The sequence below is a fragment of the Brachyhypopomus gauderio genome, unplaced genomic scaffold (genome assembly GCF_052324685.1).
Source record: "Brachyhypopomus gauderio isolate BG-103 unplaced genomic scaffold, BGAUD_0.2 sc79, whole genome shotgun sequence".
Lineage (NCBI taxonomy): Eukaryota > Metazoa > Chordata > Actinopteri > Gymnotiformes > Hypopomidae > Brachyhypopomus > Brachyhypopomus gauderio.
The window spans coordinates 294,418-423,844 of NW_027506900.1; the positions used below are offsets into that span (position 1 = coordinate 294,418).

Sequence of the window (129,427 nt, forward strand, 5' to 3'; positions counted from 1 at the left end):
CATGGGTCATGAAGAGGAATCAGATGGCGGCAGAGCAAGGAGCTGGTGTGGTAGGCGATGGAGTCAGTGAGCTAGACCCCACGTCTCTCATGCATGCCCAGGGTCCTGTAGGCAGCAGAGACTGTCCCAAGGGTGGACCTCTGCCAGGAGCAGCAGGATGTGAATGTCAGAGGTGGACATTCCAGGTCCACAAAGTAAAACTCCTTCCCAGGATTTTACTCAAGCTTGCTAGATTTATCTAATTGGTGCAAGCCAAGTAAAAGTAGTGGAATCAACACAATCCAGTAAGCCAGAGCAAAATCTTGGTGAGGACTTTTACTTTCTGAACCTGGAATGTTCACCTCTGGTGAATGTACAGACAGGTGCAAAGAAAAAGGGAAAAGTCTGCTTTACTTGACTCGTATTCATGCATAAGTCTAAACTGTCAACGTTTCAAAATGACACTGAACAGGTTGTGTCCTGCAACATCTAAAAATACACGGAAGAACTGCTCTTGCATTCATTTTCTTGCTAACAGCTAGTGAACTCCAATGAGTGGGTCACCAGTTCAGCTGGACCACTGAGCTTCCTTCACAAGCTGCAGGTCCAGGCTCCATGAGGGAGGGCCAACCCTGCTCACAACAATGGCCCTCCGTGTGAAGGCTGCTTGAGCATGATGCCAAAGACAGCACTCAAATACGAATGTCAAAACATGCCTGTTGGGCTGATCGCAAGTAACCCGAGGTCCCGCCGCCTCTAGATATGCGCTGGGCAAAGCAGAAGGCCTTTATGTCAGCTGACATAAGATTAGATTGTAACACAAGAATAATGATTATTGGGTATTGGGCAGGTGGACCTGAAATTATTTTGGATTCCTTTCATTTTAAATCTGCAGAAGTGTTAAAATAAACGGAGAAACTAACAACACAAAGGTGTATCCATTCAATAATTCCCTATTTTTATTAAAGCTCTTTTACCCATCATAACACTGAATCTTTGGTGTCCCACAGCACTTTGTCAAACACCTAACCCCTATTTTAGCTAATAAAAGAATGAACTTCACAATTCTTTGCTTGATAAAAGATGATCCTCGAATACAAGGAGGACATTTTAAGTCCCATTTTACCACCATCATGCCTTTGATTTCTTCAGCAATGGCCCAACAGTGAGGACATTAAAACGGGCAGAGTCAAGGTGTCGGTCTATCACTTTATATGTTTCGCTTTGCTGGTATCTCTTCTAATGTCACATGGTTCAGTTCACCAATATGTACACACGCTTCTCAAGAAAGCCTAAAATACTAAAACAAACTCCAGAGATTCACAAGACATCTTCTCAAAATCATAGGTACTGAATGGTCTGAAATGGACAAATTATTTGAAAGAAGGAAGAAAATGCTTTATATCTGAATCGATATCTCTATGATTAGATTTACAAGGAGACCAGAGAAAACAGGACACAGTCTCAAGCCTGAATGGTGAATGATACATTTTGCTCAGTAATTCTTTGCTTTATATTTTCTTCCAATCTCAAGTTAGTAACAGTGTGGGGAAACAAAAATACAGAGAAGTCATCAGTGTCTTTTCAATGTTTGTACTGGGCTAACCATATAAAGTGGAAAAAAAAAGACAACAAAACAGCACCAACAAAGTTTCAGTTTTACAAACATTTGAAACAACAGCACTCAAAACCACTCAGTTCTTAAAAGGCATAAAGGCTTGACAGTCAAGTCACAAATAATGTTTTAAAGGATTCAAATGTTCTCACTCACTCAGTTCCATTTGACATGGGGCACATGTAGATGACTGCTGGCCAAGGCTCCCGTAGGTATAGTACAGAAACGTAGAAGGTCCTTCAGGGAATTCTGTGGTGGCAAAAACTCTATCAGACAATAATAGTCAGCTAAAAGGGGTACTACTGAAGGACACACGCTCAGATTGATCAGGACTGTTAAAAGAACCAGTCTGCTTTCCAGACACCAATAAAATCAAACCATAATGTTAAGTGCTCGTTTTTCACCAAGCAATGGGAAAGGCCACCTTAACGCGACCCAGCGTGACGCTCATGACGGGTCCCCGGATCTACAGCGGACATCTCCGCAGGACAGAGATGACCAGCCAAAAAACCGTCAAAAGCACACGGGCCAGTGGAGGAAATAATATTATATACTTAGCTAAAATTAATCAAAGGAAAAAAAAAAAAACAAAAACAATTGAGCTTTCAAGTCTTTTTCTTGAAAACAGTCATTTCTCAGTTGGAGATGCTCTGCTTCCCTGTGATATAACCACTCATGCACAGTAGTACACGCACATGCAAGCATACTTCCCCTGTACAAGGAGTTTAAGCAACATGTTTGTGTTTCAACGCAATCAAGTCGCTGGTTCAAAGCCGACCCCACCCCCCCACTGCTCCACTTTACCCATTATAGATATTTGTATTGTACATAATTCAAGTATTACTTCTCCTCTCTATGCAGGTTTGCTGTGGGAGACATGTCCCACCTGGCCTCGCAACGACTTTTATTTATTTTTTAACCCCTGCACGGATATTTCGGGAACGAATGCAGGGTGCTTAGTGCAATCATATACGAGTCGTTAGTTCACCTGGCTCAGGCATGCTGGGACTGGCGCTGTCGGACTGAACCGTTAGCCACTGGTTCAACACAACTCGGCACCTGCAGAACCTTCCAGGGGAACGGCGCCTGAATGAGAACTACACAACCCCCGCGACCGGGCCGGCTGTGGCGGGCGGGCCGGTCGAGCATCCAAACCTTCGGCAGGCAAACAACAGCAACGTGGTGGCAGCTTCGTCTTTTTGGCCCTCGTCAAAGATTAGAAAGAAGAGCCGATTAAACTCAGAACGAACCTTGCGCATCGACAGCTCGAGTGAAAACCTTTTTTTTTCCAGTTAACAAATAATATGACGGATGTGTTTTTTTTAAGCAACCTAAAAGCCATCAAGGCAATACAGCTGGATGAAGAGTTTGCTGCTTTGAGCTCGCCCACCGTACATACAGGTCGTTGACCTAGAACAGGTGAGATACACGTACATGATCCACCTCTATCACAAGCTCCACCCAACACTGCACCAACATGTCAGTAACTAACGTGTATTACGCATGATGATTACAGATGAACAGAGAGCAGTGCCTAACAGAGTTCATACTGTTCCGATTCTTAGACTGAAGTGATTCGCTTACAGAAGTGACCACATAACCAGCTGGCCAATGGGCCCTGGTGAAGGCAGCTATGATTTCACCGAGCGCACCAGAGGTTCTGTCCCCTTGGCCCCGCCTGGCACATGGACTGGTTGTGGATGACATTGATGAGGCGTAAAAGCAAGCAGTGTACTGTGTAAATAGGAAAAAAAAAACAACAAAAACAAACCCCCAAACAAACAAAAATAAACCCCAGTAAACTGAATCCCGCCAAATCCGTACCATGGTACGAGAACAACTCAAGTAGAAGCCCTTTCTGGCATGGAATGATCAAATGTCCAAGAACTCGTATCAAAGGAAGCAAAACTACAACAAAGTGCAATGACCAAGTGCAATAATGATGGCCTTCCACGAGGGAGACGTCCGCTCCAGGTGTCCGTCGGGAGGGAGGCCGACGCCCCCTCTGGAAGGAGGAGGCATGGGGAAGTTGGCACTCATTCTTCTGCACGTAAGGCCATAGCAGGAAGCAGAACAGACAGGCACGCGGTCCCGTTCCGTCAGCTCCGCCACGCGGTCCCGCTCAATCCGGCTCTGGGGGGGGCTGCACCGACGTGGTCCAGGACTGCCAGAGGTAGCACTATCTGCTGTACAGGTCGCCGGGGTAACCTCGGCCGCCGCCCTCGCGGCCGTCGTCGCCGTGGATGTCGGCCGCGTACGCCCCGCCGGAAGGGGGCCGGCGCCGGTTCTCTGCTGGCGGGTCGTGGCCCTCCACCGCGTCGTCCCCGCCCACGGAGGGCACGGCCGCCTCCTGCGCCTCCGTGGTTGAGCCTGGGGGCGGAGGGGCTGGACTCGAGGGGCTTTCGGGAGGGAGGGAGTGGCGGGAACCCGAAGGCACGGGGTCCTCCGCGGCGCCGGAGAAGGGGCGGGCGGCGTGGGGAGCGTCCCCGGCGGGGGGGTGGCTGCCCTGCGCGGCCCCCGCCGGCGTCTGCGAGCCGCGGTGGATGCGGTGGCTCACCACGATGTTGTTGCCGAAGCCGCCCATGGAGGCCATGGTGGTGCTGCGCTCCCTCTGCACCACGGCCGTCATGCCCCCTTCGGCCATCAGGCGGCGGATACGGGACAGAGCGTCCTCCCCCGCGCCCGCCTCCGACTGGGACTCCCCTGACACGTGGAAGGAAGGTGTTATTTTTCATTTCAATCCAGACAGCTTAGAACAAAAGCACAGTTACATGGTAGAGAAAATATATAAATAAAGAAGACTGAAGTGTTTTTTTTTTTATCTGTAGATGATCAAAGATGCCCGTTAATGTGACAATGGGAAAATAAGATTACACCAGTAGCAGCAGGCAGTCCCACAACAATAGCTGCCTGCACCACTCAGGTGGACACAACCCAGGCCTCCGTGTGGTCCTTCTCAAATTCTGCTTGGCTTGTGTCCCAAACGGTGCCTCCAGCACCAGCCAGGCAGTGAAGAGTAACGCCCACAGAGGGAGAGAGAGAGGGGGCGGCAGGCAAGAAACCAGCACAGCGAAGCAGAGAGAAATGAGCTGGGGAAGCATGCGGGCGATCAGAGGTGTGTACGGCGATGCGGGTACCGTGGCCGGCGGTGAAGGAGTCGGGGTGTGTGGAGGGCTCGTGGGAAGCCGCTTCAGAAGACTCGGTGTGTGGCGCCTCGCTGAGTGGGAGCGTCTCCGTGCTGGTGGTCTGCACCTCACTGGCCTCCACCACTGAGAAGACCACCACGGCAAAAAGGAGGAGTAAATAATCACTTTTCAAAGGTCACTAGACGAAGGCCAAGGCATGGACACAAAGTAAAACATTTTACGCAAGACTTTACATTTTGAACTTAATGAGATCTTGGGATCTTCTTAAATCAACTACTGCATTATTGTAGGTCACCTGACTTGTTTTTTAAACTTGCTTTTCAAGTCAAATTAGTTCAATTGAAATGAATAAGGTTGCATGTACCACAAACGCCGAAAGGATATTTATCAAGTGGGAAAGACTTATGCAGGCTAAAATGAAAAACCTCAGCATAAAAATAACCACAGTGTACGAGAAGGAAGTGGTGCAGTGGTGGGAGTGTTGGGGCTCTTACAGTGTCGGGGGAGGAAGTGGTGCAGTGGTGGGAGTGTTGGGGCTCTTACAGTGTCGGGGGGAGGAAGTGGTGCAGTGGTGGGAGTGTTGGGGCTCTTACAGTGTCGGGGGGAGGAAGTGGTGCAGTGGTGGGAGTGTTGGGGCTCTTACAGTGTCGGGGGGAGGAAGTGGTGCAGTGGTGGGAGTGTTGGGGCTCTTACAGTGTCGGGGGGAGGAAGTGGTGCAGTGGTGGGAGTGTTGGGGCTCTTAGTGTCAGGGGGAGGAAGTGGTGCAGTGGTGGGAGTGTTGGGGCTCTTACAGTGTCGGGGGGGAGGAAGTGGTGCAGTGGTGGGAGTGTTGGGGCTCTTACAGTGTACGAGGAGGAAGTGGTGCAGTGGTGGGAGTGTTGGGGCTCTTACAGTGTCGGGGGGAGGAAGTGGTGCAGTGGTGGGAGTGTTGGGGCTCTTACAGTGTACGAGGAGGAAGTGGTGCAGTGGTGGGAGTGTTGGGGCTCTTACAGTGTCGGGGGGAGGAAGTGGTGCAGTGGTGGGAGTGTTGGGGCTCTTACAGTGTCGGGAGGAGGAAGTGGTGCAGTGGTGGGAGTGTTGGGGCTCTTACAGTGTACGAGGAGGAAGTGGTGCAGTGGTGGGAGTGTTGGGGCTCTTACAGTGTCGGGGCACGTGTACGTCCTGTGAAACACTTGCTGAAGGAAGTTCTCTTTCCGTCTGCGTTTCTGCATTCTGTAGACGGACCACTGGTGTCTGGGTGCCCTGCGAGGTCACCGAAGGGGCGGGCTGACGGGGTTGCAGGCCAATGGCGTTCATCAGACCCATGTCTCTGTCCAGTCGCCAGCCGGATCTACTCGTCCTACATCAGAACATGAAAGCTATGGAAATCAGCGACTGTGGAAGGTGACTGGTGCGTTGTATTGATCTGCAAACACTATACGTTTGAGTAACTTTGTAAGAGCCATAAAGGGAGGAGAGAGGTTGCAGACCCTGGACGTTCAACTCCACGAGTCCGACTGCTGCTGTTACTGTTGGCGTTGAAGGGAGGATCTGAGCTCTGGTCAGTACCGCTGTCTCCATCATGACGGTAATCACTGCAAATACAACACCACTTGGACTTCGATACACTTCAACACTGGGATGTTATTCCATCAACAACATTGTAAAACTGATTGTCCCAATTCATCATTATAGTGATCTGAAAAACTGAAAAGCGTCTCTGACCCTACACTGGATTGATCTGTGTGTGCTTTCAGCCAGTTACAAATGAAGCAGGCACAACAGTCTCCGAGCTCTTTGCAAACTGTGTTAAGAGTGAATACCTTGAAAGCAATGAGTTCCAAAAGAGATAATTTGCCCAGAAATCTTGTTAAAAAGCAATCAGGGACCAGTCATGTTCCACAAGCCACCCCCAGTTTCCTGCCAATAACAGCGGTGACAATCTAATAAGCAGCAGGTTGCAGGCTGCAGTGAGTCAGCTAGTAGCTGACCTACCGAGCACCTGACCCTCACTCAGACCTGTCAATCACTGTCCTGACCCTCACTCAGACCTGTCAATCACTGTCCTGACCCTCACTCAGACCTGTCAATCACTGTCCTGACCCTCACTCAGACCTGTCAGTCACTGTCCTGACCCTCACTCAGACCTGTCAGTCACTGTCCTGACCCTCACTCAGACCTGTCAGTCACTGTCCTGACCCTCACCCAGACCTGTCAATCACAGGTGTCCTGTCCCTCACTCAGACCTGTCAATCACAGGTGTCCTGTCCCTCACTCAGACCTGTCAATCACAGGTGTCCTGTCCCTCACTCAGACCTGTCAATCACAGGTGTCCTGTCCCTCACTCAGACCTGTCAATCACAGGTGTCCTGTCCCTCACTCAGACCCGTACATCACAGGTGTCCTGTCCCTCACTCAGACCCGTACATCACAGGTGTCCTGTCCCTCACTCAGACCCGTACATCACAGGTGTCCTGTCCATCACTCAGACCCGTCAATCACAGGTGTCCTGTCCCTCACCCAGACCCGTCAATCACAGGTGTCCTGTCCCTCACCCAGACCCGTACATCACAGGTGTCCTGTCCCTCACTCAGACCTGTCAATCACTGTCCTGACCCTCACTCAGACCTGTCAATCACTGTCCTGACCCTCACTCAGACCTGTCAATCACTGTCCTGACCCTCACTCAGACCTGTCAATCACTGTCCTGACCCTCACTCAGACCTGTCAATCACTGTCCTGACCCTCACTCAGACCTGTCAATCACTGTCCTGACCCTCACTCAGACCTGTCAATCACTGTCCTGACCCTCACTCAGACCTGTCAATCACTGTCCTGACCCTCACTCAGACCTGTCAATCACTGTCCTGACCCTCACTCAGACCTGTCAATCACTGTCCTGACCCTCACTCAGACCTGTCAGTCACTGTACTGACCCTCACTCAGACCTGTCAGTCACTGTACTGTCCCTCACTCAGACCTGTCAATCACAGGTGTCCTGTCCCTCACTCAGACCTGTCAATCACAGGTGTCCTGTCCCTCACTCAGACCTGTCAATCACAGGTGTCCTGTCCCTCACTCAGACCTGTCAATCACAGGTGTCCTGTCCCTCACTCAGACCTGTCAATCACAGGTGTCCTGTCCCTCACTCAGACCTGTCAATCACAGGTGTCCTGTCCCTCACTCAGACCTGTCAATCACAGGTGTCCTGTCCCTCACTCAGACCTGTCAATCACAGGTGTCCTGTCCCTCACTCAGACCTGTCAATCACAGGTGTCCTGTCCCTCACTCAGACCTGTCAATCACAGGTGTCCTGTCCCTCACTCAGACCTGTCAATCACAGGTGTCCTGTCCCTCACTCAGACCTGTCAATCACAGGTGTCCTGTCCCTCACTCAGACCTGTCAATCACAGGTGTCCTGTCCCTCACTCAGACCTGTCAATCACAGGTGCCCTGTCCCTCACTCAGACCTGTCAATCACAGGTGCCCTGTCCCTCACTCAGACCTGTCAATCACAGGTGTCATGTCCCTCACTCAGACCTGTCAATCACAGGTGTCCTGTCCCTCACTCAGACCTGTCAATCACAGGTGTCCTGTCCCTCACTCAGACCTGTCAATCACAGGTGTCCTGTCCCTCACTCAGACCTGTCAATCACAGGTGTCCTGTCCCTCACTCAGACCTGTCAATCACAGGTGTCCTGTCCCTCACTCAGACCTGTCAATCACAGGTGTCATGTCCCTCACTCAGACCCGTACATCACAGGTGTCCTGTCCCTCACTCAGACCCGTACTTCACAGGTGTCCTGTCCCTCACTCAGACCCGTACTTCACAGGTGTCCTGTCCCTCACTCAGACCTGTCAATCACAGGTGTCCTGTCCCTCACCCAGACCTGTCAATCACAGGTGTCCTGTCCCTCACCCAGACCTGTCAATCACAGGTGTCCTGTCCCTCACCCAGACCTGTCAATCACAGGTGTCCTGTCCCTCACTCAGACCTGTCAATCACAGGTGTCCTGTCCCTCACTCAGACCTGTCAATCACAGGTGTCCTGTCCCTCACTCAGACCTGTCAATCACAGGTGTCCTGTCCCTCACTCAGACCTGTCAATCACAGGTGTCCTGTCCCTCACTCAGACCTGTCAATCACAGGTGTCCTGTCCCTCACTCAGACCTGTCAATCACAGGTGTCCTGTCCCTCACTCAGACCTGTCAATCACAGGTGTCCTGTCCCTCACTCAGACCTGTCAATCACAGGTGTCCTGTCCCTCACTCAGACCTGCCCGTCTGCTGGCTTTATTGGTAAATGCAAAATCTGTTAATAGAGACAAGCTGTTTAAAATTAGTGGCTTGGGTAAATCAGGTGCATTACATATTCTCTTAATAAATATCATAAATCCTGTAACGCAATTAAAAAGCCTCAAACTACATTTTGAACCCATGAGAACTGTTGAAGAGAGCCAGTGGAGGTCAGACAGGGAAAAGAGCCCTGCTGATATTAACCAGAGCTCAAAAGACTGTGCGGGGGAGTTTCCCCATGTGCTCTTGCCCTGTTGGTATGTCTACCTGTGGTACACCACCACGTTTACTCTACTTTGATTAACGTCAACTGACAAAATAAGCAATGTCAATACAGCTTGCTTAACGATACTCAGTTACTATCTGGCATCTGCGCAAATCAAACTAACTGCATTTTAGGGGGCTGCTGGGGCCCTGAGGGGGGGTGTGGGGTGTGGGAGGGAGGCTCACACAGGCCTGCAGATGACCAGGTCTCCTTTGTTGGTGCCGTAGGCCAGGCCCATGCCAGGCTCTGGTAGCCAGCGTGCAGAGTTGATGCTGACGTGCCTGCGTTGGTCTGGAGCCATGGGGTACACCACATTATACACCATCTACACAACACACACACACACACACACACACACAGATTGTGTAGTTTTAGTATATGAAACAGATCGCTAGGTAAAACATGACGAATGGGCCTCACACGTACCCTGATGGACGTCTCTCCTCCATGGGGCTGCTGCAGACGGAACACTTGTGCCACCATGTGGTCAGTGGTGGGATGGAGCAGGATTCTGCGTGAAGCCAGTCCCACCATTACGTAGCAGCCCATTGGAGACAGGCTGACGGAGATGGCGTTAGGACCTGAAGACAGACGAGATATTTCACTGGTTACTTAGTTCTCATTTAGATTAGTTCCTTATTTGAGGACAAACTCCCAGCAACATAAAAAGCCCAATGCTCCAGTGTACACCTGAACATGCCCAGATACAGTCCAGAAGAATCGCCGTCCTGAGAGAGTTACTCCCAAACAAAATCAGGACATGTGTGGCTTGAATATTTTGGTTTCTAAAAAGGGTGACTAACAGGAACTAAGCAAACTACCCGTGAGGAGCAGCAGTGGGTTATGGCTGGGAGGCCGAGCCCACAAACACTCCTCACGTCCACTGACCGAATCTCTTGGTGTAGAGTATCTCCCCCAGGTTGTGGGGGGCCAGAGAGTAGATGGCGAGGATCCCCTCATCTGGGAAACCCCTCTGACTGCTGGGGATGAAGACGGCCAGGAGCTGCCCGTCCGCCGATATGTCACAGCTGGCGTCGTTGTAGATTTTACAGTGTGGAACCAGCACATTCATGGAGGCTGCACAAGACACAATCGATCCATAAAAGAAATTAATAAAGGCAACATCCTCATTTAATTACTGCTTGGCCTGATAAACACAATTTTAAATCATGATTTTGATACAGTGCAAGATGCTGTGTACATCATGTCTACTTTTCAAAGATCAGTGTGTTGACCTACAGATTTTGCTTTATGTACTTCAAAAATAAATAAATTCCAAGGTGAGCTTTTCTACTCGAAGGCTGTGTGTGGTGCTTCTAGGAAAACTACCATTGCTGATCTCGGGCAGGTCAAACTTGGTGAAGTCCCACCACTGTAGTCTGTATGTGGTGTTGGCTATGTTACTGGCCACTGCTGACTGGCCATCACCAATCGATGCACCTGTAGAAAAGCACATTACTGACTGAATCAGAGTCAGTACATCTTCACTATGTTAAGCATTAGCCCAGCATTATTTCCTTGTTGAGAGAGCAGCAACTGCACTGCGGGTACCTGCTAGCACTCGGTTGATGGAGGAGTGGGTTGCCAGACCTGACTGACCCCTCTCGTGAAATATACCAGCATAAGGAAGATATTCAGGCAACAGGAACCTCCTTCAAAAACAACAATGAACAAGTCAAAACCTCTGGAAGCCTTTAATCCGTACTGGTGTCTTAATTCAAAGTGAGCAAGCATGACATCAGTGTGATGCAGCATGGGGGCGGGGCTCACCGTGGCACAAATCGGCCGAGAGAGGGGGCGGACATTCGCGCGTTGCGGGGCATTCTGTGCCTCGTTCGGTCTCCAGGCTCCCTGGAGATCAAAAGAAAAACTTCAAGCCTAAACATATCGCTCGCCGAAGGAAGCAAGCCATGGTGATAACACACGCTTGACTCATTAACATTCCCATGCGCTCACAGGGGACGGGAGATGGACCTACCCTTCCCGTTACTTAAGGTCAGACATGAGCCTCATTACTGCAAAGGACGATTAGCAAACCTAAAAAGTGTGTACTGCAAGTGTCCTAAAACAAACTATGTCACCTTACACTGAACACATGGACACTGCCAATCCAATCAGAAATTTGTCCTACATTATCTTTTATATACATGCATATATTTATATATATGTATATATATAAATACATAAACCCAAGAACATGTTCAGTTATCATTTTTGTGAAAAACACCTTCATCCTGAAAGAGGAAACATCTTTCAGGAAAGAGGGCCAGTATCTGTACAAGCCTGCAGCTAAGATGGAATCTACAAGTAATGGAATGCAAGCTGTGTAATCTAAAGAGAAGACCCACTCTATCTCCTCATAGTCAGCATCGCTGCCCTCTGCTGGCGTGGAGGAAGGGTTGCCGGCCTGGTTGTCGGAGGAGGAGGAGAGGGTACGCAAGCGGTTCTGTAGGGAGCGTTGGCGAATACTTTCCCTCCGGGACAGATACTGGATCATCCTCTGAGCATAATACGCTGCTGGAGATAATCTGTACAAGAAAAAAAAACTGATGGCATTAATCTGAAAATCAACACGAACTATAGCCAACCGAGATGAAATGCCAGTATGTGTACCTGGCAGGGTCTGGGTAAATAGGATGATCTCGGGATCCAGACATATCGTACCGGGAGAAAGGGAACAGTGATGACTCCAGAAGCCTCCTAAAAACAGGAGAACCCATATTATCTGATTTTCTACACAAGCAAGACCGAAAGCAATACTGGAGGATAATTGCAAGGCGGTGCCGAGCCACACCAGACCTTCTGAGCGAGTCCTCGTCAGGGGTATCCACAGGCACCTCTGGGTTTAAGGCTTCTTGTGCCGCTTCTGTGGAGGGGCTGGCCGTGGCCTGCCGGTACACCCTCTCCCACTGCCCCGTCGCCTGGTTGTACACCAGGCCCATGGGCTGCTGGCCCTGCAGGCCAGAAGAGGGCTCGGTGGGCTCCAGACCCCTCACTTCAGCAGAGTGGGCCTCCCCTCTGGAGCCCTGGCCAGGGTCCTCGAAGGCGGGCACGGGGAGCTGCCAGGGGGGCCCGTCCTGAGAGGAGGTGGAGGAGGCCTGTGCGGAGCGCTCCCAGCGCTGGGTGTCGTGGTTGAAGGTGAGGAGGTTGTGGCAGGAGCGGCAGCGGTTGGGGTGGCTGGGAGGCGGCCCGGCGCCACTGTCCGCCCCGTGGGAGGAGGCGCGGTGGGACGGCCCGGGCCTCTCGGAGTCCATGCTGCTGGCCAGCAGCTCCTGCACCGGACCCTGGCCGGCCACCTCGCGGCTCCCCCCGGGCCTCTCCAGGTCCTGCATGCGCTCGTACTCCATGAAGTATCGGCTCAGGTTGCACTGGAGAACGTTCCGGATGGACGCGGGGTTGCTGCGCTGGGTGCTGTCGTAGAACGGATGGTGGCCACTGCTGGTGCCGTCGTTGGGCCGGCCCTGCCGGGGGTCGGCGCCGGGAAGCACCAGGCCGCGCCCCTCGGTGGCCGACGTGTAGATGGGGGAGGAGGAGGAGCCGTCGGTGTAGCGGTGCAGGGGGTGCAGTCCCATGGCGGACGAGCTAGTCCTGGGAGGCAGTACCACACCTCTGCCACCGATAACACTGCCCAGGGCAGCGTCAGGACCGGTGCTCAGCAGACTACCGGACCAGTCCGGCCCAGGCATGCGCGCCGAGGGCTCTGTAGGACCGCCTGACTGTGGGTTCAAGGGTAGGTTCGTTCTGAGAGACAACAGGCCTCTATGCAGGGAGCTCCCCGCAGTCCCGCTGTAAACACTACTGAAAGCTGAAGGCCTGTCCGTGGTGGTCTGCTGCAGGCTGGGGGCGGTGGAGAAGGCCGAGGCAGGTGGCGGGGGCGGGTGGCTCTGGGGGTGCGGGTGGGAGTCCGTAGGCTGGAGGGCCGAGGGGTTCTGGCCCAGCAGGTTCCGGGAGGCGGCGCAGCGACTGCACAGGCAGCCCAGACCCAGGTGCTGCGTGCAGCCTTGCGGGGGAGGGCGGTCGCCCAGCTCGCCCCGCCCGGGGTACTGGAACAGGGGGAGGGTGGCCGGGGGTTCGCGGGGCTCCTGCGCGGACCGGGCCTGGTCGCCCGCCGCCACCCCGGTGGAACGGGACGACAGGATGTGCAGGAAGTTGTGTAGGATTGGCGTGCGGCGGACGGGGGGGGAGCGCAAGAGGGAGCGCTGACGGAACAGGGCCATTTCCATGCTGTCCATGGGGACGTCCGAGTCCTCTTCATTCTACGCACCGCGGACAAACACAGCAGTGAGGAAAAACGTGGCCAGCAACTGCTTCCCAAAGTCCACATGCAGCAGAGACAAATCAGATTCACATCTTGCAGTTGCCAAGTCAACACGGACCTCGAAGGAACGTAAAAGATTTTTCTTTATCACGCGTGTCAAAAGAATGAAGAAGAGAAGGCTTCCTACCTGCTGGTTGGATGGGTTAACAATAGCCGTCAGAAGATTGTGGCCAAGGGGGTCAAACCGTACTAACCTAAAAAAGAGGCGAAACGTAAAAAGACGAAAATAAAACCCTCACAGAAAATCACATTTTGATACATACACACGGGTATTGTGATCGTGTGGCCTACCTGACGCGCTCGGCCTCACTGCCCGTCTTGACGACGGCGAAGGGCTCGGGCCGGCTCCAGTCCCAGAAGTGCAGCTCGTTATTGGTGGCGATGAGCAGCAACTGGGCCGTGGGGTGGAAGGCTAGCGAGGCGATTGCGATGTTGCCCTCAGTGAACCAGCTTTCACTGCCCCCCTGCACAACATACACATCAAACCCTAACATCCCGCCACAGCACAAGACACGCAGGATACTCTAGCATCCCGCGACAGCACAGGACATGTAGGATACTCTAGCATCCCGCCACAGCACAGGACATGTGGGATACCCTAACATCCCGCGACAGCACAGGACACGTGGGATACCCTAACATCCCGCCACAGCACGGGACACGTGGGATACCCTAACATCCGGCCACAGCACAGGACATGCAAACATGACTTGAAAGCATATTATTTGACAAATGCTGCAAAATCTCCCGAACTTACATGTAGATCCCATATGCGAACTTCCCCATCGAGGCAGCCGGAAGCCACCAGACCTGGGATAGTCGGGTGGAAGGTAAGACACCACGGCGTGCGCCGGTGACCGACCAGAGAATGCAGGCACTTTCCCGTCTTCACCTCGGTGATGTAAATGTTGTGGTTGACATGAGTGGAGGCCATAAGGTTCCTGTTAAGATAATAAGACCACCATGAGCATAATGCACCGTGACTGCACACTCATTAGTACTAAATAAGCATTAATGGCAGTGGTAATTACAACAAAAAAACAGATTACAATAAAACCTGTAATAATGTACTAACAGTTCTTTATTGCCTACCTGTCTGGGCTGAAGGCCAACAGGAATGTTGATCGAGGGTTATCTGGGAGTTCCACTTTCTGTATAAGGCACAATGAAATGATGTGGCTTCTCAAAACCAACACTACCCATCACACCACACCAACATTCACACCAGCATCACTGCAGCGGCCCATGCAGTTCCCTCCGGGCCGCTTATCTGTGAGACTATTGTGAATCCTCATGTGTACAGCGGGCAGGTGGAAGTAAAGAGGCCACGTTCTGTAGCCCTGCTGCTGAAAGCATCAGTGTACCTGACTCTGCAGTTTCATCGAACGGGTCCTCTCCTCCGCCAACTGCTGCAAGAACCGGTGGGATCCCAACACCTGGGCCCCCCGCTCCCGGCCCGACAGGACCAGAACTGCGTTCCTGTTCTGCACGGCCATTTTCCTCTCCCTCTCTCAGGCTGAGCGTTTGGCTCAGGCCTTCAGCACACAAAGGCCAGTCACTAACTCAACAGCCCATAGGCCATGCAGACTAGAAGAGAAGAGACAGAGCTTGTTCACTCAACCTAGTCCCACAGAAACCCTGCAGTTAGATGTTTTTATGTATACAAAACTGAATGTTTTAGAAACCCCTAGTTTCTAAATAATATCAATAATATTGATAACAATGAAAAGGTGACAAAGTTACAGTGCTATATGAAAAGCATTATTAAGTGCTGTACATAATAAGGATTAGCCATGATTTGTTATTTGCAACCCAACAACTGTTTATACTTCCTAAAACATTACAAATCCCCCCTGACTATTCTGTAGAATGACATGACTTATACTTTCAGTAGAAAAGGAACAGATTCGAGCTCCTAAATATGAGGCAACTTCCAGTTATACAAACCAGTCAAGCTGGCCAATTTAAGAAAATAAGATACATCTAATGTTGACCTAATGGTTAAATTTGACACACCACTATGTACAGTTAAATTCAGGCTGACTTGTGCTGCGCTATGAGCCACCATTTGAAAGAAAGGGGGGAATAACATCTCCCCAGACTGTTAAATGTGGCAGCACTGTGCCCACTGGTGCTCCAGCTACACATATCCCCATCACCAGACTGTTAAATGTGGCAGCACTGTGGCCACTGGTGCTCCAGCTACACATATCCCCATCACCAGAGTGTTAAATGTGGCAGCACTGTGGCCACTGGTGCTCCAGCTACACATATCCCCATCACCAGACTGTTAAATGTGGCAGCACTGTGGCCACTGGTGCTCCAGCTACACATATCCCCATCGCCAGACTTTTAAATGTGGCAGCACTGTGGCCACTGGTGCTCCAGCTACACATATCCCCATCACCAGACTGTTAAATGTGGCAGCACTGTGCTGCTCCAGCTACACATATCCCCATCACCAGACTGTTAAATGTGGCAGCACTGTGGCCACTGGTGCTCCAGCTACACATATCCCCATCACCAGAGTGTTAAATGTGGCAGCACTGTGGCCACTGGTGCTCCAGATACACATATCCCCATCACCAGACTGTTAAATGTGGCAGCACTGTGGCCACTGGTGCTCCAGCTACACATATCCCCATCGCCAGACTGTTAAATGTGGCAGCACTGTGGCCACTGGTGCTCCAGCTACACATATCCCCATCACCAGACTGTTAAATGTGGCAGCACTGTGCTGCTCCAGCTACACATATCCCCATCACCAGACTGTTAAATGTGGCAGCACTGTGCCCACTGCTGCTCCAGCTACACATATCCCCATCACCAGACTGTTAAATGTGGCAGCACTGTGGCCACTGGTGCTCCAGCTACACATATCCCCATCACCAGACTGTTAAATGTGGCAGCACTGTGCCCACTGCTGCTCCAGCTACACATATCCCCATCACCAGACTGTTAAATGTGGCAGCACTGTGCCCACTGCTGCTCCAGCTACACATCACCGTCGTGATGCCACTCTATTAGTGCTGCCAGCTGAGGTGACCAGCGCTGCCCTGCTAGCCATCCTGGCTAGAAACTGCGTCAAATCCGCTCAGCCCCACAGTCCCAGCTAGTGGCGACTCATTACTATGCGGCTGAGGTGTTAACCATGTACATTCTTGGCTGACATACCACAAAAAAACCCTCAAAATAAAAAAAAGTATCGCACAAATCTCTCGTCTGACCGCAGCTAACAATAACTCAATAACGACAGTCACCAGCGCGCGCGCCCAAATATGGGAACTGGCTGGCAGCTAGCAGTGATTACATTAGCACCAGTGGGCTAGCTAGCGGCTAGCGGCTATTCCCCCCCAAAGTGGCGCCTCTAGATATGGATAACGACGTTCGGTCGGACGTGGTCACGTCGGAGAAGCGGCGGTGAAACGAGGCAGTCGCCACCGAACATACCCGCCGTCGTGTATTTTTTTGGCCGAGATGTCATCGAAGGCGCAGCGGAACGCCAGCTAGCCAGCTAGCCGACACCAGCTAGCGAGCCGAGCCTGTTTGCTACTTGAAGCCAAGCAGAAATGTCAATTCCGTTTTTTGAACGCGTAACGACGATGCCATACGACTTCTTACACGCCAGTCGGAGTGCGGTCATATCCTTTAGTAATGTTTACGATCGATCCATTCTGCTAACTTTACTCTTTAAAAACGATTTCTAGGAACCCAAGGAAAAAAATATCGTTAGCTAGCTTAGCTAGATTATTGGTTAGTGAAAACCTTGGCGTAGGCAGGCATGTGAGTCGAGCCAAGATGCTGTATTGTTGAGGTAGGCGCAATAATAGAGAACAGAGCACATAGATGCATCTTCATATACTGACTGCTTTATGTTAAAGGTACAGTGTGATACAAGAACAACAGATGACCCATAAGCAGTTTATGAAGTAACTTATCTAATTCATTGACTGTAAACCAAAACTAATGAATAAAGTAAGTGTCTTCAAAAAGGGGCTTATAATAGAATCACAGTGTAGTTTTAAGTGTACATACCTTGATTTCAGCTGTATGACATAGTCACAAGTTTAATCATGTAAGTATTCATGTAGTAAGTATTCATCAAGTATATATAATGCATCATCACAAAAGTTTCTAGTTGAGGCTTTCAGGCGATCTGTCAGTATGTTTGATTCATTCATTTCTCATGGTGGGTAAATAGTATAAGTCAGCTCTATGCAGTTAATATTAAAGTGTTCTCTTTTGTTACTCTCGTGTGACTTTTTAGAACAATTGTCAAATGTTTGTTTATTGGTAATTATGTCACAGGAAATAGTAATGAAAATAGCAAGAGAAAAAAATGAATTCTTTTATTTTAGCTTTGAAGCTTGTCAATATAAAATCTATACAGCCACATTTTAACACCAGAACATCTGCAGTGTTGCACTGACTGTTTAAAAATTGAAATTAACTATCAGTATATAAACTGACATTGAATTACCACGAAAATATAAAGACAATGTAAGCCACACCACTTAAAACTATTGCAAGACCCAGCAAAACCTTGAATGCGTCTGCTACTCCTTATTGTGAAATGGATTCATCCAGTGCTCACCACTGCACAATTGTACACATATCCACACTTATAGTATTTGTTACTGCTTAACAATAGTTTAATAAACCATAAGCAAAACTGAATGTGCTATTCATAAAGTGCCTGTAGGTATCTGCATTGCTTATTGGGAGTTGCCACTATTTTGCAAGTATTAAACAAGTGTGCAAAGTTGCACATTGTTGCTGTAAGTGGAAAACTTTCAAGTACAGAAATTCTCTGAAACACACATTGAAATGGAGTTACGAAAACTTATTAACTTCCTAAACTGTGCATCTATATCAGAAGATAACAAAGCTTAGACTACTGGAGGACAGTTCTCAGCTCAACATTGCTTACACTTCAACAAGTCTTTATTTAAATGCACACACTCTGATGCTGTCTCTAACATGAGTTCCCTTGCAGGACAACTCATGGCTTATTTGCATCTAACCTAGTTGTGCTTGGCACGACCCCCTTTCAGGTAAGTCTTCCAGCGTTTGGCATAGTCTCTGAAAATGGGAGTGCTGTCTATGGAAGCTAGCAGCTGCAGCTGGTTTATGTGAGTGGTGTGATAATCCCAGCGTGCTAGATTAGGTGCCACACCCAATGTGAAATGCCGCAGGTCGTAGACAGTTCCAGAACCTGTGTCAAACAGTGGCAACATGGCTTTCAGGGACTCTAATCCTCGGCTAAACAGCACGCCTGCCTCACGGCCAAATTTGTCTCCTGCTATTTCTGCCACGTCGTACAGTCCTATCAGTGAGTAAATGAAGCCATTGAGCACGAAGGAGCTGGGCGTGGTGGGGTACTCTTCATACCAGTCATACCTGTTCATGAACAAGGCCTTCACGCCATGTTGCTCTGAGTTCCGTTTGAAAGGCGCTGTGGCCCGCATGGCGGCAATGAGGTACACGGGGTCACGCGTGACATGGTAAGCCCTCACCAGTGTGGACATGGCCTGGCCCTGCGCCATGGCTGAGTACCAGCCAGGCTCCAAGGCCTTGAAGCCTTCCCCCAGCTTCCGCGTCACTCTGATTGGCCAGCTGCCCCGCTCGTCCTGGTTGCGGAGGAGCCAATCGCTTGCAGAGAAGAAGGCAGCCATGTGAGCTGTGGAGGAGACGGTGATGTTACTGACGAAGCCTGATCCATGTAGTGCCAGCTGGATCACACGTCGGGGCATGATCCGGGTGGGTTTCACCACTTTTGTGTTGGACAGGCCAACTCCCTTACGCAGGTCAGTCAGCAGGTCTCGAGTCAGGGTGCTCCAGGCCGTTCTGGGACCAATGCCATAGGTAACGTCTCTGTCTTTGAAGGAAATGAGAAGGGAGCTAGTGACATATTGGATGACATATGGAGGTCCTTTCTCGGTTGTCTCAAGCACGACTGACACGCTACCATTGGATGTGAACTTCACATCGAAGGAAAGAACAAAGTCCTTTGAGTTGTCCAGAAGCAGAGATATACCCTCAGAGCTGTCTACACATAAGAAAGAGGTCAAAGGTTAATATACATACATACAATAAGAGGGGATCCTATCAATAAAATACAATAAAAATCATTTTTATGTCACACATTTCTTGCAAATCAAATAGTCAAGTAAGATCAATGTAATGCTATACCATATTATAGCTTGGTCTCAAACTATCTGATGTCATTTTTACTTTTCTTGTATGTGTGACATCAGCGTTTACCTGGTGTGCTGAACTGGTGAATAGTGGATGGGTAGCCTGGGTCATGGACCTTGGTAAGGGAGCAGCCCTTGGGCACAGTCCAGGAACTGGTGCTGCCGTCTCTCTCCTCTGCCACACCATAGGTCTTTATGTCAGGTGCTTTCTCTGTGAGGTTCTTACTGTAGTGACTTAGTCCATACTGGGCTATCTGAATTGGGTAAAAGTAGCCCTGTGGGCCCCACTGTGTGGATATGGGCACGCCTGAAGAAAGGCAAACAAACAGAGCTTTAGACTGCAAAAACCATTTTTAACTGATTAAGTACAGTCCATTCATGGTCTTGATCACGCAAGACCAACCTTAGAGTTGGCTCTATTGCAGACTTACTATAATTGCTGGGTGTGGTTCTAAATTTTAAACGTGAATGAGGAAAAACAGAAAATGTCCACAAAATACTGTACACTTTCACAGCTGAAGAAACAACGTACCCTCCACGCCGCTGATGCACTTCACCCGATCCCTCACCTCCACGTTGTAGCCCTCAAACGACATGAAGACACCGTCTGGGTGATAGGGCTCCCTCTGGGCGTACACACGCGAGTAGCTGTGAGAGAACTCAAACCGCTCCATACCCTCATGCTGCACCAGACGTCCATACACGTCAAAGTACTTCTCCATCCAGCTGAAGGGCAGGTACACCTCGCTGCCCTCCCGGCGGCCCTTGATCGTGACATCCTCGTTAATGAGGCAGTCGATCTGCTCGTACTGCACCTCCCTGGCCACCGGGGGAGCTTCTGGAGGCTGTCCGTTCTCCACCTCCTCCTCCGTCGTGGGTGCGGGCTCAGGCTGCGGCTTGGTTGGAGTGTGGAGGGCTGTGTCGCTGGAGCACTTGTTCCATAGCAGCACCGTGATGAGGGCGAAGATGGCACAGATGACTATGAGAGTCTTGTGGTTGACTCTTGCCACCAGACACCGCATCGTCACATTAGAGCCATGTAGATGTTGCAGAGCACCATGAAAGACCTTCTCCACAAATACGGCATGAGCTGTCTGAGAGAAGTGTGTCTTTCGGATTTGGTGCTGGCCACCTAAACATACATTTGTGACCAAGAACATGAAAACATGTCAGACATTATATGCATAATTATTTTTATTTCAGAATGAACAACACGAGACGAGAGCGGTTGCAGTACTAACAAGGTCTGGTGTAGGTGCGACGATGGTGACCACCGGACTAACATCATTCGCTTATTGTTGTGTTTAATGAAGCTGGAACTTGATACTGCGGTAAGATAGCTAAACTTTATTAGTGATGTTAATATGCACGAATGTAAATCTTTATTCTAACAGCTGAGCGCTATAGTTCCGACCTGAAGCCGCAAGGATTCACGTGACGTTGGATGCGATAAAAGGGGCGTTTGGCAGAATGATGTAAAGCGGAAACGTAACACTTACCTGTTAAATACACCCAAGAAGCAGACTAGAACACAGGAGTGCTGTTCTATTCTAAATATTAAAGCTATTTCAATAAGCAACAAATCTGGATACAAAGCCCTCGACTCCCAAACCTACATCGCCCGCATTTCAGAGTGACACAGCTCTGAGCCAATGATAACACAGAAGACAGTCTCGATAGCCAATCAAAAAACAGGAAGGAGTGGCTTGAAAAGGTTTTGTTACTGTAATAACAAATACTGTAATAACAAATTCACTATAGGCTCTGATACGAACGATCATGATATGTATTTCGCGCTTGAACAAGAAATTATAGGTAAAGAAAAACAATGGTCATATTGTTGTTACAGTCGTATACAGTTGTATAACGTTGAAAATGTTTGGACTATTGGGACAATTGTTATTTAACTGTTTAGACCGATACATATATAAAATTGTTAGCCAAGTGTAATTGCAAACCTGATCACAAGATGGCACTGTTTATTATAACTGACAATTTAGTCTGCCATTAAAGTACAGTCAAATATTTTAATACGTTTTTAATATATTTTATTTTTATCACAATACATTTTAACAAAATGTTGAAGTAAACAAAGAAATAAAGAAACAATGCAAGTACTTGTTTACAATATACAATATATTTACATCCATGAAAACCAAGTATTGTATAACTGAGTAAACATAAAAACACATCAACAACATTGTACACCATCCAGATCACACATTATTATCACATTATTGCACCACAGCATCTAACACTATGTATTTCTAAAATATTTGGACAACAATATACTGTATATGGAGTCAAATCATATTTATTTTATGGGAATCTTGATCAAACACTTAGTGACTAGAAATGACTTCAGGGAGACACTAAAAATAGATATTTAAGTCAAATTATTCTAATTTATTTTAACATCTAATGTGCTTACCTGTAAAGTATAGTGTTCTATTTAAAGTGGATTTTCAAAGGCACAAGCATGCATACAGAAACATGGACAAACATACAATAGATAAAAAAAGAAATGGCATACATTTTAAATCCAAATTAAATGAATGGTAGTAGGTATGGTATGGGTTTATGTCAAAAAAGGGTATGCGTAAAAACACATGAATAAATATTAGAAGTTTTCCTTGTAGAAATTGAATCCAAATTGCTCACAGTGTGCCTTGATGACCTTGGCAAGTGCGGGAGCGCCGCAGTAGAACACGTGGACTTTGCCTTTCTTCTCCTTGGACACCTTCTGGAAGACCTGGAGCACATCCACATGAGAATGACAAACTGCACCCTATGGAAAGTTCAACAGTAGATACCACAGTCCCGCTGTGTCAGGTATCCTAGCATGTACCTTTCCCCAGTCAGGTCTGCCAGGCTGTGTGCGTGTGCGCAGGCCAGTGATGGAGTCCCTCTTCTCCTTCTTTGCCAGCAGGTCCAGAGCCATCTGTAGTCCAATAGCCTTCATGTCATTCTTGCTCAGAGCTGATGTCATATACATGTGCATCTCCAAAAAGCGACCTGCAGCCAGATCATTAGATGTACAAAGTAATACAAAGTAGTCTATGTGCGCTTTCTCTCTCTCTCTCTCTCTCTCTCTCTCTCTCTCTCTCTCTCTCTCTCTCCCTCTCTCATTCTCCCTCTCTCTCTCTCTCTCTCCCTCTCACTCTCTGTCTCTCTCTCTCTCTCTCCCTCTCTCCCTCTCACTCTGTCTCTCTCTGTCTCTCTCTCTCTCTCTCTCTCTCTCTCTCCCTCTCTCTCTCTGTCTCTCTCCCTCTCAGTCTCTCTCTCTCTCCCTCTGTCTCTGTCTCTCTCTCTCTCTCTCCCTCTCTCATTCTCCCTCTCTCTCTCTCCCTCTCACTCTCTGTCTCTCCCTCTCTCTCTCTCTCTCTCTCTCTCTCCCTCTCTCCCTCTCACTCTGTCTCTCTCTCTCACTCTCTGTCTCTCCCTCTCTCTCTCTCTCTCTCTCCCTCTGTCTCTCCCTCTCAGTCTCTCTCTCTCTCTCTCTCTCTCTCTCTCTCTCTCCCTCCACTCACCCTCGGGTTCCTCATCAGCCTGGTCCATCTCCAGCTTGGTCAGAAGGCTTACAAACCACTCAAAAGACTTCTGGTCTCGGTTTATCCAAACGAAGTCCACCTGTAAGGGGTTGAAACAGTTTTACCCCATTTTTGTACTGCATATCCATTTTAACAAGTTCACAAATTGTGACATTAGCAGTGCCATGCAGGTCTCAAAACCACCGTGCCTGCTGTTCCGTCAGGCCTACCTTTCTCAGATTCATCTCACTGTCTTTAATAGTCTCACACCAGGAATAGCTGCATTTGGGACAGTTCTGTTTCCTCATTCGATAGCTGCAACGGAAGGGTTATAAAATATGGGTGAGGATTCGTTGGTGTGTTTAGATTATTTGATTATTAGTTGGTGCAACATTAACATTACATATGCAGTGTCATGGGCGGTGGTGCTGTTTGAAATGTATTGTGTACTGTGTGAGGAAATACAGCCCCAAAGCCACACACAATTCTGGAGCATCTCACCGATACATGATGCTCTGCAAAATGGATGCAAAGGGGGTGATGCCAATACCAGCCCCTATCAGCACTGCATGTTCTGAGGTGAAGATTTGTCTGGTGGGTGTGCCATAGGGCCCATCTACATAACACTATGGCAGAGAGCATCTCATGTTACATTTTAATGCTGATTTCTCCTTTGACATGCCTAACATAGTATTATAAGCACTAAAATATTCCATTACTTCATAATTGTGCCTATGAGGTCAATACTTACCTTGATATTACAAAATCTATGATTCTCACTCTGTTTGGCAGAGATCTGTAAGATGACATATTATAATGTTTGTAACATGTAAATGTCATAGCCACCCAACAAAACCACACACACACACACGCACGCACGCACGCACGCACGCACGCACGCACGCACGCACGCACACACACACACACACACACACACACACACACACACACACACACACACACACACACACACACACACACACACACACACACACTTCTTATGAGTGAAACTGGACACAGGACTGGATCTTTTTTAATTGCATTTGGACATAGGCTAAATGTTGACTAAAGGATTAATTCATTTGAATCCCCCAGGCAACCCTGAGGTAAATATATTGAAGCTTTAACTATGAGCATCCTAATCTAGTGCACATGGAAACATAGGCCATCGGAGTCTCCAGCAGAAACATAACTTACATCTCTAGTGGTTGGAGGTGCTTCCTCCTGCTCAGTCTGGAGTGCAAGATCTGGGTGTGGCCCATAGAGGGCGCTCCGTGTCCCACTCTTCCGATACATGGTTAGCTCAACAGCATAGTCCTCAGTAGATGCTACAGTCCCATCGCAGCTCATTGACTTGAACAGCTCCTCCTGCCATGGACATGCATTTGAGAGAAATGCATCATGGGGGTATAGTACTACTATACTAAAATACTAAAAAAGTCTTCTGATTAAACAGCATGGTAGATCTGACTGAATTACAAGTTAGCTTGACTCTGATTAAACTTGAACAGGAAACAGAGGGTGTGTGTGGTCACCGGGGTTTGTGTGTGGTTACGCCGGGTTCTCAGGCTATCTGTGAGACTCTTGGTGTCGGTGATTTGACTCTCAAACTGTCTGAAATATTCATACAGGCGATTTGTCCATTGGCCCATTGAACGCACATGGAGCCACATGGTATCTATGAAAAGAAGTGATAGACACATCAGTGCTCTGTATTTCTATACGATATGATTGATCTTTCTATGGACTGACTTCTGTGACCAAACGATCGTTTCCAGAGTACAGAGAGGTAGATTCACAATTAGTAGTGCATTTTAAATTGCTAATTGACTTCTGCTTGCTGTTTCATCTAACTATATTTCTATGTACTTCTATATACATTCATTGATTCATATGTATAAAATTGGAACACAGTTGAGATTCTTTCGATTGTACCTTGTTGCTCAGGGGCGCTGCTGATGGTGAAGGGGTGCCACTCATACTTGGCTATGACTGGGATGTTGATGTAGACAAAGTCTCCAGGTTTGAAGTGGAAGGAGGGAGGCCTCTTGATCACCAGATGCGTTACCTTTAATGTCCGCCAAAAGGAAGCCAAAGTTTAGCGCGTGGATACTGTCAAGGTTTTAAACTCTGTGCTCTAGGAACCTGAAGAGTATCCATGATGACACTCTGCAAGACCTGTATGATCCTGAAAAACTCCAGTTACTTCGTCGTTTGGGTTATTGTCCTGCTACGAGCATCATGATCTACTGGCATTTGAGGTATATGGTTGAATCTGAGCAGTTATCATGCTAGTGTACACTAGTGTTTTGTACACTGCAGCCCTTTAATCTCACAGTCACACTATTTAATTCCAAATCCCTTCCTCTCCCAGCAGCTGCATAGTCTATTGTTGAGATAACATATAAAGCTTGTAATAGTACCTTAGATGGAAGCAAGTTGACTTCAATGATGTACTGGCCACCCATGCGAGACACTGCAACACCCACTAACTTCTCCACAATGAAGACTATACCAGGCACCACAAACCACTTCCAGAAATTTGCACAGTGGACTATTAGCAGTATCCAAACCCAGACATAGGAGAGGTGGGTCCAGTAGAAGACCTAAACAAATGCAGAATTCCTATTTGTCACAGTGCATGTGTTGGGTAAATAATAGGATACTATGGCATAAATAAGCGTTTCGGTACATTCAGTTCAAGAACCGTCTAATCCACAGTTTGTAGCACAGTTCTAAATTTAATCATGGCAATATTTTTTTGTTTCAGTTAATCTAACTTTCCATTTTCAAATGTATCCAAGTAGTGATCAGAATTGAGGTAAGGTCATTGTTGTGACTTTCACAAATGTATGTCAAGGGGTTTATCCAACATTCAGCTTCAGTATTATAAGGAAACGTGCTCAACACCAGCTTGGTTTTGGCTTTGAGCATCCCCACACCTGAAGGAATCACTTCATTCACCTCAAAATGGCCTCTACGTCTCACAAACGTGCTGGAACAGACCACCATGAGGCAGATGAGGACTTGCAGCACAACCCCTGTGATAGAGGCAAGGCCATAAATCCAGCCGATACCAGGACGTGTAGTCAGGAGGTATTCCCACATCTGATACCTGCCATCCATCTGCATTAAACGACCTGGGAGAGGACAAGACACATACAGACAGACATACAAATGGCCATTAACAGCATTTATTAGATGTTTTAATGCACACAGTTTTACACTATTTTTCTTTAGCAATTGTACCATATTTTGTCATTAAGGCAGTACTAGTTATTGTTTACTAAAAATTACATTATCCTTGGAGAAAACACTAATATAGCTGTTACTGCAGTAATTATATTGTAAAAAAAAATACATTTCTTACATTTCTTACATTTAAACTGAAAATCTGGATCTTGAATCCAGTTGCAAAATATGGTACAGAAATAACTGTACCAATAATGATACAAAATGTTTTGTACAGTGAAGGTAAAAAACAATGTTACCAAAGTTCATGACATGTGCCATGGTATGCCCTATGGTGAAGACGAGGATGGCATAACCCACAATGTGATGCAGGAGGATGTTTTGGTCCAAAGGTAAGACTCTCACCACCCAAGTGGCCCGTAGCCAGGTGAGGCAACGCCGCAACATCAGAACCTGGAAGAAGAGCAAATCAACAGTAACACACCTTCCAACTGGGTGATGACTAAAGCCAAGTCAGTCAGGCCACTCCATTTGAGGTATTCAAGTCTCCAGCAGCCATTCCCTAATGATACAACTTCAACGACTGGAGCATTGTTGTCCATCATGATGAAATTAGGCCTGTGTTGACTGGATTAATTATGTTATTCAAGTAATATGGGCTTGTCACTGTACCATTCACAAAGTGTAGGTCAGTTCTGTATTAACTAGACACACCTGCCCACACTGTAACACCAACACCACCAAAGACTCGTGTGGTGACAACAGTGGCTGATGCATAATGCTCTCTTTGAAGTCTCCAACATCATTGGCGGTCATCATCTCTGCTCAGCGTGAATCGACTTTCATCAGTCCTGAAATTTCACCCAAGAGCCAAAGATCCCTTAACGTTTTGTGAGTATCATATCTGCTTACCATAATGAAAGTGCAGTTGAGGTCAAGACATGTGCCACAGCCTTTGGCCAGCATGAGCCAGAGGCCCCCGGGGGCGTGCTGGTGCATGGCCAGGATGAACAGGAGCACATTGATCAGGCAGTAAAAGCAGAGGAAGAGCAGCTTGCGGCTGTTGTTTTGCCAGTACGCTCGGGTCAGGTAGCGGGGCGTATGCCGCTTCTTCTCTTCCACATCGGGAGGCTTTAACCAGTTAGCAGCACTGAGGAGTTCAGAAAGCACCAACACAATTGTAATGTCAGTGAGAAACGTCGATTAACAGTATCTTCTTCGGTGCATAGGAGGGGCACACACTACTTTCTAATAAAAATTGATTTCTAATGATGTCCAGATTACTCATAAACAGTGCTGATTGAATTGTTGAAGAATTCTCCTATCTCCAACCTGATGGTGAGGTTCTCCATGACCTCGGGGAAGGTCTCAAGCTCCGCCTTTAACTCCTCGAACGTGATGGAGCCGCTGTTGTCTTTATCAGCAGACTCAAACAGGGCCAGTGTCAGGTCATCCAGTTTCTCCTCGGGTAGGGAGATGGCGCTCTCCCTCAGGCAGGACTTCAGCACCGTACGCAGTTCATCAGGGTCTATAGAACCACTACCTGTTCAGCCAATACATATATTACATGGACAGAATTTATATGTGGATAGTTTGATAAATAGAACAAATATCCTTGAAATGAAGTATGGCAATGCTGAGTGGCAATTAACAAATCAACTTAAAAGCCACTGACATTGACAGTTTATTAACCTTTATTAACCTCTAACCTCTCATTAATCTCTAACACAGAAGCCATCTGTCAGCAATTCCTCTCTCTGGCAAGCCTAGTCACCACAATAACCCCTACCCTACCAATCTGTCACCAGTTCCCAGTATAATCAACTACTCTTTTAATTCCTTCAGTTTCACAACATCGGTGCAACGTATTGCCAGTTCCTGTGTATCTGGACGCCTGTGTATCTTATTTCTTGTGAGCCTGTAATGTTGCGCTTGTTTTTTGGTCTTTTCTCCTTTTTTGTACCTTTGCCAGGAATTTTAGGACTGATTTTGAATTTGGATGTAGAAGGTTTTCAGGAGATATGCGCAGCTTTAGCTTAAAGCTAGTTTAGCTTTAGCAGTTTAAGGGAAACTGTTGGGTAGTTGTTAGCATCTTCAACACTTCAGGTGGTAAAAGATCTTGCTCACACCATCAGAGTTCTAGCCACTTAAAACACCACCAATTTTTCCAATGCAAAAATGACATTCATAATTACATTGCTCACTGGTAAGGTTGAATGGCCCACAACTGAGCCTTGCAAATTCACGTTTCCTGTTAGACTGACATTCTGCTAGTCCCTTGGTTCATTTCAGCTCTTACTGATTTCAGGTCAGGCTGAAATGTTCTAGAGAAAACGTTTGTAACACTTTCTATGAAGCATGCATTCATAAACCATCATAAATGTGATTATAACTGTCTGTAACATTATGAAGTTACAAATAGTTATAATGGGCTTGCATAAAATTCAAACGCTTTCATGCGCCAATGTACTCCAAATGATTGAGTGCCGCCTTATGAGTGCATTATAATTCCTATCAGTGCTTCCTTGGATATCAGCCACATCTCTTTTTCTGATCAGATGAACCCTCTGACGTCCTTGCCATGGACAGATGGATTAAATGATGTGAGCAAACTGTGATGATGCTCTTGTGTGCATGCCAAGTGCAGTCTGCAAGCAGAAAATACAAGCTGACCGCTGTGGAGACCTTTGTCCTTCGTATGTTCTGGTGCAGTTGGTATGGTTGCCACCAGAGGTCCTCCTCCACTGAGATCTAGCTTAGTTACCAAGACAACCATTATCCTACCAACCGTTACCCGGTTCCCACTCTAAACAGCAACCTTTCCTTAACCCTTATGTTTCACCACACCAGTGTAAAGTGTGAACAGTTCCTCTGTATTTGCACACCAAGCCAGTTTTACAGTATTTTGCCACTGTGTTTTATCCTTTGGTTTTGTTACTTTATCAGACTTTTTAGGACCGATCTTGGTTTTGATCTCCTACTGCTCTCGCTTTTGACATGTCCTGTCCCTTTTTGACGTGTCCTGTGCCTTTTTGACGTGTCCTGTGCCTTTTTGCCATTCAATTGCAAGTGTTTCGCTCATAGCTCTCAGATGTCTCAGTATCTATACCAACCAAAAAATTTATAATTGGTCACACCACGCACTGCTGTCTTCTACCATCTGATTGAGGTATTATATGCTAAAAGGTAACTGACCATCCACATCGTAGACCTGGAAGAGGAAGCGTAGTTTGTCTGTCTCGCTACCGTGGATGAGGAGGTCCAGAGCTTTCAGCAGTTCATCCAGACTGATAGACCCACTGCCATCAGAATCAAAGAGTTCAAAGAATCTCTCTGCAAAGAACGACTGGAACAAGAGGAAACAAGATCAGACTGTCAGGACTGCTAGTATATGCTATTATTTATAGATCTGTTTCAAGCACACAGACATTTTAATATTCAAAGCAGCATGTTCCCCAAATCATTTTTATGGCATGGATGAAAGAAGGTTATGTTTGTGTTGTAATTTTAAAATGACAGAATTTTATACTTAGTTTGCAAATATAATTTTAGATGACATTAAAGGCTATTGTCAATGTAAGGGCAGATGTTTATTAAATGAAACTGACGTATAGGCCTACTGTATAGCCTGGTTTATAAACAGTTAGTTAGGTAATTTCTGAGTTTATTTTGTGCTCTCAATTTCACCAATATTTTATTAATATTGACTGCTTTTAATCAACCATTTTTATGCATAATTCCCCAACTTTAAGAGAATATAAGCAACTGAAATAGCATGTAAATTCTTTGAGATGCTCAGACAATAATGCAGCTATTCTTGGTTCCTTGTTATCCCGGGTCCCTTTTCCTTCAGTCTTTTCTTCAAACAATGAAATGCATTCTGAATTCTAGGGTGCATTTTGGGTAACAGACTCAGAACATTCCACATTATCTCTGGATAACTCCACAGTTTCTACCAGTGTTGTTGTGTCGTCTTGCTGGGCCGTGAAGTGCAGACCAGTGAGACATTTGGTTTGACCCGAGTCATTTATTTGCACACATCAGAATTTATCCTGCTGCTGCCACTGGTAGTCACATCATTAGGAACGAATATCACCATGTGACGAATATCATCTCCGTGACACCAGGCATGTCTATGTCACCACATTTCACAGCTAGGGTTTTATTCTTTTGATCATTACAGTTTCTGTTATTTTTTGTTATTTTTCCTCTTTGCATCAGTTACTAGTTAAAATGATTTGCTTTTTATTTACTTTTTAGAACACATGGATTTCACCTGTGCCTTCTGGCTTCTTAATAATTAACTTATTTTTTCTGATTTTTAATTTTGTTTTGGCCATGACATAGATTCAGTGAGACAACAGCAGTATATTTAAAGTATTATCAGTTGTCACCTTGAAGTATGCATATTGAATTCTTATTCTAGACCTATATATATTGATTTCTTAATCTAGAACTATGCATATTGAATGATCTTTCTGGAAGTGTGCATACATGTGTTCAGGTGATGTTTAAGTTCAGACATACAATCTATGTATAGACTAGGAAACAGATGCTATACACCTGTTTTGATTAAAATCCCTTCCACTAATTCATACACTAATTCCATCTTTTGTAAGATTTGCATTTTGATGGCTCTCACCTCCTTCACTTTAAGGGCTGTTTTAAACTCATCCAGATCAATCTCCTTGTCATCTCCTGCAATGCTCTCAAACTGTTTGGTGACCCACACAAGCCAACGTGTGTCATCATCCAGACTCATGCTTCTGCTATAATAGGATTTTAAATCAACAACAGAAGAAATGTATTTAACAACAATTTGAACATATATCAATATGCAGCAATTTAATTTGAATTAGAATTTTATAATGTCTAAGCAAGAAACATCAATACAATATAAACCAGTACATATTTTAGAATAAACATTTATAGCTATCAAATTTAAATCTAAATGTATATTAGCAATGCTAAAATAAGATCTGAAATGTACATTTTCAGACAATTATAGAATCTTTATGCAAAGTCACGGCAAACATATCTGCTAAAAATAAATATCACACATTATAGAACAACCATACTGCACAATTTACATCAGAAACTTACTTGGTGAAGTATTTTCCAGTATCCTGATCTCAGTATCCAACGAGTACTGTATTTCCTTGAAAACTTAAACAGATAGCCTTTGATTTTTCTATATATTACTATATATTAGTTTTCACTTTCTGATATTGTCTTTTTTGAGTAAAATGGTAATACATAGGTGAAAATACAAACACACACGCACACATGCACACAAATACACACACACACACACACACACTCAGAGGTACAGAGAGAGGTACAGGCAAAGAGGGAGAGAAAGAGAAAAAGAAAAGGAGAGAGAGAATAGCAGTGCATTATTTAGCATTTCTAGCAGCTGTGCCTGACATCGCACTTCCTGCTGTGTGCTCAATGTAGCTGAGCGCCATTTCCTTTAGTGCCTTTTGCATCCCAGCAGCTATAGGAGCTGGCCAGGCAAAACTGCACAGGAAAAACACAGGTAATATTAACATGAACATGGACGTCCAAGAATGAAAATAACATTCAGGACAGTTATGAGAAATATTCAATAGTTCAATAGTTATTGAAGTAATTTTATTGACTCCTTTGTGTTAAATTCCCTAAATGTCAGGGTATGGCGGCAAGAAGCACAAATCCAACCAGCTAAACATACATGTGGTCCAGGGCCGGCGCCACGGGGGGGGGCGAATGGGGGCGTCGCCCCCTCAGGCGAGGTGTCCCGCCCCCTCAATATAAAAAATAAGACCCATTTATTTTACAACAATCGCTATGATGTGGTCCATACATTTGGTCTATACATGTGGTCCATACAGAGCTGGAGTGGCTAATTGGGAGATTCGGGCGGATTCCCAATGGACCAGCTCATGTCAATGTCTTTGGGCCGATTGGGAGGGAAAAATAATTTTGGGCCGGATTTGGGCAGGAAACTCCTAGGCTGAAAAAGGGGCCCACTCCGGCCCTGGGTCCATACATGTGGTTCATACGTGTGGTCCATACGTATGGTTCATACACGTGGTCCATACGTGTGGTCCATACGTGTGGTCCATACATGTGGTCCATACGTGTGGTACATACGTGTGGTCCGTACGTGTGGTTCATACACGTGGTCCATACGTGTGAAATGAAATGAAATGTGCCATATTTTGTCAATTGTGATTTTTACACCCCAATCGAAATTTGTCCTCCGCTTTTAACCCATCTGTGCAGTCAGAACACACACACACACACACTAGTGATTACTAGGGGGCTGTGGATCAAACGTACCCAGAGCGGTGGGCAGCCCTAGCCCGGCGCCCGGGGAGCAGTTGGGGTTAGGTGCCTTGCTCAAGGGCACCTCAGTCATGGCCTGTCTGGGAATCGAACCCACGACCCTCCGGTCACAAGACCAGTTCCCTAACCGCCAGGCCATGACTGCCCCATATGTGTGGTCCATACGTGTGGTTCATACGTGTGGTTCATACGTGTGGTCCATTCGTGTGGTCCATACGTGTGGTCCATACGTGTGGTCCATACGTGTGGTCCATACGTGTGGTCCATACACGTGGTCCATACATATACAACACTGCACACTCGAGCCAAGTGCTTCACAATGTGGTCCAGAGCTGAATGAGGTGGAACAGAAATAGGTGTTTGTGGTGCTTAACATCTCCTCAGCCTTAACTCATGTATATGTAGAGATATTAATCCTTTTTACTGCTCATCTGAGATCTTTTAAACAGCTGCACTGGTGTCTGAAGCACACAGGAGTTCTATGGACCATTCTGTTTCTATGCCTGTGTGTGTGTTTATTTGTGTTTGTGTGTGTTAGGTAAAACTAACATCTCCCGATGTTAAACATCTCCTCATCTTAAAGCAAGGGTGAAGCTGAAGCTATGTCAGCTTTATAACCACTCTATAACTGTTAGTCCTTCATCTGAACCTACACTGCATTAACACATCCCTCCATCTCACAATGCAAGTTGTAGAGGGCATGAAATTACCATGACGCCCATTCCAAAGTCACAAAGAGCTCAAAATGGTGTGGATATGGTGAACACTCTGGACATTATAAAGTTGTTCTGTCTTTAAACACAGATTTGAATCTTTAAGTGGGTGCAGGTAGCATGCTGTATCTCTGTACTCTGATCAGAAGCTACCAGTACCAGCAATGTTACAATAACTGTTCGTAATGTTTTTTTTAAATTTTTTTATTCTAGATTTGCAAGATTTCACTGCCTCAAATGTTATCTATTGTCAAAAGCTGGCAAATGATTTGTGATAACTAAAAAAAAGATGATCTGGTTATGATCAGTGGAGACCATGTGTATTATTGCCAAGGATAAGAAGCATTTTCATTTCAAATTACAATGTAGCACATCAAAAGATGTTAATGCATTTGATACAAAATTCCGTTGTTGCATATAGTAAAGATGATCGTTAATATGTCTTAAATCATTTGCATTTGTGCTTGACAGTTGATATCTGCGTCACTCCACTCGGAGGCGTTTCTGTGGTGATGGCGGTGGCTCCAGAGAGAAGGCCGTTGGGGAGGAGGGCCTGGACTCAGGGAAGTGCTCCGTACAGTACTTCTCAATGTAGGGTTTAGCAATACTCCACACCTGGGCAGAGGAGGACACTCCTTAGGCAGGCTGAAGGCAACCTAGCTGCTGAGACCAGTTTTGCTGGTGCTTTTAGAACAGTTAAAACCGAACAGCATTTGACCAGGCGCCCAGTTGAGGGTCAGTCTAGAGCAATTTTAGAGTGCTATTCTCATGTTAGCAATGCCAATCTTTATTGTGTACTTTATGTATTATTTACATGTTATGTACATATTATGCAAAATAGATTATTTCTTATTAACGACCAGGGAGGTCCAGATATAGACCCACCTTTTGGTCTACAAGGAGTCTGTGAACAGCTTCAATGTCTGCAGCCATAAACCTGTCTTTTATCCAGGGTCTACACATCAAAGATAGTGAGAAAGTGGAAAAGAATTAGGGAAGGGGAGACAGAGAGAGGGAGGGAGGGAGGGAGGGAGGGAGGGGGAGAGAGAGAGAGAGAGAGAGAGAGACAGACAGACAGACAGACAGACAGACAGACATAATAAACAGTAACAGAGACAAGCATATTGTGAGATGGGCAATATTTAGTTTAAATAACCACTGGAAACATATTGAATAACTAGTTTAGACATCTTGGTTAAAGTTATAATAATCTAAAGCCTTGCTTACTTGACGACAGAGCGCACAAGGTCATAGACCTTCTCCAGTGGTGTAGTGGTGCGGAGTGGCCGGAGGAACTCGATACCCTGACAAGCTGCTAGCAGTTCAATAGCCAACACTGAGAGGAAACACATTCAAACACACGGCCAGTCAAGATTACACACACAGCATTGGTGAGAGAGTTAGAATCTTATAGCACTTGATCATCGCAGCACTGTTGATGAAAGAATTACAGTTGAGTGAAATGATTTGGAGAAACATCTGCCATTGAAGCACCGCATACATGAGCACCAGCACCGAGTACCAGAACTCAGTGCCCTTCACCCCTCCGGACAAAGCTGAGCTGTGCAATTCAGAGAGACAGAAGTGTCCTGACCAACATAAGAAATGTCACATGGATGTTGTGCGAGGTTGTACCCTGCTCCACGTGTTCAATCACACGCAGGGCCTTCCTGGCAGCCCAACCTCCCATGGACACGTGGTCCTCTGTGGCAGCGCTGGTCGACAGCGAGTCCACTGAGGAAGGGTGGCACAGCACCTTGTTTTCGGAAACTGTAAGGAAAGAAGGCCAGTTGGCTCACAGAGCTAACATAGCAACTTACTTCAACCTGACTTCTCAGTGCCTATGCCTTCCCTGGCAGCATATGATAACATGGTGTTGTGTGTTGTGTGTATTGTGTGTGTGCATTTGTCTTATGTGTGTGTGTGTCTGTGTGTGTCTGTATGTGTGTGAGTGTGGATGACTGACCAAGGGCTGCAGCAGTGCAGTGTGCGATCATAAAACCAGAGTTTAGTCCTCCTTCATTGACCAGGAAGGCTGGCAGTTCACTGAGTGACGGGTTACACAGACGCTCAATTCGTCTCTCACTGATGGATGCCAACTCGTGTACTCCTATACACAAGTAATCTAGTGCCTAGTTGAAAGGGGAGAGACAGACAGAACATGGCAGATGTGGAGAAGCTAGATAGAAAAACAAACACACAGTTATCTTACACATGGACACAAAATAAATATGTACTCTAAACTGTAGTAACCTAGACTCTACTAACCTTTGCCGGGTACTCTCCATGGAAATTTCCACCTGAAATCGTTTCTCCCCTCTCTGAAAACACCATCTGGTGTATTTGTTAGGGCTAAAACACACACATGGTTCAAAGCTAATGTAAGTGATCGTTTTTTAATTTCACCGAACCTAAACTCTCCTTACATCATGATAGTGACAATGGTAAGAAAAATGAGTGGGTTTTGCAGAAAAGCTTGAGTGTGACTGAATCGTGGGGTGGACTCCTTCAGTAAGTAAGCCTGGCAGAATTTAGCAATAACCTTAAAGCCCATTACAGCAGCTTTAAAGTGAGAGTGGAAGCGCTGTCCTGAGGCCTGGCTCTTGAAGCAAGGGCAGAATTAAAAAGAAGAGACAACTCTTTTCTGATTTGTTTCTAGAGTTTACGATAATACAGGTAGGATACAGGATTGTCTGTAGCACTGTTAATTTCTGTGTTTATGATGTTTTTCACAAAAGCAATGGTATCATTGACGATCCCATGAACCTGTAAAATAAAATGTGGATTAGATTTGGGTAGAAGAGCACTAGACCATAAGAGATCTTCAGTGCTGATGGAGGGGCTGTTTATCAATGAGTCTGGTTTTACCTGTGGACAACAGCGCATGGTATATGCATCCTGGACCCTCTCACAGAACCTGTGGCTTTCTACGAATGCATACAGAAAACATGGTGATCCCAATATGGCCGCATGCAAATGCGTAGTAAGCACAAAGTAAGCTTGAATGAAGAGTGCTGTCACCGGCGATCTCTGAGGCATGATGGTCAGAGTCCAGCAGAGCACGGAAGCGCAAGGCCACTTTCTTCTGGCCTGGATGAGGACGCAGCTCATGAATGTCTGGGGGGGGTCGGGTGTTTGGAGATTGTGACAGGGAGTTAGAGAAACAAGTAGCGCTGAAACAAGTAGCTTCATAGTAACATGCTGAGATGACATTAGAAACAGACGGATGCATTAAGGGAAAGATCTAGTCTTTAAATTAAACTGTCAGTCTGTTTTGGACCTCTCCTCGGGTGACGCTCAGTCCAAAAATGGTCGGTGACTGAAATCAGTGAGATGGAGTTTCCTTTATGTGCCTAACAATGTCAATGGGGATGTGTTTGCTCAGCATGTATGTGGCAGCCAAGTGCCATAGCTAAGAACAGCCTATACAGTATATTATTGCCAAAGGTCAGAGGACCGGACAGGACCATTTTCAGGTTTGAAAACATTTTTGTCAAAAGCAAAAAAATCCTCAAATGACTCTATAGTTGTATGGATGAGTAGGATGAAAGGGGAACATGTTTTTACCACTATCAAATGCTTTAGTGGTTCCCTTCAGCACCTCCAGGGTCAGCGCAGCGATGATGTCGGCTTGTTGGGCGATGGACTCTGCTCTCTCCACGGCCTCTGCACCCAGTGATGTGATCATTTGTGTCCCATTGATCAGAGCTAGACCCTGCAGATGGACACACTTTTACTACCCTTCATCCACAAAACCATTTCAAAGAAGAGAGCGTCATTTGGCCAGTCACATTAACTTAGACATATCTACTTATTAACTGAAGTGCTATGGATAATGTTTGTCATTACAGTAATCCACAAACTATCAAATTATGATGGTTCAATACTCAACTATTACCAGCAATCATTATATGTTGCAGATGTTTTTATTTCAGACTGTATTTATTTGTCTTTTTTCAACATTGATCCCAGCCTGTTATGAAACCAAGCATTAGGTAGGTCAAGGACACGTCTTTTAGCTGAGGAAACTGCTTGTTAGTACAAAGACAGATAAAGATGGTTAAACCTTAACAGAGGTAATGGGGTTAATCAAAGTAGTACCTCTTTTGGTTTGAGTGTTATAGGCCTCAGGCCGTGGGCCTCCAATACCTGTGGACAATGCAAAGGATCAAAGGTGACACTTTAAAAGGCGGTTGATAGAAGCTAATAGATTTCACATCGATCCAGTTGCCTCAGTGAGTTTGGTAAACACAGGGAATGAATGAATGGAGTACTGCCGGCTTACGTATTTGGCGTCAGCCCAGCCGCTCTTAGGTGACCACATCTTGCCTTCGCCCATCAGCCCCAGGGCCAGGTGAGAGAGAGGAGCCAAGTCCCCACTGGCTCCCACTGTTCCTTTCTCAGGAACAAAAGACAAACAGGATGCTGGGAAAACAAGATGGAGGAATACGGTAAGAAACCCGGAGTGTCAGAAAGGGGGAAAATTATTTGACGAGGGATGAGTCCTTTTTGATTGGGAGCAGTCTCTCCAGCAGTGTCTTTTATCAGGTTTAATGATAATCAAAGCAGTTATGAATATTCATTTATCCTCTGAAAGAAACGTTGTGTCTCATAAATAATACCTAGACAAATTCAAAAGTGAAAAACACCATTGCCCAGACATCGGTCCCTGATAAAAGTGTTAATGTACCGTTGAAGGCCTTAACCATGCAGTGCAGAGTTTCCAAGGAGATGCCACTGTATCCTTTAGCCAGGACATTTATCCGGAGAGCCAGCAACATTCGGGTTTTCTCAGGGCTCAGTGGACTGCCCAACCCTACACAGATACACAGACACACACAGACACACAGCGTACACACAATACACCATATATACAGCCAAGTGACACATACACAACAGCCACTCAGCAAAACATCACACACAACACACCCGTCAAGGAAAAATAGAGGAGAGGTGAAGACTTCTTGCCAGTGCTGTGTGCTAATGGAGAAATGTATGAGAAGTTTAGTCAACAAATGAACTCTGACTAGAAAATGTTATAATCTCACCAGCTGAATGTGAGCGAATAAGGTTCTCCTGTAATTCCCTATAATGGAAAAAATATATCAGACAAACTGATGCAGGTTTCAAGAGTGCAGGTGTCCAGGGCTGATACAGAGGTGCATGGTGAACCTCAGGAAATCATGAACACCAGACAACAGACAAATCATATAAAAGCTTTATAAAGCGCAAAGCATGCACACTGGCCAAACCGCCAAAACCATGAGTGTACCTGAGCTTGCTGTTAGGGATGACAGTTCGCGCAAACTTCCCAAATCCTGTGGTGATCCCATACACAACTGCAAAACAACCACAGGCCACAGGGATTATGCACAAGCCACAGTTTAGTCATTACCTGAAAAAGGTGCATTTTCCCTGATAAATAGAAATAAAGATCCTACCAGGTTAAATGGTTTGCTTTTTATAAGGCTCACTTGAGCCATAGTAGATAGCACTACAGGATCTGATCAGACAATGGTTGGATGTGTTGCTGTATCTGTATTCTCAGCCGTGCGGTGTTCCACCTCCATACATGGAGCTCAGTGTTCACCCTTCAGGCCTTTGATCACATCATGCTTACCTTTCTTTTCTTTCACTATGGTGTCCAGAAGTTCCCGTGACTGCTCAACCTTCTTCTCAGCTTCAGGGGTCAACTAGAAGTAATAACCAGTTTTTTTTTAGCAATACCTATCATTTCTGTTCAGGTCATATAAAAATTCTCCAGGTAGAAAGGATTCATTGTTACTGATTTCCATGTTGAAGTGCTGGTATAAATGGTTTTAAATGCACAGTAATTTTGGAGCTATAGTGAACAATATTTATATAGCCTCAGATGTGCCAAATTCTTTTACCTTGATCTTGTAGAGGCCGCGTCCTAGCTTAACTAGGTCAGTGGACGTTAGGCTGTTGCCATCTAGAGAAATGTACTGAACATGCGCTCAAGTCATCATTCAAGTGATACATATTTAGATATATTTATTAGCATCCACGGTGCAAAGTACTGTTTTGTCCATATTGGAAAATATCTTAAAAGGAACCCTTTGCAAGGTTAAAAGAACATTCAAAATAAACTTTTAAATTATTAGCTATTTCAAAGAGATAATTTTCTTCACGTACTTCAAGTTGGTCCACTATTATCTCATTAAAGATTACAGTGATCTGGTCAGATATGTAAATCATTCTTACCTCTTCTGGCTCTCTATAGGCTCTTATTCTGGTTAATGTTGTTAAGGTGGTATAGGTTAACTATTAATAAAGTGCTTGCAAACAACTTTACATCAGTTTACCACAAACATGAATTTCCATTTGCCATATACTGTAACCAGCTCTAAATAAACACATTTTATTTACTGTGGAACGTAGAGATAATAATAATTGACTACATGGTACATAGCAGCAATACACTAAGGGTACAAGTACGACAGTCCAGGTTGGCTGGGAATGAAGTCAGATGACATGGTGTCTCCTCCAATCTCTAGGAAAACCAGAATGAAACACAACACTGAGCGTCTATCTTCAGACAGATCTGACTTATCATCAGAAGAACTCATAAGAAATATAAATGTGTTGCTAACTGCGTTTAATATTACCCAGTTCGACAAAATCATTGTCTTCCAAGACGTCGTGTATTACGTCATCAGCGTCGAGCAGTCCATGTCCCTGACACCTCCTGGACGTGAAGCACACGTCCTTCACCTGTTGGATTCCTCCGTTATCAGGTTTATTCTTGGCATAGCGTTTCAGAGCTTCTACTCCTAACCATCTTATGGTATTGGACGTGTCTTTGCAAGGAACCGTCAGCCACTCGTCCCTGACGTGCACAGTGAAGCGTGGCATGGTCCTGCCGTCGTCAGCCAGGTTTAATGTCCAACCTCGGCCTGGGGAGAGGTGATATGAGGGAGCACATGGAGCAGCGAGCGGCCAATGAAAGAGGGTCTGACGAACCCCTCCTCAGTACGCCGCTGAACCCATGATTACGCTTGAGCAAGCTATCTCTCATTTACACAAACACACACACACACACACACACACACACACACACACACACACACACACACACACACACACACACACACAAACACACACACACACACACACTCACACACACACACACTCACACACACACACACAAGACTCAGGTGCTTCTCATTCAGCAAAAATGCATTGTAGAAAACTCTATTCACTTATTCATTCTATAAGATTCCCCATTGGCAAGCCTAAAATATAAGACGTAATAAAAGGCTAAAACGTAACACAATTAATAATTCATTTTGAGGTGATGAAATGAAAAATAATTGCATGATAATTAGCATGCATTAAGATGCAGTCTGTATTTCCACACATTTAGACAGAAGCAGAGGCCTTAGACTGGAAACAGATACTAACACAGTCCAACTTGTAATTTTAACTGTTTAGGTAAAACAAGAAGGCACCTGGGGAAGAATATCTCTCAATGATGACTTTCATGGGTTTACTGTGCAGCCAATTTGAAAGTCCTGTATTTAAAAGGTCAGTTTTGGTACACTTATGTCATGCCTTTGTACTGGCCTTATATCACAGACTACAAAGGCACTGCCATGTAAGAAGTCATGCTGGCGTTTAAAAGCTCTTCTCTGCCTCTCCAACATGCACAAGCAGACTCCTTTTCTCTCTCTCTCACACATAGACACTGTCACACAGCTCTTCTTTTGCCCTGAACCTCAGAAGCTATACTTCACAACTTATACATTCATTCGCCCAGTCTTGAGGCTTGGCAAGGCTCCAGGTGAAAACCCCTGAAGGTAAACCCCTCCGTCCTGCCCCCCCCCTCGCTGCAGAGTGTATGAGAGAGCCCTTGTGTGAAAGGGCCTGTAGTCATACCCCTCAAATGCAAACCACTCACCACTGCAAAAACATTTCACACGTCTGGGACGTCCGTCATGTCTTGATGTTGACAAATTATTATTATTTTTTTGTCATTAGGGTATTAGGGTGCAACATAGATAAAGTAATCTTTAGGGCATTAGGAGTAGAATAGGATTTCACCACAGTATTAAGAACGCGTTTACCTTCATGCTATATATAACTCATGCAAGATGAAAATGGAAATAAAAAGTATTTTAAATGAAATGTTATTGTGCTATAAATACAAAATTACCTGATTAAGTAGAAACATGGACAAAATAAGCAGCATTCCATGGACTCAAATTCCAACAAATTCTCCCTGCTCCTCCCATTCTTCAGGTTCCTGGATTCCGCCTCCCTCCCACCGGTGAGCTAGCTCTACGTCAGAGGACAACTCCCTGCCATTCCTGTCTCGATCCCCTTTATAAAGCCCGGCCTTGCCGAAGCGTACTCACAGCAGTAACAATGTCGTGCATGAAGCCTATCTTGATCAGCTGCCTGGTTGTGCTGTTCGTCCTCACATGTGAGTATGACATACACGCTGCTGTCTGGGGGATGGAGAGTGTTTACTTTATTGTTTTACAACCTTCTTCCATACGCAATACTTCTTTACTTCTGGAGTAAATGTTTTTGGTCCTAATAAGATGAACTATAATGATGTTCAGAAGAATGTGTCATGTAGATTTGATTTGCTTCATTAAGTCTTTCACATTGATTTATGGGTGGGAAACATTTGCTTGTTGGATACTTGTGAGGTTCTACATGATCTATTGCAGTGTTTCGTGAGGTGGACAGTGCAGCTCTGTCTGAAGAAATGAAAGCGGCACCAAAAGGTGACCAGAACACCTCCAACTTCACCCATCCTGAGATGATAACTGTAGTTTTATGCATCAGGGATCTCAGGGAGGAGAATAACTGAGGTTCTGAGATTCATGCAACGATGGAAGTTCTCTGTGGGTGGGAGAGGAAGAGTTTCAGTCCTTGAACCTTGACATATGTAATATTTGTTTTTTAATTATCATGTGTATTACAGGTAGCGTAAAGGGGATCTTCATGCATGAGAAAGACGCCACCAACTTCTTCAGGCACCATGGCAGAAGTGCAGTGAAAGCACCAGAAGAGATCAATGGTGAGTTTGTTTATAAAGTTTCTGACAGGAGAAGTCAAGGGTTTGGAGTGGTGAGCATTTAATTCAGATGGTATCATACAGGGTGTGAAAACCCAACTGTTGCTATAATGTAGATGTAGAACATGGAAGAGTTCTTGAGCTCTTGACTGGTGACTAGGTAATAGTGCTAGAGACTATGTGCTTCTCTTACACGTCTACTGATTCACCAATTTCCTTGTTCCTTCATATTCTCTTCTCCATTTTCATGCAGCTGAGCAGAGTCTGAGGCTGGTAGCTGAAGAAAGAAAGCGAGAGTTCCATGAGGAGCATGGGAACGAGCTTGAGAGTTACGCTGAGGAAGACCACAATGGTATCACCGACTCTCTTGAAATGCAATCTGTCGGTCTACCGATCGATGTTCAGAAGAATGTGTCATGTAGATTTGATTGGTTCATTAAGTCTTTCACATTGATTTGTGGGTGGGAATCATTTGCTTGTTGGAAACATGTGTGGTTCTACATGATCTATTGCAGTGCCCCATGAGGCTGAGAGTGAAGCTCTGTCTGAAGAAATGAAAGCGGCACCAAAAGGTGACCAGAACACCTCCAACTTCACCCATCCTGAGATGATAACTGTAGTTTTATGCACCAAGGATCTCAGGGAGGAGAATAACTGAGGTTCTGAGATTCACGCAACGATGGAAGTTCTCTGTGGGTGGGAGAGGAAGAGTTTCAGTCCTTGAACCTTGACATATGTAATATTTGGTTTTTAATTATCATGTGTATTACAGGTAGTGTAAAGGGGATCTTCATGCATGAGAAAGACGCCACCAACTTCTTCAGGCACCATAGCAGAAGGGCAGTGAAAGCACCAGAAGAGATCAATGGTGAGTTTGTTTATAAAGTTTCTGACAGGAGAAGTCAAGGGTTTGGAGTGGTGAGCATTTAATTCAGATGGTATCATACAGGGTGTGAAAACCCAGCTGTTGCTATACTATTGGGGCAAAATATGGAACTGTTCCTGAGCTCTTGATTGGTGACTAGGTAATAGTGCTAGAGTCCATGCTTTGCTGTAGTCATACAATCTCAGGTTACCACTTAAACACCTATAACTTGTTAACCTGCACCTGTCATATCAGAAAACTCACAGTACATACACTGATAACTCTTAGAATTCTTAGTTCTTTCATCTGATAAATAGCAAATTGTGGCATTGAAATACACGTAGTTTTTTAATCTCATAACACAACAACTTTGATCAATTTGATGATAACTGATAATAACTAATTGTAACCACAGAGTAAACACAGTTTTCCATGCTCACTCTTTCACTAGAAAGCTGTAGAAGTGTGATCACTGTTCACGATCAGACGCCCCAGTCTGAGAACATGCGCTCCTCTTACACGTCCACTGCTTCACCAATCTCCTTGTTCCCTCATATTCTCTTCTCCATTTTACTGCAGCTGAGCAGAGACTGGCACCTGAAGAAAGAAAACGAGAGATCAGCGAGGAACAGAGGAACGAGTTTGAGAGTTACGCTGAAGAAAACCACAATGGTATCACCAACTCTCTTGAAATGCAATCTGTCTGTCTACCGATCGATGTTCAGAAGAATGTGTCATGTAGATTTGATTGGTTCATTAAGTCTTTCACATTGATTTGTGGGTGGGAATCATTTGCTTGTTGGAAACATGTGGTTCTACATGATCTATTGCAGTGCCCCATGAGGCTGAGAGTGCAGCTCTGTCTGAAGAAATGAAAGCGGCACCAAAAGGTGACCAGAACACCTCCAACTTCACCCATCCTGAGATGATAACTGTAGTTTTATGCACCAGGGATCTCAGGGAGGAGAATAACTGAGGTTCTGAGATTCACGCAACATTGGAAGTTCTCTGTGGGTGGGAGAGGAAGAGTTTCAGTCCTTGAACCTTGACTTATGTAATATTTGGTTTTTAATTATCATGTGTATTACAGGTAGTGTAAAGGGGATCTTCATGCATGAGAAAGACGCCACCAACTTCTTCAGGCGCCGTAGCAGAAGGGCAGTGAAAGCACCAGAAGAGATCAATGGTGAGTTTGTTTATAAAGTTTCTGACAGGAGAAGTCAAGGGTTTGGAAGGGTGAGCATTTAATTCAGATGGTATCATACAGGGTGTGAAAACCCAACTGTTGCTATAATGTAGAGGCAGAACATGGAACAGTTCTTGAGCTCTTGACTGGTGACTAGGTAATAGTGCTAGAGACTATGACTTGCTGTAGTCATACAACCTCAGGTTACCACTTAAACACCTATAACTTGTTAACCTGCATATGCACCTGTCATATCAGAAAACTCGCAATACATTCATTGATAACTGTTAGATTTTTTAGTTCTTTCATCTGACAAATAGCTAATTGTGACATTGAAATACACATAGTTCTTTAATCTCATAACACAACTTTGATCAATGTGATGATAACTGACAATAACTAATTTTATCCAGAGTAAACACAGTTTTCCATGCTCACACTCCTTCACTAGACATCCGTAGAAGTGTGATCACTGTTCACGATCAGACGCCCCAGTCTGAGAACATGCGCTCCTCTTACACGTCCACTGCTTCACCAATCTCCTTGTTCCCTCATATTCTCTTCTCCATTTTACTGCAGCTGAGCAGAGACTGGCACCTGAAGAAAGAAAACGAGAGATCAGCGAGGAACAGAGGAACGAGTTTGAGAGTTACGCTGAAGAAAACCACAATGGTATCACCAACTCTCTTGAAACGCAATCTGTCTGTCTACCGATCGATGTTCAGAAGAATGTGTCATGTAGATTTGATTGGTTCATTAAGTCTTTCACATTGATTTGTGGGTGGGAATCATTTGGGAACCACACATTTGTGGTTCTACATGATCTATTGCAGTGCCCCATGAGGCTGAGAGTGAAGCTCTGTCTGAAGAAATGAAAGCAGCACCAAAAGGTGACCAGAACATCTCCAACTTCACCCAACCTGAGATGATAACTGTAGTTTTATGCACCAAGGATCTCAGGGAGGAGAATAACTGAGGTTCTGAGATTCATGCAACAATGGAAGTGTTCTGTGGGTGGGAGAGGAAGAGTTTCAGTCATTGACGCATGTAATATATATGTATATGTGTATTACAGGTAGTGTGAAGGGGATCTTCATGCATGAGAAAGACGCCACCAACTTCTTCAAGCGCCATGGCAGAAGGGCAGTGAAAGCACCAGAAGAGACCAATGGTGAGTTTGTTTTTGTTGCTCTGGAGACTCAACTTGCCGTACCTGATGGCTGATAAAGTAAACCCACCTGAGCTGCAGACAGAAGGCTTGGCTAATACTCCACTCCGGAAGAGCAGCCTTCACACTGCACCGTAGGATATGACGATTACAGTAAGATGGAAATGACTCAAATGGATCTATACAATCACACGTATTAAGAGGTTGGATGGGCTGTAAAACAGCACGCGGTGCATGAGCGGAGCAGGTGTTGCTCTGCTCTGCTGGGTCTGGAGGCAGTGGAGGAATGTGGTGGGTGCTAACCACAGTGGCTGGCAGGAGCCACAGGCAAACACGAGGAATGCAGCACTCAGATGTCAGCTAGTGTCAAAGGAGAAGCTACATATGCAGTTCATCCTTTGATTTAGCTTGTTTTGCCATAGATGCTCACATGATTCTGGTAGTTTCACCCTTCTTAAGTGGTCCACTACAAGTTCCTTAATGTTTATGTTAATGTGTATGTTAAATGTAAGGTCAAACATGAGGTGAATTGTCCATGCAACGTTATCCATGTGTAAACGGTTGCATCAGAGGCATGAAAAACACCCCCGTGCACAGATTTACAAGATTTTTTAAGTTTCTGACAGGAGAAGTCAAGGGTTTAGTGGTGAGCGCTTAAGTCAGAAGGTATCATACAGGGTGTATGATTTGCTGTAACCTATAAATTGTTAACTTGCATACACACCTGTCATATTGAGAAAATCAACAATACATTCAGTGATAACTCTTAGAATTCTTAGTTCTTTCATCTGATAAGTAGCAGTTTGTGGTATTGAAATACATGTAGTTCTTTAATCTTATCATTTTCATGCAGCTGAGCAGAGTCTGAGGTTGGCAGCTGAAGAAAGAAAGCGGGAGTTCCACGAGGAGCACGGGAACGAGCTTGAGAGTTACGCTGAGGAAGACCACAACGGTATCACCGACTCTCTTGACAGTCTGTCCACCGATTGATATACTCGGTCTATGGATGGATCTGTAGATATGGATCTGTTCCACCAGCATCATGTTTATGCAAGCACCCCCCCCCCCCTCTCCCCCCACCCATCGACTCTTTTTCAGAACTAGAAGAAAGTGGTCATGTGAAGTCGGAGCAGTGGAGGGAACTCCACTACAAGGGTGCCGAACAACATTATGAACACAACCGGGAGACCATTTAAAAACCACTTTGCACGCTCTTCTACATTAGCAGAGAAAACTGTGCTAAGCCACAAAAATAACTGTGTAATTATGCATTAAATCACTAGCATTCAGATTTGTTCACTAGAAATTTATTTGAGAGAGAAAATGGGCTGCAGTCCTTGTATTGAAGTGTGACTAATAACATGCTGAATACACTGACTCTAGGACAATAATGCCAGCCCTTAAGCCCTTTAAGTGCTAGAAAACTAGAAAAATGTTACTAGAAAATGGCCCCTTCTTCAATCTTCACCAGGGCTTTTGAAGTGTATGATACTCACTGGGTTCCAAGCTATGTCTCCATCTTCTGGGGATGTTTCAAACAGCAGTTATTTATAATGGAGATGCAAAGGGAAGAGTCCAACCGGGCTTTTCCCAGTGTGTGCCCTGATTCACTAATGCCATCTGCAAAGAAGGAATTAGCGTGAACCAGACAAGTGGCAGGACAGAATCAATCATCATGCAATTCCTGTTCTTTCTATTAAAATCAAATACTTTTGTATATTTGCTCCTCAGCAGAGCGTGCAAGATACAACAGAACAAATCACGACAATGCTCAAATTACGTATGCACATCAGCTGAATATATTGTGCAAAATATACGAAAATAAAAAGCTAACAACATACTGTGTCCATTGCCTTACTTGCAAATACATTACCATTACTTAAATAAGAAACAAACAAAAATATCCAGTCTTCCAAATACTGACTACAAATTGTCAGTACTAAGGTCTGAATGTGTGTGACGGAGGGAGAGTCAAACAGGATCCATCAGCTTCGAGAGGGCGCTGAAAGAAGCAACACTTACCTGCTAAATTCAGAACGCTCCTACAAAGCCTGGGGAAAACAGCGGGACGCAACTGTGTTCATCTCTCATATTTCAATGAACACAACACACAGCAGCAATCGACACTGGATTACCAAATAATATACTGGAAAACATTTGTGCAAACACAAAGCCCCACTTTTATTCAGATTTTTATTCTCTTGATGAAGGGTTCAATTTGCCTATGGAACAAAAAGCATTACAATGTACAGTTCTAATAAAAACATCTGAATATCCCCTTCCTGACAATTTATTATTAGATAAAAATAACTGAACTTATTATATGCTGCCATCCACAATGACTAAATGTACTCCATAGAAAATGTATAAATTTCAGTACCATAATAAATATTGTAACCAAATAAATAAATAATCAAGAGTACATGTAAAAATAAGTAGATCCACTGACCTTCAGAAATACTCTCTTCAGGTAACATCTCAAGTCAAGCTTCATAAATTTGACACTCAAACACACCACAGTCTATATTTCTTTAACAATACTCACAATGGCAAAATTAAACCTTATGTTTCAGTACTGCACAATTTCAATGGGACTAAGATATGAGTGCACACATGAATACACTAATGATAATCCAGTGTCTTGTTTGCCAAGACCAACGTTCCACCCACTAGAGTGTAATGGTGAACAAGGATCACTGTATATCTCCCTAGTGATTTGGGAAACAGCTTCCTGGCTGTCTGGTTAACTGTTTCACTAAGCATACAGTATGTAGTCATGTAGTTTGACTAACTTGTTCAATGAATTACTATACCAATGAATTTATTACTGCTAACAACTATTAACATGAAGTTGACATAATTAAGAAATAAATAAACAATATTTTCTTATTTTGCTAGTAACAGCGCTTCATTATTGGTTTGTTGTTGAACATGTGACCACTCACACAACTGACAAAAAAAAAAAAAAAACGGACTCACAATGTAGGCCCAGGCCCAGTACACCATTATCATCTACATTTACATTTGACTTTAGAGGAAGCTGCTGTTCTGTTTGGCTGTCCAGACATAATGTGAGAAACCCATCTTCAACACACAAGGGTCCCCGTAATAATTCTATACGCAACTTTTCCACATTATGGACTTATTCGTAATCTTCAGTCTAATGGCAGCGTTTACATAGCCCATTTACTTTAGTGCATCACTTCATGAATAAGTCACACTAGCTGAACTCAGAGTTTCCAGATCAGTCGCCCACAGATCCTCAACTGCAGTTCTGAGCTCTACCAGAGCCTCTCATCACACCTGCTGTTGCTTTCAACTCCTGAAAAAGGCCTTCTGGCCCAGTCCTGCAGACTAGGACGTTACAGAGCTGTGGACAGGCCAGGGACTGAACAGGGTGTGTAAACAGCAGAGAGTGCGTGTGTGAAGGTGACGTGACCAGTGGATGGCACAGAGGATGCTTTAGGAGCGGATCACTGCTGGTCCTGATGATGCTCCTGTAAGGTCGCGCCATCACTTGGTGCCGGTGATGATGGTGGTGACGGTGGAAGGGCGTGAGCACTGTGCCAGCACCGCCCCCGTGTTCTCCACGCCCCGGGGCTCATCTACCAAAGAACAAGACCCTCCTCACAAGCTGCTCTTCATTATAACTAGGACATAATAATAGGTCAGCACAGGTGCAGTTAAGTACATCGCACAGCTAAATTGTTAAACAGCTTTACAGACCTCTACACTGTATGTCAGTAATTCAAGTGAGAATGGATTAAATGAGTCCAGGACATACAGTCATTGCGGTTGTAAGAGGACACGTCGACAGACTGGCTCTTGATAGGAACAGGCGTTGGCTTGGGGTTCCGTCGCTGGGTGGAATCCATACTGCTGCCCAGCTGCAGACGCCTCATGTGTCTGATCACGGCTGCGGCGTTGAAGGCTTGCTGGGAATGAGAGAGGCGGTTCGTCTCCCAGAGCTTTACTGCAGCACCATGACAAGCACGCAGCCGGAGAAGTTACTCACCCTCCATTTAGCCTTAGCAAAGTTCTTCTTCATCTGCCGACTCACTGACTCGTGGATGTTCTTACACAGAGCCGTGTCCCCAGCTATCCTGAAGCAGGAACATATCACTATTGACTATTTGACACATTTTCAATATAGAAATATACTGACATATCACTATTGACTATTTGACACATTTTCAATATAGAAATATACTGACATATCACTATTGACTATTTGACACATTTTCAATATACAAATCATTCAATATACAAATCATTTCATGCCTCCATAGTGAGGGTTACTATTAGGTCTTTATTAAAATTTGTTCTGTAATGGTGGAAGGCTTTTGGATCTATTGTGTCTTCCTGAATAACTCTTACAGTGGTCGCAGCCGAGAATTTGTTGACTCAACAGAACTAGCCATAAAGTAGTGCTTGCGTAATCTCCCTCACCCTACCTCAGCTCTTTGAGAAGATGAATATATACAGAGTAGATGCATGTGAGCAATAATACGACTCTCCCACTACAAACTAATGATGACATTTCTGATATATTTTCTATCTTGTGTTACAAGCTAAATTGCCAAAACAAAACTAACATGCCATTCCAGTGGGAGACATTCGTAACAGCCCATGACCTCTAAGTGCTTTACTACACAAACACAATGACTATGTGACTAGTTTGTTGTACAAAGTAGTACTAACCAGGAATGGTGAAGAGCCTCGTCACACGTGAACCTTTTCTCAGGATCCTTCTGCATTAGATTACTAATAAAATCTTTAGCTGTCAGAGAGCATTTTAGTAGCATTCAGTCAGGCACAGTTATAGAACTGCAGTCATCCGCATGTTTTTAAAAAGGTGTTTAGAAGAGTAGAGAAACCTTAAAGCTTCTGTAATAATCATGTAATGTACAATGATACACTTTAAAAACAGATGCATTCACCTGAGTCTGATATGTCATCCCAGTAGGGAGAGTCAAACTCATATTCAGACTTAAGGATCTGCTCAAAGAGTTTAGAGTCGTTCTCATCGTAAAAAGGAGGATAGCCACACAACCTGTGACAGGCAAGACAGGCAAACTCAGTTTTCTTTAGTAATATCTACCAGGAACTGGAAATATATTGCTGCACTAGAAATAAATGCCACTCACAGTATGTAAGAAATAACTCCAATAGACCAGCAGTCTACTGCTTTACTGTACGGCTTTTGTGCCAGCACTTCTGGAGCTAGGAGTAAAAGAGTAAAAAAACAACACTCAATACACCAATAAATAATTAGACTGTATGAGAGAATTTATCAGTGAATGAAAATCTGACTGTGTACCTCCCTCTAGTGGTACATAAGTTCCTCAGAAACTAGGGCTAGCATTTGACTGACAACCTCACCAACATATCCTGGAGTCCCACAAGCTGTGGACATAATATCACTTGCTGCTCCTTCCATCTTGGACAGGCCAAAGTCGCTAATCATTATTTTGGACTCATCATGGGGGCTGAAGTATAACAGGTTCTCTGGCTAAGACAGATCACAGGAAGAGGAAATGGCATCAGGTGAGACAGGAAGTATTAATATAGTCTCCTAATGGGCATGTTTCTCTATGTTGAATCACACCTTCAGGGGATTGGTGGGGAGGAGCTCATACCTTGAGGTCCCTGTGGACTATGCCCAGAGAGTGCAGGTAGGTGACTGCATCTAGAACCTGTTTTATCAAAGCACTGGCATCTTTCTCCGTGTAAAAGCCTTTCTCCACAATCCGATCAAACAGTTCCCCTCCTGACACACTGGGGAAAAATACAGTGAAAAATACATTACCTGCCACATACAAGTTTCAGTTGTCGATCCGGTTATAAAATCTGCTTTGCATTACATTAAGCATAAAAGCATCCAAATACAAAAATACAACACAGGTACCATGGCAACTGCTCATAGTCTATCCTTTCTGTGCAGATGTGAGAAACAGTACTAGTGGAAGCCATATCTTCTGTGCCATTTACTGCAAGATATTCAGTAGACTATTTAGGTTTGCTGTTTTTTGTTTTTTAAGCATGGAGCTGGTTTGCTGCTGGCGGTAACAGGGCAGCCTCTGTACAGACTGAGCCATGAGAAGATCTCGTTCAGCTCTCACTCACAGCTGCATGATGAGGTACAGGTGGGCGGGACTCTCATAGATGTCTTCGAGAGCCACTATGTTCTCATGCTTGATCCTGAGAAAAGGATTAAAATGTGATCAGCCCGTGCGGTTTACAAACTCACATACAACAGAACGCTGTGATGTGGTGGTGTGGTGGGGATTGAATCAGGCCTACACGTCCCTCAATATTCCATATTCCATTTTGCTCTCCACTAAGACAAAGGGTTGTATTAAAGTACTGAATACCACTTCCACTTCCACTTCAAAGGTATACTGGCTTTTTAACTTGCAACTGGTACATACACTGCACATATATGAATCAAACACTTCGTTACTGACACTTGTAGAGCACTCGATCAACCAATATTAATCAACCACCAGCAGTCTAGACTAGAAACTAGAATGGACTAGAAACTGACCATTGACAAAGGGATAACAGAAATAATGCACTCTATACACTGATGTGCAAAGAGTCATGGAACAGGAATTAGTATCATGTAGGACCCTCCTCTAGCCTGGGGAAGTGCCTCAATGTGCCATCGTCTGGAGCTCAAGTTTCTGTAGGTACGGGATCTCAGGGGCCTGGACCTCTCCACCACAGTCCACAACATACCCCACAACAGCCCTGTGCATTGTTTACATCTGGGGTACATGAGTTCATGGAGTCTGCACCACACATCAACTCTACCATCACCAAAACTCACACACCACATGTTGCCTGTCCTCTAGTATTCAGTTAGCAATCTCATGAGCCCAGGTGAGGCCCTGTGGTGTCGTAATGAGACACTCTGGTGGGCTTTCTGCTGCACAAAGAACTCTGCACTGACCAACAGGATATGTGTTTGGGGCTTCCTGCATTATATACATATATAATACATGGGTGGTGGATATTGCTTTATAAACTCTTTCATTGCAACAGTACAGGGATATTCCACTTCCACTTCTCTTAATCCTGCTATTTTAATTTTATTTAAACGTTTAACACACACATAGACAATTCCTGTGCTGCTGATGCACAAGGACACTTTTAACACACAAAGTCATGATTTGGAAAACACCCTTTCAAAATTCCCTATCGAATTGTTAGGAACATTTGCATTTCCTGGTACTTACAGTAGTGATTATAGAACTGATTGCATAATGTAGGTAATTGCTCACATCCTCTTACAAACACTTATTAAGTGTTTTGTAAGGCTTTTTACAAAATTATTAAAATTTATATATCTTAACAGTGCATAAATCCTCCGTAGTGACCTTACAGTTCCATGTATAGCTTATATTTATGTGCACACAGCTATTAAAAATAAAATATTAAGTTGCACTTTTATGTCAAATCCACTGCACTGAAGTTCAGAGCTATGACAGGACCTGTCACCTTCCGACGGTTCTGGGCTACTCTGTATCTGCAGACTAAAGCCAGGTGTGCCGATGGTCCACAGCTGTCCACACTGCCTCTCTCCCTCATGGCAGCCATGTCCTCGGCACTTTCACCATGACAACCATCAATCCGTGCTCACGTGCAAACGTGCGTGGAATAGCGAGGGGAGGCGGGGGCGATGTGTGAGTCACCGCGGTGCGGGGGAGAACACCGCAGCCCTGCGCACACCGCAGAGCCTTAAGGAGAAGGGCCATGTGGGTGGGTGGGACAGGTAGGGCACAACGACAGCACCTGAATAACGTCTGACACATCGTCTCTGAGGAGAACAAAGGCAAAAGTGAAGCCTTAGGCTGCAGCCAAGGTTTCAGTGAAGCTTAAGGACTCTTGTTTTCAGCATTGGTGTTTCAGTTGTTTAAAGGACAATTGACACATTAAACGTGTGTCTTGTGTTAGTGGATATGTGTGTGTGCGTGTGTGTGAAAGGTGTTGCTAATAAAGCAATTAAAGCTATGCCAGTTTTCAATGTTTTGAATATGTATCACTATATCGGTTTCATTTCTGAACTTCCTCATTTTGTGAAATTAGTAATACTTACTTCCTGAGTACAGCAATTTCATTCTCAATACTGCTTTCCTTCCCTCTAAGAGCCTTCTTAGGGATACATTTAACCGCATACATCTTCCCTGTGGCCCGCTCCTGAGCAAGAACCACTTCTGAGAAGGCGCCCCTGCCACAGAATCAGAGGGAAAAGTTACACAACAGAAACATTAAAAGTGTTAGTTAACTGTGTTAAATGTGTGAATTTCTATTTTAATGTAAATAACACAGACAGAGACATGCACATGCACAGATCCACGGTAGGAGATCAGGAACATCCTATTATATTTCCTGAGTGTAATCAGTTGCGCACTGTGGCTTCTTAAATGAACTACAGTTTGCAGTCTGTAGCTAAGCCTTCAGTGGTCACTGAAAATCCCCAGTAATCCCTCATGCTACATACACACACCAGCCAGCACAAGGACACAGGCATTCAGGTCAAACCCAATAAAAGGTGGCTAATCAGAACCCTCAGGCTGATGTCATGAGCCCTGACTCTTTGCAGTCCACTAAAAATATAGGTCATTTCCTTAAATGAAGCTGTGCTATTTTCAAGTAATATTCCAAAAGTAAAGTTCAAGTAAATATTTCTAAAAATGTCAAAAGGAACATCCCATTTAGAACTGTACTCTGTGATTTGACCCCTGGACACTGATCTGCACCCAGTTAGCCAGGCAACAGCTTGTCTAGAAAAATCAAGTAAAGAATAATTTCAGCATGTGTGTCTCAGTGAGAGAGATTAGGACTAAATCAGAATGATGGCAGAAAACAGGACAAACCTCATTTATAGTTGATAAAAACTGATCCATTTTAATACATTCATCAAGTTCACTTCAATAATAGCTGATCCAGATTTCAACGTATTTGGCTGGTACAACAATCACTCTAAAAAATATAATCCGCTGACACCAAACGTAGGCTTTCAGGGGACAAAATGGAGTAAGTAACGATTAATCATGGCTTCATGGTATTGTAAATACGCTACACATACTTTATATGTAAATATACACAGGTTAATAGGAACTGAAGAAGAACAAAATTATAGCCAAATGTGGGGAAGGGCCTGTTTCCATCTTTAGTTCTCAACAGACATAGTTGACCACATTAACACTGCTTTAATTCAGCAGCAGGACCACTGAAAGCACCTTTCTCTCTGTCACTGCTATGCTGATTGAGCATTCACATTATTGCAAGTCATTAGCAAGTAGCATGTTCTGTATCATATAACAGCAGTGCAAAACTACATTGTAAATGACGATTTGATAAGATCAACCAAATATTTTTTGTTTTGAGCTGCATTAACACAAAGCAATAGCATTTCGTCCAATGACATGCACCTCAGCAGGTTACTGTAACAGCCATGAGAGTGTTAACAAATGGCCACCAATTCTACTGAAGTAGTTAGGACATACTCAAAGCTTTTACTTTTATAGTAACTTAACTGCTGAATAAAATGTCTTGTGAATCAGAACATGTACAGGTACATGCCAGTATCATATAACAGCACACAACATAATAATTAACAGACGCTTTCTTTATGCAACCTAAATGATCTGATGAGCAACAACATTATGCTCAATATTAACCATCACTGACATTATGAGGATTAGGAGCGTCTCGGTCTAAAATGGGGATGTGGAAAATCACAGGATGAGAAGGTGTGTGTGTGTGTGTGTGTGTGTGTGTGTGTGTGTGTGTGTGTGTGTGTGTGTGTGTGTGTGTGTGTGTGTGTGTGTGTGTGTGTTTGTATGTTTATGTGGGCTGATGGCACAGATTGTGAAATTGAGTCTAAACTGGAGGAGACAACTAAGATGACAGGTGTCAAAATGTGTCAAAATGTGCATCAGGTGTTTCTGCATGGTAATGAGCACAAATAAACCAGAGGTGGTTCCAGTGTAGAATTTCAAGAAATACAGACTTTTATTCTTCTAGGGCCATAGTGTTATTAATTGTTGCTAGCAGGTCTTTCAGTAGGTTGACTAATTAGAGAGAAGTACCTTGTGCAAGATGCGTTAACAGTCTTATGTAAGCTGGAATAATGGAAAATCCTTGGGACATAAGTCAGACAGAACTCTAGATTTCAGTTTGATCTTCTTGCAGCAAGTGTTGCAACACTGAAACTAACTTCTGAAACCCACAGCTGGGGGTAGTGTGTTTGTGGAGTGGGGCATGTGAATGCTGATTCATGACTTGAGGTTGACCTGGGAGGTGACCTTTTCCTCAAAATCCGATTCTGAATTACTCAAGAAAAGTAGTCAGACAACTGTTTTTCCATGTTAGAACATAAGGCTATATAGCAAAACATGAAACCGAATAATTCAAAACCATCCAAATCAGACTATGAAAGTTAATCATTTATCATGTTAAAGATTTTAACATGAGGTAAAAAAAATAAATAAAAAAACAAACAAACATGTTGCAGTGTTTCCTACAGATAACTGTGTAGGGCAGGAACACTCCACTGGTGCAGGAGGACAGGTCTGCAGGTGATGCTTCACAAGTGTCCCTCCTCCTCTTTCTCCTGCTAGTTTTACACATGCACAAGTCTAGGTACTGGGCACCTTGCTGGACACTAAGCCAGATATCAGGGAAGCGTTTTAATTAATTATCCAAAATGTATCTAGATACCAAATAAAAGTAAATCCCTTTAAAATGTTTCAAAATAAACTTGCCATTGGTTATTGTCTTTATATGTGATAGTGGTTCATTTGTATTAAAAATTCCCAAAAGAATTGCAATGCTAGGAACGCGAACTGTCCCATTCAAACTTATAACTGTGTGTGTGTGAGAGAGAGAGAGAGAGAGAGAGAGAGAGAGAGAGAGAGAGAGAGAGAGAGAGAGAGAGAGAGAGAGAGAGAGAGAGAGAGAGAGAGAGAAATCTATTTCCAGTGCTTAGACAATTAGTTAATCACAGACGTTTTCTGAACAAAGTGGTGAAGAGAGTAAGTGACTCGGGTGCTGTTATTCTATGAGTAAAACACAGATGTCAGAACAATAAAAAGACTGGCAGCGACTATGTTGTTTAAAACACCATAAGGAGTTTTCCCTCCTATCCACGGAGGTCCTAAGAACCAACAAGCCAACCATTTAAGAAGGGAATAAAATGAATGTTTTAATAGTTGCGCTGCTTGCATACAGTGAGACAGATCAGTACTATCTCTAAGGGCAATACCACAAATATGCAATTAAAACAGATGCTTTGCAAATTCTGCCTTTAAAGCTCATGTCAGATGATATAGCCGTTATACAGGCGTATTGCAGCTCATGACGAGCACATTCCTTCAGTGTGCCACCGCTGTGATGGCGCAACCCAAAGGCCGTGTTGTCAAGTACTAGAACCGTCCTACTCAATTTGACTATGTAAATAAACACGAGTTTACAGTTTTAGTACCTGACGTGTAGTATATGTACAGAAGCCTAACGTCGAGCGAAAGTTTTCAACAGCTTTGGACAAAGCCAATGGAAAACGGACTGGTCCGTTAATGAATTAATACTCACGTTCCTAAGATCTCCTTAAAGTCAAAAATCTTCTTAATGTCATCGACTTGCTTTTTCCAAGATCCGTTCACGGACTCTTCGTTTTCCCTGGCCATGTTTTGCGCCAGAAATATTCCGTAAATAATTTCGTTAACAAGTCTCCTGTTTATTCAGGGTGCAGTTCCGAAAACACGAACCCGGTCCAACCGTGACCGCTCCGTCGCAGCTCCAGCCGGACACGCCACTCCAGACAGCACCGTGAACAGGATTTACGTGGCCAGCCTAAAATATGACTAATCCGGGCGAGATTAACTGCTGCGGATCGCGCGCTGCCGAACCACAGCCAGAGGAACCGACACCAAAAGTGTAACGCACGTTTGTATCGGTACGTGGGCTGGTTGGTGCGCTAGAGATGTTGGGTCTACTGTGTGGGGGGATAAAGCAGTGGGGTTATGAAAACCCATGTAGTCGGATTAGCGATTTGACCGACAATCCGAGCAATTGGGTGTAGTTCACGTATCACACCAGGGTGATGTGATTGATACCTGGATTGATTGATGTGAACGGCTCGATTACATTGATCTAAAACGAGCAAGAGCCTGCTAACCTAAATTCAGTTCACCAGCGTATACCTTGCAAGTACCGACCGTTATTAATCCACTAAGGACATTACACCGCTGATGAAATATATACGAAATGCTGCTACCAACAAGCAAGAAAAGCCAGAAGTGTCTTTAAAAGGCGTCCACGTGTGTTTAGTGTTTCCATTCACAACATGATCGGTCCCCATGTGTTCAGTGCGTATGAATATCAAGACATTCAGTCAGTTAAAATCATGTTTATTCCTATCACAAACGAATCATCTCTTTTAAAGCATTTTAAGATTAGACGCCATAGGATAATTAATTTGTGTAATCGTTTAAACGATTTACAGTTGAACTGGAGACGGGAAGAGAGAAGGAAATTTTAGACCACCAACTCCCACACACAAGTCTAGTTTTATACTGTTCCAGGGGAGGACCATGGGTGTGGTAGTGGGGGTGGTAAGTGGACCTGACTAACCAGGGCCCAAGTAGGGAGAGGGGCCCATTTTTTGCTCATGTGCCTTTACTGGTATTTATAGGGGCCCACTGACATTGGGTGTACAGGGCCCAGAATTTGCTGCTATGCCCCTGGGGAGGACTAGCCTATATTCCATTGATGGTGTTCAGTCATGTTGCAATTAACTAATGATTTCAGATTTCTGTTCTTCATTCTCATAAATCCATGGGATGCAGTGGCTTTTCTAGAGAGGATAGAAGATCTGGAGAGGAGATTTTGGAGGGCTTTAGTCAACTAGTATGGTCACATATGGTCCTTACATTAAAACTTAACTAAAATGAATGTTTTCACTGCTGAAAGATGACTGATCAGAAATGCACATTTCAAACTGAACGATGCTTCCAGTGTATTTTTCCAAAATAAATAAATTCAAACCAGGAAAAAAATGTAATAAGTCAGTAACTCAAACATTTGTAATCTTCATCCCATCATTTTTAAGCACCTTATTTCACAGAAATGTAATTACATTTTTAAAAATTATATAAATTCACACTCAGTAATCAGTAAAGCCTAAATTAAATCCTGACAAAACATCTTTAAAAAGGTAAAACAACATATTTGAACTAAAGTGGTATATTTCTTTCACCTTAAATGCAAAAAGGTTGTTTCATAAAACAAAAACCTGCATTAAACAGTTTGTCATACATTCAAACATACTTTCAAATGCATACTTAATACCTGCTAGTACTGGCTTATCGGACATATTTTCTACCAGAATGGCATCAATAAAATAGAACACATAAAACAGTTTTTTCTTGGCATTCCAGCATAAAAAGGCCCTAAAAAGCTTCACCAGGAAATCTGTAAATGTAGCCCGCTTCATGAGAAACATGCGGTGTGCTAAGCAGAGTTCAGGTGGGTTAATGCCTTGTGTGGTGGGGTTCTGTCTCAGGAGAAGGAAGCTGACAGGATGGCTTCGTGCTGTTGATTATGGAGGGTTCCTATGCCCACAGCTGGAGCAGGAAGAGCAGGACGACAGACCACGCACAGCTGGGAGGACACATGACTGTTGAGTAAGGCACTGGGGAAGGGGGCAGCTCACTAACCCCCCCTCCTCAAGTAATCTGATACGACACATTACAAGCTCAACAGCTGTAAGGTCAAGTGGAACAAGCAAAGATCAGAAGATGTTTCTCCAAACTCACCTTACAGGCCAGCTGTTTTTCAAATCTAGGAGACACAAAGGACCAGCATCCCATGTTCTGTGGCTCTTCCTGGCTCCAGATAAACTCTGCAAATGAGGAGTTAGAAGCTTTAAAAGTGTATCCAACTTGATAAGCCAGCCATTCAGCTTCTGCTTTAAGCAGAAAAAGTTTTACGCATAAGATTTCAGCATGAAATTACAACCAGTTAATATAATGGAGATACTTAATGTTGCAGCATACATGCATAAAAAAATTATAGGATTGCAAAGTTTGCCCTGTATTAAAACGTGGGGAGAGAGGTCATTAGGACTTTTTCCGCATAAGTATGACCAAGATCAGTGAACGTCTCCTTATATTGGTTTGGACCAAAGCTGTAAGACAGCATGCTGCAGGAATGAGGAGATAAGGCCTCACCTTTAGCGCTGGTGTATTTAGATAGCTCCTGCTGCAGGGCCTCCATGGGGAAGGGACATAGTTCCTCCACTCTGATCAGCGCTGTGGTCCGACATGCTTCTGGCAGAACCTCCCTCTGCTTCAGGAGGGCGTAGAAGTGCTTGCCCGAGCAAAGCAGGACACGCTGCACGCTAGCTCAGCAGAGTAGAGGCAACTTGTCACTGACTGGAGTCTCGCACTTGAACTCAAGCCGAGTGAAGCAGTTAGCCCTCCCACCCACTTCTAACAAAATGGGTTTCATCACCGCTCTGCTCACCTTTGAGGATTTACAGAGTCGTCACCAATTACAGGCTTGAAGGAAGTGCCAGGGCCCATCTCTTCTAGGCTTGACACTGCCCCCTAGTGTAAGAGAAGGAATAACACACAAGTAAAGGACAAAAAGTAAGTTAAAACCAGTGATCACTGTTGGATTTAGCAGGTAGGAAACTCACGGAAAAGCGCAGCAAAGTTTTGGGCGAAGCCACAATGAGGGGCTTGCGGAAGTCACGGATCATCTGTCTCCTCAGGAGGTGGAAGTACTGAGCTGGCGTTGTGGGATTCACCACCCCCATGTTGACCGTGTCTCCATCCACACCTTCTTCCTTACTGTCACACATCTACAGTAGGACAGAACACCACCAGCCTGGTCTTGGGTCTGAACTCAACACAGGGTCATGGAGAAGCATTAGTGTCCTGAGAAGCATGCACATGGGCGTTCACCTGAAGGAAACGCTCGATGCGGCAGGACGAGTGCTCAGGTCCTGCACCGTCGTAGCCGTGGGGAAGCAGGACCACAAGGCCACTCTGCAGAAGCCACTTAGCCTCACCTGCACAAAGTCAGTGTCACATCAATCACACAGATTCTATCGCTAAAACTGCCACGGGTTTCTAGCCCAGCATGAAACTGTGGTCCATGCAGGCAATGATAAACACAAGCAACTGGCTGATTCTGGTTTATACGTAGGTTGGCTTTTTTTATTCACCTCCAGAGACAAAGGTGTCAAAGATGATTTGAGCTCCGTTGAAGAAATCTCCAAACTGGGCCTCCCAGATAGGCAGCAGTTTTGGTTGTGTAATACTCATGCCGTACTCGAAACCCAACACCGCCTCCTCAGATAGTGCACTGTTACACACCTGTTACACAGGGAAAAATAAAAATTAGAAAATTAATTAAATTTCATATGTATATATACACATACCCCAAAATCAAAATAAACATTGTTCATTATCCACATGGAACTGGTTTCTGATACAAAACCAGAAATACTGGAAATACAATTCAACAGGACACACAGATAACACTGCTGAGGTGACTAGTGTGATAATCTGACCTCCAAAAAGCCTTTCTGTTCAGCACTGATGTGATTGAGAGGGATGTACATGTCGTTGGACTCCTGACACACGACCATGGCGTGCCTCTGGCTGAAGGTTCCACGGCCCACGTCCTGCCCACAGAGCCGCACATGGAAGCCTGCGTTGAAACGCACAGTAAAACCTCCGTGTCACAAATCCAGACTTTCTACATGCAGTAAAACCTGTTACGAATCCAGACTTTCTTCTGCCTCGGCCAACAGCGGTCCACTCCCAAACGGTCCCAGCTCCCTTGTGCCAACGGATGGCATTGAGTCTCATAACAGAAAGTTGTCATTTGGGATTAGCACGCAAAACGTGTTTAACTGTGCTGGAGAGGGAGAGAGCTTACCCTGGCAGAGAAGAGTGCCGAAAGCCAGGGCCTCGGCAGTGGACCAGTCCAGCTTGGTTCCTTCGCCAAGTTTCTGTAGTCTGGACTGCTCAGTGCAAGAAATCAAATTCAGTGAAATACTGTTAGCACCACCAACAGATGCTAAACAATGCATGGTCTGAAATGTACTATAACATATAGTTTCGAACTCTATGCATCTCTTAATATTCTATATTTTCCACTTATAGCTATAAATCATCATCTGAATGCTCCTGGATTCATCAAAACAGCCATCCACTGCCTGACAGTATCAAACACAGGTCATCCATTGTAGATGCATTGCAGCAGAAAACCACATCTTTTTAACTGACTTGTACTTAATACTGAATCCACTTGCCTGATCAACTCACCACATTTTATGATTGGCTTTTTAACAGCTACAACTTGAATGCATTTCACTTATGATTATATGACTATGTCAATAAAAAAAATACTCATCACATGAATTATTCAGTTACAGACAAGTTTGTAGTTTTTAAAGGTTTGAATGTAAAACTGGTTTAAAGCAGAAGGATTCTGCATATAAATGCACACATACACATGCAGTCAGTAGACACCTAGCAACCTCCCATTTGATCAGGGGAAGGGGGGGGGGGGGGAGGGGGGTGTTGTACCTGCACATGGGTCTTCCTCAGGTGACCATGCACCTGGATCTCCTCAGGTATGGCCACCGACTTGGCTCCCACAAACTGGAGCAGGGGAGCAGCCACACCAGTGTCCCACGACGAAACTCGGGCCTGGGGCTCCACGAGCCCTCCCCAGCGACCCTGAAGATTGGTGGGTGGAGGACTGTAGAAGGTCATGTTGGCTAAGCAGTCGTTGAGCGTGGAGTAGTAAGCCGTCTTGATCTGAGCACGCTCCTCCTCCGTCATGAGGCCCTCTGAGATCAGCTGGTCAGCGTAGGAATCAGGTATGCTCTTCCTTGAGCTGGGGGAAGTAATGGTAAAGATAGTAACTACTTTACTGAAGACATGAGAGGCAGTGTGAAAGGGAGCAGGGAAGAGGAACATGCCAACATGCGTGAACAGATCTGGCACGCAGACTGGGAGTGTGAACCCACCGGATGATTTTGTACATGACTGGGTTTGTGAAGAAGGGCTCGTCCAGCTCGTTGTGCCCCCACTGGCGGTAGCAGAGGAGGTCTACTATAATGTCCTTCCGGAAACGTCTCTGGTACTCCACGGCCAGCCGTGTCGCTCGGAGAACCTCCTCTGCATCATCCCCATTCACGTGGATAATGGCACATCCCACCATCTTACCTACAGCACACAGCAAAGAAGTCCATCTCAAGATGGCCATTTCGACCATCCAGTCAAGCACAAGCACTACATACTTTAGACTTTTTTTTTATTCTGCAGACTATTCACCATCATACTTTTATCTGTAAATCTATAAATGAGATATTTCCTACTCTGCCTAGATCAATCTAATACAGGGATGTCAAAGTCAAATACACCGAGGGCCAAAAAACCAAATTTGCTACAAGCCGAGGGCCGGACTGGTTCAATGTTTATTAAAACATATTGAAATGATTGCACATAGCCTATTGAACCAAGACCTAACACAGTGTTTATTATTTAATGCTTAAATGAATAAAGTAATATTTTCTTATGGATCTGTCAGTAATTTCAAGTGAAAACATTTTTCAACAAGCAAACAGATAAAAACAAACTTCCTTCAAAGAAAACATGTTCTGTACATTAAATGAAAAAAGTAATAAAGGTTTGAAAAGTGCTGGAATTTAGGCTAAAGTACTTGAAAATGCTTGAAATTGTAACTACTTCGTTTCACAACAAATATCTATCAGACTGAACAGTTCTCTTGTATTACGTTAACAAATACGAGCCTCTTGTAATTCCAGGACAAAACATGAGAACGTGAAGACGTTAAGATTGGGTGGTTTGAAAATAAACAACCATTAAATAATGTGAATAAAAAGCGAATTATTTCAAATCATTTTGAATAGATGTTTAAATATTTAACTTTATTAAGATTAAATAAAGTTACAAATTTCGCAAAGTTACAAATTTCGATATATATATATATATATATATATATATATATATATATATATATATATATATATATATGATATTCCTTTCAAGAATTGTTCTCTTTCAAGAATTGTTTTAATGCATCATGAATCACTGCCATTTCTAAGGAATATTTCTTTCAACATCCATATAAATGTTTGTTGAGAATACCTACCAACATCACTGCAGTACAAGGATGAACGACCCCTCTCAGAGGGAGTGGTATATCCCACTTGATTGTTCACGATGAGGTGGATACTTCCACCCACTCTGAAGTGAGGTAGGTTGGACAGGGTGAAGGTCTCTGGCACAATTCCCTGGCCTGAGAATGATGCATCACCATGAACCTGAAAAGTGACACATATATACAGGAATACAGTTCAAGATGCAAAGATTACCCATAACAATTCACATTTCATGCATTACTCTTAAAATACCATAACTTAATAAAAATCAACACCACAACAGTTTCAATCAATTTCTATGTAAATAAGGTGTATTGTAATTGACATAAATGTAATTAGCTACCTGTTCAATTGCTGAAAATGTCAAATCAAAATGTCAAATTCTCATTTACAAAACATCGCTAGGAATGCAGTGCAAACCCCTCTAAAAGTTTAAAGGAGTTAAAATGCTATGTTAACCTCCAGCACATGGAGGCTATAATTTGTCTCATCAATTATATGGCCATTCCACGAGCACATACAAGGGACACCTATAATATGGAATCATGGGAAGCTGGTCACCTGTACACAGATGACCTTGTCTCCTGGCCGGGCGCCGCTGTCGCTGGAGTAGTCTCCATCCTCCTTCACCTGTTGCCGCCCACGCGTCTTGCCCTGCGTGACGGGGTTGATGGCCTCCAGGTGCGAGGGGTTGGGCAGCATGGTGACGTGAATCGGGCGCCCCACCCCCACGTCCAGCTCCACGGAGGAGGTCAGGTGGGAGAGCACGTCCCCGATGGAGGGAGACTCCTCCGGGAACTCGCTCAGGCCCCTCATCTTACGGAACATTAACTGCGGCAAAGCAGGAAGGGCATCAAAGCAGAACTGATGTAAGTGGTTCACGGCAGCAGGGGCACACGGGGAGGTTTGGCACGCTCCAATTACTGCACAATTACTTCAGGATAAATAATGGGGACACAGCCTAGCCGTGCCATTCACAGGACTCTTTGTTCTATGCTCTGATTAAGATGATGGTCACTCCACATAACTAATGGTGCTTAGGAAAAGCTGGTGGAAGATCAGGTATAAACAATGCATGAAAAAAGTACAATTTTTTTTGACAAAGTGTGTCAAGAAAAAAGCATTAATACAGGAGCAAAAGTCATTTGTAATTTTCTTCATAGACAGTAAATCTATGTTGTGAACTGCTGCGGACGTTCTCGGCCATCTGGGCTTGCTGGGGTTGCTCAAACTGGGGCTGCTTCTCTTTTTTGGTTCCCTTTTTCAAGACGATGAAAACTGGTCACGTTCTAAGGCCAATATTGATCCACGGTTGTTCTGAATTCATACAATTCTCAGAAAGAGAGGAACTTTGGAAGTTTTGTAATTTCTGTGCTTTTGCCGGCATGACATATACAGCTTTGAAAAAGTGCTCGAGTCTCTAGAGCAGGGGCACTCAAATAGAAATGATGACGGGTCACTTTTTATTTTTTCAATCACTGGAGGTGCCAGTTACGGGGGGGGATTAAACTATAGAGGCAATCCTCGGCATCGTCTTGAGATCGTGGTGCGCGATTTCAAAATAAGAGCAGATAGCGCGATTGAAAAAAAGCAGCAATTCCTAAAAAAAAAAAAAAACAACACTTTTCAAAACAGCTTGCGGGCCAGAAATAGATGGTATAAGGGCTCTAGAGTCTCTAGGGGTTTAATGAAATCTCCTTTTATTTGAGAACTACACATGCAGCTAAACAGAGCCTCTCCCATCAAGAGCAATTAAAACATGTCAGACCCGATCTCCATCCCACTGAGGGATCCCTGCTGGCAACTGTAGGTGATAATGTGTTTTAATGTCTCAGCTTACATCTTGTAAAATATGGCCACTATTAGTAAGCTAATGTCGTAGCTTACGTCTGGAGTAATATTTTCCCATGTGCCTTTACAATATTCATTATCCTGAGACGAGCAGAGAATAATGTGTTCCAAATACATCTTCCTATATCGGACTTACTTACATTTTATTTTCAAGACTTCCAAAAATATTAACAGATTGATCTAAAGCTTTATCAATAAATCCATACATTTCCAACACACTTTCCAGACAGTATATGTTTTCACACTATTTTCTTCTGTTATAGAAGACACTTGTATTTGCAATACAACTTTGATAACTGGAAATGCAAATTTGAATCCAAGTACAGGTGACAATGAACTTTAATGTATCCTGACACGATCCTATGCACCAGAGCCCAAACCTTGGTCATAGTTCTCAAGGCTTTGAAAATCATTTGGATTAAACATTAATCCATTCCAAATACTGAATATGGTATTTGGAGCTCATCTAGGGGCTTTTGCAAAGGAAAGTTGTTACTGAATACAACAATACTAACTTTTACAGTTGTATGCAAAGGCTTGGGCACTGTTAGCCAAATATCATGGTTTTGTTTTTTGTTTATTGAGTAGTAAGTGCTGTCTTTGTAGCTAATCAAACATAACACAGTATTTTTTGTTTTTCTTTCAAAACAAACATACAAATAAATCTAAATCATCAATGCGGCCTAAGCAAAAGTCTGGACATCTTAGATTTAGTACTTAGTAACCCTTCTGACAGGAATCACAGCATTGAAACATTTTTAAGTCGTTTTTTTGTTTCTACTCTTATAATTGAAATGTTTTGCACCCTTCTTAGCTGAGGGCCCATAGTGCATTCTGGGATTGTCTTGCACGCACAGCTACTTTTAAGACCTATCCAAAAATGTTCTATGATGTTTAAGTCAGGGGACCGTAAAGACCATTGTAGAAGCTTCAGTTCGTGTCTCTTCACGTGGTCCATGGTGGATGTTTAGGTATGTTTTAGATCAGGAGTAATCAATTATATTTTTCCGCGGTCCAATTTTGGCAGATAGCTCTGACCTGAGGTCCGGGGCGGCGTTGGCGAACGCAAGTTGTTGAGCGGGGGGCGGCAAACGTAACACTCGTCACGGAGTGTTTTTTCAGTAGCCCTGAAATAAATGCTCCGGTTTAAAATTTTGTCTCCCGTAAAAATAAAAAAATATTTTTGGCATTTGGGTCCGTATCCAGTTAATCAGGAATGTGATTGGGTCCGGACAGGACGGCGGTCGGGTCCGGATCAGGACCGCGGTCCGCCATTTGGTGACCCCTGTTTTAGATCATTATACTCTCGTAGAATTTATCATCTGACATGTGTTTCCTGTATTTGATTTGGTCTCCACCACTGAAATATGGGCAGTACCACTGGAAGCAACACAACCCTAAGGAATGACAGATACACCACCATGTTTTACAGTTGGAAAAGTGGTCCCTCTTTTTGGCATCATCTGACATGTCTAGATGTTGAGTAGCACATTTCAACTCTTGAGTTATGCAGTACGGTCACAATGAAGGTTTCAATCTTATGACTTTGCCATAAAGATTACATATGTGCAAACATGACTGCACAGTTGAAAGTCGGTATTCCTGACTCAGCTAAACCTTTCTGCAGGTCACTGCTCATCAAAAGGGTGTTTTGACTGGTCTTTCCTATTAGCATATGAGCTGTCCTCTCAGGGTTTTCATGGTCTTCCAGACCTCATCCTGACCTCCAAGGAAACCCTAAAAATTCCATACTGTATCTTCTCACAGCCTTCCCCTGCCTTGCAGGCCCTTTTTATTTCATATCTTTAGACAGTTGCTTAGAGGAACCTGTTAGTAAAAGTTCTACAGAAAACTGCTTCTGTGTCCTGTTAGTACTGTGTGCCCGACAGAAAGTAATTCTGGCCACAGCCAATAATTCTGTCTTTTCCTCACCTCAGGTGGGAACCGCAGAAGTCCTGTGAGGAGGTTGAGTCGCCCGCGGTGAGGCATTCCCATTACCACGTCTGTCACTCCGCCAGTCGCTGCTGAACGAAACAGCTCAAAGAAAAATCCCATCATGCTCTCTGCTCCTTCACCCCCATAGCGCTTCACCGTGGCAAACTTAGTGGCTAGGAAATGGTCAAACTCCTGTAAAGTTAGGAGGATAGAAAAGGTGATGGGAAAACAGTGAAACTCTCTTGTATGATATACACATTTATCTACTAAAGCAAACAAAGTTGCCAAATCTTAGGAACACTTCATTACAGAAAAAAGTACTGTCAACTATTGTCTTACACAAAATCTTCCATTAAAAGAAATAAAATCGCTTTTGATACAAAAATATTTTTAAAGCAAAACTACACAGCATAGCAAAAAAAAACCTTTATTACAAGTTTTACATTTTATTACACCTTTTTTGCTTTTTTAATGCTTTTACACAAAATCTGTTTATTTCATTAACACTCATTCTAATTTAACTTAACAGCAAAAAGTGTGATCTGGTCCTGCTGAATTTTGTACCTGCGATTCAAGCATGAGTTTGGCTAGCTGTCTCCTGTCCTTGCTGGAGAATGTCTCCTTCTTCAGCTCCTCAAAGCAATCTGCAAACCACAATCTCTCCTGCAGACTCTGCAGCTGGCTGGTCTCCACAGACATCGTCCCGCAATAGATGCTCTCCAAGTACGCCACCACTTCCTCTGGGCTGGCTTCTGCTTTCCCAAAGTGCCTCAAAGCTTTCCACGTACCAGGGGTTTGACGAAGGAGCAGAAAACAAAGCTAAGCCTGGAGTCTTCCATTCAAAAAAATATACACTCACACATTATATATATATATACCTACCAGACGTCTTGAGGGGTCCTTGCAGTGTGCCATTCAGCAGGGTGATTTCGGGAATCTTCTCCATAACAGGCGTGTGGGGGAGTAAAGGGTTAATTTTAGCAGCCTTGTGCCCATGGGCGCGATAGGCCTCCACCAGTCGCGCCAGTCCATGGTCTGTTTACACAGTAACCACATTCAGAAACTGCTTCAAGGACCACACTACCACTACCTCAAAAAACAACTGCACAACGTACACATTTAATTAGGAGGACCGTCCGTTTAAAGCAATAATGGACACAGCTAACCAACCATCTGGTATGTCAGTTCATGGGGGTTACAAACTCGCTAGCAAGCTTAGCTAACAAACTAGCGAACGTTTCGAGCCACCTAAACTGGTTTGATGTGTCAATATGAACGCCACATTACCTTGGTTCAGCGACGAGATGTTATTTTGTACAGTCGAAAGCTCCGTGTCCCCCTCCAAAGCTGCTGGCCGCGGTCTGTAACCGTACACCCCCCTATCTGTGTGATACGAGGCTCCTCGCAGCCGTCGCCAAGACGTTAACGCGCACCTACCGGGTCTATGTAAACTCACCAGCATAACGCCCGACGACATGCTGAAAAAGAACAAAACAACCTAGTTAAATCCTTATAAAAACACAACGGCAGACGTGTGATTTACGAGCTCACGCATTACAGCGAAAGACTATAGCCTGGAGGAGAGCAGGGAGGGGACCATTTTGACCGAAGCTATTGGCCATGTGCGCGGAGACCCGTGATCTCAAACGCGTAGTGCGTCCTGACATGAGCACCTGTTACTGGACACGACTGCGTTACACACTGGCGGGGTTAAATCACCCACTCTACTCCCTGAATGATGCCTTCCTTCAGGTCCTGTCGCACTACCTTTTTGTTTTATTCATTTTTAAATTCACGCTCTCGTGCAATAATAAAGTGAAGGAGATCATCCAAAAGATGATCGACGTTTGCTGCCATCTATCGACATAGTCAAAATACTGTAAAAGTATATATAATTCTGGATTATTAAAGGTCGATAAAGGTAATAAAGACGATATTAAAGTCTTATTTTATTTTATCTCATCTTATCTTATACCATTTAAAAATTGCTGGAATTGCTGGTATGTTTAGTACTCGTATGCTGCACTGAATCAAATTTGTTAAAGCAGAGAGGGTTTGGGACCTACGCTAAAACCCCACAGCAGTTTGCCCGCCCAGCGCATGCAGTCCTGTGCGGTATTAGCCAATAATGTTGACACTTGTGTATGTGAGTGTCAAGTACGCCACACCCCTGGGGGCATGTATTCTGATACTAATCAATTCATTTGATAAATTACTCCCGTTTGCGGTGTAAGCGCTTGGGTATTTTGAGTGGCCGTCATGTGTTTGCTTAGTCTTAGACGACTCTATGGGAACGGAATTCTGTTAAGGCACTTCAGGTTTGTCTCACGTGATAATCTATCTGTCAGTTGACATGTTACATACGATAAAACCGTACGATAATATAAGATACATCTCTCTCTCTCTCTCTCCCTCTCTCTCTCTCTCTCTCTCTCACACACACACACACACGCACACACACGCACGCACAAGCACGCACACATGCACACACGAGGGGAGGTCAAGCCAAGCTGCTCCTAAGCACTAAACTATACCTGGCCTTCATACAAATTGGATGCACACTCGGAACTTCAGCAAGCTACAAATGTACGGATCTTCTTTGAAGAGCGTGTGTTGTTCAGGTGCCGGGGAGCACGTTTCCTGGGAACGTGAGACTTGCATTCTGTGAATGAACGGCCGTCTCTGCGCTCGCGACGTCTATTCCAGATTTTGTCCAACGTATCGCCGTTGAGCTCGACTCAAACCATCACTAAACCGCGAACGTCACCTCCACTGCTCGACTGTCTCCGGGAAACTAAATAACATCAGTCCGTCAGTTGTGAACGCCTGAAAGAACGATAGTAGCTCAGTCATCCGACGCATAAGTAAGCAATCACGTTCAGGACAAGAATCGATGTCGAGGGTGGTTCTAATCCTGCTCCTCAAAACAGGCTTTTAAGCCAAAGGAGGTCTGGTTTGGGAGGTGGGCTAAGAGAGGCGCGCTGGAGTGATGAGGAGCGGGCTGGTGACTGGCGCTGTCCGTCCAGCACCACCGACACTGTCACCTTGCGCCGCATCACACAACACACACAGGGCGCAAGACTCCCAGCTGCACCTCAATGTGCTTTTACTGTGAATCCATTCGTGCTGGTGATCGCGGACAGTAGCGCTGGATGAGGTAGTTCTGTGTTTCTGTTGTCCTTTTTTTTAAGGGGAATCGACGTGGATTACGCGTTTAAATTGCACGCGAAAAGCACCAGCAGTACATGCGTGTACTTTTTATACAATAAAATAGACGTTTGTTTTCCACTCGTTCATTTTCACAACTTTTAATCGAATCGATTTTGAACGAGCAATCTATCCATGTGTTGCACAAGTCTCAGCGGTATCGCTTGTAGCTTTTCGAACCTGTAGTGATGCCCGGAGCCGATAGAAGATATGCCTAGGGCGACGCGATGGGCCAAGGCGACGAGAAGGATCGCATAGTGATAAACGTAGGAGGGATCAAGCATCAGACCTACCGCGGTACTCTGCGCACCTTGCCTGGCACTCGGCTTGCCTGGCTTGCCGAGCCTGATGCCCCGAACAACTTCGACTATGATGCCAAGATCGGGGAGTTCTTCTTCGATCGCCACCCGGGCGTCTTTGCACACATCCTCAACTACTACCGCACGGGAAAACTGCATTGTCCAGCAGACGTGTGCGGGCCATTATACGAGGAGGAACTAGCGTTCTGGGGCATTGATGAGACTGATGTAGAACCATGTTGTTGGATGACATACCGACAACACCGCGAAGCCGAAGAGGCTCTGGTTAGCTTCGGCGGGGGAGCTCTTGATATTGGCCATGAAGAACCAGAGGCCGACGGTGTCGCAGAAGCTGCAGAAGGGGACGAGGGGGTTGAGATGACTCGGAGACTGGCGCAGGGAGACTCGCCCGACAACAGATCCGGCCGCTGGAACCGTTGGCAGAAGAAGATATGGGCGCTCTTTGAGGATCCGTATTCCTCGAAATATGCGCGGGTGAGTGTGAATGAAGCTCATTAGTACGCGATAGAGGGTGTGTAGAAATGTTCGGTGAATGGGAACATTCGTTTTCTAATGAGTATGTGACATACAAATAACTTTGAATCGTCCAATGCCTTTGAACCTCATCACAAGCTCATTAAGCACGCAATTCAGACGATGCTAAGAGCTGTCAAATCAGTAGCGACTGATTCTGAAGAGGCACACATCACCTATCAAAAGTTTCATGGCTGTACTTAAGTATCATAGAGTTAATTTGCGCACTTGTGTCATGCTTGACCCTGCGCATGAATGTGGAGGGTTAGTCATTTCACTGTTTGAACGTATTGTAGTTGTAAGACAGCATACGGTGGAAGCGTGGTGATAGCCCTACAGCTGGGTGCTCACAGCTGCACTTCCCTCCCAGAACATGCAGCCACAGATCATAACTCATTCACTTTGATGTGCTACAAGCAGTCGTTTCAATCCCTGGGGAGAGACACTCACACTGTGGTGCCTCTCTCATTAGGCTGATTTAATTGTAATGTCCATGCACAATAGCTCCTCTTCCTGATATTACAGCATCACTCTCACCATGGGTCTGAATGTATTTTCAGCTCTTACACGCGTTTGGCAGTCAAGTTGAAATTGCTCAGTTCTCGGATGAAAAGCGCTGGCACTGGTTACACGCTATGGCAGGCCTCCAAGGTCCAAATAAGCTGGCTGTGGGAAACAACTAAATGTAGCCTACGAGAGGGTAAAAGAGAGAGAGGCAGACCATGTCAGAGAGACAGACCATGACGTGGAGAGCGTGATAGGGGGAGGAATAAAGAGAGGGAAGAAAAAGGAGAGAAGAGATGTGTGCAGTTCTTTCTCAGAAATAGCACTGGCCCAGGCTACTGATATCTGTTTCAGAATGATAGTGATGATGCTGAGTTCTGGATGGAGATGTTGGATTTATTCGGCTGTCTGGGGAAGTCCTGCTCCACTGCTGGGAGACAAACCTGCTTGAGATTTGTTGTGGCTGGGACCTGCTCAAGCACCGCCTTGTCTAAAATAACCTGTAGCACGCTATAGAAGTCATCTTATACTCTTAGATACTAGAAAAGGCTCGTATTTCTAAATATTTGCTTCTAATTATGTTTGTAATTGCTATGCCACTATTTTATATGTTCATGTTACTAACATATAAAATAGACATGGCTTTGGGGGACTAAATTAAGAGTCCCGCATTGTGTGTTAAGTAAGAAGTCTTATGGTCATCTTCCAGTCAGGTGGAGAGAATCGGGATTTTGCATCTTACATCAAATTTGTATTCAGAAGATGGAGTGTTTTTTAAACTCAGACTAAACGCAATGTCTTACCCCTCAGGGCTGAATGTGTTAGAGACCATGTACAAAAAATGGCTGCAATTCAACTGTGTATTGGCTGCAGATTGACATCCTAATGTCCACAATTTGTTGGTGGGGATTCTGTTCTAAGGCTTTTCTCACTATGAAAGAACTGGGCTTAATGTGTTTTTCTGAGACAATTTAATTGTGTGGAGCTATTTTTAGACTCCCTCCATCAGACTGTACATCTTAATTACATTACAACTTGACAACTCAATAACTCATTGCAATCACATTTACAGCATTGGGCAGATGTTCTAATCCAGACCAACTTACATGTTTATCAGGACAACTGTACATGCACTCCCTGGGTATCAAACCCATGACCTCTGTACTACTAATCACTACCATACTATTCCAGGGACATGCCCTACCAGATCCATCACGTATTCTAATATCAGTGTATCTGTGAAGAAAACTATAGGTTTTTAGTGAGTATCAAAGCATCATCTGTGAGTGGTATGTTCATGAAGTCCAGCAGCAAACCCGCAATAAAAATGTTTCTTAGCAGAACTGTCTTGTGCATTTAAAGTGCTCAACAAAGAGCTCTACAACCGCTTTGCTCATGGATGATGCCTGGAGGGTAAACAGAGGGATTCACAGTAAGACCTAGTGATGAAATGATGCCAGAATAACAACAGTAGAGCGTCAGTGATAATGCCAGGCCATCATAGTAATGGAGAATTTGTTATTCTTATGTATGCTTTTCTATGGTCTGACATACACATGCCAAAGGTTTTGTTTTGAACACTATCATTTTTTTCTGTTGTCTTAATGTGCACAGGTAATGTTTTTGCAATCTGTGATTTGAATGACGGGGTCATTGTGCATCTGGTCAGGCTGTGTTTACAGAGGCCAGCTGGTGGGATATGTGTGTGTTGTTGATTGTATGTGGGCTTAAGAGTTGGCTGGTCCAGGTTTGTCTTTTCAGTAATTATCCTCCCACTTGTCACTCATTAGCTTGCCCGGTAGGAGAGCATGTCTGTGTGTGTGTGTGTGTGTGTGTGTGTGTGTGTGTGTGTGTGTGTGTGTGTGTGTGCTGGTGAGAGGACAGGAGCTTAACAGCGGCATTACATCAGTACACACTGCTCAGCAAGGCACACACACACACACACACACACACACACACACACGTGCGTACAAACTCACAGGCACACTCTTGCATATGTACATGCAGAAGGAGAAGTACTACGTTCAGAGACGGAGATTATATTTAACTTCCTAGTATTTCAGCCTGCTCCAAATGCACAACGTTCATATTCACTGTGGACATTTAGAGTCTATGATATGTGTAAACTTGTTGTCACCTTTACTGCCACAGCTCAGCACAGCGCAGCACATTATGGCCATACCTGCTGAGATCATCATTCTGGGGCAGCAGGGCGAAGAGCATGTAGTGTTGCATAAGGTGTGGCTCATCTAATGTTTTTATGCCTCACACTGTCATTAATTAGATGGTTAGGTGGGTTTAGAAAAGATCCAATGACTTTATGACTATACACCCAGATGAAACTGCCTACAATGCTGATCCCCAGCATAATGATCAGATTAAAACCAACACATAGCATGCATGGTCAAAAAATTACAAATGGTTGAAATTGACACTAATCCACAGGGAGTCTGAAAGCTTCTGGCATGAAGTAATGAGACTGGATATCGCTTCTCCATTTGTGGAAGCCAAGAAGGAGAAGTGATGGTAATCACAAAACTCTGTTCTTGCCGCAATCAATTATTAACAGCATCTCTACTGTCTGTGTGGTTGCCTTGCAATAGTGGGCTGTAGAAACTGGCCTACACTTCTGAAACAGTACCTTGCATTTATCTGTAGCCTCTGTACACTCTGTACACTTATCGTCCTTTGAAACATTCCCTGCCATCGCTTACTTCTATTTTCATTGCTCATTCACACTTTCTCTATTTTATTTCATCCGATAATATGACCGATAATATAACCATTTTGCTTTCTGCCTAACCCCTCATCTTCAACACCTCCTCTAGAGTTCATTTGTTTACCTCTGCATTCCTCCGAGGCCTTTCTTAAGCCGGGTGGCCGTCTGCTCTCCTTCTTTTGGTTTATGCCTTTCCTTTTCTCCATCCCCTCCCCCACACCATCCCTTCTACCCTTTTAAACCCTAATGTCCCTCTCTCTAGCTGTTCCGTCCCACTGGTTTCTCCTCCAGTGGGCTGACACGGTGCTGCCTTCACCGAGCTGCAAAGCCCAGCCTCCGACCAAACACGGGCTTTCTGCTCGGGCACAAAGAAGAGAGCTGATCCTAATGACTAGTGAAAAGTGCCTATTAGTGTCGGTGGGTGGATTGGTAGGTGTATTTGTGGGTGTGTGTGTGTGTGTGTGTGTGTGTGTGTGTGTACGTGCGCTTAGTGCCTCAAACAAAACATCCTTGCTTCCCACAAATGACCATCAAACTCTGTTTGACAAAGTACTGGCTGACCTAGATATGAAGTGCCTGTTGAGGTAGACTTTGTGAGATGCAGTGTATCGTAGAAACAGATGAAAACTGATCAGTAGATGACTTTCAAAGTATGGCTACTAGATAAGTGCTTGCATGGCAATGCCATCTTTGGAAACTTCATTAAATGTCATTATGTAATTATTTAATAGCTTTTGTCTGCCCATTTATTGCTAGTTAGAGTCAAATAAAAATGGACCTATCATACATCCCAACCTGAATGAACAACACAACTAACAAACAAACGAAATAATAATGCCTGATGGAGGATTATCTATTTCATCAAGTCACTTAGGCACAACTGCAGGCTGCAACGGCAGTTGAAAAGCACCAGTTCATCAGCAGTTGCAAACCGCCTGATCACTGGCAAGAGATCCACCAGCTTGTCCTCTCCAGAAATCCAACCCCCACCGTTCGTACATGTTTACCTCTGATGTTCCAGTGGCGGAGGGATCAAAGCCTTACACTGTCCACCCCCTGAACCAGCACACAACCAGCCCAGGGTGACCGACCTTGCAGGGGCAGTGTGCAGCTCCCTGGAGAGGGGGGGGGGGTTGCAGTTAAATTTAGCCCAGGGAGGTGGAGGGGAGTTGGGTTGGCGCCATTCTGCCATCCTCCGCTGTCCTTGGGCTCAAGCGGTGACCTTGAGCTTCAGTGACAGTGGTGGTAGAGGAAGAGGGGCTTAAGTGACACGCTCTAGTTGACATGGCAGGATCCTGTTGCTCACAGAGAAACTGAAGAAGCAACACAATCCTGTCCCAGTTCCTTTAAGTTCTGCTGAAGCCATTTATGGGCAACTAGTATCAATGTGATATTTATCCACGCTCTCTGTTGTCTGTACAACTGGGAGAATATGTTCACATTTAACACTGATGACTGATTTTGAGGATTTGATATTAAAGATGTGGTAATATTCAGGACTATTTGCCAACCCCGCAGATAATTTCTTGTTCTATGCTAAATGTCTTTCTTCTCTTTTTTACACAGTGGATAGCTTTTGCATCTCTGTTCTTCATCCTGGTGTCCATCACAACTTTCTGTCTGGAAACTCATGAGGCCTTCAACCCCATAATCAACCGCACAGATATTGACATAGTGGACAACGTGACCGTGGAGCGTATTTACCCAGAGACGGAGACCATGGTGCAGCTCACATACATCGAGGGTGTCTGCGTTATCTGGTTCACCTTCGAGTTCCTCATACGAATCACCTTCTGTCCCAACAAACTCAAATTCATAAGAAATGCACTCAACATCATTGACTTTGTGGCCATCCTGCCCTTCTACCTGGAGGTGGGACTGAGTGGCCTCTCCTCTAAGGCAGCGAAGGACGTGTTGGGGTTCCTGCGGGTGGTGCGCTTTGTCCGGATCCTGCGCATTTTCAAGCTGACGCGCCACTTCGTGGGTCTGCGGGTGCTGGGGCACACGCTCCGCGCCAGCACCAACGAGTTCATCCTCCTCATCATCTTCCTCGCCCTGGGCGTGCTCATATTCGCCACCATGATTTACTATGCCGAACGCATTGGAGCCAACCCCAACGATCCTCGCGCTAGTGAACACACACATTTTAAGAACATCCCTATTGGCTTCTGGTGGGCTGTGGTTACAATGACGACGCTCGGCTATGGTGACATGTATCCTCAGACGACCTCCGGCATGTTGGTGGGTGCTCTCTGCGCTCTGGCTGGTGTGCTGACAATCGCCATGCCTGTTCCCGTCATTGTCAACAACTTCGGCATGTATTACTCCCTGGCAATGGCAAAACAAAAACTACCAAAGAAAAAGAGCAAGCATATCCCTCGGGCACCCCAGCTGGGTTCCCCCAACTACTGTAAGTCGGCCATTAATTCTCCAAGACCCAGCACACACAGCGATTCCTGCCCTCTGGCCCAGGAAGAAGTCTCTGAGATTAGATACCAAGGTAGGATACCGAGTTGCTAAGAGAAAGTAGCTTACTCTGTAAGCCATGAAAGCTGGCCATTGCAAAGTAATATATGAGCAATCTACTGCAAGCTCTAAAAAAGCATGTATGGCTGCCCACACTATGTCATTACTCTAAATAATTTAATTAGCATTGATCTCAATACAAAGAAATCCATCAGACAACAAACGTTGCCCCATTAAAATTTATTGCTTAATGTTAACGTTATTGCATAATGAAATTTGAGTTGGTTAGTTTGTTTATTCTATGTATTCTGTGACAATGGCCAGTCAACCTGACTGGGCCACCAAACAGGAGTTCAGTGACACACACTCAATGATCAGCAAGATGATCAGAGAACAGCACAGACACACACTCGGAAATCTGCACAGACAAACACTCACCCGCACACACTCACCCGCACACACACGCACCTGCACACACACCCACCCACACACACGCACGCACGCACGCACGCACGCACGCACACACACACACACACACACACACACACACACACACACACACACACACACACACACACACACACACACTCTGGGTCCAGCCCAGTGGATACACACTGAGGGACCAGTACAGATAACCACTCAGAGACCTGCACAGACACACAGTCAGGGACCAGCATGGGTGAAAGGCAGAGCTTTATTGGTGCATAGCAAATATGCTTACAATCTCTGCTCAGACCTGCAGCATGGTTCTGTTGCACTGGCTACTCAGAAAACTTACTTTAAAGAGTCGAAATCCATTTCTATTACCAGATGCTTCGTCTCATGCATGGATTTCTTAAAGCTTTAAATTGAATGAGAGTGTGGCACTGGCTTTGCCTACAGACTTCACATTTTTATAATCCTATATGTAATGCTTCATATATGTAACAGTATCCTGAAAGGCTTGACTGTTAGTCACAAACTCCGCCACTAGATTTGTGAAAACAAAATCTAATGCACCAGTTGTGTTATTAAGCCAATGTTAATGCTTAAGTTTTTTGTATCAGACATCTCTCATTGTGTTTCAAAGTTTCATTCTCTCTTGATGTCAAAATCACATGCTGTCACCAGAGCTTTATAATTACCAACTATATCCATAGCCAGGTCTGTTACAGACCTGAGATTCATCAGCTAAGTGTGCTGCTGGGGGCAGGCTTAGGCTAAACACTGATCACTGAACACTGCTGCACCCAGGTTACTGACAGCGGGACACTGCTTTAGGGCTGTGCTCTGCAGTTATGTTATCAGGTACTCCCTGAAAATGTCACAGTCTAGTTAATCATGTTCATCCGTACAAATTATTTCATTGTATTTTAGACTAGAAATGAAAACACACACACACACACACACACACACACACACACACACACACACACACACACACACACACACACACACACACTACTGATAGAACATTTCATTTTCTGTCTTTGGCCAGTGTTTAGATAATGACACCAATGTGGTTGATTTTGTTCTTTCCTACTGCATGTTGGATGTTAAGTTAAACAATGCTAATGTTTTTTTAAAGGATATTTATGTCCACATTGGAGAACCAAGTAGAAAGTATAACCACGTTTATCCGTAGTGCCACCCCCCACACTCACCAGGGACTATAAGGACCCCCCTCACTCACCAGGGACTATAAGGACCCCCCTCACTCACCAGGGACTATAAGGACCCCCCACACTCACCAGGGACTATAAGGACCCCCCACACTCACCAGGGACTATAAGGACCCCCCACACTCACCAGGGACTATAAGGACCCCCCACACTCACCAGGGACTATAAGGACCCCCCTCACTCACCAGGGACTATAAGGACCCCCCTCACTCACCAGGGACTATAAGGACCCCCCTCACTCACCAGGGACTATAAGGACCCCCCTCACTCACCAGGGACTATAAGGACCCCCCACACTCACCAGGGACTATAAGGACCCCCCACACTCACCAGGGACTATAAGGACCCCCCTCACTCACCAGGGACTATAAGGACCCCCCACACTCACCAGGGACTATAAGGACCCCCCTCACTCACCAGGGACTAGAAGGACCCCCCACACTCACCAGGGACTATAAGGACCCCCCACACTCACCAGGGACTATAAGGACCCCCCACACTCACCAGGGACTATAAGGACCCCCCACACTCACCAGGGACTATAAGGACCCCCCTCACTCACCAGGGACTATAAGGACCCCCCACACTCACCAGGGACTATAAGGACCCCCCTCACTCACCAGGGACTATAAGGACCCCCCACACTCACCAGGGACTATAAGGACCCCCCACACTCACCAGGGACTATAAGGACCCCCCTCACTCACCAGGGACTATAAGGACCCCCCACACTCACCAGGGACTATAAGGACCCCCCTCACTCACCAGGGACTATAAGGACCCCCCACACTCACCAGGGACTATAAGGACCCCCCACACTCACCAGGGACTATAAGGACCCCCCTCACTCACCAGGGACTATAAGGACCCCCCTCACTCACCAGGGACTATAAGGACCCCCCACACTCACCAGGGACTATAAGGACAAGAAGCTGCTCGTTTATTGCTTGGTTAGCAGTGTCTGGCTTCATCTTTAGTTTGAGGTGTGTTAATCCTAGGTGAGATTAGTCCAACTGGTTCCAGTTTGTGGGTATTAGGACACCCAAGTGCTACTTAAGTATGTCAAAACATTTGGTATGTCAAACTGAAACATGGCTGATGATAGGACACCATGACAATACACTCTTGTAAAAGTAAAAAGAGGAAAAAGAGAATACATAATACTGCAGCATAACTCTAAAGATGATGATACTCTCAAGTGTATTCAGTAGCAATACTGGATATTGCAGTTGACGGTAAGAGCAAGTTGAATACTGAGGAGCAAAGAAATATTTTAATTCCAGGTGCAACCAAACGTGTGATAGTTCACTTAACAGTGCTAAAGACAGTGGATGTTTCTAGGACTAAAACATGTCATATATTTGACTGATTAAGTAATTCACCAGCTTGAATCCCACTAAGCCAAAAGTCCCCAAAACAAAATGAAACTGAAAATGGCTGAATTGCAGGCCTTCAAACCACTAATAGAGTAGATACCCAGTGTCTGTCACACATCACCATATGGAAATGCTATGGGACAATAAACTATGGATTTTTTGTAAGCTTTCGTAACCACCTGAAGCAAATATTGATAGATAGCTTGGACTGGGGAAGTGTATGAAGCATGATTCTGGTCCATTATAGCCATAAATTCGATTCAAATAAGACAGAGATACTGTGTTTTTGACTCATGGTCTCTGTTTCATTTAAAATTTGGAGTACAGATCATGTTATATATTGTCTAACTATTGTCTAACTCTCACAAAACCTACAGACTGCATTGCATGTAGCACAGCAGACATGACTAAAAATAAAAATACAACAAAACATTTATTAAAATAGTACAGACAGACAGACAGACACACACACACACACACACACACACACACACACACACACACAGGATGAAGGAAACGGGTATGGTAAGGACATAAGGATGTCATAAGACACAGTGTTGATAGTATTACTGCTAATGCTGACGGTGAGCTGTAACTAAGCTAATACTGAAACATATCATCTCCCTTTGTCTCAAGCTGAGGTGTGTCATCTGTCCTTGTTTTTGATTACAGATTTTAAAGTCAATGGAGAGGCATCTAAAGCAGCCCTGGCTAATGAGGACTGTCCCCACATTGACCAGGCAGTGTCACCTGAGGAAGTGTTCAGCCCTGTGGATCGTGAGAGACCCTGTTTCCTGCTCACCTCCAGAGAACGGGGCAATCACATAGGGGCAAGAGTCAGGAAGGGTACGTAACCAGTCGCTATTAACCATCTCCAGATTAGGGAGCGCACGCAAAGTGCTTACAGTGAAATGGAGCAGCTGTCAGAATAGATCGGCTTCTCACTGCAGACTGATCAGGCAGTCTCGCAGTGTGGTCTGACTCCAGCCCTCAGATCTTTCCTTAAGATCTGCAGTGTAAGTTGTGATAGAGAAACATGTTCTGGAGTTACATTGATAGAACCCATTGGTTCTCTTCTCTACCATATTTATACAATGCACAATGACACACATTCAGTGGCATAGATTTACATGAAAATATATTAAACATTTTACATTATTCTAGCCTACCTCAAGTGAACATGCGGGTCAAAAAGAATCGAAAACATTTGCCAGGCAAAATTGGTGAATTTGCTCTTATCAAAGAAAACTAATGCTTGATTAAGAATTAGTTATGCATGCAGATTCACTATGGTGGGTGGTATTGATGACAGTAAAGCTCAAAGAGATGCAGCATGGGGTATGAGGCATGCAGTCACATGACAAGAACTCAGCCAGTCAGAGGCTCTTAGAGCTTAGCCTCAGTTTTAAGACTTCACTTCATATCGGACTCATATATTGAACTCACTGCACTACCGAACTGCCATTAGTCCAAGGCGAGATGAGAGGATATTACCATTGTGAGTGGGTTATTTCATATTAGATAATCACATAACTCCAAAGGCGTGACCTGACACTGACTCCAAGAGCTTCCTGTTGCTTGAGCAGGAGGAGCCCAATTATGTTACACCCCATTTGATACCAAAGCAAGGTTGTTTTAGGCATTGCTGTAAACCATGTGACGGCTGCAGAGGAAACCTGTTAGGTTATAATTGGAGCAGACAAGATTTGTAGGTCAAGCTCAAAACATTCCATCAGAACCCATATAACAGCAGAACCGAATACAGGACTAAACAGCTTGACAGACTGATTCTTGCTTATCCGACACAATATGAAACCACAGGCAAATGTAATTTCATTTTCAAATAGGAAACATATGCAGAGCTTCTAGGGAAGAGCTATTTGCTATGCGGAACATTGATAATTTGCAACATGTTTTGTTGAGCTGATGTGTCTGGCTGTGTTCTTTGGTGTCTCTTTACAGCTGTGTTGTGCTGGTTAGCACTGTGATACCACCACATGCATGCACTATACAGACTAATGCATAATACATAACACGCATGGAGGATGATATGGTTGACTTGGTGAATGGTCACTGTCAACTGTTTCACCATGAGCACATGATAGAGAAACACACTAATGCACCCCTAAGTGCCAAAATACATGTCTACTCAGATGCACACTTAGTATACACGCATGCACACACACACACACACACACACACACACACACACACACACACACACACACACACTCACGTGCGCGTTTGGCATTTGAGGCTGCACTGTGGTGTACTGAAAGCCCTTTCTCTCTTCAAATGAAGGTTATGAAAAGCCATGGAGCCATAGCAGCAGCATGTCTGGAGGCGTGGCCTCAGTGTCGGCCCTCCCCTGCAGCCCGCCCTGTCTCATGCAACAGGCCCACTCCCCCATCCCATCCATCCTGTAGCATGGACAACCAAACTAACCAATCAGAGGCCCCGCTCTGCAGTGCTGCGCTGAGACTCCTGCCCACACTGTGTACCATCTTTCATCAGCCTATTAGCTCTTCGCTCTCTCTCTGTCTGTCATTAGCTCTTCGCTCTCTCTCTGTCTGTCTCTGTCTGTCTGTCTCTATCTCCGATCTTATACTGTGGTTTCCTCCGAGCTTTTAGTCTGGTCTCTTGCTACTCATGTCATATTGTGTCCCATACTTTTGTCCTGCTTGTTTTCTCTCCCTTCTCCCTTTATCATGGTTTCTCCTCTTCATCTTTCTCGTCATTCACGTCTTTCCTTGTCTCCTCTTTTGAGAAGCCGGCATTATCCTGCTCTCCCTTTCTCTCTCACCCTCCTCTCTTCCCACTTTCAGTGTTTCTAAAGCTGTGGTTTTCATCAGGTGCTATTGGTCACCTTTTTTTTTTGAAGAAAAAAAAAAAAAGAAAATGGCTGTTTCATATAAATTACATTCTGAAAGTAATCATGTAATAGAAAATAGCTTAAAAGGACACTAACCAATCCTAATTCTATGATGCACACATCATCAGCATTAAACTATAACTGAAGTAACCTCATTTGCATTTGCATGCCTTGCATGGGAAACTGAAAAAAATGTAAGTCTAATGAAAACGTAAGAAAATGATCTTGTTTTGCGTTCAAACCTTCTTTACACATACATAATGCAGGCACAGTATATCACTGGAGATTATATAAAGTCCATGTAGCAGTGAAGACACTTTTCTTTGCTGACACATTTTGCCTTTCCCCAAACCATGACCCTGTGTGTGTTTGAGCGCACACCATTTCTAACAGTAGCAGTGGTCAGTTCGGCCATCCAACTTTTCTTCTGGAAAAAGACTAAAATGCAAATAGTGAAATAGTGCACTTTAACTTTGATAATGACCATCTACCTAAGGGAGCAAATTTATTCCACCTTTTTCAAGATGTAATACCAGCTTAATAAATAAGAGTATGCTTTTGAGTAAAGTTCAGCGTTTATTTTTCAGAAATTGTTTAACACCGTGATAATTGGAGTAACGTACACTGTTCTCTGTAGCAAATTTATTGTAAGTGTATAATATAAGAATATGTGCAGTTGACAAAAAAATATGTATGTACTTTTGGAGTTACTTGGGGAAAGGTAAATGCATGCACTTTTATGCAAAAAAAGAGGTACAGTATGCGAATGACACTGTAAATAAAAGCCTTGCATGAAATAAATTTTGTATTGAATCTGTGTTCGGACTCTGTTTTTCTTTGACAGAACGCACCTACACATCAGCCTCATTGCCTGGCGACAAGCTATGCACCTCCTTTACAATGGCTTCTCTTTGACCTTTCACCCCTCTCTGCCATTAGATCATTCGATGGTGGTATTCGCCTTTACAATATAATACATACTAGTCTGAAAACCTCTACTAGCTGATCATGATTGATCATGCCGCTGGACCCTTGAGAGGTCAGCAAGGTCAAAGAGATGATATATGACCTTCAAGGGGTGTAACCAAAGACAGAAAGCAGGAGCATCGATACCTTTGCCCTGCTTCGCACACTGGCATGACACACATTTCCTGAGCATGACGGACATTAGTGCAGACGTTTCGTACAGACGGCATGTCCTGATGTGACAGACTGCGTCTCCATGATCCGTGTCTCACGCCCATCGCCTGCGTGCCGCGTTTGCTCAGGCGTGGAGAACAGCATGGTAAACCCACAACTTTACCATGAGTCCCGAGTGACGCCCCGTCTCTCCACGCTGCACACGCCTCACGCTGGCGTCGCTTGCATGCTTTAGGGGACGCCCCTCCCTCCTCCATCTGTCCTCTCCGTTTCGTTGTTGTCGTGTTTGGTGTATTAATATGATTTTCCTTGTCGTTTGTTGTTGTTGTTTTCTCTTGTGTGTTTTTAGAAGCCCAGCGAGCGAGCCGAAGCAGACAACCAACAGAGTCAGACTGTGTGTGTCAACCATAAAGCCACATCTCCCACCTGATAGTGCCGTAGCGTGTGTCCGCGTGCACATTTGTACAAATGTAAGCGTGTGTGTACATATTTGTGTGACTGTGATGGAGTGTGCACAGTAGATCAGCATTATTTCTGACAGAAAAAAAGCTCAGCATAGATGTAGCACAGAAGCGCGGAGAAGCTGTTGTTCTGACACATGTATCTCTGTTCCGTGAGTGGCTGTTGTGCTGTTGTACTGTGTGAAGTGCTGTTGTTCTGAGGTGTGTGTGTCAACGTTGTATATAGTGCTTTGTGTGCTGGTGCAATGTGACTTTAGTTCGTCTTTTGTGTTTTCCCCCTCAAGTGATTGAATATTTACATTTTTGGTGTGCCTCCAGTTCAGTGTAAAATGTTGTTCCAGTACTTACCACACTGAGTGATTATACATATATTCTTCAGTCTAGTTCAAGTAGGGAAGTCGTTTAACAAAGAATTATTTTTAGTCTTTGTTTTTTTAAACTACTGTAGCGACTCTTTAGTAAATGCCTTCTGCACTCTTCACTTTTACATTCACATAGCATAAGAGTTCTAAATCATTTGTAGCTTAAACCATAAACCAGTATAATGTAAGTTTATTGGGAAATTACAAACGCTGCTTATGCATATATTTATATACACACCAGGACCAACCAAACGTATTATTCTGATTCTGAACAAATGGAACGTCCTTCATTGTGTGAAACAAACAAGCTTGTGACTTTTAAAAATGTAAAAAAAAAAAAAAACCTAAACCTTTGAAACCTGTATGAGTGGCGAGAACACACTGTTTTGTTTGTTACTTCTTTTTGTCAGAAACTGCCAAACCTACAACCTGGTACAATAAGCAGTCTTGTTAATCTACAGCAAATGAATATACAGGGTTCTTAGTGGACAGGTGAATTAAAGAAGCGAAACAACACTGTGTCTTAACTTTATTTAAATATTTCTTTTTTTAATTGTTTTTAATAAATGTACAGTATCCACATTTGTTTGGGACCAAACTACAACACTGCCAATCACACACTTGGGGCCATATGTGTTGTGAACAAAATGTGTCTGTTCACACCACACCGCCAGGTCAAAGACGTGAGTCAGTAATGGTGTTAAGAAGGTTTTAAAGGTTTTAGAATACGGCTCAATGAAATATGGCTCATTTCATTGAAAAGAAAAACGAAACATCTCACAGGGCAAAACTGGGTTCACTTTAGGCTGATGTAATATCAGTTGCTGATACAATGTACTGTAACATGAAATAAACCACTCTACCATCAACACCGGTAAATAACCAATAACAAGTTTTAGGTCGATCTACTTAAGATTGACTTATATTTTTAAAATTGAAGAACAGTTTTCTGTGAGGGCATTCAGCACCCTGCTACTGTGGTGAGGCAGGCCCCGTCACTGTCTGTGGGGGGGGGGGGGGGGGGGGGGGGGGGGATTCAAGCCCCATCACTGTCTGTGGGGGGGGGGGGGGGGGATTCAAGCCCCATCACTGTCTGTGGGGGGGAATTCAGACTCCGTCACTGTCTGTGGGGGGGATTCAAGCTGCTCTGTGAGATGCCCCGTGTACTCTTCAACCGTGCTGTGCATCTTGTGGTTATTTGTTCAAAACAAGATGTTTTCATTAATGGTTTAGTTTGTTAAAGCAATTATGTGTCTTTTTCCTGAGGAAAAAAATATGAAAACCTAAATGATGATAAATAAATAAATTGCTAAGCAATTTTGTGCCTCTTGTATTTTTCAGATACATGTAAACTGACAGTTCAGTGACTTTTATAAAAAGGTCCATCTGGTTGTAACTGTTAGGAACTACAGTTCAAGAGTGTAATGCATTGTGGAATAATATGCTGTTATTAAAATATTCTATATAGCTGATCATATGTACTTTTAAGAAAGTAAAGGTACTTGTAATGAGAATTTAACCAAGTTGGCAACTGAATATCAGCAAAACTCTCAAAGAGTAATCCTAATAAATACATTTAAGAATTAAGCTTTCAAAAAATATATTGTGTACAGGTCTACTGTATGTACACATCTTCTCACACAGTGTCTGACGTGTAATCAGCTTTGCCGTGATGCGTGGCAAGGGTGAGCCAAGAAGCCCAGCAGCCAAAAATAAACCTAATTGTTCATTAGCAAAAATAGCTTTTTAGTGCTAGTACAAAACACGCAACACTTTAGCTTCTCGAGCACAAAACATACAAGAACTGACAAAGATGTAAACTAATACACACTTAAATATGCAGACACAAACAAGACACATGTGCAACACAACGCTGATGAAACGTGAGACAGGTGACACGAATGACTGCAACACACAAAGGTGTGTAACTTCAGACAACAAATATTTCAACAGTGGTAGACCAGGAGATGGCATTATCATCATATTCTGAGATACTGCATTTCCTAATGGTTGATGTTACCATAGTAAACCATGTCTTCCACTATAAAGACTGTAGCAATATTGTAGCAAAATACAGTCATGCCAATAAAGCTTCTTGAATCTGAGAGAGAGAGAGAGAGAGAGGAGAGAGAGAGAGAGAGAGAGAGAGAGAGAGAGAGAGGGGAGAGAGAGAGAGAGAGAGAGAGAGAGAGAGATTGTTATAATGCTTTGGCAATATTGTAGCAAAACACAGTCATGCCAATAAAGCTTCTTGAATCTGAATCTGAGAGAGAGAGAGAGAGAGATTGAAATTCTCTCACTCTCTCCCTCTTTACTGAATATGGGTCATACAGAACAGTTCTAAGAGAATAAGATAGGGCCAGACAACTACCAGTACACTCGACATCATAAATCTGATATCTGATTACTTGTGAAATATGGTTTATATGTTATTTTTGAAATGCCCTAGATTAATGCTAAAATGGCACCACGATGCATGAAAAAATAATAAGAAAAATGTTGAAGACAACCTTTTGATGACTTAGCTGACAAATCCTTCACGGTTCTTCTAACAACACAGTGCCATGGAATGGCCTGCTCCACAGCCAATAAGAAGAGGTTTGAGATTTGCGAGGGCGGGGATTAGCTGTGGTTGTATGATGTCACCAAAAGATCCATCTCCACACATTCCATGCTCATTCCAGCCCCAGGAAAAGACCTGATTCTCTGGAAAAAAAGTTGTGTTTGACCACAGCAGACCACAGCACCAGAGAATCTGTTAATCATCTCATGCAGTACATTTTACAAATAGACATTGCTTATTAACATGAACTGAGATAAGACAACTCATCGCTGTATGCCCAAAACACATGTGAACCTTGTATGACCCAACAGGTATGTTATAATTCTTTTCTCCCCCCTCAGAACACAACCTAGTCATAGTGTCTTATAATTAGTGAACATTTCTTGAGTTGATTATGAGTTGGCCAAAAGACTAAAATTGACTTTTTTTCCTTCTGATAAGAACCAAACATGTGCATTATTTTTCTAATGACTAGGGGTGTATTCAACTAAGGATTTTCATAGTCGAATCTGATTCGTCAGCTTTTCCCTTTAGTCGACTAATAGTCGAATCGGGTTTATTTTTATTTTTAGCACCTTAAACGGGATCCCGTTCTCATTCAAGACTTTTTTCCTCTTCAAAGTAAAAACCTAAAACACTCAGATAAATGAATAAACACGGTAGGTTGGCTTTATTCAGCTTTTATTTATTTACTTGTTTATTTTTTATGAAACGTTAGAGAACATTAACCGTCAGTGCGCATTGCGCATATAGAACTGTCAGACAGGCACTGTGCAAAATGTCAAAAAATATTTTAAATAAAATATGCCTGCCTGAAAATATAAAAAAAAATTCTACACAACAGCAAAAAAGTATAAGGAAAGGTTCAAGTAACGGGGTTTATAAGCAAACAACATCAAAAAATGTTTATAGGCCTACTTGCCGAGACGCACCGCGACGAGACGACACGACCGAAACAACAAAAAGTTTTTTTCGCCTTACGCGTTTTAAATGGTATGCCATGTTGGTTGTTGTCGTGCGAAATGAAAGACGTTGATGACATAACTCGCACTTTACTTTGTTTGATTCATCTTTATCTTTTTCAAAATACTTTTGAAGTTTTTTAGTAGCCGTTATAATCTCGGCAGATGCTGCGTATTGTGTCGCGTGTTCAGCTCCGCTCGTTTGGATTGTGCAACTCATGGACGTAATTTTGATTTCAAAAGTGGGGGGGACATGGATTCGTCGCTATTTAAATATTTGGTTTTAACCGTAAAAACTGGGGGGGGGGGGGGGGGGGGGGGATGACCAAAACCGGCTTTTGAAAAAGTGGGGGGGACATGTCCCCCCCCCCCCCCAAAATTACGTCCGTGGTGCAACTGCAGGGTGTGATTTATTAATGTGTAGTAACGAAGATGCCTATTGTTAATGCGCAAACATCATTTAAAAATATTTATTAACAGAAATTAGGATGATTTTATTTCACAAAAGGCTATATATAACGAAAACAAGACATTTCATGTAACAACTAATGATTAGCAGCATCCTTGGGCACCACCATGCAGTTAGAATGGTACATTCGACTATGACGTTCATAGTCGACTAGGGGGTATAGTCGACTATAGTCGAATCAGAGACTATTGCAGGTCACCCCTACTAATGACAATTGTTTTACGATATTAAATATATGATCGTTAACATATTTCCAAGATCAAGCAACAGCTGCCAACACTCATAGATTTGATCACTGAACATCAGGTTCGCTCAATAAGACATCTAGCTTGTAAGGGTTTGAGGTCTGTCAATAACATCAGTGAGTAGGTGCTTAGAACATGCAAAGATGTTTTAGCTTAGTCATTAGGTTCCTTTCAACAGTATTCACAGTTATACTGATTTTCTTGCGTTTAATAAAAATGTGAGATCAGTACATGGCATTTGTAATGCATTTCTTATGCCGAGTTCACACTATATGATTTTAACCATGATCTTTCGCTCACAGTAAAGTCCGAGATCTGAGGCAAATCTGATCACTCAAGAGCTCAAAAGTAGCCTGTTGATGTGTGTGGATTGTTCAAAAACTTGTATAGGGTTGTTTTCAAGAAGGAAGGTATAAGAGGAAGGGTCAGCAGATATATCATTCAACCATAGTATAACACTACCGTAAACATCTAAGGGCATTATGAACAGCGTTGAAAGAGTGTACACGACACACATATGTTCTAAGGCTTGTGAATGCATGAAATGATTTATGCACAAGGCATGCATAGATCATCTAAATCTTGGGAATACATGAAATGCATGTAAATTCTTGGTTGGAAATGTATAATATCTGTATATAATCTTTGTCATTGCACATGTTCACTGTGACACTCACTAACCAATCAGAATCTTCTGGCTTTGTGAGTGAACTGTACTGGACTCGGACACTTTAAAGCCGCCCAGCCTGTGGGTGTGGTCAAGCATGCACCACTACTGAAACACGTGCCATGGCAACACTGTTATATAACCACTCTTGTTGCCACAGCAACCAAAAGTGAGCTTGCTTTCGCAAGGCAAACTCATTTTCTCAGATTTGTTCGCCCTCTCCCTTCACGCATGCTCTAAGTGATGCATTCCAGTGCGTTATTCATTCCTGCGTACTCACACAGAAGAGCGATCCAGGTTCCCAAAAATCTAATAATAAAAGTGTTTGTCCATTTTTAGATGTACTCTTACAGGATGCAATTATAGTGGAATAAAAGAGCACAGGGAGGCAGGAGTCAAGCTGCTTCACCGAATTAAGGGAGACTACTTAATAAAGAAACAGGCTACAGTAGTACAATTCACTTAACAATAGAGCAGTACCCAGGCACTGATAGAAAGTATTCTGCTGTTCCCATAGCAACAAACCTATGGACCATGGCAACATATAGAGTAGCATACTAATGTTCACAAGATGAGCATGATGAATAAAGAAGCTATTTCTCCTCTCACCTTCACAAATTCTCTGTGTAACAGCTGAAGAGAAAACTGTACCTCAGGCTCTGCCCCCCTGAACTAAAAGGTACTGAGGTCAAAATAACAAACATAAGGGTGAGACAGAAGACAGAAACCTTTGTGTTAGCAGCAGGGTCTTCAAAAGATACTACAATTAGATACTGTTACCTATATAAAAAAGTTCTCGACCTAAAGCTGCAATTAATTGACAAGCAAAACTGTCATTTACTTTCAAACAGATTAGTGCTACATTAAACCATGTGACAAGACTCGAACGGTGGAGCAGCACCAAACATTTGCTATGATACAATGGAGGGAAAAATAAAATATAGAAAATGAAATCAACAAACATCACAGAGGGTCCAGTGCACTCACTTACACTGATTCTCTCAAAGAATCAGTCATCAGGTGTCCTCAGATCTTATCAATAGCTGTTAAGATAGAAAGTTTTAAGGTAAATTAAAGTTCTAAAATTATAGTAAATCAAAACATCTCTTTGCTAGCCAGTCAATTAGGGCATATTAATGTATAATTTTAATTTAATCTAGCATAATTTAATATTAAAATGTATTTTTTTCCCCCAAATACACTTTGTCATCCTGGAGCATCCAAACTGTGCTCTATCTGTAACCTACAAGTAGCCAAATCTATTGAGAGACTATCAGTAATATTCTCAGCAATGTCCTTCCCAAGCTGGAAGTGAAGGCAAAGGCGTAGAAAGGGAGGGCCTCTTGGCCAGGCCAGGCCAAAGCTCACTCATTACCAAGTCCTCATCTTTGCTGCTATAAGAAACAAAAACATCATAGTCGTACTGCAACTTGCTATGGTCCCCTATAGCGTCCTCATGCCCAGGCTCCAAGCTGTGATGGAGAAGAAAGATGCAAAGTAGTGTCTTGTTGTTGAACAAGGCTGCCAACAAGAAGAGGTTCACACCAAAGGAACTCTGTCACAAAAAAGGCCTCCTTTCCAAAGGGCTGCAGGTGCGGTCTGTCAAAACCTGTCTGATAAACACTGTAATTTATCTACTCTTGGAATCTCAACATCAACCTGTGTTTCCTTATTCTCATTTCACCCACTTGGAAAATCAGCATTAATGTAACTGGAGCCTATAAATGATTGCTCTTTAGGCTGAGGAGAGGTTCAAAAAAGCTGTTAAACACTGACAATGCGTTGATGCCATTATCAGAAGACTAAGAGATTTCAGATTTTAAGGTATAACCAATACTGAAGGGTCTACAGTCAAACACCATTAGCACAGTCAAACAACATTACCACCTCTGGTTTAGTCAAGCTGTGAAACATAGCTCCACCATTAGACTGTGTCACAGGTCCACACCATCAAGACAAAAAAGTGAACAAGCCTATTAAGATCTGTCAAATCCCCAGTTTGACAGAAATCAATAGTACAAGTTATTTTTTACATTTTTAAATGTACAAAAGATGTGTGTTTTTGTTTTTGCAAAAGTCAAGTCTATGGACTCAGAAAATTAATATCCATAATTGGTAATGTCACAGTAGTAAACTGCACATGTTTAAGAGTCATATTACAGCCAATTATTAGAACAGATGGATCAGCTGTCCTGGAATATCACTAAATAGGTTTAATTAAGTGCCACCTAATTAACAGCAGAGTTGGCCAGAGTTGTAACAGAACTAAACCATATTTTTTGAAGATTTATGAGATATCTGAATACAATTTCTTCAGCCCAAATTCAGTGGACTGCTCTGAAGGTCCAGCACTTTAAGACATTGCAAAGGTTTATATTTCTGAAACATAATATTAATATTAACAAGACTAACTAAGCACCTGAATTCATGGCTAAATATATGATTGATTGAACATGCAATTCTTAAATTGTGAGAAATTACTAGTTTGAAAACACAATGTGAGGCAATTACTTGGTATAATGAATGTATTTTATTTCCCAAAAGCTAAGATTGGCTTTTTATGTCTGTTTTCCCCTAAATAAGATCATTTTCATGTGTAATTATGGTAAACGTATATTTGTCTTTATAAAAAATGCATTATTTTAAAGAATTTGGTTTGCAAAAGGCTTATTTCAGTGATGATTTTTAGGTATAGATGCATGTCTGATAAAGATGTAAAAAACATCACACCACTAAGTCATTTCACAACTGTGTCACTTGGCTGTATAATGATTAACTGCAACCATGTGATGTTTAGTCATGCTGATATGATGATTTGTGAAACCAAGTAGGCAGGCCAGACCTTCATTATAAAGTACATTTCTAGTTGGTCATTCCCGTCATGTTAGGCACACATGCAAGATAGTGAGTTAACAATTTTTGTGTCAGAAAAGCATTCAGAAGTATAATTTTAATTTGTGAATTTCCTCCAATCCAGTTAAGGGTCACCCTGGCTTCACTAGCTGGCTGCTTAATTACCTTACATATTAACATTATCCATAAATGAATGAGGAGAGGCTAAATGAATTGTGTTATTGGGATACCAGGATTAGACTCTCAAGGCTTCTAAACCAGATATGTGATTAATTCTGCCCTTAAAGACATCAGTGATATCTCTTATTAGTTTGAGGAGTTAATTCATAAATCCTCCTTTAGCACCACATCCTTCACCACCACAACCCTCTCAATGCTGATGTGAATGTCAGAGAAGGCTTATAGTGCAGTAATCCAACCTTAAATCTTAGAGTTCATTCCATTTCATTTGAAGAGCTATCTGTGTAGCAACACTGTATTTAGATGACCATAAAATAACAACGGTTTCCTTTTCCCTTTCTAGCTTGTTTTTATCTGAATTTCAGTGTTTTCAGCATTTTACTTGAGAATGTTTGATGCATTTCATTATTTTACATCATAATTCAATAGTCAGCAGGAAACCTAGCCTGAACAATTTGGAAAAAGGAATTTTGAAGCATGGCAATTCAAGAACCACCTGCACCATGAGCATAACAAGCACACATGCATACACTCATGAATGTATATCCCAACCTTGCCTCAGCATGTAGGATATGAATGTACTCACCCACTATGGCAAGGTTGTGCTCTGATCCACATGCAATCTGCATCCATAAAGAAATACATGAATTAGAACATTTGAAAAGCCAAAAAACGTTCTTCACCAGCATTTCAATTTCCCAACATGTTAAGTTTTCTGCCTTAGGCTTTCCCTGAATAATAACACTAGCATACTAGTTGTCCTGTCTGAATAAGCATTACCTCTAAAGTACGCAAAGCAGTTCAGTTTGGTTATGTGCCTCTTTCCGTGTACGTACTCTTTTACGTAGTATGTATTTACGTAGTGTATGTAAATCTGTTTACTCAGGGTAATCTAACAACTTTTTTTCTGTAATCCATTACTTTGGATAGAAGCTAAACTATTCAAGACATGTTATGTCACATCAGTTACTCTGCATGAGATGATCAGGCATTCCTGATTGGTTAATTCATATTGCAGGACGAGAACTAATGGATAAGGAATTTATCTTTATTTATTTATTAAGAAAGAAAGCCACAGCACCACACTAGTGAATGAAGAAACCAATAGATCTAGCAGAAAGTCAGCATTGTTTAATGGGAGGCCTACATAATGCCAAAGGAGGTGGTGCCATTATGTATTTTAGGCAAACGGTCCTCCCTGTTATTAAAGAAAACAGGTGAAAGGAAAGGAAAGGGTTTCAGATAAATAAAAAAACACTCTCTGTGAATAAGAGATTGAAGTCTGAGATCACAGGGCTGTACTGGGGAGGCATATTAGAGATGACCATTAAGTAGCTGTTTTATTTACTGCTTGCTATGCAGTACAGCTCTGTCTCGTCATGCGGGCTGCTCTGTGTGTTTTTCTCAGCCCCTGCTTGGTGGCCCAGTCAGGGTGCCAGGGTGACAGAATGCAGACAACATGTTCAGCTGGCACTGGCAGAGAGCTGACAGAGTTCACACTGCTGCATAAAGACTCCAACGATGGTGCCAGGCTGTGAGGCCCGGAGCCCGGGCTCTGCTCTTGTGACTCACAGTATTCTGGGTCTGGCTGTTTCTGCTGCTCTTCTCTTACCTCTGGGGAACTGGCACTCGAGAGGATGAGCTTGCACTGTAGCCTCCACCTTCCAAAGTGCTCATAACTGTAGCAACAGAGGCTGCCGCCTAACTGCTGTTGCTTGCTGAGATCTTGGCTCCCTTCTACTCTCTCCGTCTTTCCCTTTAATGAGCTGTTGGGGCAGGAGATATGGGATGGGTGGCGGCCCACAGGTACACCCAAGGAAGGTCACCACTCCATTCATCACCCAGAGGCATGTCCACCTTATCTACCCCAAAAGCAAGTAGATCTGGCAATGCTGGCCAGCAGTTCTTTAGCTTGTTCAAACTGCTATGATTTAACAGAAAGTTCTGTAGGTTTCATGTGGATATGCCAACTGATAACTTTAAAGTTTACATTCACAACTCAAAGGGCAAAAGACAAACATGACCAAATGACACCACTGGACTAACTAAGTGTTTATGTTTATATAGACTGTGCATATAGAACACTAAATATGTCATTTTTATGAGAAATGGTACATAATAAAGATTTTAAGCATTAATGCAAGGACACCTATTTCAAATCTAAATCTAAATTTCTATCAAAATAATTTTAGATAATGGCAAACTAGCCATTAATACATGTTCAGCTGTAGCTTGGTTAGCAATAAGGTATGGAACGACATGGTAATTCACATAATAATTTTGTACAGTGTCATACATGGTGTCATACATGTGATATTATATGAAGTTTTACTTGCAATAGTCTAGCAAACTCTTTGAAGGACTCCGAGTTCACTGTCCCAGTAAAATCTAGCTGCATTTGCTGAGACAAGGAAAATGGACCACTGGACCTTCCAGAAGGACAAATATACAAACATTTGCCTCAGATCCACACAAAAACAGCCCACATACCATAGAGATATAGGCCTGGACCTGACCCTGCCTGAATGGAAACCTTTGGCATAAGCTGAAGAGCAGGGTCCACATGTGAGAACATGGAGACGGTGCCTTAGCTATTTGTTATTCTACTTCACCAAGTACTGTTGCAGAAGTTTCTGTGGCAAAATAAGTAGAGCCAGCAAACATTGCATCCTTTATAGGTAAAGAAATAATATTGCAGATTTAGAATGAAAGAAATTCATTAAAGCAGTGAGAAAACCAGAGATGAGGATTTATCGCAAGCAACATCATGGCTGTGATTTGGCTGCAGACACAAGATTAGTGTTGTAGATCATCACATCCTCGACATTCCCCCAAAACACATCAGCTTAAATGTCCTACAGCTGCAGAGTAAACCAACTCCTGTAGTTACTTAGCAACCAGGGGTCAGGTAAATGAATTTATGCAATAGTTATTGAGCAGTCAGAAGAAGTGTACAGAGATGGTTAAATACTGTCTAATATCAGATGTAAACGGCACAAGGAGAATAATTGTCAACCAATTAGTCTGTGATCAGAACAAAATGCAGAATAAATAATTACTTTACCTTTTGTTTCACATTATAAGAGAGTCAATATACACATTCTCTCTACAGATCATAAAATATGACTTGTGTGTTACCAGTCATGGTTCTCATTCTGCATCGTTATGCTTTATAAAGTCTAATAACAGCTGGCCCAAGCGAACTTGGTGCATATCATTTCTTCCCAAAGCACTTTCGATCATGCGCCACTGGTGAACGCTGAGATTATGTGCATGAGCAGATTATCAGCACGGTGGTGACCGTGTATGGCTGCTTAGCACCTAGGCTGCCCAGTCTGGTAAGTACAGAACAGACGACTGGTATACAGGTGATGTATGGAGAGGTGTGCAAGCTCTTTTAATTACGAGAGATCTCAAATGTGTAATGGAAAGAGAGACAAAGAGAGAAAGACAAACAAAGAGAGAGAAAAGGAAAACTCAGTTTCTGAATCAATGAGCTGCCTTTGCCTACATGTCATCCCATATTAGTCATTACTGCTGGTTAATAGATGTGCTTTCTGCTTTGGAAGAGGAGCTTTTTAAAATGCAACAGCAGCTCTCTTGAAGGAAATCTGGGGACCCTTTTACCAAATGTGCTGAAATATCTGCATGCATGTTTAGTGGTAAGTCAGGAAATTCTGCTCTTAACATTGACATCCCTAACAAAATCAGGTGTTGTCATGCATATTTCTAAAACTGATGCACAATAATTGCTCCAAGATCCAAGTTTTCTAGATAAATGTTTCTAAATCAGTACCCACCAAGCACAGTCTACTCCATTTTTGTCAGGCAACAGTGAAGACCTACACAGAACCATCAGAGAGGAAAACTGATACAGACTCAAGCTGGGGTGCTGGCAAAGCCTGCAGTCGATCACACATGATCAAAACAAGGAAAGAGGGGAATTGAGGCTCCTCTCTGGCCTCCCAGACAAGCAGGCAGTGATATATTCACTCTCTCTCTTCAGCACAGGCACTAATTCCCACCTTCTGTAAGACAACCAGCATTGTACTTCTCATTAAGAAGAGCACAGTAACACTTTTAATGTCCACAGGCCAGTTGCACCGACTCAAACTGTGATGCAATGATTTGAAAGATAAGCCATGGTTCATATCCAGATGAATACACTTACCAACCAAATAGATGTGGAATTTTCATTTTTATTTTAAATTGCCTTAAGCAGTTTTATGATGACGAGAAGGAATTTTGGAGCGCTTTTCATTTTACATTCAATCTTACAATGTACTTTGCATGCAATTACTCTTGTGAGTGATTTGAAGAGGATTAACATGTTTCTTTTAAATTGCTCTGTTATCATTATTATGTCAAACTGAAAAATGACATGTACTCCATGCTGGAATACATAAATCTACTGCATTATGGTGCCAGATCAAGAATCTATTCCTAAATGTCTGAAAAACAAAGGAGATGTTTGGGAAGCGCTGACAGAAAGTGGAGCAGCACAGGTGAGAACTGTCAAACTCTTCATCAGTGAAAATCTCACCTGAACTCCCAGTACAACACAACTGGTAAAAGGCGCTGCACTTCTCGTGAAGAGTTAAGGCCATGCACAGTGTTTGTGCTCCTTAGTCGAAATGTTATATTACCAGGACGTATGTAGCCATCTCAATACTTCTGAGTACATGAAATAACGCTTTTGTATACTGCTCCCTTACCTCACCGCAGATTTGCCAGCAGGCTCAGTTTTTCCGACCCTTACAGGAGGAAATGTGGATACACATTTGTTTTCATAATATTATGATACAATAAACTGATATTTTTTAAACTCCAAATAAGCCAGCTAACAGCTTTAACGTAAAAGTGATAAATATTTCTTAACTGTGACATCCTCCAATTTAACCAGCGAATTTGATTAGCCTCTATTTAAACATGGCACAGATTCCGCTGTTGACTGAGACCAATACAAAGCTTAAGAAAAGCAGCATTCTCATCATCTCCTTTAAGAGACTGCCCCACTCAACAATGCAAGCAACTGCAGGAGGTGACCGAGACTGCCCAGACAATTAGGGATGTCCCAAACACCACTTTATAGTCTACAGACAGGAGGTTCAGGTCCCGCATTACCCAAGATCTGATTATCATTTTCCGTTTTGTGTCAAGTTAAAAGGCAGAATTATTCTGAAATAAATCTACACTCACCGGCCATTATTAGGTACACCTTACTAGTACCGGGTTGGACCCCCTTTTGCCTTCAGAACTGCCTTAATCCTTCATGTCATAGATTCAACAAGGTACTGGAAACATTCCTCAGAGAGTCTGGTCCATATTCACATGATTGCATCATGCAGTTGCTGCAGATTTGTCGACTGCATATCCATGATGTGAATCTCCCGTTCCACCACATCATTGCACCACCATCACCAGCCTGAACCGATGATACAAGGCAGGATGGATCCATGCTTTCATGTTGTTGACGCCAAATTCTGACCCTACCATCCGAATGTCATGGAAGAAATCGAGACTCATCACACCAGGCAACGTTTTTCCAATCTTCTATTATCCAATTTTGGTGAGGCTGTGTGAATTGTAGACTCAGTTTCCTGTTCTTAGGTGACAGGAGTGGCAATAGGTGTGGTGGTCTGCTGCTGTAGTCCATCCGCCTCAAGGTTCGACATGTTGTGCATTCAGAGATGCTCTTCTGCATGCCTCAGTTTTAACGACTGGTTATTTGAGTTATTGTTGCCGTTCTATCAGCTCGAACCAGTCTGGCCATTCTCCTCTGGCCTCTGTCATCAATAAGGCATTTGCCCCCACAGAATTGCTGCACACTAGATATTTTCTCTTTTTCGGACCATTCTCTGTAAACCCTAGAGATGGTTGTGAGTGAAAATCCCAGTAGATCAGCAGTTTCTGAAATACTCAGACCAGCCCATCTGGCACCAACAACCATGTTCAAAGTCACTTAAATCACTTTTCTTCCCCATTCTGATGCTCGGTTTGAACTGCAGGAGATCGCCTTGCCTAAATCCAATGAGTTGCTGCCATGTGATTGGCTGATTCGACATTTGCGTTAATGAGCAGTTCGACAGGTGTACCTAATAAAGTTGCCTGTATGTATAAAAGTAGTTATTCATCTCTGTATTGTTTTTGCTCTTATGGACATAATGCAGCAAACAGATATTTGAATGGTTCAAAACTGTGGCATACTCTACAAAAGGGTGCAATCCAAGACCACCACCACACAGAATAGTTTTTACCTTAATCAACTATGTAATTATGTGCAAGGGGGTCTATAATCCCATGCCAACCCCTTCCCCTGACCCACAACTAATTCTCGCTTGTACGACAAGGTACAACTGAATAATCTGGAGCTTTTGCATTTGGTCTTTTGCACTTAAAGAATACGCTAAATGTAATTTAATTGTTACTTATCATACAGTGGGTCATTTTTTACCCAACTTGATAAACAAGAAACTAAACATGAGAATCTAGTTGTATAGTACAACTATGTTCAGTTCTATACTACAACTGTATGTTCCCTGTGTATATGAAAAAGTTGCCATCAACCAGTCATGGCCTGGTGGATAGAGAACTGGTCTTGTGACCGGAGGGTCTTGGGTTCGATTCCCATGACCTGAGGCCATGACTGAGGTGCCCCTGAGCAAGGCCCTTAACCCTAAATTGCTCACTTGTATAAAAAATGAGATAAAAATGTAAATCGCTCTGGATAAGGGCGTCTGCCAAATGCAATAAATGTAAATGTAACTCTGGCCCCAAGAAGCTTGCTCAGTATACGCACACACATCTGGAACTAAGCTGCAAACAGTTAAACAGATGTTCTCTGCTCAGTACATAAGCACACAGATGCCTCCATCTGCTGCCGAGTCTCCAGTCCTGTCCGGCCCCTCCTCCAGAACCCTCAGCACAGCAAGACAAACACTAGATGTGGAAGCTTGTGAGCGTCAGGACAGCTGCTGTCTGTCTGACAAGGTGGGAATGACCTAATCTCAATGAATAATGATGTTTGTTACTGTGAACCTACTTCTGAGCAAGCTTACTGATTCTTGTACTTTGTATTGTATCATTATGTCTGAGCCTTTTGTTCAGGATGAGACCAACAGGGCCTTTTTTGGCCACTGGTCAGGGTGACATAACCCATAACCCATAACTCAGCAGATTTTGAGAGAGAGAAAAAAAAAGCTAAACCACTTCTAGCTGAAGAGTAAACCTGCTAAATCAAACTCACTAAACAGTATAATCATCATTGCATAAACAGTGGCCTAATCACTCCCTAGGAGCAGATGCCAGCTACTTGCCCTGCATGCAGTAAAACGCTCTCCCTCTGTAATCTTTCAGATGACCTTGCAGGCCAGTAACAGAAGAACCTTCGCATGAAGCACTAAGCAGAGATGTCACGGGGCTCGAGAACGGAAACGTTAGGCGAGGATGCCGCGCCATCACTGGCAGCACGGCACGTCTGCTGCCGCCATAATCCTTCACTGCCTTTCCGCTGCCTTTCTGTAAGAATTGTGCTGCGCGGCCCCCTTTGCTGCGTTAGGAGGGGAGTGGGGCACGCCGAGGCGTTAGCTGCTTGGGATGATTAGACATGGTAAGGGGATGGGCCAGACGCTGGCACGGAAGAGAGGAGGCAGACTGAAGCGAGACGCGTGAGGACGGTTGTCCAAAGCGTGAGCATTCTCACGGAGCCAGTCCGCAACAACAGAACCTCGGCAGGAGAGGCGTGTGGCGTAGCGTGAGGCTAGATGGCGTGAATTTCTGGTGGATTTCGCACCCCCCCCTCCCCCTTCCAGCCATACAGATCCTTACTGGCACCTTGTTGCAAAGAAATATCTATGCATTTTTTTCAAGGTCTTAAACATACTCAGCACAATAGAGACTCTTTTACACTTTACACCCAATATTGTATGTTTTGTGAACACATAGAAGGAATCACAGATGTTGCATCTCCAAGGTTAGTGATGACCTTCACTGTCTGTGAACGCTCTGTCTCTGGGCAGGATGTGAAGAAATAGAATTACTGCTCATAGTGAAGTGCCCCCCCTGCTGGCTCTTTACGCACATGGCACCCTTTCAGCACTCAGACTATCTCTTCTCAGGCACATATAAATTTTACAGGGGATTGAGGTAACATTATTCAGAATGGCAAAGCTTGTACTAAGACTCTGCCGAATTGGTGTTCAAATAGTGTGAATATGTATGTAACGTCTGGAAGATCCTTGTACCTGGGTAGCTCCATTAAGTGTCCTGACCTCGAAAGGCAGACTCGTCATTGGATAAGAGTCGTCTAATCCTGCCCCTGTGCTGTCATTAGATGGCCCTCTTCTCCCGAGCTGTCCGTAATTGGCTCTTCCCCATGTAAACACTCTCCCGCTCTCTGAAAATGATCAACACAATGCATTTAATGAAACAGTGATTTCTTCATTGAAAGTTTCCATAAACCGGTGAGGTTAAGGCTCAAATAACACACTGCCTTTACCATGTTTGTGCTCTACAACCTGTACCTGTTTGAGCAACTAGGTGTGTCCAGCCACTGTGTATAGCAGAGACTCTTTCCCTGTTCACTAGGGCGTGGTCTAATGCTGCAGGCAGAGCCACGAAGGACTCTGTGCTGCAAAGCTGTCCATGTTTATTACAACCCCATAGGAACACAGCACCAGACACTAAAGAAATACAAAAAAACAATGAAGATAGATCAAATTAAAAAGTTCAACAGTCCCTCAGAGTGTTTGGACACACAGCAGACATTTCCTCTGAAGGGCTAATGGGTTCATGAGCACAGGCCAAACTCCTAGTAGGTTCGGGTGACAATGCACTGGTTTGGGTAGAGGAATACAATCACAGCAGAGTGTAATAAGGCAAACCTTTAATTCAGAAACATCTCACCTGTGAGACAGACACAGTGAGCTGAGCCTGCAGTAACTCTGTGGGGAGTTTCGTGGTCTATTCCTACAAGCGAGGACAGAAGGATCAGTAAAGTGTGCACTACACATAGCTTTGTGTGATCCAACATAATAACACACCAGAAAAGCAATGCAGAAATGGCTTATGTTGATATATGTGCAAATTTGTGTAGACTGCCATTGTAGTGCCACAGGTGGAATACATGATGAGTGTGTGCGTACCGGGGACCAAACAGGGCTCCATGGAGGTGAAGTGGGCGGGGACAGGCTGAGGACACAGTGCTCGTCTCGCTTGAGTGGACAGACCTGTACCCCACTGATACACTCTGCCTGGACCTTCTCATGCAGATAAACACACACACACACACACACACACACACACACACACACACACACACACACACACACACACACACACACACACTGAGTGCACGGGGGAGAGGACGATATGGAGAAGAAGAGATGGAGGGGGCTCATACCTGTGACTGCGAGTGTATGTCTAAGCCCTGCTGCTACACTGATGACAGGGTCACCCAAAGACTAAAGGGAAAAAAAATGATTCCTGAAAGCACCTTGTGGAATTGGATCATAACTAACTAGCTTACTCACTGACTCACTCATTCATTCACTCACTCACGGATAGCAAGCAGGAATTTCAGTGCAAAGTGGTGTCACGGTGCTAAATGACATCACTGACACCATGTGTCCTTGTTTTAAGCATGCATGCACCAAACAGACAAAACAGAAATATGTTTTTAGTCCTAAATGTAGTCCTTACCTTGATGGGCAGAGGTTCAGCTGTGTATTTTATCTGTGGGGAGATGCCCAGCTGACCAAAAGCATTGGAGCCACATGCCAAGACCTGGCCATCATCTGCCAGACACAGGGTGTCAATGGCTATAGGCACATTTCTCTGATCTAAATGAATCCAAACGGTTATACACTTTTTGTTCCAAATGTTACAAACTAACTAGCCTCTTTGTGCACTTCACATGCTTTAAAGCTCTTACTTAAGTTAAAAACATGAAAATGTTTTTCATATACTCTACAATTTCTAATGACAATGATGAGTGGCTTAGGTTTACCAGTAAGCATGATGGTGAAATCCCAGCCACAAGAGACCTGTTGAACAGATCTACAGCCAGGCAAAGGGCAAAGATCAAAGGTCATGACATCTGAGGTGTGGCCAAGTCCTAGTTGTCCTTTGTGATTTTGTCCACATACTAATAAGTCTCCAGACTCTAAGACATATATTAAAAAATATATAATCATATATAATTTTTTAGTTGTTATGACAGATAATACCAGTAGAGGGAACTATTGTCCACATAACCATCCTAAGAGCAGACCAACAGTTGTGAGCGAATGCTGGCAGGGGCAGTACATTAACCATAGTTAAAATTACGCTTTGTTGTGTTTTTAAATAAACCTACATACAGTTATATGTTTCTCACCAGTGATGAGCACGGAATGTCCACCTCCACCCGTGATGCACCGTAACGATCTGTGTTGCCCACCGCTGGAACTCTGCGGTTCGACTTGATCTTCGCCATGACCCAGACCCAGCTGCCCATAACTGTTCGCCCCCTGAGGGAAGGCCCACAACTCTTAGATCATATAGAGCTGCACGTGTTTATTAAGCCAAAATCATGATGGACTGGGAGCTCTAGAGTTTACCTACACGTTTCTTTAGTAAGCGTGTAAGCGAGTGAAGACAAACCGCCAGAGACATGTAAATATATCCGCGGGCCCTATTGACTGGATATTTTTGTGTTCATTGATTCCTGTGCAGAATAATGAACTAAGGAATATTACAATTTGCACACTATGAACCCCATCATGAAGGCGTGCCCCTTGCTTCTTCATAAACATCCTCAACAACAAGGAAGAGCTTCCAGAGACTGCTGAATGCTATGACATTTGATCTTTAATAACAGCTAGTCGTAATTAACGTTTTTGTAGCCAGTCTTCTGCGCTCTATTGTGGGGAGAGGAAACATGCCACCAGACATTCAACTCGCGGGAAACATGAGGACATGCCCAATTCTCCACTATTTCACTCTGATACCCTTCTAAAAAAAATCAACGAGCTCAATACGACTGGAGGAAATTTAAAATTATGCTAATAATATGTTCATATACATTGATAGTATAACTTCCCACTGTCATCAGAAATGTTTAACCCGTTGTCACGGGTTTTTGTCGAAAACTTACCCACGTGTACAAAGTACAATCTATATTCGGTCTTGTTTCCATTTTGGCGTCGCAGGTTGATGGCGTCATCAAACCGACATCGATTTTGTTGCAGTACAAAAATAGGAAGTTTATTATAATAAGCATCTACACTTATACACGTAACATCACATTCTTCAAAGAATTGTAAACCTAAAGTGCTAGACATGTTTCGGCTGTTTGAGAGTACATGTATAGATTTAAGCAGAAACGTAAGCATTATTGACACTAATTTGTGCAATTTATCCTTACATAACCTTTAATATATATGTACACCATTCATTTATTTAATTGTAAATGAATACAAGTTATAACACTATTATTAAAGATGCAATCAAGCAACACCGGAAATGATATGGCAAGGCATATGAAATAAAAAATATAAGAAGTTGACAGAAATACGTTGACTTTCAGAAAATATAGGCTATGCACTTTTCCCTGTAATACTGTGTACAGAGAAAAAAGTTAAAGATTATACTAAAACTACAAGATTCAAAAAACTTCAAGTTAGATACCTTATAATACCAATAAGAATGCAATGATATGCACAAAACTGAAATCACAAATATATTTTGATCAGAGCAAGCATCACTTTGTCAAAATGGCATTTTTGTAAAATATAATGGTCACTTGTATCATGAAAGAATATTTCATTAATACCTTTGCATAAATCCTTATGGGAAAAAATCTCAGCCAACACAGAAAACACAGCTAACAATAAGGGTTGGAAATTCAAACAAATTCAACAGCACATAAGGGCGGATTATCACTAAATAAATAATTGAACTTAAGATTTTTTTAAAGGAAAAGAAACAAAAACATATAGGCATATAACTTCAATAGATCATCAGTTAAGAAAAACATTTTGGAATTGAATGTACAATGTGATTGACTGAAAATCGTGAGGCTTCAATGTGTTTGGTCTTTGATGGAATAAGGGATACATAAGAGGTTCTGTGAGGTCCTTCACTCATGCAGCTGTTTGTCGAGTCTGCTCAGGGCGTCTCCCACGATGTCTAGCTCATGTCTCAGCTCCTCCACCACACTGTTGATGCTGGGGGTGTCCTTCAGCACGTCGACGCTCTGCGTGTAGGGGTTATATCGCACCGTAAACGGCCGCTTGATTGTCTTCGCAAACTCCCTGAAAGGTTGAAAATTATTTTAGTCTGGGCCAATAGCATCAACTGTATATAGAATAGCCGGAGATGCATAGAAGGGTTTTCATAAAATAGGCATTTAAATTCATCCATGTATGAATTAGCAGAGGTTACAAAGCTAACAATGAATATAACAATAATTTTCTGTTCTTTATTTCCCACATACCTCATCTTGACTTTGGCTTCCTCAAAGCTGTCTGACACAAAGTAGACATCCTGGAATGTGGTTATGATGCACTCCTGTTTGCATGTGACTTGTGGGTCAAAGGGCATGATTTGGGCATTTCCTGACAGAGCATGCTGAGGAATAAACCTTCAATTAATCAACTATATACTGAAATCAGAAAAAAACATGAGACATAAGTGTTAGTGGGTATGTGTGTGTGTGTGTGTGTGTGTGAATATGAGGCTTTACCTTTAGCTCACTGATGGAGGATAACAATCCTGCCCCATAGGCTCTAAGTTGGCCCTCCTGCTTACACAGCCCAAATTCCACAGTGAAGAAGTAGCACTGAAGAACAACATTTTGGTAAACATTAACTTTGTAGACTTGATATACTTGTAAGAATATATGTGCTTCTGGTACTGATAACTCAGGATTTGAGAACATACATGCTGTATTCAGTATATAGGCTCATATGATTTAATTGTTTCAACCATTAGTTTCTTTTTTTGTTTTTCTTTGAGCAATTTATAATCTGATAAATTATCTACAATAAAAATACAATAATATCAAAAGGTTATTACTCACAGTGGCAAGTTTTTGAACTTCATCATCAGATGCTCCCAGTGAGGCCAGTCCGATCTCCTGGCTGAACTGGGCAAAGCTTGGCTCAGCCAATAGCGGCACATGACCCAACAATTCATGACAGGTGTCTCTGAAATGCAGATTAGTACAGCGCATCTGAGTCAGAACACACATAATCACAACTCCTTTCAGGGGGCTTCATATTCTCCTTCCAAAAAGCATGAACTTGATTTAAAATTTCTGTTGCATTGTTGCTGTATATTGCATGCTTTTTCATGTTTTAATAATCTTCTGTGTAACCTCTAGTAGTTTACTTGCCTGTACTCAATTTGGCATTGATTCTGATTTACCATCTTAAGTAATGTTTGCCCTGCATCAAAGTGTCTCCTTATTGAAAGGTCAATAGTTACACATTTACCCATGTGGGGTGGGTTTCCCGAAATGTTCGTAGCGCTAAGTACTTCGTAACCTCGTATGAAACGTATGAGGTTAAGAAGTACTTAGCGCTACGAACGTTTCGGGAAACCCCCTGGTGGCTAATAAAAGAGGCTGAAATACTCACGGTTCAGGTGTATAGAGCGGGTCTGAGCTGTGTCGCACATACTGTGTGCAGTGGAACACACGGAAGGCCAGACCTGCCAGAAAGTCTCTGGGGGAAAGGTATCCTGCTACGGGTCTAATGGTGAATCCTGTAAGCTCTGCAAATACAAACGGACAACCCCAACTATAGATGTCCTGGACAGGGGTTTTACATAGTCCTCAACCAAAACATAGTCTAAACTACATCTACACACAGATCCCCCTCCACACACACACACACACACACACACAAAGACAAGATAAAGTGCACTCAGAATGGGGCACCTCGTAGGAAGCGTGAGACGTCCTCCAGCTGGGGGATGTTGTCCTCACGACACTCGCAACACTTGGTGAGCAGTGGCAGGTTCTTCAGGTACTCGCGGCAGGCGTGCGTGGGATAGAGACAGTTAAGTTCACGGAACACAACGCCCCAGGTCTTCACCTCCTCCTCAGTGAACTCGATGCGCGGGATAGCGTCTCCACTAGGAACAATGCCAAAAGTTTTTATTATGAAGCATGCCATTTTTTTTCATTACATAGATTAAATCTTTGTGGGAACCTGACAATACAATATACACAATATATACATTCTAGACAATAACAGAATATTATTGAACAAGTCACTCACTGTTTGTAACTCATTGCCAAATCTGCGAAATACTTCCTACGTTTGCGGTAGACATTATCCTTAAAGCCCTGTAGAACATCAAAGCACATGTGGAGAGAAGTGAAGGACAGCAACAAAAGACACCAAACTGCAAAATACATACTGTGTTTGCTCTTTGGGGGCCCTGGCTTTATGGTGCAGGCAATAAAACAATGTTTACCGGGTGATCTGCGTCCAGGTCTGACCCATACATCAGCACACGATTTGCACATTTATCCAAATCAGAGATCTTCTTGGGAAACCAGGGTATGTCATCAAGTTCTACAGAAAAAAAGAGCCTATTTGAAGTCTTTCCATGAAAGCTAAATCTATGTATTTTTTCTGTCTGTCGTGTCTGTCTGTCTAGTCTGAGACATACCGTTTTCCTCCGGTAGGCGGTTATCCATTTCGATTATGTTAACGTGCTTTCGCAACAGATGTATGATCTCGTTAAGCTGTTCGTGATTACTGTCGCAGTCTACAAAAATCTCGATCTCCGAGTTCCGCCTTCGAGATTTTCTGGATTCGATGTGAACAAGATTGACGTCGTTATCCTTTTACGTGAATATATTTCATGGAAAAGAAACGAATTAAGACAAACAATCAATCATGTTAGGTAGTTGAATTATTATTAATATAAATTAGGTAATTACAATAGGCCTATAAAAATAACAACAATATTATAATAACGTAGCAATAATGATTACAATAAATAATCACAATAGTTTGGAAAAATATAATGAAGCACAAAACTAATTTTATATACATTGGTGTTAGTTAATTTTCTCTCTTTTAAGTTCATCAAATATCACAACTGGAAGTAATAATACCAGCAAAAGTTAATTACTTGGAATAGTTTTAGTGCTTTGACGAGTCCCCCGACTTCATTTTTTAGAGAGAATACGATAGCTGCGCGACTTTTCTCTGAAGATGCGATCTTGTTATCTTTTTTCTCAAGGATCTTAGGAAATGCAGATTTGTTCATCTGTAAAAACACAAAAACATATTAATCAAATAAATGTTGCAATTTACTGATTACTCTGAAAATGTATGTTTTTGTGATCTAACAGTCATACTCTCGGCATCAAGTGAAGCAGTCAAAGTAATGTATTTTTAATCTCTTCCACATTTTAACTTTTATTCGTACAGATCGGTGAGAATTAAGCCAAAATTAGCTTAGCACATAACACTTAAGAGTGCACTTAAGCAATTCGTTGTGTGGTTTGTTCCTTCATTTCGGGTAGAATGAAATACACGAGATCCAAGCATCCAACCGTAAAACTAAATCGAACAACCAGACTGTCTTTATCTTATTTTAAAATACTCACAGCAATCGCTCGTTGCCTGCGTCAGTTCAGTACCACGAACAGCACCAGTTATCAGCGCAACATACGCAGGTATCAAAGCCAGGCAATGGCTACAGATCTGGAGCAGTTTTTTACAAGTCATTGTAAATACTATACTAAGACATAACTTCTAATAGGTTATTCGTTTAAGTTTAAGTTCAGACGTTTCCAAAATAGTTATTTTAGCGCAATTTTTCTTCTTTCACTAAAGTCAGGTTTTCTTACAAAATGATATTTAAACCATTGCTTCAAATAAAACTTTCTCGCATACAAACCATTTTTATTTGCGCGAATACGGGGGAAATTAGCAGCCGCTGCCCGTGTCTTCCTCCCAAAAAGACTCCTGACAGCATTCGTGCAGTTAGAACGACTCAGGGTCGGTCTGGCAGGTCAAAGCGCTGCGATACACTGTCTTGGTTCAGCAAAGACTCTCATAGAAGCTTCTGGCCAATCCCATTTAGATAACGAGGAAGCCTATTATTAGCACAGTCTTACCTTAATCTAACACGGGATTACACTGCAATTAATCGCTGTTATACGCGCATTTTTCTTAAGTAAATTTAATTATATGTCCCATCATAGTTCCTGGTAGTTGCAAAGCATTCATTATTAGGTGAAATATAGTACATTTACAGGACACGAAATAAAATAGTTCAGGTAACCCGTCGTCTCTTATTTAAAGTTTCTTTTCTGACGTCCCGCTAAACCGTTTTAATGTTACACGCGAATTTCAAATTCTACAACGTGCTACTCAGTCCATCGTTGTCTGCAAACACATCTTGGACGATGGCTTAAACCGTCATCCGATTATTCTGTCCTGAGATAAATATTTAGATGAATATCTTCTGTGCCATCAACGTTTACTAAAGGAACGTTGCGTTATAGACCTTCTTAAAGCCTGACGCACGTATTTTCGTGCCACTATCTCGGCTTAACTACTTTATTCTCAGTGGCGAACATGCTTGACGCGTGCTTTAACCGACTAAAGAAAACTAGAGAGTTGTTTCTTGAATTAGCCTATTTCCAAAAATCAACAATTCATTTGAAAAAAAAATCAGTATCAATATCATGAACACATAAGCTGCAGCGTCTTACCTCATTATTAAGTTGCTTTTCTTCGAAAGATAGCCCAATATTCATCGAGTCAAACGATCTTCCTCTGCGCGGTCCCTCACTTTTGCTCGAGTACATTCTGAGTTCGCTAAGCCTAGTATTTATTTGCCTGTAATCTGGAACCTCTGTTAGTTTACCTGAGATGGGATAGTATAATGAGGCAGTGCGCTTTAGTATTTATGAAAGCCCGCGTGGGGGAGGGGGCGTGCAGGTACTCAGATAGACAGGTAGTCTGATAAGCTTTACTAGGACAGCAAATGGAAAGCTTAGCTCACGTCATGGGGACATTCACGAGAGACGTATTTTTTCACAAAAAATGGGAGGCATGCAAATCGACACTGGGGTCAGGAGTCACACTAGAAACTGAAAAGCAAAGCTCCGATCAAATACTGTTAAAAACATAATAGGCTATAAGAATAAGTGTAATCTGAAAGATTGATTGAATTTAGTGCTACAACACAAATCTACATAGAGCAACGAGGATTAGAAGTGCACCTTTGTGTTAAAACACATTGTTGACATAAATTGTGAGGCCCATATGGGATGTTTATGAATATTTGGGGGGAATGGGATGGCACTTCTACCTACAGCACTGGTACTCTTCCTAACGACCTCAACAATCGTTCAACTTCCTCCATAATACATAATTCGAAGCTTTTTGTTTTATTGTTTTCATCTGACCATGTAGGAAGCAAAGTTTTTTTGTTCGTTTGGCCAGTAAAAGTGTTTTGATCATTTACTGGCCATTTTCAGGAAAAAGCTTCAGTGCTAATTTCCTGCTACAGAAATAGTAAATGCAACTCAAATTGTATTGGTATAATCAGTAGGCTTGCACTGAGTACTGCTAATGGACAGTCAATAGGCTTGGGAAAAGCATACTATGATAATTGAATTGACTTTATTCACAGTTCATAGCTATTGATATTCTGTAATATAAACAGTGCAGTGAGACAGACAGAAACAATGTTTCAGTGTCAGACAGTGTTTTATAAATATAAGACAATATTATGGATACAGTCCAAGTAACCAGCTAATTATTACAAGAAATAAATATTTGAGATATTTGGAGAAGGGGAGGGGGGTCTCAGTATTAGTCCCCTCCCTCTTCTAGGAGGGGACTGTAAATAAAAAATATTAAATAATAAAAAGAAAAGTTTATAGGGAATCCACACTGATTCATTTGACATATTCAACTGGTGAAAACATTTATGCATACAGTGTTCCTTTCTTACAAATATTTTAACATGTTAACAATAAGAATCTTCATCTGTGATCTTCAGTTTGACATTTAATTTAAATAATACCACATGAGAAATCCGTTGGGCCATATCACATCCTGTTTTTGTTTCTATGATGTAAGAAGATTAGATAGTGTGAAAAAATCCTATATTATGCTATCCACCCTCTGTAAGCAGTGTGTGTGTGTGTGTGTGTGTGTGTGTGTCTTCTCTTGGTCTAGTGGCTGGCCATAATAAGCTCTTTGGTCTTCTGGGGGTTAAAGGTCAGGTTATTGTTGGTACATCGCATTGTCAGGTGTAGAACCTCATCTCTTTAGGCTTTATCATCATTTATGTGGTATCATCTGCAAATGTGATTTAGAGAGTTCAACCCATAACAAAGTGTGCAGTCATAAGTGAAAACACAGTGGAGTGTAGGTCCAAGCACATGTGGCACAATGGTGTTCAGTGCATTGGATAAGGAGGCGTGGCTTCAAGACTAACAGGCTGTGGTTCCAGGGTTCAATTACAGAAAGAGCTGCTCATACTCAAGCTGGTCAGCTTGGAAATCAGCTTTGAAGGGATGAAGGATTTAAAGTCAGAGCTGAAATTGATCGATAGCATCCTAATGTAGGAGTTACTATTGCATGGGGGGGGGGGGGGGGGTCAATGTGATTTCAGGGAACCTAATGTTTGGACAAGTGACAGGGTCAATATGTCTGTGAAAAACCCAGCCAGCTGTTCAGCACAGACTCTAAACATGGAGAGTGTGAGCGGTAGATCATAGGGTTGGAGCTCAGCTTTGATGAGAAGTTCTGTGTTACTGTGGTCAAAGCAAGTGTAGGGAGGGGTCAGTGATTGAATGTGAAGTACTGCTTGGTTTGTAGCATTAGTAGAGTTTGAATACCATGCCACGTGCACTTAGGGTCAGAATTACTGAAGTTGTCCTTAATCTTTAGTTTGTTCTCATAATTCCCCTTCTCAGGCTGACCCTGGAGAAAGACCTTCTTGTTCATCCAAATCTTTTGATTAGGGAATGTTTTAATACTCTTTACAACAGTGATTCTGTTGACACACATGATCATGTAGGATAGAACAGAGTTGCTGTAGGTGCTTTAAAAGCAAATTTCAGCTCTGACTTTAAATCGTTCATCCCTTCAAAGCTGATTTCCAAGTTGACCAGCTAGAGTATGAGCTGGTCTCTGTGTTCAAAGTAGAACTCCAGTGAAAAGTCTGCTCCATCTAGCCACACACAGTCTTTACTGAAACTGAAGTCTTCATAGCTTTGATGATGAAGGCTTGATGATACTTTTGGGGATTAGAAGTAGATTTAGTCTGAGGGAAAGGACATGGCCCTGAACACTTCAGTAATGTTATTGTAAACAAGATCCAAGGTATCGTCTCCTTTTGTGGGTTACGTTCTGATGGTACAGTCCTTACAGTCTGGTATTCAGCTCCTGTGACTAGATAGCAGACTTACGGTGGACAGAATGGGAGAGACAGTAAGGAGCACGCTCTTCTAAATAGGAAAGGATTCTTATGTTGCCGCTGAAATGTTTTATCCTAGAAATACTCCAGTGGCAACACAAGAGTTGCTTAGAAAGAAGCTTGGCATTGTATGGACTGTATAATTGATTTCTGATTCACTGACACCCAAAATTTATGCAAGAGTTAATAAAAGTCCACAGCTAAATAATATATTGTAATAAGATGGTTCAACACACTTTTATGTTTCAATCCTGCCATGACATATTTTCACACTAGATGTAGTTTTAACATTTATCTATGTCCCCCCCAAACATCCAGCGTGACATTGTTAGGATATCCTGCTACTACTGTGCACGCTTATTAAGTTGGATTGGCTGTGGGTGGAAGTGTGTAAACTCAGAGATAATGAAACTCACCTGGCAAAAAGCAAACAAACTCACATCAACACGAGAGTGCAGCTGAGGGGCCTGGATGGGGAGGGCAAAGAGGATCAAAGCAGTATGCCCAGGGATCTGGAGAGAAGAGTGACGTAATTCTGTAATGGACCAGATAAACACCAGGACGCATCTATATGTGTCTTTAATAAGGGGGTTTGGTACGTCACTGTGGTGATTACAACAGAGCTGGGCTTTGGTATCTATTCTTAATGAGCAGAAACATGTTTTTTAAATCCTCACCAATTGCATGCTCTAGGTTTATAGAGCAGGTCATAGCTGCTTTGGTTGATGCTGATCACTGTTAGGCTAATTGCAACACAATGACAAGTGACTTCTAGTGAAGATATAACAAATGACTTTATCTTTAACTAGAAAATAGGAAAGTCCCCAAGACACTATAATTCTGTACATACTCAGGCATGACACCTTTGCTGCTGCTTCATTTTTAAAGTCTGTACAGAAGAGATAAAAAACAACTGGTTTTGTCTTCAGTTCATTCACACACAGTTTTGACCCAGTGTATAATTAATTTCAAATGCTAATAACAACACAGTTTTGCGAAAATTGAAACTACGTTGTTCATCAGGATGTAACGTTACACACAAGACTCTGAGTGTTTAGTTTTGAATGAGAGAGTTACACTGAGCATTTGTTCAACATTCAGGATTGCTTACTTCAACAGATAATGCAACATGACTTGGGCTGATGTACTGTAAGTTGAATAGTTGAATAGAAACCATAAATTATTAATCTTGTTCAAACATACCCACATAAAAAGAACATCTAGACACAAAGCATGAATATGTGAATCATGTAAATATTTAAATAGCAATTCCACACAATATTGAATGCAATAATAAAAGCTCTGTGACATTTAGTTAAATTTGTAATTTAATTATTCACAGTGTAGTGCTGTCTGTGCACTCTAATGTGATCCAAATGGTTCAGTGGACTGAACATTTCACTCTTCTTGTGTGGACTATAAGACAGTATTTGAGTCCTTGGCTCAGTGTATTCTCATTTATTACTAGGGTACATGGTAAAAATAATTTAACATAATAAAATGTGGATGTCCTGACAAAAAAACCTAGTCAGTGACATTTGGAATGTTTGAAATGTCACAAAAAAGCACAAACACTTGGATCCTGCGTTTTGGAGTTGAGCTTAACACAGTGCCTGAACATCTTAAATATATAGATATTTAATATCTATATTGCACAGTGCCTGAACAATACAAATATACAGATGAATCATGTACATAATGTATGTAGTATGTGGAATATAATTTCAGCAAGACTATAATGTTTTATGAGCCGATAGAGCATTAGCTCAGTTGTATTTCTCTCTCTGACTGCACAAAGGCAGCTGAGCGGTAATTAAAGGCAGGCCAGGCTGGCATTATGCAGGCTCTGGCCCATTGTGCGGCTCTCTCTCAAGAGGCTCTCGGCTGATATGGAGAAACAGCAGCATTTGCTGTGAGCTCAGCAGTACCCACTCATCTCATTAGAGACTCACCTCATTACAGGCAGCACACGGGGTGGACAAGCAGGGACACGTGAGATCTGGGGAACTCACTGAAACCTGCAGTGAAAAGTGCCAGAATTTGCTCTGTGTGACCATGGGTGAATGTGACCATGATTGAATGTGACGGACTTGATCAAACCAGAGCTTGACAGCAGGGCAAAATGGCCTTGACTAAAAGTAGTCTATACTTGAGTCTTACTCTTCACTTAAAATGCATTACAGAAACCACATTCAGTCTTTGGAGTTCACATGTGTATATGCATATTTATAGGGGAAAATGAAACAAAGGTCACCAAACACACAGACCTCTAAGTAATTTGCCCAATTTTAGTTCTCTTATTTCAGAGGATTTATACATGTGCAAGCCAACACATGCATGCTCACACATGTACAACTGCAGTGATCGGCTTGGTAATAGAGTTGTAGGTCATAAACTACACCATGGTTCTATATTTCAGAAGGATATAGATGTCTGCAATACTGGATATTTTACTATGTGTTTAATTTACAGATATCTGTTGGCAAGATGTTTATAACTACCACAGATGCTTTAACATAGATGTTTTGATACTCACATATGTATATTATATCTTCATTTTCTAGATCTTGTTCATTTCCTATATACACAAGTAAGCCATTTACCATACTCCAACAGCACACACACAAGGCAAACAGTGACATTTGCATTGACATTTGTTTCCTGGTATTGCAGTTTTCACACTAGTCTGAGTATGGCACAAATGTTATGCAAACACCATCAACAACAATGACCCTTACTCCATTCAAGTCAGGCCTTAAAAATCTCACCTTTATACATTGTAAAATGATTTGTCAGACTAGATTCATACTTGGACATGCAGTCTGTTCTAACTAATAGCCATTAAGATGACCACTGACACTTACCAAAACAAGGGAAGGTCTATTATTTTTCTATTAGTTGTATCAGTCAGCTATAGGGGAAAAAATGAATGAAAAGGGGAAAACAAACATGAAAAAGATGAATGATGCTGAGGACAAGCCTTCATTGGAGTCATCAAAGGTGCGATGGCGTCAGCAGTCTATTCTGGGCCAACAGGACTAGAGGGTTTACTGATGGTGGACGTAGAGAGGGAGAAGGGAAACTTCTATTGTGCTGCTGTTGACAGGAGATAGAGAAGCTCCGGCTACAGGAAATTACATAAAGGAACCCTGATTAGAGTGAGTTCGACAGACTTTAATGAGACAGGTGAGAGAGAGAACCAGTGTGAGGTAGTGGGTGAGTAATCAAGAGAGAGGTTAGAGGAACACTACGTGACACACAACATGTAAAGACTCCTTCACAGTTGCACACACCCACATTGTTCTCTCAGTAGTCCCACACTGTCAGTACTCATGTAATTTTAAAGGCTATATTGTTGTTTAAGACCTTTCTAGTATGGAATCATTTCCGTGCCAAAACTAGGGGGAGCAAAAACACAGGGTGACAAATATAAACATGCACGTGCACGTAGTTTTTCTACATTCATCGTGTTCCGCCATCTTCTGAAGACTGTACCATCAATCACAAAAGGCATTTCATCCCTGTACAGCTTCAAGAAGAGTATCAAAACCTTCCTGTTTAGATCTGCATTTAGTTAAGAAACTCTAATTGTAAATTATTTTATAACTCTATCACATTATTTTACTTAATTACATTCTATGTCTGTTCTAGTTATTTTAATAGTTTTGCCATCTTATTTACTTTATTACATTATTTTGTCTATTATTTTAACAATTTGTTATTTTATTACTTTATTTTATTATGTTTGTTTCCTTTTTATCTTTAATTTCTTTTATTGTTTTTTTTGCTCCCTTTTAATGTTTTGTTTTATTTATTCTGTAAAGCACTTTGAGTGTCATGTATGTATGAAAGGTGTTATACAAATAAAGATTACATTTACATTTACATTTACATCTGCGACATTTAGCAGATGCTCTTATTCAGAGCGACTTACAAAGTGCTTTGCTTCTGATCACAGAAAACATCCTAGGACCTAGGTAATAGTACGGATAGGCCAGAATTCAAGACTGAGTCAGACTACTACTACACTACAGGAGTCAATGTCATTACCAAGTGTTTTGCAAGTTAGACGTTTGCCAAGAAGCGCAAATAACCATAGACAGACATACAATTTAAGAACAACGGCAAGTGGTATCAGCTGAGTTAGTGCTCTGGTAAGAACTCAACAAACAGGTGAGTCTTCAGTCTACGCTTGAAGATAGCAATAGGCTCTGCAGTCCTAGCAGTTAATGGAAGATCGTTCCACCATCATGGAGCCAGGACGGAGAATAGTCTGGAGCATTGTCTTCCATGAGACTTTAAGCATGGAGTTTCAAGTCGAGCCAAGCTTGAGGTTCTGAGTGTTCGCTGTATGGATCGGAGGGAGGGGCCAGTCCATTTTTGGCTTTGTAAGCAAGCATCAAGGTTTTATATCTGATGCGTGCCGCTACTGGAAGCCAGTGAAGAGAGCGTAGCAAAGGAGTCACATGTGAGAACTTGGGTAGAATGACCAGTTGTGCTGCAGATTATTATTATGACTTAGCCTAACATGCTCCTGGTTACTTTTGATTAATTGATAACTCACAAACATACCACTCACACCACAGCAAGTACAACTACACATTCGCCCAAGCAGATTCAGGCCAGCTCTGATTGAAAATCATATGGACTAGATCACTCCTACACCTCAGATACACGCAGTACACCAAAATGAGCAGCATCATGTTTCCACTGTGGCTTTGCTAAAATTCAGCCTCACTGCACAGCCTCTCAGCTCGTCCTCCTACATGCAGCATTTCCATAATAATCGAGCCGTTTGCTGATCTGCATATCAATCCAAACCATTAATTAAAAAGCTGTTATATTCTTACTGACGTAATGCACTAAGAGGGAAGTGCGCAGATCTTGCGTACGATGGGTTCCTGTGGGAGGGGGGTTAAACCATGTTAAAATTTCCATTTCTATTTGCATTTTGCTTTGTAATTGGATGTTATGCAGAACAGGTTGTGTCCTGAGTAATAAAAAACTGCTACTTATATTTTAAACTTCTCAGTGAAGCAGAATGCAACACAGAATGAGACAATCGTCAGTCAATCTCAAAATTATCTGTATTGTCTAAATTACTTAAATCATAGGTCAGTGATCAGAATGAGAAAATTATCACAGAATCTCAAAATTGTCAGTATTGTCTAAAATACTTACATTGGTCAGTGATCAGCTAAAACAGATTTTAATTTTTAATAGTATGTTAAATTCCGTTCAATAAAATGTTATCTCAGTGAATAGGCATCTTCCCTGTTCCCTTTTTATGTAGAAAATAATGATAAAAAAGAGTACAAGTAGGTGTGTCCAAACTTTTAATAAGGTTGTAAATGCAGATATGCACTTTTATACAATTGGCACCATTATGTATTGGTCTGCTCTGCACCACTCGACTGCAGAAGCTCTCTCAAACTTACAGAAAGAATTCAGTACTGTTCAGGACAATTTCAGCTCTTAGTGATCAGAAAACAAATGGTATGTTGTTCTCCACCCATTTATCAGTGATTTTTTAAAATAATTGTACATATACACAGGATAAGATGGAAAACATTCTATGCCTTCACATAGTGCCCTGATTACTCTCTTCATTCCACCAACAACATCACCAGATCTTCTAAGAGGTCATTGGGTCATTGCACCTCCCTTGGTGCAGAAGGCTCAGCTGTGAGGTCTGGTGTCTCAGCCTCGCCTCTCTCCATGCTCACTTTTAATCCAAACAATAAAGAAACACAAACACCCATAAAACCCATGACGACCTTCCCAGTGACTAAGGTGGTGTAAAGTTAAAGCAGGGATTTATTTTAGAAACATGTCCTGCTTTACTCAACGGGCAAGAAACTAGCTGAAGCAACCTTTTTGCCAATTATAGACTACATTACATAGAGCACATTCTTTGGATTAGATTTCTTATTCAGTATTAAGATTCACAACAAATGGGGGTCATTCAGGTCATCAGTGTAAAGACTCCTGAGCACAGATAGGCCACAATGTTGGGGAAGGGTATGCCCAAAAACTGTATAAAAGCAAGTTTCCACTGAAGATAGTGTAACCCACCTAAATCTTCCTGGAAAAGGAAGGGTAAATTTATGGTTAGGGCCTTCTACCATCCTATGATCGAGACATTTTATTGTGCCGTCAGTTGTTCTAGTCTACTGCGAATGAGCAGTAGAGAACAGTTCATGTCGAAGTTTATTTTTGTGTGATTATATAAAGAAATAACACTATGTAACACAAATTTTGTTCCCAGCTTTTTAATGTTATATTCCAATTGCTTATGTCTATAACAAATAAAAAATTGCTTACATTCATCATAAACTTCGCTTTTGTGACGACGGCAACTGAAATTATTAATTTTTATTATAGAAACAGACAATTTTGCATCTTCTCATTTATACAGTCAGACTAAGAACACTATAGGCATTGCACATTTACACAGATTACCAAAAACTGTTCAGAAGTGTGTGGTTTTCCGAGATTTACGACTATACTGCAAATCAGTTTCACGAATCAATCCCCAAATATAGTCGCCCATCATGTTCTCGTTATATTGTTCTTGGTAACGGTGTTCAAAGTTCATAATGTCCTGGTGGAAGTGCTTGCCTTGCTCCTCTGAATAACCCCCCATGTTCTCTTTGAACTTATCAAGATGAATATCAAGGATATGGATTTTGAGAGACATCCTGCAGCCCATTGCAACATAGTTCTTTATCAGAGTCTGAACCAGTTGTACATAGTTTTCATCTTTATGATTGCCTAGGAAGCCGCAAACCACTGCAACAAAACTGTTCCAAGCCGCTCTCTCCTTCCTATTCAGTTTCTTGGGAAATTCACTGTACTCTATGATTTTCTTTGTGGTCCGACGAAGACACCAGCTTTGATCTTTGCTTCAGACAGCTTAGGGAAAAGATCTTGGAGGTAATTGAAAGCTCTCGACTCCTTATCTAGAGCCCTGACAAATAGTTTTATGAGCCCCAACTTGATGTGTAGTGGTAGCATCAGCACCTTGCATGGGTCCACCAGTGGCTCCCACTTTACATTGTTCTTCTCCACAGTGAACTCTGTCCGCTGAGGCCAGTCCCGCCTGTGGTAGTGCGCTTTAGTATACTGGCTGTAAAACCACCTTGGAGGCCCATCAGGATGACACCATTTGACACCAGCAGAGTACTTTTTTGCTTTTGTCTTTATAAAATGGCCACATACATAGCAAAATGCGTCTGCTGGATGTATGCAACCTCTTGATGCCATCTAAATTGACTAAGTTGCTGTGTACTGTAAGGAAAAAGGATGTCTCTCCAAACTCGATAAATTTTGTATTTAGTAGTTTTTTTATTAAGTAGTTTGTATGAACTACTTAATTTTCTTTGTGCAAAAAATAACTTTGTAAGTCTAGTCAACTTGACTTTAAGTCCAGTCAACTTAACTTTGTAAGTTGACTGGACTTACAAAGTTAAGTTGACTGGACTTGCAAAGTTATTTTTTGCACAAAGAAAATTAAGTAGTTCATACAAAGACTAGTTGTATTTGATCTACATAATAATCTGATGCAAAAAGTTGCCTTGATTTTTTTAAGTAGATAAAGCACAGTATTTTTATCAGTGTACAACTACAGACACACTAGAAAAAAAATCTTGTTTTTTATTTTATGTCACCGTTAACTACACGGGGTTGACGCGAACTTAATAGGCCTATCTATCTACCTATTTATCACAAGAGCTTGTGGCTCTGACGGTGTTCAACGCTGTAGCGAACGGCAGTAACTTTGTTTTACCGCAAAATATGAAAACGATTGAAACCATTAATAACCCAATTAAATCCACTGGGAAATGTACGATCTGGTAAATGTAGTGGTAAATGTACACTATTCTGCCTTGTCCCCGGTGTAGCACTAGGTCCTGGTTCTCGTCCCGCTTAGCAGTAAATGAATAACACGAATGAAGAACGTTCGTATGATTGAAACGCAATTTGGCCTCGATGGCTCTGGGCGGAAACTGCTGGCCACTGTGTCATTGAAATTGCCGATTTCGGAAGTGCTCTGTTTGCTTATTAAGTCGATATGATAATTAAAATATATACATATAATCTCCCGACCCCCCCCAACAAAAAACTCATCGGATCTACACGATTCACGTAGGTCACCCTTTTCAACTTCAAAACGGCGAATTTCGCCGAAAGGTGACAGATTTTCATGCCTGATATTTATTCTGTGCAGTATCAAAGTACAAGAGTGTACTAAGGATTCAGCAGAGCAAGATTGATCAAGATTGATCAAGACCGGTAGCAGAGTAACACACAATATATACATTTGAAAGTAGTGGTCCTTCCTAAGCTCCTCCTGTAATGGTGCAGTTGTATAGTAACGAAGTAGAACTACTTCACTACTGTACTTAAGTACTAAAATGCTGTATCTGTACTTTTACTGGAATATAATTTTTTTCTCCTACTTCCACTTTTTCTTCACTACATATTTTCCGTCAGTTTAATACTTTTACTCCGATACATTTTTTACGTGGTGTATAGTTACTCGTTACAATTATAAACATGTTACCTGGCGCTGCTGCCTTCACTGAACACTTGAGCTTCGTAGTCTATGTTCACGTGAATTGTTACCGGGGCGGTAAAAATGGACACAAATTAAGTAATTAAGTATTATAACGCGATCGATCGATCGCCAGTGGTTGGCGCCAGAGCGAACTAGTAACTCATTGAATCACATGTGGATCAGAGGTAAATAAACTCGATTTTTTTTCAGCGTGAGATATCGGAAGTGTGGCGTGAGAGCGTGTGAACACGGTCAGGTGCGTGTGTCTCACGCTCAATGCGTGAGAGTTGGCAACCCTGATATTGGCCTTCAAAAATTCACCTTCGAACTTGAAGAAATACATCAATGTAAGTTATAAATATAACACACAGAAGACACACCAGCTTTAGCTGTCAGTAAGCGCTAGTTAGGTTAGATATCTTAACTAACCTAATTATGTTCATGACGTGCTGCAGCATTCACTTAACATTAGCTGGCAATCATAAAGGCGATGTAACGCTGAGTTGTGTTTTTAGCAACAAGCCGTGTCTCTTTTCATGATGACTAATCATGTGCTCATTTTTATAGTGTAGTGTTTTTATAGGGCAAGGGCATTTATTGAGGGTAAACGCAGATCAGTAAGCTCACCATTAGAATCCGACGGACGGATTTTACGTCCAAAATACACCTCGTTTTTCAGCTAAATTAAGGCGAACTTTGTACTTCTGCGTCAAAACTACGACGTAGCGGGACATAGGTTATCTGTTTTTTGTGTACGAAGTGTTAAGCCCAGTTTTTTAAGTTGCTACTTGTTTGTACATACAGAAAACTTTGGTCTTTGACATCTTTGATTTGTAAGTGATATATAAAAATAATTGATAATCAAACTGACTGCTTTCTTTAATTAATTTAAAACACAAAACTTTTTACTTTCAGTACTTGAGTAATAAATTCTAGAATAAACTTCTTGCAATACTTAAGTACAAAAAATACCGAATACTTCATAAAAAACTTAAGTAGAAGTACAGAACACTTCAACTTCTACTCAAGTAAATTTTTTGATAGAGTAACTTTACTCAAGTATGGGTCTCTAATACTTTATACAACACTGGTAATGGGTGTGGGGTGTAATGTGGATACTGTCGTTATCAGAATCTGAATAGATATTGAATTCCCCATTGTCTGTGATGGCTGTTGCCCACTTACTATGCAATCCCAATCAATTAGATCATGTCTCTCCGTCTCTCAGGAAGGGCTATAGTGGCCCTATAGTTAAACAGCTACCTACAATTCTGTACAGTCCCAGAAAGTTCTAGATAATTCTGGACAGTTCTAGAAACTTCTTGATAGTTCTCACAATTCCAGAAGCTTCTTAAGTATCTTGAAATATGGTGAATATCCTTAAAATAGATCCATTTCAAAATATCATTGTGCTGACCACAAAAGCAAAGTTTACAGGGAATCAGTGGCGTGCACACATAGACATCAGGTGGTGCTAAAGCACCACCAACTCTGCCCTTTATCAACGAAAGTGCCCTTTTGAAACTTCGTTTTTTAAAAATTATTATTATTATTATCATTTTACTGAGGTCGGTTTGAAATGATCTTTTGAAACTCTGAGCGATTAAAAACAATGCCCTGAAATGAGCCACCACCTCGCACACACCCGACCTCTCTCTTCCTTTAACACCAGATGCGCTGCAGCAGCAGTTCAGTTCAGCGAGTGGAAGGAAGCGTCTTCAGCACAGCACACACGGTCACAGATAGACTTCTTCTCCCGTGCCCCACCAGCCAGGTCACAAACACATCAAGTAAAATCGTACCGTTTGCCCTCTAAGCCCAACATGAACTCATTTTGTTGTGCAGTAAAATGCCTCATACGGCACCAAACTACTAAGCATTTTTAGCCGACTGGTCACCTGATAAACTAGTCGCTCTAGCCAGGGCCGGAGTGGGACACTTTTTCAGCCCGGGAGTTTCATGCCCAAATCCGGCCCAAAATTATTTTCCCCTCCCAATCGGCCCAAACTAGAGATTGACATGAGCCGGCCCATCGGGAATCCTCCCGAATCTCCCAATTAGCCACTCCGGCACCGGCTCTAGCCCAAATCAACGATAGATAACGTGAGGACCTCATACAAATAATTAAGGTAGAGTTTGCAAATCTATGTATTAAGCTGAAAGTTTTCTGTTGTATAGGTTTTGTTAGGCAACATAAATTAACACATTCGTTTGTGAAAGAAGAAACGGGAAGTTACCCATTACCTGTGAAAAATGCCCATCTGCATTCATGTAATGAAAACACACTTAATTGTAGGCCTATATTGATTTACTAATTGCAAAATATATGCAACAAGGCCTGCAGACAGTGGAGGGTAAACAGAAGTTAACTGAAGGACATGACTGTATATTGGATGTGAATTATATTAGTTGGCTGCGTGACTTTTTTCCATTGAAAACTCACGTTTAGAGAATGTGACAAATAAAAGTCCCCCCGAGCACTTGCCCCCCAAAATGTCTATGCACGCCACTGCAGGAAATAATAACTTTTTTCTATTCATTTAGGGTACAAACAATCAGGAAAACACACTTAACAACTGGGAACACATTTTTTATTGTTACATGGTGTAATTTATGATAAAAGTTACCTAAAGTCAGGATGTATTGTTCAGGATTATCGTGATCACGAACGAAAAAAATACCTTTTTGTTGTGATACATACTGACATATGAACAGCCAGTTAATTTTTTTTTGCATGTTTGACTAACATTTGACATGATTCTGTTCAATTATATGGATTGCCCAGAATTATTTTATATATTAAGAATTATATAATAAATTATATTTATTACCAGAATTATATAGTAAATTGTATATAGTATGTCAAACAATTCCATTTTGTATTATAAAATCCAGTCAGACTGGAGTTTTCATTTTTCTTTTTCAGTAAATTGATGAGCTTTTGTTGTGCTGAATGTTGGACTGCTAATTCAATGCTAGTGCCTTTTAGCTTTTGACCTTGTGAGAAAATCTGAACTGAATTCTAATGTATTTTTTCCCACTAGGTTTTTCAACCAGTTGACAAGTTCTTCCTGTTCACAAATCATTGGGACTGATGCAAAAAGATTTGGCCCAGATTTAGACCACATCAGTTAACAGTAAGTCGCATTATTAACACCTGGGCCAGCTTCCTTTATACTGTATTGGGAGCTGTGGCTATATGGCTAGATGTGGACACTGTGAAAGCTCACCTCCCAGATGTGTTTCAGGACTACGCTGACACTCAAATAATTTTAGATTGCACAGAACTGCAGTCAAACCCCAAATTCCCTTCTCCATTTATAAATCACACTGTACATTCAAAGGGTTGATTGGAATAGCCCCTCATGGCACAGTGACCTTTGTGTCTTCTCTTTACCAAGGTGCCATCAGTGATAGAGATCTTAAAACAGTCTGGCATTGTGGCCCTACTCGACCCATCAATGGCCACCATGGTGGACAAGGGTTTGCTTTTCGAAGACTGCATTCCATGCAAAGTCCACATATCAATGTTTCTGTCAGAGTTCAACTGTCTAGGTCAGAGATCAGAAAGACTGAGAGTCCATGTTGAGTGTGTGATTCGCACAGTCAAAGAACATAAAATATTCCCCTTTAAATCACAGGGATCATAAACCAACTTTTAAATCTCAATCCAGAATTAGACAAATTATGTAATGTTCTTATCTGATCTTACCTGTGATTTTTTTTTTCTTTTTTTCTCTAGCCTTAAAATGATCCCTTTAGGTCATGCTGGTCTGTAGATATAGGCTGCAATATTAAGGTACAGTGTGATTTGACTAATTGTATAAAATTCTTTCACTTTTATATGTTAAAATTAACACAATGTTAAAATAGTTAAAAATTGTTAAAATTAACACAATACAACACAATATGTATTTTTTAGACTTTTACTGTATATTTAAAAATGACATGAATACAATAGTAATACAATTGACAGAATAAAATGAAAAAAATTTAATTGTTCATGAATTCATGTCTTCATTATGATAGAGAGGTATTTTGGCATGCAAGTGTTGCATCTCTTTTTCATCCCTTCTAATACAGTGCTATCTCTGTATATACACTGCAAATATGTCATCATGGGCATAGATAACAAAATCACACCATTGCATACCAGTGTAGGTTTGTTACAATACTAAGAATTACAACTTCGATACGATACTTTAAAAAATATTGAAATTCGATACCATTTTCGATACCAAAGTCAGATACTATGCTCATTTCCATTTTAAAGCCTTTCTATTATTTTTTTATAAACAAAAAAATTAATATTGTATTTTGTTTCACAAACGTCAAATAAATAAAAGGTGTAGTCCCTACCACATTAAAACAGAAAAATAAATAATTGCACATTAATATAAATTAACATAAATAATAGTAGGGAACTCTGGAATTCACATTTAGAAGTCAAAAAAGGCTAGTGCAAAAAGTGTATTTTAAGTATAATTTAAACAACTTTAAGTAACTAAAACTTAAGTATTAGAGTAGAGGTCAGTATTCATAGATGATTGATCCATTGTAGTATGATCACTCTTTTTTTCTCCCTGTATGCTGTCGCACTTACGGCTCTTAAACCAATATGACAAACATTTGCTAGGATACCATATTCGGTCACATAATCTTGTATGCTGTAGTAATACTAGAAATGGGAATAATCACCAACCTCTTGGAATTCTTTGTACAAATTTGCATACTGGTCCTTCAGGTGTTTGGTCAGATTCGTTGTGTTAAGCTAGGTTTATACTTTCGCAAGTGACCATAGTGTGGTAATATAAAGAAACACACCTCAAAAACGGGAAGGAACATTTACCTAACAAATTTTAATGTTGGTTTGTGTTTCAGGTTTGAAAAATGCTGGAATTTAGGCTAAAGTACTTGAAAATGCTTGAAATTGTAACTTCATTACACAACAAATAGCTATTTGACTGAACAGTTCTCTTGTATTACGTTAACAAATATGAGCCTCTTGTAATTCCAGGACGAAACATGAGAACGTGAAGATGTTAAGATTGGGCGTTTTGAAAATAAACCACCATTAAATAATGTGATTAAAAAGCGAATTATTTCGAGTATATGTATAAATATTTAACTTAATTAAGTTTAATGTGCTGGGAAATATTGAAATGGACCTTGAAAGTGACGTACAAGTGCTTGAATTCCACCTTGTTTAGGTGTATGAACCCTGCAAACATGACTTTGTTCATTGCGCTGTGGCGCGCGAAGTTACAAAATTCGAGAGGTGCACGACCTCACGAATTGACAGCATGCGAGGCCACCGTGATTACATCATTTTCGCTGTGCGGACCCTCGCGCCACAGGCTGTAGCGCCCTTCGTTGAAATGTTCCGAAAGCACCGCTTCCAAACTGGCTTGTTCATGTCCTTCGGTTTTCCATCTGTATCTGCTTCGAAACCAAAGTATTTCCACAGAGCACTTCTGCTGCTTCCATATTTTATCCATATTATATTCCATATAATAATTCCATATTTCGCTTCATGCGTGTAGTTTTTCAACAAGCTGAGGACAGTCCGCAATATTACTTGTATTAGCAGCTATCCTATACATTTTCTTCTTATTCTGCAGAGAGGAGGCAAGCGCTGCACTGCTGTACGTGCACACTGCCCCCGTGTGGCAGTCATTGGAAATACTGCTCTTAAAAAAAAAAAAAACGTGCTCAGTCCTATAGCACCGATACTAAGCAAATTGGGTATTGTACCGTTTTTTTTAATGATGAAGTATCGCAATATTACTCTAGTATCGGTATACCGTGCAACCCTATACCAGTGATCAATAACTGGCCCTGGACTTGCCAATAATAACAATGGATCTCCTTCAATTTGTGTAGGTCTTGTGCCACTTTGAGGAATTTGCTGTCTACATAGCTTTGTGCATTTGTGCATATTTTAATTTCAACAAGCCCAAATGAAGGACGCTCAAGCGGGTCATATACAAGTCCATTAGGTGATGTACACAGCCAAGATGCAGCTGGATGGATCACTAGCCCACACTTGGTCAAGTTCACATTTTTGAGAACTGCATAGTCCTTTAAGGGCCCCATTTCCATTTCCAGTTCTCTCTTCATGTGTGCTGTTTGTCGTATTCCTCGGATTATCCTTTCTGCAGTACCTGGACATCTAATGTGGCTCACCTCTCTGAAATGTGCGTGCTCAGGTGTAGCACTTTGGCATCTTGGCATTTTGGCCTCAATGAGATGTGACTGTGACAAGGTCACAGAAGGTGAGCTAAGGTGTAGCTGTTCTTGGGGTGTTGGCACAAATGAATATTAGGGGGATTTAGATAATAATAATAATAATAATAATAATAATAATAATAATAATAATAATAATAATATTTATTTGTGTAGCACCTTTCATACATACATGCAACTCAAAGTGCTTTACAGTATAAATAAAAAGAAACATAAAAAGGACAAAAAGAAAATGTTAAGAAATTAAAGATAAAATATTAAAATAACATAATGTAAAAAAGTAAAGTAAATAAGATAAAAAAAAAAGTAAAGTAAATAAGATAATAATAATCGGGAAAACTATTAAGATAATTAGAACAGATTGTGCTCGGTGCCTGGTGCTCGACTCCCAGCTGAGGGTGAAATTCCCAATCACTCAGTTACCATGCCTGGTAACCACCAATGGTGCCACCTGTATACCCCTCCATGGAGTTTGACCGCCAAACCACTCGACTCTTGTCGAGTTAGATCCCCTGATCCTGAGAGTTCCCTATGAACTGCGTCTGGCGTCGCCTGTGTATACACGTACCAGGAGAGAAGTCACAACCTCTGCAATAAGTTTCTGCTGAGGAGAGAGACAAAGTTTAACTGGAAGTAAATATAAGAAGATAAAAATAAAATATTAAAATTAAAGATAAAAAGAAAACAAACAAAATAATTAAATAAAGTGACATTATAAAATAATAGAATAAAGTAAATAAGATTGAGAGTTTCTTAACTGAAAGCAGATCTAAACAGGAATGTTTTGAGACTGTTCCTGAAGAGCTCAGAGGCATTTCTCATCCCTGAGTAGTTTCAAGAAGAGAATTCCAGAGCTTTGGGCCATAGTGGCTAAAAGCACCCTCGCCAATCTTTAATCGGCTTTTAGGAATCACCAGTAGATTACTGTTTGAATTATTAAATTATAATTCAAACTGATTACCTGAGAGACCTGACTGGAACATATCTAACCATCATTTCACTGAGGTAAAGAGGGGCAAGACCATGAAGACATTTAAAAACCATGACTAGAACCTTAAAATCTATTTATAAAGCTGATGGGTAACCAGTGCAGTGAGAGGAGTGTAGGTGTATTATGATCCCTCTTTCTCCTGCGGGTCAGAACCCTTGCAGCCGCATTCTGAACTCTCTGTAGGTGCGAAATAGAGCTCTTTGGAAGAGCAGATAGAACAGCGTTACAATAATCTACCCTTGATGTGATAAATTCATGGACATGTTTTTCACTGTCAGCAGGAGAGAGCATATCTCGGACCTTAGCAATGTTTCGAAGGTGAAAATAAGCTGTCTTGCATGTAGTCATGATGTGTGATTTGAAGCTGAGCTCATTATCAAAGGTGACGCCCAGGTTCTTAACACATTGTCTGGCATTCAGATTCATTTGATTTAAATAAGTCTGGACATCATTCCTTTGTGAATCACTGCCAAGAATGATAACCTTCTAGTGCCACACTCTGGAATGGGGGTGCATCCTCATTTATGACAACACTGTCAGATGGAGGTGGTGGTTGTTGATAGGATAGCACACTGCCAACTTGTACCTTACCAAAGATGGAGTCCACAAGTATCTTGTCAGATGAGATGTTCATTGCGCAGATGATGGGAAGAGATTCTGCTTTCACTCCAGCGTAGACTGATCCAGAATTGAGAGTGGCGGGTATGGGAGTTCACCGCTGTAGCCCTTGAAAAATGTACTTCTGAAATAATAGTTTATAGCATTTATCTTTAGACACTGTAGTCTGTTTACAGCACAACTGATTGTGTATCAC

General features: G+C 42.8%; 10 protein-coding genes across 23 annotated transcripts; 2 read left to right on the plus strand and 8 right to left on the minus strand.

The window, feature by feature from the left end:
- Positions 1-835: 835 nt before the first annotated feature.
- Positions 836-17,399, minus strand: ambra1b (autophagy/beclin-1 regulator 1b). Of its 2 annotated transcripts, XM_076990913.1 has the most exons (19): positions 17,048-17,399; positions 14,962-15,184; positions 14,690-14,748; positions 14,355-14,538; positions 13,889-14,061; positions 13,725-13,791; positions 12,079-13,535; positions 11,893-11,979; positions 11,628-11,807; positions 11,050-11,130; positions 10,831-10,931; positions 10,609-10,719; positions 10,168-10,356; positions 9,706-9,860; positions 9,465-9,604; positions 6,210-6,314; positions 5,880-6,079; positions 4,732-4,863; positions 837-4,297 (listed from the first exon to the last, which is right to left on the minus strand). In XM_076990913.1, exons 2-19 carry the CDS (start codon positions 15,091-15,093, stop codon positions 3,774-3,776), a joined length of 4,077 nt encoding a protein of 1,358 aa, XP_076847028.1. In that variant the 5' UTR covers positions 15,094-15,184; positions 17,048-17,399; the 3' UTR covers positions 837-3,773. The 2 variants fall into 2 exon arrangements, with proteins under 2 accessions (XP_076847029.1, XP_076847028.1); XM_076990914.1 differs by lacking the exon at positions 17,048-17,399 and having other exon boundaries at positions 836-4,297; positions 14,962-15,108.
- A 537-nt stretch (positions 17,400-17,936) lies between these two features.
- glcea (glucuronic acid epimerase a) lies at positions 17,937-20,816 on the minus strand. Of its 2 annotated transcripts, XM_076990917.1 has the most exons (4): positions 20,327-20,816; positions 19,862-20,101; positions 19,566-19,646; positions 17,937-19,475 (listed from the first exon to the last, which is right to left on the minus strand). In XM_076990917.1, exons 1-4 carry the CDS (start codon positions 20,814-20,816, stop codon positions 18,622-18,624), a joined length of 1,665 nt encoding a protein of 554 aa, XP_076847032.1. In that variant the 3' UTR covers positions 17,937-18,621. The 2 variants fall into 2 exon arrangements, with proteins under 2 accessions (XP_076847032.1, XP_076847031.1); XM_076990916.1 differs by having other exon boundaries at positions 17,937-19,646.
- Positions 20,817-21,917: 1,101 nt separating this feature from the next.
- On the minus strand, positions 21,918-32,020 carry nox5 (NADPH oxidase, EF-hand calcium binding domain 5). Its single transcript, XM_076990915.1, has 17 exons — positions 31,620-32,020; positions 31,159-31,285; positions 29,712-29,862; positions 27,849-28,059; positions 27,429-27,666; positions 26,816-26,969; positions 26,289-26,464; positions 25,748-25,930; positions 25,260-25,392; positions 24,860-25,002; positions 24,522-24,692; positions 24,076-24,120; positions 23,826-23,950; positions 23,555-23,639; positions 23,325-23,424; positions 22,643-22,809; positions 21,918-22,546 (listed from the first exon to the last, which is right to left on the minus strand). The coding sequence occupies exons 2-17, from the start codon at positions 31,276-31,278 to the stop codon at positions 22,415-22,417; spliced, it is 2,334 nt and encodes a 777-aa protein (XP_076847030.1). The 5' UTR covers positions 31,279-31,285; positions 31,620-32,020; the 3' UTR covers positions 21,918-22,414.
- Positions 32,021-33,159: 1,139 nt separating this feature from the next.
- On the minus strand, positions 33,160-40,464 carry hal (histidine ammonia-lyase). The gene is made up of 20 exons (XM_076990937.1): positions 40,189-40,464; positions 40,013-40,073; positions 39,785-39,812; positions 39,451-39,525; positions 39,180-39,252; positions 38,832-38,898; positions 38,608-38,645; positions 38,250-38,375; positions 37,845-37,984; positions 37,661-37,708; positions 37,127-37,274; positions 36,581-36,676; positions 36,428-36,486; positions 36,245-36,325; positions 35,828-35,893; positions 35,526-35,691; positions 35,195-35,329; positions 34,787-34,895; positions 34,445-34,514; positions 33,160-34,174 (listed from the first exon to the last, which is right to left on the minus strand). Exons 1-20 carry the CDS (start codon positions 40,433-40,435, stop codon positions 34,043-34,045), a joined length of 1,965 nt encoding a protein of 654 aa, XP_076847052.1. The 5' UTR covers positions 40,436-40,464; the 3' UTR covers positions 33,160-34,042.
- A 1,409-nt stretch (positions 40,465-41,873) lies between these two features.
- On the plus strand, positions 41,874-47,665 carry ucmab (upper zone of growth plate and cartilage matrix associated b). Of its 2 annotated transcripts, XM_076990944.1 has the most exons (14): positions 41,876-42,005; positions 42,259-42,315; positions 42,516-42,611; positions 42,862-42,960; positions 43,124-43,180; positions 43,381-43,476; positions 44,053-44,145; positions 44,307-44,363; positions 44,564-44,659; positions 45,239-45,331; positions 45,493-45,549; positions 45,735-45,830; positions 46,681-46,779; positions 46,926-47,665. In XM_076990944.1, the coding sequence occupies exons 1-14, from the start codon at positions 41,948-41,950 to the stop codon at positions 47,021-47,023; spliced, it is 1,152 nt and encodes a 383-aa protein (XP_076847059.1). In that variant the 5' UTR covers positions 41,876-41,947; the 3' UTR covers positions 47,024-47,665. The 2 variants fall into 2 exon arrangements, with proteins under 2 accessions (XP_076847060.1, XP_076847059.1); XM_076990945.1 differs by lacking the exon at positions 45,493-45,549 and having other exon boundaries at positions 41,874-42,005.
- Positions 47,666-47,981: 316 nt separating this feature from the next.
- Positions 47,982-58,079, minus strand: camk1db (calcium/calmodulin-dependent protein kinase 1Db). The gene is made up of 11 exons (XM_076990943.1): positions 57,429-58,079; positions 53,929-54,060; positions 51,954-52,028; positions 51,467-51,605; positions 51,210-51,339; positions 50,975-51,050; positions 50,768-50,880; positions 50,529-50,607; positions 49,843-49,930; positions 49,612-49,762; positions 47,982-49,432 (listed from the first exon to the last, which is right to left on the minus strand). Exons 1-11 carry the CDS (start codon positions 57,521-57,523, stop codon positions 49,341-49,343), a joined length of 1,170 nt encoding a protein of 389 aa, XP_076847058.1. The 5' UTR covers positions 57,524-58,079; the 3' UTR covers positions 47,982-49,340.
- Positions 58,080-58,230: 151 nt separating this feature from the next.
- dhtkd1 (dehydrogenase E1 and transketolase domain containing 1) lies at positions 58,231-69,594 on the minus strand. 2 transcript variants are annotated; one of them, XM_076990940.1, is made up of 17 exons: positions 69,118-69,594; positions 68,713-68,865; positions 68,395-68,606; positions 67,828-68,022; positions 64,606-64,875; positions 64,035-64,206; positions 62,887-63,085; positions 62,441-62,753; positions 61,788-61,872; positions 61,417-61,556; positions 61,069-61,219; positions 60,806-60,912; positions 60,538-60,702; positions 60,363-60,445; positions 60,068-60,237; positions 59,654-59,739; positions 58,231-59,498 (listed from the first exon to the last, which is right to left on the minus strand). In XM_076990940.1, exons 1-17 carry the CDS (start codon positions 69,305-69,307, stop codon positions 59,397-59,399), a joined length of 2,793 nt encoding a protein of 930 aa, XP_076847055.1. In that variant the 5' UTR covers positions 69,308-69,594; the 3' UTR covers positions 58,231-59,396. The 2 variants fall into 2 exon arrangements, with proteins under 2 accessions (XP_076847055.1, XP_076847056.1); XM_076990941.1 differs by having other exon boundaries at positions 68,713-68,767; positions 69,118-69,258.
- Positions 69,595-70,201: 607 nt separating this feature from the next.
- On the plus strand, positions 70,202-83,136 carry kcnc1b (potassium voltage-gated channel, Shaw-related subfamily, member 1b). The gene is made up of 4 exons (XM_076990942.1): positions 70,202-71,831; positions 76,660-77,593; positions 81,269-81,442; positions 82,898-83,136. The coding sequence occupies exons 1-4, from the start codon at positions 71,265-71,267 to the stop codon at positions 83,020-83,022; spliced, it is 1,800 nt and encodes a 599-aa protein (XP_076847057.1). The 5' UTR covers positions 70,202-71,264; the 3' UTR covers positions 83,023-83,136.
- Positions 83,137-86,466: 3,330 nt separating this feature from the next.
- Positions 86,467-104,572, minus strand: sergef (secretion regulating guanine nucleotide exchange factor). 7 transcript variants are annotated; one of them, XM_076990949.1, is made up of 12 exons: positions 104,505-104,572; positions 103,746-103,878; positions 103,377-103,532; positions 103,070-103,164; positions 102,771-102,831; positions 102,514-102,627; positions 102,275-102,337; positions 101,893-102,051; positions 101,614-101,765; positions 93,957-93,993; positions 87,942-88,137; positions 86,467-87,532 (listed from the first exon to the last, which is right to left on the minus strand). In XM_076990949.1, the coding sequence occupies exons 1-11, from the start codon at positions 104,544-104,546 to the stop codon at positions 87,980-87,982; spliced, it is 1,170 nt and encodes a 389-aa protein (XP_076847064.1). In that variant the 5' UTR covers positions 104,547-104,572; the 3' UTR covers positions 86,467-87,532; positions 87,942-87,979. The 7 variants fall into 7 exon arrangements, with proteins under 7 accessions (XP_076847064.1, XP_076847063.1, XP_076847061.1 ...); XM_076990948.1 differs by having other exon boundaries at positions 101,641-101,765; positions 103,070-103,209; XM_076990946.1 differs by having other exon boundaries at positions 103,070-103,209.
- A 456-nt stretch (positions 104,573-105,028) lies between these two features.
- tph1a (tryptophan hydroxylase 1 (tryptophan 5-monooxygenase) a) lies at positions 105,029-121,463 on the minus strand. Of its 4 annotated transcripts, XM_076990983.1 has the most exons (12): positions 121,383-121,463; positions 113,233-113,328; positions 108,500-108,637; positions 108,032-108,206; positions 107,834-107,934; positions 107,635-107,702; positions 107,292-107,488; positions 106,990-107,125; positions 106,431-106,557; positions 106,095-106,190; positions 105,846-105,979; positions 105,029-105,663 (listed from the first exon to the last, which is right to left on the minus strand). In XM_076990983.1, the coding sequence occupies exons 3-12, from the start codon at positions 108,635-108,637 to the stop codon at positions 105,489-105,491; spliced, it is 1,347 nt and encodes a 448-aa protein (XP_076847098.1). In that variant the 5' UTR covers positions 113,233-113,328; positions 121,383-121,463; the 3' UTR covers positions 105,029-105,488. The 4 variants fall into 4 exon arrangements, with proteins under 4 accessions (XP_076847098.1, XP_076847096.1, XP_076847097.1 ...); XM_076990981.1 differs by lacking the exons at positions 113,233-113,328; positions 121,383-121,463 and adding an exon at positions 110,094-110,239; XM_076990982.1 differs by lacking the exons at positions 113,233-113,328; positions 121,383-121,463 and adding an exon at positions 109,274-109,918.
- Positions 121,464-129,427: the final 7,964 nt, after the last annotated feature.

Coding starts and splice junctions, on each gene's coding strand:
- sergef (XM_076990946.1), bottom strand. CDS start 104,546: ATGGAAACAAGACCGAATATAGATTGTACTTTGTACACGTGG. Junction 103,210..103,376: donor TTTCACCATCATGCTTACTG/GTAAACCTAAGC, acceptor GGATTCATTTAG/ATCAGAGAAATGTGCCTATA. Junction 101,766..101,892: donor ACACCTAGTTGCTCAAACAG/GTACAGGTTGTA, acceptor GATCATTTTCAG/AGAGCGGGAGAGTGTTTACA.
- ambra1b (XM_076990914.1), bottom strand. CDS start 15,093: ATGGCCGTGCAGAACAGGAACGCAGTTCTGGTCCTGTCGGGCCGGGAG. Junction 11,131..11,627: donor GCTGACTATGAGGAGATAGA/GTGGGTCTTCTC, acceptor TTTGATCTCCAG/GGAGCCTGGAGACCGAACGA. Junction 6,315..9,464: donor CTGGTCATCTGCAGGCCTGT/GTGAGCCTCCCT, acceptor TTGTATTTGCAG/TGATTACCGTCATGATGGAG.
- tph1a (XM_076990981.1), bottom strand. CDS start 110,189: ATGTACTCGAGCAAAAGTGAGGGACCGCGCAGAGGAAGATCGTTTGAC. Junction 108,207..108,499: donor AAGCACTAAAACTATTCCAA/GTAATTAACTTT, acceptor TTCACGTAAAAG/GATAACGACGTCAATCTTGT. Junction 107,489..107,634: donor TTGGCAATGAGTTACAAACA/GTGAGTGACTTG, acceptor CATTGTTCCTAG/TGGAGACGCTATCCCGCGCA.
- nox5 (XM_076990915.1), bottom strand. CDS start 31,278: ATGAGTCTGGATGATGACACACGTTGGCTTGTGTGGGTCACCAAACAG. Junction 29,863..31,158: donor CAGCCCTTAAAGTGAAGGAG/GTGAGAGCCATC, acceptor CTCTTGTTCCAG/TCGTTCTTTGCAGAGAGATT. Junction 25,003..25,259: donor CAGCGCCCCTGAGCAACAAG/GTACAATCGAAA, acceptor TTCTTTTCATAG/ATACCATGTGGCTCCATGTG.
- kcnc1b (XM_076990942.1), top strand. CDS start 71,265: ATGGGCCAAGGCGACGAGAAGGATCGCATAGTGATAAACGTAGGAGGG. Junction 71,832..76,659: donor ATTCCTCGAAATATGCGCGG/GTGAGTGTGAAT, acceptor TTTTTTACACAG/TGGATAGCTTTTGCATCTCT. Junction 81,443..82,897: donor AGGGGCAAGAGTCAGGAAGG/GTACGTAACCAG, acceptor CTTCAAATGAAG/GTTATGAAAAGCCATGGAGC.
- hal (XM_076990937.1), bottom strand. CDS start 40,435: ATGCCACGCTTCACTGTGCACGTCAGGGACGAGTGGCTGACGGTTCCT. Junction 36,487..36,580: donor TCATGCCTCAGAGATCGCCG/GTGACAGCACTC, acceptor ATGCATTCGTAG/AAAGCCACAGGTTCTGTGAG. Junction 35,330..35,525: donor CTGCACTGCTGCAGCCCTTG/GTCAGTCATCCA, acceptor CTTTCCTTACAG/TTTCCGAAAACAAGGTGCTG.
- dhtkd1 (XM_076990940.1), bottom strand. CDS start 69,307: ATGTCGTCGGGCGTTATGCTGGTGAGTTTACATAGACCCGGTAGGTGC. Junction 62,754..62,886: donor GTCATGTACAAAATCATCCG/GTGGGTTCACAC, acceptor TACTTCCCCCAG/CTCAAGGAAGAGCATACCTG. Junction 60,446..60,537: donor AAACTTTGCTGCGCTTTTCC/GTGAGTTTCCTA, acceptor CTCTTACACTAG/GGGGCAGTGTCAAGCCTAGA.
- ucmab (XM_076990944.1), top strand. CDS start 41,948: ATGTCGTGCATGAAGCCTATCTTGATCAGCTGCCTGGTTGTGCTGTTC. Junction 42,316..42,515: donor AATGAAAGCGGCACCAAAAG/GTGACCAGAACA, acceptor TGTGTATTACAG/GTAGCGTAAAGGGGATCTTC. Junction 42,612..42,861: donor AGCACCAGAAGAGATCAATG/GTGAGTTTGTTT, acceptor ATTTTCATGCAG/CTGAGCAGAGTCTGAGGCTG.
- camk1db (XM_076990943.1), bottom strand. CDS start 57,523: ATGGCCAGGGAAAACGAAGAGTCCGTGAACGGATCTTGGAAAAAGCAA. Junction 54,061..57,428: donor TTTAAGGAGATCTTAGGAAC/GTGAGTATTAAT, acceptor ATTCTGTGGCAG/GGGCGCCTTCTCAGAAGTGG. Junction 51,051..51,209: donor TGGGACTCCAGGATATGTTG/GTGAGGTTGTCA, acceptor TTTTACTCCTAG/CTCCAGAAGTGCTGGCACAA.
- glcea (XM_076990916.1), bottom strand. CDS start 20,816: ATGCGGTGTCTGGTGGCAAGAGTCAACCACAAGACTCTCATAGTCATC. Junction 20,102..20,326: donor GTGCATCAGCGGCGTGGAGG/GTACGTTGTTTC, acceptor GCCTTTCTTCAG/GCGTGCCCATATCCACACAG. Junction 19,647..19,861: donor TCACCAGTTCAGCACACCAG/GTAAACGCTGAT, acceptor TCTTATGTGTAG/ACAGCTCTGAGGGTATATCT.